At 38.8% G+C, this 131960-nt stretch overlaps 1 protein-coding gene across 2 annotated transcripts; it reads left to right on the top strand.

The window, feature by feature from the left end:
- The first annotated feature begins 13351 nt into the window (after positions 1-13351).
- LOC139744898 (uncharacterized) lies at positions 13352-93801 on the top strand. 2 transcript variants are annotated; one of them, XM_071655311.1, is made up of 4 exons: positions 13352-13452; positions 39332-39375; positions 89662-92868; positions 93534-93801. In XM_071655311.1, the coding sequence occupies exons 3-4, from the start codon at positions 89675-89677 to the stop codon at positions 93781-93783; spliced, it is 3444 nt and encodes a 1147-aa protein (XP_071511412.1). In that variant the 5' UTR covers positions 13352-13452; positions 39332-39375; positions 89662-89674; the 3' UTR covers positions 93784-93801. The 2 variants fall into 2 exon arrangements, with proteins under 2 accessions (XP_071511412.1, XP_071511411.1); XM_071655310.1 differs by lacking the exons at positions 13352-13452; positions 39332-39375 and adding an exon at positions 68136-68538.
- The last annotated feature ends 38159 nt before the right edge of the window (positions 93802-131960 follow it).

Genomic DNA, 131960 nt, shown 5'->3' with positions numbered 1-131960 from the left:
TTGTCACTAGATGGCAGCAAAGCATTATCGTCAGCGCCGGCGATCTTCGCAGCTAGCTGTCTCTAAAGGAATATGAATTGTTGCATTTCAATGATACATCTTTTGAACTTTTTACTTTTGCTCCTCAAACAAATTACTAGTATGATGTAAAATCATCACACAAACCACAAACTCTCCTCATTTGCTATTCTCTTTTCATTAAATACACTACTCCTTGCACTTGCATTGTGATTCTCCGGGAAAAAAAAAATCCCTCGTAAATTGACAATAACCTCATTGGGGACCTGATTACACCCGAACTCCCATCGAACCCTACCAACCCACACCATCACATAAGGCTTCCTTATCTATTTTAGCATCTTTAGTACGGTTACATGAAACCCGCAGGCTTAGACGCGGTTCTATCAAACCACTCTAAGGGCGTCGATCCTGGAGGGGGGAGGGGATGTCCCCCACCCTAAATATATGGGGGCGTACTAGTATACTAATATCACTTGCCTCTCTCCCATATAATTCCAGAGATGTAGAAAGTTAGTGTTCTTACTTCTTTTTTTCTTTCCTTTTTTGATAGAAAACTGTCTAATTGTTTTACTGAAAGTGTGTAACAGATTGTTGAATTTCAATTCAAATATTGCAAAACCTCCCTTGCGTCAAACGCCCCTCCTCCTCCCCCCCCCCCCCCCCCATGGATTGATAATTTCCGAATTAATTCATCGAAAGACAGTGTTCACCAAACCAGTCACTTCAGTTCCTAAAACGCAAAAGTATGGAACCGATATCTCTTTTCATATTGACCCTTTCCGCCACTTGGTTCCCCTCCATAATATATCTAGTAGACTATCAAAGTCTTTTAGGATTTACGAATTTCCAAATTCAATAAGAAATGAGTCATCGAGATATTTTCATTTGAATTCTAAAAAGTAATACAAAAGCTTTCTCGTATGCAGGGGAGTCAATCCTACAGGGCAATGCTAAGGGAGGCATTCTCCCCCCCACCCACCCCACCCCCTGCACCATGAAAATATTGTGGGCAAATAACGTAATTTTGTCCTCAAATAGATTTAGTACACTTCCGATTGACAATTTTAAAAATATTCCATTATAAATGGATTGCTAATCGGAGATATTTTCATTTCGATTCTTGAAATGCAAAAGCTCCCTCATAAATGGGTGGGGTTAAGGGACCACCCTTTCCACACCCTCCCCCTACTATATTAGCTATATGCATTGATTATCCTTTCACTTTGGGGATTATAAATTTTTCAAGTATTCCACCAAAAGTGTGCACTAGATCGCTGCATTGCAATGACAGTAAAAATGCAAACGCTTCCTCATGTGAGAGAAGGATACCTCCTCCCATATCCTTCCCCGGCGTGGTCTCCCTTCATAGAATAACAGACTTATGCCACATCTCTGATACAAATTTCGATTTACAAATTTCGACAGACTTATGCCACACCTCTGATACAAATTTCGATTTAGCGAGTTGTCATTCACATTTTGTGAATGTTCTTTCTTACTTTAACCCCAAACAAAAGTGTGCACCTGAACGCTGAATTTCAGGTATGATGCAAAACCTCCCACACCCCTTTCGCACATCTCCCAAGTCCCCCCCCCCCCCCCTTCCCACCGTGAAAAACGGATCGCAGCCCCTGTCTGCTGCAGTGTGTCTTGTATTATTCAGTGAAGTGGGTGTATGAGATTGATTGAATGACTTTAATTGCTTGCACTCACTTATTATAATGGGAACATTCAACGTAATAATCATACAGGGAGTCTTTTCCTCCAAACAGGAGGAATATGCAATCCAGGGGTGATAAATCAATGCCTCAGTAAATGAAAATGTCAAATGCAATTAGAATAACTGAGAAGCAATGGTACTATAGTGTACTTTTGTAATCTACACTCTGATGAAGGGTGTGATGGGATAAGGTGCAAGTTTAACATAGGTTGATTTTTTTTATTACTCATCAGACACATTTTTAACTATCCACCTGAAGTCTCCCTCCATACCCGATCCCCATGTGAGATGAATAGACAAGATGAATTCTGGGGGGTGTTTCATCAACGTTTGTCAGCGCCGACAATTTCAGCAAAATCCTTGGTTTTGATTGGCTGAGATGCTCTGGTCACTGACTGTTACTATGTATGGTGATTCAAGTTGTCAGCGCTGACAAACGTTGATGAAACACCCCCTGATTCATGTTTAGTTGGCTTTGATTCAAAGTATTTAATATTTTCGTCAGGTTTATTCAAATCATCTTTATATGGAATATAAAGAAGCGTATTTATTTATTTTTTTGTATCTTGGCAGAAAGTAATTGCATGGAAATTGCCCTTAACTCTCTGTGTCCCATTCGGACGCCCGACTTATAACCGACGGCTTGCCAGTTAACTTCACATAATATTATTTTGCCAAAAATGCACAACCGCGCACAATCCAATCGATAAATCGCAATTTACATTGAAAACGTCATGCGCGATTCAATTTTTTCACACAAATCAAAATTACATCATAACAAAGCTTACAATTTTCTCTACAACTTTGCTGCACTGCATTTCTAGCATAAAGGCTTCTATAAAAAGTGACATGGCTTTAGGGAAAAAAGTGTTAGCATTGCTATCTCAGGATAATAATGTGACAGACGGGAGTGCTTATATTGTGGCGTACACAGAGAAAAAAAAAAAACCCACACCATTAATAACTCATGAGACCAATGACTAAACCCACTACCTTTAATTCTGATGCCTTTGTGCATGCTGAAGTAGGAAATCCAGAACAAATTGACTGTTATTGTATTTTTTTTCTTTCACTCTGTTCGCATTGCTTGAAATTGATTGGTATAGATATCAATTTCATTCTACTGATTTTTTTTCGTAGGCCTACTTGAGATACCTTTAAAACAAAACGATTAAAAGAAGGTTCTCGACATCTATTTCAGCATCGATGTAACAGGTGGGACTTTTCATTACAGTCACATAAAAGTAATGTAAATATTGGTGAGAAAGATAGAAAGAAGTATAAATCCCAACCCATCAGGGTGTAGGGTAAAATTAATATCGCTTGAACAAGCTATAGCTATATTGCTATATTACGCGTAATGTCTCAAATGACATCATTTCAAAACAAAACAAAAATATCCTTATGAATCTGCTTGATCGATTATATCAATTGGTTTGTTTTTTCTGTCTGTTCCGTCCCTGCTTTCGTTCATGTCCTTGTCATAGTCCTTTTTTTCTGTTTGTTTCGCCTGACGTCACAATATCAAAATTTTCATACATGGAGTCCTTGACGGATCTTGAGATGCCCTCATCTCCTAAAGTAATTCACAAATTTTACAAGCTATGCTTTTCTTGTGAATTCCTCTTTTCCCTATAGAGTTACAAAATAAGATTGTATTGCTTACTTGTTTATTCATCTAAAAACTAAAATCATAATATTGTATCCATGTTTTGTTGGAACTTACGTGATTCAAAGTTCCTTAAAATATTATGTTCCCATGTAGGCGTTATGTATATTGCTTTAATTTATATGGAAATAAAATCATTTGAATTGATAAATTGATTGATCCATTACATCTCCCACAACACACACAAAAAAAACAGAGAAAGTTTACTCTTTTATGAAAACGTGATTACGTCGTTAGTTTGTTTTTCTTTTGTGCAATACATCTATCACTTCAGTAGGCTTTCTGACATTTAAAACTGCATGTCGTATATGTTTTTAACTTGACATTCATTAATATAGTTTAATTGTATTTATCTGTTGCTTTGGTAATCCGTATGTCACTTTCACCCACGTGATAACTGTATTTTCCTCGAAATTATTTTCAGCTATTCGCTCAAGCGAGCTGATTTTATTAGAGCGCCATCTACGATTGAGGGTTGACTAGCAGTGTATCACAGCCAACCGGAAAAGGCCACTACGCAAACGTCATTTTGTTCGCCTATCACTGGAGCAGTGGCGGATCCAGGCGGGGTGCACAGGGTCCACGCCCCCTTTATTTTTTGAAAACAAAAGAAATAAAAAGAAAAAATGGGGGTGGGGTGGGGTGCGGGCGCCGGCTTTAATTTTGTTAAGGCGCCCCTCTTTACGGAATTCCTGGATCCGCCCCTGCTGGAGAATGTCTTGTTTTAGTTGTCAAGACACGAAGGTCTCTGGAACGCATGCATGCAGGAATGAAAAAGCGATGGTATTACACTGAGCCAGTCGGACAGGTAAAACATTTCTGGGGTATGGACTTAATGGGAATAATTATAATGATACTTCTTTTGAAATGTGTGGAAAGATGATGTGACTGCTTTTAGTGATAATTACAACAATGGTAGCAGTATTATTACTACACCTACTCTTGATGTTCAATTCATTTTTGAAATAAATATGATAATGCAAAAGAGTTTTACACCCTTTTGCTGGATGGAAATAAATAATGATTGAATTGAGTGATCCACTGGAAAGTAGAGTTTGTAAAACGTGGATCACACAATCGTATACATAATTATCATAGCGTGAAGAAAACTCTACTCAGCATTGAATGAAACAACCAGAATAAAACTGTTAAAATGTAATAATACAGGTTACATAAAAACATTGTGAACAGTCATTATTTCAAAGTACAGAAGAAATACAAATTAGGAATAAGACATCAATGTCAGTGGCTTAGACAGTATTCGTTGAACCATGGGTGCCAAGAATAAGACAAAAGCTATATAACACGATATTTTATCAAGGGTAATGATGATAACAATAATGATAATAATAACGACGACGTTGATGATGATGACGATGATAGTGATAATAATGATGATAATGACGAGAACAATGATAATGATAATGATGATGATGATGATGATGATAATGATAACAATAATAATAATATTATTATTATTAATGATAATGATAATTATAATGATAATAATGATGATGATAATAACAATAATAGTAATGATAATAATAATGATAATAACATTAATAATGATAATAGTAATAATAAATCTCACGTTGTAATGACAAAGATCTTGGTCAATAGAGAATATAGCAACGAATATTGCAAGGGGACTGTCATCTTTACTCTTTGTCATCTCTCATTCCACGATACACTTGTTCTACGCGATGTCTCTGCCGGTAATGACCTTGGAGGAAACCATGGATCTCTGAACCACCTTCTGTTCATGGACGACTTGAAGCTGTTTTTGTTATAAGGATGAGAAGCAGGGCGGCACATTAGTTCAAACGGTTTGTCTGGTCAGCGAAGACAATAATGTCTTCGCTGACCATGCAGACATAAATATGGAGTTCGGCATCAACGAGTGCGCTACCGTGGTTATGAAAAAAAGGAGACAAGACAAAGAGTGAAGGAACCTTGCTTCCTGATGGAAGAAAGCTACAGAGTTTGAAGGATGGAAGGAACTGCAAATACCTGGAAGTATCGGAATCTGATGATATTATGTGGGACACTGAGATCAAGGGGTCTACCACATGACGGAAGACTATATACACTTCTCACGAGTGAAAAGGGTGCTACCATCGCATCCACATAATGGCCACGTGGAGGATCACACCCAAACAGTAAATCAAAACCCAAAGAGGAATGTCGATTGAGTGAAAGCAGCAACATTAGTAGAACACATCAGTGAAAGTTTGAGGAAAATTGGACAATCGATGCTAAAGTTATGCATTTGTAAAGTTTTGGTGTTGGAACCGCTGGATAAGGAGACTACTTGAGTTTATGGCGAAGAAATAGAAAATAGAGAAATTATATATATATACATATATATATATATATATATATATATATATATATATATATATATATATATATATATATATATAAATACTAACACATAATATTCTCGATTGTTGTGTTTGTACCCATACTATTCCATGAAGCCCACTCCTTTTTTGTTTCTAACTGAACTGAATGTAAATATCAAATTTGATTTTTTTTTTCATTTCAATAAGTCAACCAATACTCACACACTGAAATGTGTTTTTTTTTTTTCAGAAACAAATAATGGAATATGCCCGGTTACCGAGAGCAAAACTATTATAATCACCCCTGTTGTAACCTCTTACAAGAACGTGCGTGTATGTGTGTGTATGTGTGTGTGTGTGTGTGTGTGTGTGTGTGTGTGTGTGGGTGTGTGTGTGTGTGGGTGTGTGTGTGTGGGTGTGTATGTGTGTGTTTATCGTACTTCAGATTGCCATTTGTGGACTGTACGAAACTGAAAGAGAACCACATGCAACCTATCACGTGAAATTTTTAATCCACTGCAGATTACAGAACTATTTCGAGCTGATCGAAAAAACTCGTTTTAATAATGAAAACGTTGCTATCTGTTCATTCACTGGTTATATTGTGAAATACAATATAAAATGTTTAACATTTGGAAAAAAATGTTAATGTCTCTTGCCTTGCCGTGCAATATTCGTCGCAACTCTCTTGAATAGGTCCTTCTAACTACAGTACTTGTATACAGTCTCAGTTAATGTCATGAAATTACGGTCTTGTTTGTATACAATGCAGTTTGATGACTTGCCTAAGCAAGATGTGTTTCTCAGAAGGGAAATATTAATTTTGGCCCTAAATGCTCTAAAGACTGAAACACTTGGATGGTTCGTTGTCATACCCTGCTACAATATTTTCTTCCACTCCTTGCATTTCGTTATTGATGAAGTCCCAAATTTGGCTAAATGTCATTTTTGTTTGGGGAATATTCCGTCCCAATGCCCTTTCAAATCTGCAAAAGTACAAAGAATGAGTTTAGATTTAAAACATTCATATTGCACTCTTAATCTGCATTCAAGTATATAACATATTCGAATAATAATTATAGTCTTGGATTGCATAATGCAAGAACGTTTAATGTCGACCCCCCCCCCACACACACACACATCTTTTAAGTGTGATAGTTTTGTACAGTGCTATAAATATAGTACTATAATGATACAAGTGCAAGGTTCTATCCTATGGCAATTCTACTGTCAAGGAGAAGGCAATTAGAAGGGCATTTGAATGAGAGAAAAGAAACAAAAATAATCGGAAATGTGCCTCTGAGTGCAAAGGAACTGATGATCATTTGAATGTCAGATAATCACCTAAAATGGCGCCCGACTGGCGCCTCGTTGGAGCTCTCGTATTTTCTGCCTCGCCTTGATGTGCGGGATGGCGCTTGCAATGCCCTCTTGTTCAAGAGCGACCTGAAATATGATTTCTGTTTCATTTGAGAGTGTGTAATAATGTATGTATGCTGTGTGTGTATGTGTATGTGCGCTCATCATCGTCGATTTCCTCTGTATTTCTAAAGATGTATGCAAATAATAGTACCCTATAAGTTGGTATAAAAAAGGCTATTATCAGCAAAATTTTTGCTCGGAAACGTGTTTACAATAAAGGTGTATTAGCCATTATAGATCCCGAGGATCGGAGAGGCGTCAATTAAAGCCCCACGACTATGACGCCTATAATAAGAAGAAGCCAGGTTAGAGAGAGAGAGAGAGAGAGAGAGAGAGAGAGAGAGAGAGAGGGGGGGGGGGGGGGGGGGGGAGAGTGAGGGAGAGGGGGGGGGGGGCTATAATGTTGTATAGATTATATTCAAGTTATAGCCACAAAGTCTTTAGATCGTCAGATATGCGAGAACTTACTGATTAAATTTTGTAACTTTTGTTTCACCGATGTAAATAACAGTCATAAATCCCAAATGTGTTGAAGGAGTCGCGATAGTATAACGTAATTTTAGCAGAGTAACACGCTTTCAATGCAGATAAGACAATGTGTTTTTTTTAATGCAAACCTCATAGAACGACAAGGATCGATGAATAATAACATTGTATATAGGCATATCCTAAAGAGTTGGTATAAAAGGAATAAATTTCAATCTTTTAAACGTAGCCGCAAGACAGCTTCACTGCAGGGGAAGAGAGGATCATCACATAAGTTAAGATCGGTTTTCCTTTATCAGTTAATACTCTTAGACTGATGGTGACAACACCCTCATAACGTATATATATATATATATTATATATATATATATATATATATATATATATATATATATATATATATATATATTGCTTCACGTTTACTCAGAATGATAAATATCATGGTCACTGCAAGATTATTATTTTCATCTTCTATAGCTGTTTCGGTAGGTCTTGACGCCCCGCCTTCAGATGGGTAAGAAACAAAACAAAACACCCGCAAATCAAAAGCAGAACCCAAGGATGATATTTCGCTATTATAGATATAACTATGTATTGACTTTTGTCATCATTTCATAGTGTGCGTTGTTTTCTCGTAATACAATCATTCGCTCACATAGGATTTGTATTATACTTTATGTAAGGTCGTCTTGTATTTTTTTCAAATTATTGAACAATATAAATTTACAAATGTATTCTTTGTATTACTCTTTGTTTGATGGAAATAGTAATATCTGAATTGAAGGACAATGAATTGAAAGTATTTACTTTATGTTCTTGAACGTTGGTGACTCGTTCGGTCAGTCTTTTAAAGAAGAAAAAAAAATGCACTGCCGTCATGTGACTTATTAGACCATAACGATTCATAAATGCAGAGTACGTGATGAATGACTGATTTTCCATCTCATAAACATGTAGACCACTGACCATTCTATGCTTATCCCATCAGAGCTTCCATGACCCCCATAGCTGGAAGCTGTGGTGTGATCGCAAATTTGACCAGCTTTCAAGCTTTCGATTGCTATTTGCCGATAAAATTGGCATCGAGACATCGACAGACACCATCACATCTTATAGGAAGAGGCTGGTTTATACACCTCCATCACATCCTTGGGTAATAACGAGTTCAAGATCTTTGAGGCCATACAGTGAATTGCGTGGTCAATTCTGAGACCTGATGAAAAAACAGAGCTGTGTATACAACAAGGACAATCCTATATGATTATGTCCAGCATAGTTGTGTTCCTCATGCTGTTCTGCTTGACTTCATTATATTAAAATGTTTTTGTTTTGTCTTCTTTTGTTAAGTTAATTTCCAGTTCCTTCGTTCGTTCGTTTGTTTGTATTTAAACATTCAGTCACTCGTTCATTTTCTTTTCGTCAGCATGGCACCTACAGTATGTTCATTGATGGGTCGGCAAAAACAATACAAACATTCATAGGACTGCATTTATACGCTAGCAACACGAGTCATGAAACACAAATCCGAAACTGTCCCGGCCCTTGCTGTCCGAATTCTTCTTTTTTTTTAATGCAGGGAATGTCAAATACATAAAAATGGTGTTATTCCAACTATTCGTTCGGACGCTATTCTATCCTACACAAGATTGAACTCATCATTAATACGACTAAAATCACTCGAATATAAATTCCATGTATACTACACGCAGTTCTTCACACAAATCATGAGTTGAAAGTGAGGGAAGGTGAAATGATTGTTATACACTAGATACATCGTAGACGTTTGGCTTAAAACAAGACAAAATGAATGCAATTTTGGCTTTAGAAATGAGAGGGAAAGAAAGAAATGCATCTAAAATGTGGAAAAAACCCAACTCGGGTGATCTTCGTCATTCCGAATGTTTGTTAATCCGAAATTTAGTATAGGGCCTTAATTAGTACCCATCGCATCCACATTCTTCTCATTTTCGGATCAACGAACCTCCAGAACGACAAACCTGATATAACGTCACTATATAGATTCGTATTAACGAACCCTATTTCGTTTTTGGATTTACGAACACATATAGGGAATCCGTGTGTTTCGGAATGACGAACCTCCAGAATACGACATGTGGCCGGAAATGCAAATAACAACAAAATTAATAAGAACAAAAGGTGGACGCCCTTATATGTTTACAGGGATTCCCATTACTAACCCTATCCCCCCCACCCTCTTCGCGGCGTGCAATTGAGTTGACTTTGATCCTTTTATACCCAAGTGGCCGGTTAGCCCCATTGGACGACGACGACGACGACGACGACGACAACAACAACAACAACAACAACAACAACAACAACAACAACAAACCAACCAACCAACCGACCAATCAATCTATCAACAAACGATAAAACTGTTTTGCGGTCCCTGCAAAATATCATCGTACTCCCTTGTCATTCCTTTCTGAGCTTAATGTTTTATCGATTTGACTTTGTTTTAACGGAATTAGTATGATAAAGATTGCATTCCTCAGTGAAAGATTAATCTTCTTCTGCATAATGTGAGACTTTGGTTGTTTGCTATAATAGAATCATTTGTTTTCTCAAATGATAATAAATGACTTCTCTGACAAGATATACAATCACGTTATTTATATATCAAATATAAATCAAAAACTTTTGGTATACATCAAAAGGCAAAATATCTTATTTTTCCGTATTTTGATATCCTCAACTTTCAGACCAGAAAACTCCACCTGAAGTATATGTTTTCTGCAAATCTAGCCTGCCCGAATGCCAGCTATTAATTTCAGTGCAATTTGTCCTGTCATGTAAGAAAACAAGTTCTTTTTATAATCATGCTGATGCGTATAGACAATAATGATTACTCTATAATCAAAATAACGATCAATTTGATATAAGTAAGGCAATTCCGAAAAGTAACACTATGAACATCTGAAATCTCTATCGAGACTTTTAAAAAGTTTTTTTTTTTGTCCCACTCAAAAGAAATGTACAACATGTACATAGTACGTATGATATTGACATGCAGCTGCAATTTGTTTCATTCAACCAGCTATATAGATGTAGGGGCCTACTTGACAGCTCGTATTGCCATGAAGGTATAGAAATGCATAAAGGTGCGACTTCAACGTTCCAGGTCGTGCATGTGGGTATAAATGCCTATTAATAGCCCCATGGTCTCAAATTATTTGCATGTTTGACGTAATATTCAGGAGTGTCAGAATTTGCTAAAAATGGACAATAGAGTCCAGTGTCTATCATAGTACATTGAATTTCACTTTCGACACCATAGTTTTATGTCAAAACACATTTGTCTGACTCGATTTCAGGTTATTGTTTGCTGTAGATCCCAAGCGCAAAAGTGTAAATAATGACTGTAACCAATTATACGTGATTATCAAAATGAAAATTATAGGCCCATATTATATGTATATATTATAGGCCCATATTATATGTATGTATATAATATATATGTTGATATATATATTAATATATATATATATATATATATATATATATATATATATGCACACCCTTTATGACATTTACAACCTGTATATGCATATTATTTAGACCTATAAGATGTTTCAGTTGTGGTATAAGTTGATATAGTCACATTTCAGTACAATATTTATTATAGGATGATTGTTTGTAACGCATGGAATACACTATTACATTGTTCTTAATGGACTCCATGCAGAATGTCTTTGTTTGTGTGTGTTTTTGTGTGTCTGTTGAGATTTTGCGCCTTGTTTTGTAAATTTAATGAATGATAGAATGAACCACAACAAATATTCTATATCAATCATACCGCATGATGGGCTAAATACTATCATCAAGAAGTGCATCCATTAATGCATGCGTTAATGGGATTTGATGAATCCGTGGTTTTGCTATATTGTGATTAAAGGTCTATAGGACCTTACAGAAAAATGAAGTCTTGTATTAACTACACACTTCGTGGTTTTCATTTCATTTCATTTCAGTGATGTCCAAATTTTCATTAAAAGTCAAAGAACAAGGTGAGAATAATAACATTACATTGGATTACTATGTACAAGAAAAAAAAAAAAACCACACAGAGAGAAAAAAAAAGTATAAAAAAAATTCCAAGAGAGAAAATGGAGGAGCCAGCAGAAGCCATTGGCCTTTCTAATATATTTGAAACAATGTTTCAATTGGCCTTTCAAATATATTTGAAACAATGTTTCAAAGAAATCAATCCGTTCACAATTATCCAACACGGCGATCAAATGATTTCCATTTGCCATTTCTGAGAACTTTGTTGGCTCAAAACACATTCATTTACGATGGGCCAAAGTATTGGAATTCACTTCCCAGTAACATTACAACAGCTCAATCTCTGAATTCCTTTAAGAATAAATTAAAATCATTTTTATTGAAATTTTACAACATCTAACAGAGTTAGTTTCCCTTTATCATCTCAGTCAAGTCATCATTCTTTTTTACAGAAGTCCTCCTAAGTATGTCCCTGTCTGTGTTCTAAATATAACGATGTGTTTTTCTCTTTCTCCTGCATTCTTACCAACATAACTACGTATAAAAAATGTTTTGCATGACATTCAATCCAGCTTGTATTTTATCACTTATTTTACATTATGAAATCTAGATTGCTTGCGTCCACGATGGCACATGCTGTAGTTCCCTTTTTTTTCTCCCTTTTTTCTCTCTTTTTTTCCCTCTTTTTTTTCCTTTCCTTTTCTCTCCTTTTCTCTTCCCAATCATCTTGATGTCAGTTGACATCGGTTCGTTTATTGTGTTTTATATTTATGTTTTGTGTATTTTCTGAGGGTCCCCTATCGTACAAGCTTTACTTCTTAGTGGGACCCTCCACTTCCATCCTCATCCTTAGTTGACTTGTATTATACGCTTTCTACGGTTGGGCTCCCACTTGAGATTTTATGAAAGAGAGAAAAAAAAAATGGAACGGGCAAATTATGACTGAAAGACTGAAAAATAGGCCTACTGCAGACATTTATACTTGGTTAAATACAAAGAATACAATAGAAAATCGATATTCAATAATTAACTTCATTTCATCAGGCACGGAATTCCAAACATGCACTCTTTGGTATTCAACAGATCTATGCGATGTAACATATCGAAGAAGAGGTAAATATAGGTAATCAGTTTGTCTAGTGTCATATAAATCTTTATAGGCCTAGGCATATTATCAAAGACAGACGGTATTGTGAGTAGACCTGTACATTATAATGAGGTGGCTTGTAATTTACATATGTCAAAGAAGCTGGAGATTTTTAAACAGAGGTTGAGAAGGTGTTGAAGGGTGAGAGTTTATTATTGTTTTTTCCCCCTGTTATTGCGATCTAGGCCTATATTATAATAATTAATGTTAATACAATGGACCTATGATCTGTATTAATAAGCCTACTAGTAAATTTACAAAATATGTACACCTATCAAATAACTGTGTTGTTCCCATGCAGTAAGAGACACCAATCACAATAGGGGAGTTGAAAAGCAGATATTGACGATCGGAAGGCAACCATTGATATCCCGTCTGCGACCTCCTGCACCATTTGCTCTCCCTTTCATCGTACACCATTGGCGGCGGCGGCGACGACGACGAAAAGCTCGACTAACAGGAAGTACGTCATTTGACTTTTACGAGGAGTACGACCAGTGACGTCACCCGGCAATATGGCCGATTGTCGTACAGCATAAAAATCAGTGGAAATCCGTGCTGAAAAGCTAATTTTGGTGAACGGCTCTGAGAATCTCTCGGAAACTTAGCCGAAATTCTGGTAAGTGATGATATAGAAGAAAACAGTCGTTTGACTTCTCGAAACCTAATATTTGTTCATCCCTTTGAGAGAAGGGGATGCAGTTCTGGGTAGACGTCGTAATCGTAATTACACCGCGCCCCTGGCTGCTGGCTAGCGCGAGCAGGGCAGGGGTCCCCACTCTGTGCGAGCGAAGTCGCCCGATAGCAGTCCGTGAGTTCCGCTCGCTCTCTCTGCTCATGCTCGCGATCATCCAGATCCCAGATCTTGGTTTTGTTATGAAATGTAGCGTAATTCGCCCTGCCCTGCTCGCCTGTTTAGCTGTTTCAGATGGGTACAGATGATCAACTTTCACTTCGATTTTTAGTGAAAGGAGCAAAAACTAGACTAGAGTAGAAAGTTGTAATTTAATCTAGCTAGAGACAAGAGTAACTCCGGCTCCGGGATAGTTCCAAGGCAAGGAGCTGCTGAAAGTGAAAGGGATTGATACTTCAAGATTCTAGGTAGAGTAGATTCCAATCATCTCAAATAGTAGCAGTCATTACTGCAATAAAGAAGACGAGGTACTTAACTATAAGTTTGACATACAGTGGAAACCTGCTGAAAGTGGGAGGGCATTACAACTAACGTTACAAGACTATTGTCTTTCCAGAAGCCCGACAAGACAGGTGAATACAGGTGAATACAGGCTAGATCTAGTACAGTAGTATATTCTAATTAGAACATTCTAATAGTAGATCTACAGTATGTATTACTACAGTACACTGAATTGAAGAAGGTTATCAATGTTTTACAATACGTAGCCATGTCAATAGTGATTTAACAGGCATGGTGTACTCTAGATACATACAGTCTCATTGGCAAGATTTCTTATTGTAATGTAACTAAATTATTTTATGATTTTAATCAAAAAGAAGGTTGAGGTCAGCACCCTCTTGAAACATTGTGTAGATCTACTATTGAGTCTGGATTTTATACTAGTAGAAATCTGTAGAAAGTGGCAAAACTGTAAGGAGCAAAGATCATGGATCGGATACGTAGAATTTCCCTGTAAAAGCACACTCATGATGCATGGTTCTGGTTGGATCCATATCTGCCTGAAGCTGAAAGCAAAATTTGTAAACATGTCCTTATGTCAAAATGTCTACTTTTAGACTTTAGAACTTTGTTTGCATTTTGCTGCCATAAAAATCATATTACACCACAGTCTTGTATTGAATGCAGTGATATATGATTCATTATCATTCCACTGATGATGCGGTGATATGAACGTTGTTTTATATGCACCTTCATTTACATTTTGCATGGTGAATTATTGAATTGCAGCATATTTCTGCACAGACTTGGACTAGAGTGCCATTGTACCAATGGCAGTCTACTATGTGTAGGGACCTGTATCATATCAGCACAAAAAATGAGAAGTGTGTCATACAGTCCTTGAAACATTCTTGTATTTTGTATTATACATGTATGTACAGGTAGAATTTCCTCACAAAAGTTTTTATTGTCTAATACTTGTCAAACAATTTTTCACTGATATACAAGCAACTCCTCAAAATGTGAAATACAGTTGTGGCAACATATTTTTTTATATCTTAAGTTAGTTACAAATTGAAGATGGAAACAAATATACATGGCTTGACAAAATCTTTCAGAATTCCAAACCCCTTCCCAAATAAGATGCATTGACATTTTTATGATACTATTTCAATTCTTCACATCACCCTTAAAATTGCATTGTAAATGAGTGACAATTTTTATGACAATCAAGCCATGGTTCATACCCCTTTGGTATCTAAAACTCTCAAAAAAATACCCAGACACTTGATTTTTGTGTTTGTTTGGTTGTTCTTTCTTCATTGCTATATAATATTAAGATGTAATACCTTCATTGCTATATAATATTAAGATGTATAGTACCTTCATGCACAAAATAATAGTCAATCATAAGATATGGGACCACATACTCATATGTGTTTCACTAGCTACAGCGTTTGTATAATACACAAAGTAGAATGCATCACCTTGCTCTACAGGGTAGTCAATAACTTGCATGTCATGCATTTGTACCTGGTCACTTTCTTCTGAATACAGCAACCAAATTGGTCAATATGTTGACCTCCTGTCATTTCTGAACAGGACACAGATTGTGATATACTGTATACCAAAGGCTACAAGATATTCAGGAAAAACAAGCCTGTAAAAACAAGTGTGTGAATAGACTTTGTGTCGCTGTGCCATCAACATTACAAAGTCTTGATTGGGAAGAATGTGCAATTTGTATTGTACCTATGGCAATAGGTTACAATACAACTTGCACAGTGCCTGCATTGTAAATTCTGTTCCTTCTTCGCCATGTGGTAAATGTGTGCATGGTGGTTTAAGTGCCACATGGGGATACATATTGAAGAGGTCTTATTTATTTTCTGTGCTCATGTCTGCTATTGGATATTGTTTTACTGCATGGGTGTATGCAAGGGGGGGTCGGGAGGGTCGTACGACCCCCCCAAATTTTCAAGAGGTCCACTTTTTGTAAAAGACATTTTTTTTTGAGGGCTTTTTACTCTATATAGGCCTACAACAGGAAAAAAAAAGTGACCAGGTGGTGTTCCAGCAAATTGTCAAAAACCTCGTAAATTTCGTAACTTAGTTTTAGTATGCCATAATTTACCTTATTTCTAAGCTGCACTGCCATGCCGAAAAAGTCACTTTTGTATGCACCAAATTGCCCCATTTTAAGATATAGAATTCAAAAACTCCCTACCGTGGAAGGGGGGGACACCCCCCTCCCACACCCTCCCCCCGCTCGGTCGCTCCGCTCCCTCGCAAAGGTAAAGGTCCAAAAATTTTGGTTACGACCCCCCCAGAAAAAATCCTGGATACACCCCTGTACTGGCAGAGATTACAGTGTGGTCTTTTATATGCATTTATTCACTCTCATCTTTGAAAATTTGGTTGTTGCTGGGGAGTGCTTTTGTTGTTGTTGTAATAATAGGTGAATAGAATGTAACTTTGAATGAGATAGCACTTGATAAATTATTGTACAGTGTAGTTTTTATATTCACCGAGGGTGCAGGGAGATGGGAATAGACTATGATCATTTTCTTGTATTTACGTGTTAATCAAATTACTATTGCAAGCATTGAAAGTTTACATTGGCTTCATAATTTTCCTTGGATGATTAGACTTATTTCCCCAAAAATATTACAAAACTTGAATATTTCAACAAGGTGTAACTCTCAGCTCATTTTCTGTGGAAATTACATCACATTAAAGATCATGTTTGACCTGTCTGTTCACTCTGAAAACAAAAACAAAAACAAGCGAAATATGGCAATGGAAAAACCTTCTCTTTTTGCTGTAATCTGCATAAATAAGAAATGTCCAATTGGCTCTTCATCTGCAATGTATGCAAGACATATCAATAGCCTGACCATTTTATAGATGTCTGTACCTTGTATATGTGGCTGAGGGGTGGATTTCAGTCATTGAGTGCAAGTCACATGACCACAATTTTGATTTTCATTGCAGTGAGCATTCTTTTCTTTGTCTGTGATTTCTAGCAACATGTTCAAGTTGGTGTTGTTAGAGATGCCAAGCAGCTTTCGCCAAAGTACTATGTTTTTGTAATGTTTTGATTTTCACTTTTAGTGTGAATGGCCGCACTCCAGCCTTCTTTACAAAGTTGTAGTTTGTTCACAGGCATAATGGCAAAATGCATATTGCACCTATGCATGTAGTCTGGCTGAAGTTAAAGGAAAAAAACATAACAAAACAAGAATATAAAGAGTGTGATAGATTTGTACAGCAGCGATGTTTTAAATTTTCTGATTTCACCTTGATCTTTGACCTTTACTGCATTTATTCCATAGACTCATATTTTAGTAATTCCAGTACTCTGTATGTTGCCTTGTTATGGGATGTAGAGATATCTAGTTTGTTTGATATTTGGATATCATATTTTTTTGTAGAGTATAAGAGAAACTTACATATTTTGGGTACATTGTCATGACTTTTAACCTTTGACCGTTGCTAGTTGGTACTCTTAATTTGGGTTGTGAATTGTTTTTCTTGCATATTCTTGTATTGAGGTTGACTACCCGGTTCAAAGTTTTTTCAGTATCATATGAAATGTGCATGTAATTTGGAAACAATACATGACCTTTGACCTTTAACTCTTGAACTATGACTTTTTACCAGGGAGCTTCATTCCCATCATTGCATGTGTTCACACATGCATGCATATTGTACATATCAATTTTCACTGCAATATTGCAAATGGCTATCTAATGAAGTTATTGTATGAATGAATTATGCATGTGACAGTTCAAGAGGAATTTGAGAATGTCATTTGACAGCATTGCCTTCAGCAAATGCATGAAAACATATGCTAATGGAAGTTTCTCCCCCGCCCAATAAATAAGAGAAAGAAGGGTTTTACTAAACAGTAGTACCATACATAGGACGCAGCATATCAATGAGAAGAATCTTGTAAAATAAGACAAATATTAAAATGCAGGAAGTTTTAGGTGTACGGATGCCAGTGCTCTTCAGGATGAGCAGATGTTGGGCACCGTAACATCTGACTGACTCAAGAAAAAATGTTTTAAAACCAAAAATATTAGTTTCTATCTCTTCAGCAGCATCATAAATTTGTATGGTTCTCTAGATTTTCATCCTCGGACCTGCCCTGCATACCTTCAAAATGCCGTACACTGCTATCAGTAAACACAATGCATTTCCTTGGGACACCTGCCGGAGTACACTCGGGACTTTTCTTCAAGGGGTGAAGTTCTGTACACTATGTACAGTTACTGTAGATGTACAGGCTGCTCAAAAAAAAAATCCATCTTGGTTACCTGACTTGACTCAGACTTCGATTGAAATCATGTGCAAGTACTTTGCTATGTACAAAGAAATATTCATATGTGAGCGTAATCGAAGACATTACTCTCTTGCATTTGCATGGGGATAATGACTTCTTTATTGGTCTATGAAGATGTAGTGGAAATGGAGTACTATGATCATGTCTAGACCTTCAACAGGGAGAAATGTGCATATGTACATGTACTGTAGGAAAGGAAATGCACTAAGTGCCATTGATGATTGCTATTAAAGTGTGTGCAATATCTCAGTCACCTGGATTTGTTGGCTTATGTGAGATTGATACTTGTAGGATATATATTAAAGGGACATTCCAGACGATTTTCATAATTTCACATCATGTAGTACATAAATCGACAACTCCATGTATAGATTTGTGGAATTTACTGTGGTTCTTGAGCAGAGAAACAATACTTTGAAAAACCTTAAACAAATTACACTGAACAAGGATGATGACATAGGAGGTTCACATATTTCAGAAATGTAGCAGTGTAATTACATTACAATACTGCTTGCTTGCGAGTTCACCTGTGTATAATCTATGCATGCCTTCTTCTTTTGTTCTGCTTCCTTGAGCCCCAACTCATGCATTCTTATGGTGACTCTGCCATGTCATCATCCTTGTTCATTGCAATTTGTTCTAAATTTTGAAAATATTCTTATAATCATCCCAATCATCACAAATTCTGAAACTCTGTCCTCAGTATAACTACTGTAATTTATAGTTGTTCAAATGTAAAAATCTGAAAATCATCCGGAGGTCTCCTTTAATTAGCAATGTCTTTGTACTTTATATTTGTATGGCATCCTGCAACTTGGAGCTGCTGTTTTTATTTTTCTATGAAGAAAAATGTATTTTCATATTGATAGTTACACAAATGGGAATGTTAAAGAATATTTCTTTTTCCTATATGTTTAGATATGAGTATACAAGTGACTCCAGTTATGACGAAGGCCTCAGGACTGGCAATTTTCTTTTGTTATATCTAGATTTTTTATAGCCAAACAAATAAAGTATATATAGATAATAATTTTTGGACCTAAATTTTTGCATTGTTGTTAAAGGAAATTTCCTCATAACAATGTTTGTTATGACGGGAGTGCACTTTACATTTTAGTTTTTTGAGGTGAATTGTTGTTGTTGTTGTTAGAAAAAAAGAGTGTAGCAAAGTTGTGTGTGTGAATTGGATTTAAAGCTCAGTGAGTTTTCCAGAGTGAGCATTAGACATTGTGCACATGCTCAAAACTTATGACTGATTTACAGGCCAGATTTTAGTGGCCGATGTGGAATAGTGGTATTCACATCAGGCAAATTATGTTGTGCAGCTGTATTAAAGTCCTTCCCTGGTTTCAGGATAATGCCGACACTCCATTAGTATACAGTGTGATGAAGTGGATACAGTGTAGTGGTTGAGAAATAATGTGTCAAGATGCTGTGTTTGTATAGTCAGAGCTACACTGTACAGTGGACTCAAAATTCTTTCTAGTGTATCTACTGTACATGTACAAGTGATCCCATGGAAAAACATACATGTACCATACCAGCCTGTGTACTCTTCAGGCTTGTTTATTGTGATGTGGAAGCACATACTGGCATGCATGAACACTTAACTATTACTAAGCACCTGTACTGTTGTGTACATTGGTGTGAGCCTGAAGAATTGGACCAGTCCACTGTGTGTGAAACAAAATACTCAGTCTATACAGCAGGCAAAGTACACTTGTATGGGTCTTGCATTCATAATCTGACCAGCGGCACCATTGTGAGAAATTCGAGGTGCGCTAAACCGTTGAGAATGCTGAGAAGGCTTTAAGGTCTATGACTGCACTGAAAGAAAACATGACCCATTGTACCCAGTCAGCTGTTCAATGAATAGGCATCATCAAAGGTGCATTGGGGATTACCAGTCCAAAGGGAAATTATTTGCATATAATAGATGGAATCATTGTGTAAAGTTTTGTTGTTGTTATTGTCTTTTTTCCAACCTGAAGAGGGAATGTGAATATCCATGCCCTGCTACTGTGTAGCTCCCATTTGCTTCTGATTTGTGTTGGTACATGTAATATACCCAAGTACAAGTATGATGGTAATTTTGTATAAAACTGAAATCACAATGTAAGCTCACAATACATGTAATCAAACTGTGAATAGTAAGTATAAGAACAATACACAATATCTTCCCCATACATACATGTACTGTAGATTGTTATTGCACTGATCATCCGTAGGACCAGCATGCATTGCAGTCATAGCTGTTGTAACATTGAAACATAATGCGCCATGCACAGCAAAACAAAACAAAACAGCCGAGCACATGTACTGTACACATCTTGTTGTCAGTTACAGAGTGTGTAGCCTTCAAGCACAAGTATTGTATTTTAGCATTCCCATATCCTCAATATTGATCTGCAGCAATGATAGTGTAACTGACAAAATGTGAAATATACTGTAATTTGACATTTTCAGGACTGCTGCCATTGAATGCTGAAGTATATTCATGGAAATGTTGTTGTAGATACTGTCAGAATACATGTACACACTGTAACACAGCTTCCTCTTATAGGTTCTATACGTATTGTGTGAAAACCTTCTTGAATCACAAAGGGTGTTGAAGTGTTACATACTGTGCTGTGGAACAGTAGCAAGCCCTTCTCGCCACACTGGTGGCCAATCTCCATCAATTGCCTGTACTGAAGAAGTAAATTAAGCATGTCTTTACCCATTTCCTGCGGCTGGTCAATCCGGGATTGATGTGGCTGGGTCCCTCTCAAGCAAGCCTGTAAAGGGGGCCCCTTCACTTGTTCAACAGTCTGTCATCACTCCAATACATCATGTTTGCAGTGTACATAATTCTACCTACTGCCTCAATGCAGTCTGGTTAGAAAAGAAGAAGAAGAAAAAGCTTACCAGAAACTGTATTAAAGGGACTGTACAGTACTGGTTGAGGTGGGGATTCAAGTTTTGAGCATTCCTAAGTGAGATAATGAGAAACCTCTTATGAAATATGAAAGAGCATGTAATTTTAAGAAGGATTCAACGTTTATTTGATGAAGATTGGTTTTCAAACGGCTGAGATGTATCCAAAAAAAGTGATGATAATAAAAGGCGACAGGCCACGCCTTTTATTAGGATCTCTTTGTTTCACCTTGTTTTTGGATATCTCAGCCATTCCAAAACTGATTTTCATCAAATAAACTTTTGATACCCCTTAGAATTGCATGCTCTTTAACATCTCATAGAGTGGTTTCTGAATATCTCGCAAAACGTTAAATGCTAAATCCTCACCTCGACCAGAACTGTACACACCCTTTAAAGGCAAAACTTATATCTTATTTCTCCATAGTTGAAAAGTGAGCATCCAGTGATGTTGATACATAACAGTAGATAAGGCAGGAAAAAAAAAATGACTACCCAACAAAAAACAGAAGCAAAACCAAATGGAAGACCAATGTTTTGACAGTCTGTTCATTTTGCTGATGGTAATACATATGTACATTTTGTCAAGACACAAATCTCAAATTAATGAATCTCGCTCTTCTAGTCCCACAACTTGTATTACAGTTTGTAACCTGTGCTTTTGAAAATTGGTCTGCACAAGGCTTTGTGATTTTTAGTATTTTTGTTTTAATCTTCACATACTGTCAGAAAATGTCAAATTATATTTAAAACTAAACACTTGTCCAAATTGTAAATCTTACATTTTTTAACCTTAAGAAGCCATTTCACTATGAAACTACTGTAAAACGAATGTTTGCGTGCATTTTAATTTCGCGAATTTCGCGAGTGCCAAGATTTGCGAAATTGAAATGCACGCGAAAGTTTGTGTCTACACTATATGCATTGAATGCCAATGGCAGTTCGCGAAAATTTTGTCCCGCAAAAAAGGCCGTCGGCTCCAATTCGCGAAAAAAAGTTCATGCCGGGAATATATCATGTTTTACAGTATATTATACTACTGTTGGTGCTGAAAAATACTACATGCAGTGTAGTCTAACTCTTAAACTGCATCCCTCTTCCCGATAAAACAGTCTGGAGGCGTGGAGCTTGCTGATATTGCAGGCGTGCTCACAGTAGGAGGTACATTTGTACATAATGTAGTGGGTGACAGAAATCTACACTGTACCTGTATTAAAGTTTTCTGGATATATTAAAGACATGCTCATTAAATTGTGCCAGTGTGTTGCATGTTTCTGTATCAACTGAGTTTATGAAGGAGCTATTATGGAGCCTGTAGATCAATATTCATTCAAACCATGCTGTTGGTATGTACCAGTACCCCCCCATCGGCAGATTTTTTTTCTTCTGTCTTTCGGTTTTAACAGGCATGTTAAAGTCTGTCATGAAGTGGAGGCAAAAAACCCTGTTTTAAGGAGACTTGAAAGAAAAAAACATACCATACTATACTATTAAAAGCAATGAATTGGCAATTTAGATTTTAACAAAATTTAATAGACAAATGTGTCAAGAAAGTTTGATTTTCAGGGCAAAAACCACCTACATGTAGCATTATTTCTTCATTTAAAGTACTAGATGTTACTATTTTTGTTGTTGTTGTTGCAGGGATTCAGTTAGATAATGAGAAACCACTCATGAAATTTGAAAGAGCATATAATTCTAAGAGGAATTCAAAGTTTATTTGATCAATATTGGTTTTGAAATGGCTGAGATATCTTAAACAAAGTGATCCTAATAAAAGGTGGGACCCACTAGAATTGCTTTGATTTACTTTGTTTTTGGATATATCACCTATTTCAAAACTGATTTTCATGAAACAAACTTTGAATTCCTCTTATGTGTAGAATTGTATGCTCTGTAATCATAGAGTGAATTCTAAGTATCTCGCAAAAAAGTTAAAAGCTGAATCCTCTCCACAACCAATACTATACCATCCCTTTAATACTGACATTTCCTGCACTATGCAAATGAGGAGTAAAGCCAACTGGCAATCTTGCCAAAACTGTCATCATTGGTAGTATGACCAGAGCAATTTTGTTGGTAAGCCTACTAAAAATGACATCCCTGCAAGTATTTATCAATATTAATTTGATAATATTAAAATAGTCATGTATTCTGAGTTAATCATCCAGCTTTGCTTTCAGGATTCATGGATCTGTTGTCCTTGAGGTGTATTCCTTGATTAGATTTACAAGGATTGCAAGGTTTGTTGTTGAGAATGCAGTTGTTTCAATAATACTACGTGTAATGTGTTATTGATGCCTACAGTGTACACTTAGTTCTCATTCACAGAAAAGTCCAGCATGAAATGTGCATGTGAATATCAACTGGTACAATGAGTTTAATAAGCCCTCTGTGGGATTTCTTAACTAAAATCTGAATCTCCAGTCCCTCTCTCTCTCTCAGACTTTTCCAGGCACTCTAAGCAGTTTGCTTAAGAGTCAGATTTCAGTTCCCAAAATCCTACGCAGAATGGATGTGTGTTGTACCAATGTATTCAAATGTTCTCCTAGACACAGTGCAGCCAAGCACTCGCAGTGTACATGTAGGCAGGCTAAAAATGTCTTTTCGTTGCCCTGTCATCTGGATGTGTTCTCCATGGGTTTGGAAACCCTTCATTCATGTCCTTCACATGTTAAATCGCTTTCCACTAGCTTCTGGTTTACCCTGCGTATACTGATTTGAGATGCTCGGGGCAGCGTCTCTATCTGGACTCAGAGATCCCCTCAGTTTTGTAAATGATACATTTTGATTGATTCTACACCTGAAAGCACTGAACACAGAATTTGTGAATTGAAAAGATGTCTACCCTTACTTGGCCATGCGGTTGACATTGTTTTCTCTGATGCTGCATTTACAAACTCTATCACCACATTTGTTTTTTATGTAAGCTCATTACAGTAATGAAAACAAAACAGTCTCTGTTTTTATGGTCAGTGTGTACCCAGCCAGAGCATTTCACTAGGCACACTGCAGCCTTATATTAATGAAATTAAATGTTTTAAATCATGTGCACTTCTTTCTTGTTTCCGACATACACCGTATCACTGGGTTTTACTTACAGCTGCCCAATCTGTAATCTCATTAAGTAAAGTAGAAGATAATCTAGGGTCAAGGATCATTTGAGTGATGACTGCATTGATAATTTCTAATCAAATTTCATGTTTGTATAGTCCAGTCACAGGCGGACTGATCTAACCTTGTTTTGTCATTGTGAGAGACTAATCGGGCGATGGGATGCACGTTGACATAAGCACTTCATTCACTGGAGCAAATACAGAAAGAGGCTTACAGTATGCTACTTTCTACGTCGTGCACAACAGTAAAACCAATATCTGTAGTGCAATGTTCTTGTGTGATTTTGGAATCGATCTTGTAAGAGTAGTCACAGGTAATGGTACAATATGAAATTTTGCTGGTTATATAGTGACTTCAGAGATTTTTGACAGAGTTGTATTGAACTCCAGACATGGGTAAAGTATTTTGCAGGGCAAATGTATACCTGGCAGAACAAATCATGATTACAAACTATGTATGGTGTGTACATTTGAACAAAAAGGATACAACATGACATCAGAGTCATAATAATGTGGAGACTCACACTGTAGATACATTAGCACTCATTGCTGTGACATCAATTGTTATAGTTTTTAGTGTTTTTATCTTTGTTTACTTTGTTTTCCACATTAGGATTCATCAGAAATATTATATATGAAAATTCAGTGGAATTATGATCGGACTTATTAACATTTACAGCAATGATAATTGGAGATGACAGTTTCGGGTACAGTGTTGCAACAGTGTGACGTCAAACATGAGGTTCAGATAAGATTGCCAATTGGCTGGTCTGCATTGATATTTCACCAACTTCTGATCAAATTTAGGCAGGCTTGGTTTTGAATTAACCTTTGCGAAAAATACTTTATACACACACACACACACACACACACACACACACACACACACACACACACACACATACACAAATACCAAAAATAGCAAGAACAACCAAAAACCTGAATATGACTAGAATAACAGTCCCTAAAACTCATGATAACACATTTTATAGATTGTTAATGATGAATTCCTGGGGAAATAAAAAAAAAAAATGAAATTACGTGCCAAGTTTGGAAAGGTCAAACGTTGAACTGCGATGAGTGTTGGAACATGCACAATAACCCTGTGGTATTAGCGTGTAGTGTACAATTTACATTCTTCATCAGGAATGCTGTCAAGAATGTTCTGTGTATAATTAGGTGATCCGAGTATCCTTCGGATCACCTATTGTATCTGTACGGATTCTTTATTTCTGGACAAAAGTTGTGCAGCGATTAGCTCAGAAAGTGCTGCACCTATCAATTTCAAAATTATATCATATATGTATCATGTCACAAAGACGACAGATCTAATAAAATCATAGTGATCGTTCGACCTTGACGTCACTATGACGTCATTATATGAAAACACATTCTCATTAATATCTCATTAATGGAACGGAATTTTTGAATGAAATTTACGTCACATATATTTCATGTCAAGCGGATTCTACCCATATTCTCAAAAATCATCTACACCTTAAGACGTGCGCGTACGCGCGCGTTGAAATATTTGTATGCTCAAATCGAGCTCACAATATTTTTGCATCTGTTTCAGACCATTTGGAGCATTTTTTGAAAAATTGAAAAAATTGGACGGACGCGTACGCGCGCGCGCATATACGCACGCACAGCTCATATGCAATATAAATTTCTCAGTTTTTCACACGGATCGGATGTTTAAAATGTCAAGGAATAATTCTACCAAGTTTCAAGTCAATCCGACTCAATATGACGTCATACGGGCAAGTCAAAGTTGAAATTCCGTGCGCGCGTCAATGGCAATATACAGTGCAACCATGCCAAAAAAACGCCAATTTCAAATCCGAATTTACTCGTCAGAATGGACGGTGACCCCCCATTTTCTTTACATATTCTAAAAGCTTATGAGTTGTACATGTCATTTCATGCGGTGGCAATGCTGGCAAAATGATTAAAAGATATCAAATTTCTTAATAAAGTAAAAAAAGCAAATTTTCAAAATGACATCATCAAATTTCAAGTTCATTCGAGCGTATCTCACTAATCCTTCGCTAATTTTCACCGAGATATCAGTATGTTGTAGCTTATGAAATGCTCTTTCATTAATGTAATAACAACATTTTGATTGGATGACGGCATCACCTCGTAAAAATGGATTGAAAGTAATCTTGTCAAATTTGACCAGTTTACGTGTTATCTCTATGGGAATGCAGGTTTTCTGGAAATGAAAATTGACATGACTATCCTTATCGAGCACTAGCTCCCTTACCCTTCGGTGAATTTCTCCCAGATTTTAATATGTTGTAGCTGAGATTTTACACTCCCGTAACTGTGCCCTTCGTTTTTTCATACGATGTCAGGATCACGTCAAAAATTTTGGTTGAAATTAAAGCTTATCTTCGATGTATTGAGATATTTCTTTCTTTCTGCAACTTTCTTTGCAATAACTCATTAAAAATAGCCTCTATCACCCCGATATTGTGCACATGTTTAGTTCATGTCACGTGCATTATTTCATAAAATAACAACTCCTTGATCGGACACCATCTTGGGTATGTAAATTAGGGTCAGAGGTCATAAATGTTTCATCCTGTGTCTTAGTGAATACATGTCTTACCTTTCCCATATTTTGCACACGCAAAGACCAAGTTACAAGGATCATTTCACAAAATAACCACTTTTTGCTCAGATGCCATCTTGTCTGTGCAAATTGGGGTCAAAGGTCATATGTACTTTTTTCTGTATCTTCGTTATGACGTGTTATCTCTATGGGAGGGAAATTTTTTTTAATGTGAAAATTGACATGGTTGTCTTTATCGAACACTAGCTCACTTACCCTTCGGTGAATTTCTCCCAGATTGTAATATGTTGTAGCTAAGACTTTGCGCTATCGCCAGTGTGCCTTCGTTTTTTCATACAATGTCGGGATCACGTTAAAAAACTTGGTTGAAATTAAAGCTTATCTTCTATGTATTGAGATATTTCTTTCATTCTGCAACTTTCTTTGCAATAACTTAAGAAAAACAGCCCCTATCACCCCCATATTTTGCACATGTTAAGTTCATGTCACGTACATTATTTCATAAAATAACAACTACTTTATCGGACACCATCTTGGGTATGTAATTTAGGGTCAAAGGTCATAAATGTTTCATCTTGTATCTTGGTGAATACCTGTCCTATCTTTCCCATATTTTGCACACGTATAGACGATGTCGCGAGAATCATTTCACAAAATAACCACTTTTTCCTCAGATGCCATTTTGGGAGTGTAAAGGTGGGTTAAAGGTCACATGTATTTGTTGCTGTATCATCGTTATCTAGTGTATACAGAATTAGTACCAAAGATGGCAGACATGACTCCCTTTTCTAAATGAGAATCCAAACATCACACGGCCAATGTCTCTAAACACAGATGAAACCTGTATGGTCATGCCTATTGCGATCAGGACTCGAATCATTGATAAAAATAAAAAAAATCGGATCACCTTAATTTGTCAGTTATGACAAATTACAATCTCTAGTTTTTTTTTTGAAGTTCTTGAATTTTATTTATTTTTTATTTCTCTGAATTTCAAGTCATTTTTGGTCATCTTCCTTCACATAATTTCTGCTTTTCTGTTGGTGATATTTTCACCTTTTCTCAAGTGGGAGACTTGTACAAACTGTAACATTTGTTTACCTTTGACCCTTTCTGTGTTACAATGTAGGTGCAGTGCAAGTGTGTAATGTGTGTTATGATGCGTCATCTGCCTCACTCCCATTGGTATTGCTTCATTATCATCTGTCTGTGTAGTGCATCAGTTGTTTTCTGTGTTGTACATGCATCAATATGCTCACAAATTACATTATGTGCAAAAAAGAAAAAAAAATTCTTTCTCAGTCGCCCAAGATATAGCTATCTCTACCACACATCCCGCTAATTTTAGCTGTCAACAACCGTCCTCACTCTCTCCCCTCACTCGCCATCCTCTGCCGATGTTGCCTTCCCTGAAACAGACACATGTGGTATGTCATTAGCCATGCTAAATATTAACTGGCACATGTAGATTGCTAATTGCCGGTACAAATTATCTCTGTGTCTGCTCTCCCCTCTGCTGCGAGGCCCCTCAGCTACCTGTACACATCCGATAGGCTGTCCGTCGTCTGGGGTAATGGATTATTTCTCCGTGCATTGCTGTGCATTTTGCTATGAATAAGTTAGCATGAATGCAATGGCTTGTAAGTCGCAGTGGTGTGTGCCTGTGTTGGTGCTGAATAATAAAAGAGTTAATTTTCTAGGGGTCAATCAGTGGAAGGTGCACACTGTGTACATGTACATGTAGCTGCCCAATATAGTCGCATTGTTTGAAAACCTCCTCTCAGCTTCTTGTACTGCAAATCTGTATACAGGCATTGTATAGTGTAGGATGGTTTGAACATAGAGCTTGGGTCAAAGCATGTTAATATTTAACATGAGCCCAGTCATCTCGTCAGGGGTGCACACGAACACACGCATACACACACACTCACACAAACACACATAGCCTGCTAAAACATCCGTTCTATAAAACATGAACCAATGTCTTTTTGGCCCATTCTCTCAGTGTGCTCACCCTAGGTCTCTCTTTTCTATATTGTACCTTAATAGTAGCAAAGGCTAGCAGCAAGCATCAAATATACATAGGCCTTGGTAGATGAGAGCAATTTTGATAAATCTACACAGGTCAGTGACGAGGCAGTTGGCGATATAATGCTTGTGGCTTTTCCAAAGGGACAGAGGTCTCCACGGCAGTCAAGATACGTGGTCTGATCAGGTCTTGATTCGGATATCTTGAATATTGTAATAGGGATGGCATTTGCACTGTGGTGTAATATGCAGTCAGGTTTTAAGTGCATTTTTAGGTTCCATTTAAAGGACATTTGGATAAAGGGAAATCATAGAATTTCTTTTTTTGGAAATAATTTCAATGCATGATAATTCTATTGTTTGTAAATAAGATATTAGGACATTTTCTATGAATGATTAAAAAAAAAAAAATATTTTTTTTGACATTAACAACATCAACTATGGTAATGTTCAAGTATCATGTTTACTGTACGTGTAGACAAATGTATACTGTTATATTCGCGGCATGAAATTTTCGCGAATTGGAGCTGACAGCCCTTTTCGTGGCATGAAATTTTCGCGAATTGCCACTGGTGTTCAATGCATGTAGTGTAGGCAAAAACTTTCGCGTGCATTTTAATTTCGCGAATTTTGGTGCTCGCGAAATTCGCGAAATTAAAATGCACGCGAAAATTTCTCGTTTTACAGTATCAAAAGTGGTTGTAGAACTTCAGTGTAATAATGGTTTGTTTATTGATTGTCAAAATACTTGCTTTAGTATGACATTATACTATATGTCTGGTCATATGGGTATTGATGATTGACGTATCAAATGCTGCATTCAAATTGGAGGGGAAAATGTAACACCTGTAGTTTACAGTATATGGACATCACCTTGTTATCCCAGTTGTACAAGTACATTGTCTTTCTTTACATGTTTGTTTGTCTTGCTGTTTCTCCTACTTAGTAGTACTGTAAAAGTGGACATTTGTGCAGTGTGGAATTTTTGCCCATTCTGCAGGACCAGAAACTAGTGCCAAAATGAATGCACACAAACATTTTTGCTTATTACATATGTATTTAATGTCTATGAAATGAAACACATGCAAACTTAATTTCACCCAGCCAAGCACAAAAAATTACTTGCACAAAAATATTCAGTTTTATAGGATTGGATGACTGTATGTCTACCCATGACTGACAATTCTGTATTAACACCAAATCAACACATCTTTCAGTTTGATTTTCATATGTCATACATTGTATGTGGATGTTTCAAGATGTTGCATAATTAAGTAATTGCAGGACATTTCGACCTGTCAAGACTCTTCTTGTGTCACGTACCACCCCATTTCCTGGGGTACCAAAGACACCATAATGAACATGTTCCATTTGGTTAGTTAGCTGTAAATGTCAGAGAACCATTATCATAAATCCACATGAACTAGATTTTTCACACCCCAGAGCTCTTTAGAGGAAGGAAGGTTTTTTACCGGTGTGTACAGGTGAAAAACTGAGCTCTCATTCTCTGTCAGAGGAGAGAGAATAAAAAGAGAGAGAGAAGAAGCCTTTGACAAGAAATTCTAACCCCTGCGCTTTCTCCCAGCTCTTAGACCCACATACCAGCTTCTATCGGTGTGATTACTCAAGCACAGAGCCACGCAAAATTGATTACTTCCCCTATAACTTCCTGTATGGCTGCAGTGTCAAACTCGGTGAGAGTGGCAAATTAACTTGCCTTCAACCCCTCTCCCTGCCCCCTCCCCCCCCCCCCCCCCCACTTTACCACTCTCCTCTACCTATATATGCTTCCAATTTATGGCCCTACACTAAGTAGAGGACAGTCATAAATTATGCCTGGCTCTGGAAACTTCAAGTTCACTTGAGTTTCCGCCACATGCTGTAGGACATTGAAGACAGTAGTTTGGTGGGATAACAGCAGTCTGTTTGGTCATGCAGGGTTCTCGGTATGCACGGTGTGTGCTGTTTATCAGTGGTATAACAGAGAAAGCCATGTTACCTTTACTGTACCGGTAGTTTATGCGTTTGTTTGTTGGGAGGGGGGAGGAAAGAAAGGGCTTACAGGGGCCCTACCTTGTTAGGATGTAGGCCCCATTTGTATCTCTTCACAGTATAATGATTTGAGTATTGATTAGATACAGTTAAGTACTAAAAACTCATGTGAGAGTGGCAAATTAACTTGCCTTCAATGAATTAAATGCAAAGTACACTGTGCATAAAGAAAGCGGTTACAGCTCGTTATTCCGAAGTCTCTTAATTCCTAAGGTTCGCTATTCTGAAGGTTCATTGTCCCGAATTTCATTTTCGGATTAACCAATCTTCGGAATAACGATCCTTCGGAATAACGCCACAAATTTTTATGATTATGCAAGTACTTGAGTTTAATCTTTTGTGCATTGAGATTTTATGCACAAATGAAAATCCTTTCCCATCTTCCTCCCCTTCCCCCTCCCCTCCCACTTCCCCTCTTAGATCCCCCCTCCCTTGGATCTAGTCCCCCCCCCCCATTTAGCCTTTTGTTGTATGGTGAATTGAAGCTAGAGTTATTCTATATTCTCGTCCAGTATTTGTTTTTGACGTTCTTATAGCCAGCGTATGTTTCAGAATTATGCTGTACTTTAAACCCGTTGGTTACCTGTTGAACTTTCAGTAATTAACCTGTTGAGGACGAGTCCCGAGTATACTCGGGCAGGTGTCTATGGGAAATGTGTGTTGTAGCAAAATCAAACCGTCCTCAATGGGTTAATTGGGGGGGGGGAGGGAGGGGAGGATGGGGAATTCTGCTTGTTATCAGCTGTGAATTTCTCCCATCCATATTCAAGACTGTAATGCGATGAAGCCGATGAATATCGCGAATGCGAAACTGCTGCAGTGCATATCTCTAAAATGTTTGCTGCCCGAGTGCACAAGTCACCTGAGCATGGTTAGTGCAGCAGTGTGCACCTTAACCTGTTGAGGACGAGTCCCGAGTATACTCGGGCAAGTGTCTATAGGAAATGCGTGTTGTAGCAAAATCAGTCCGTCTTAACAGGTTAACACGGGGCAACACAAAGGAGTATTCATCAGTGTCAACAAGAAAGCTTTTCAGACTGTGTCTCAACATATTAAAGGACAAGTTCACCTTCATAGACATGTGGGTTGAGTGAATGCAGCAATATTAGTAGAACACATCAGTGAGAGTTTGAGCAAAATCGGACAATCCGTTCAAAAGGTATGATTTTTTAAGTTTCTGCTCAGTCACGGCTGGATGAAAAGACTACTATAGCTTGTGATGTCACATGAGTACAACGATATAAAGAAAGAATAAAGAAAATTCAACATATTTCCATTTTTCTTGCATAACAAAAGAACACTTGACTTCTCTCTTTCACAAGGCAGGGGGAATAATATTTCCCTTAACATACGTCAGTAGCAAGTCGAAGAAATGTGCACTTTATTCAAAAAGTGATGTTTTGTGAAATTCTCTTTTTATTTTCCTTATGTAGTTGTACGCATGTGACATCATACACTGTAGTAGTCTTCTCTTCCAGCAGTGACTGCGCAGATACTTAAAATATTCGTAACTTTTGAACGAATTGTCCAATTTTCCTCAAACTTTCACTGATGTGTTCTACTAATATTGCTGCATTCTCTCAATCCTTATGTATATGAAGGTGGACTTGTCCTTTAAAGATTGCTGTTAAACAGTTTGGAGTTGCCCAGCGTGTGAGGGAAGTAGTACATTTTGCTGAGATCATTGTGCCCATTCACACTTACATACTAATATGGTGAAATACTGAGCTGTATTTTGCATGGTATTTCGTAATGTGAACGCAAATACTCAGTAAATAGGGTGGTATATCAGACTTCCCACGAAATAGGCATGGGAGATTTCAGTGTGAATCTTGTCATGAAATACCACCCCCCGTACAGCAGTACACTTCTCACACGACCTGTCACACTTCCCTGTCTGCTCCCTGTATTTCAAGATTGTCATGTTGAGAATGATTTACTGTTAGCCGTCATTCATCAATCATCTTTTTAGGGATGAAATAGTATGAAAAACTTTTGAAATTCGCTTTGTCTTTGTATTTCTGTGTTTCACATATATTTATACTGAATGTGTGTATCCCTCTCATTACCATTTTGAAAAACGGACACATTTTCAAAAGACTGTTTAATAATTGGTTCCAGACGGTTGATGGCAAATATACTCATGGATTCTTGATGGTATTGAAATACTTAAATTCGACCTACTAAAACACACACATATTTATGCATAAAGTCTTGCAGGAGACAATGTTTGCACGAAATAGCCGGCAGGGATATTCATGTCTGGGACTAACTGAAGTGTTTTTTCTCCCTCATTTATGAAACCATTCCTGTTAGCAACACATTTGCAAAGTCGACTATTTTTCTCTTTGGGAGTGCAGGTTGCATGTTATTGTGCATGTCTGCTTGGAAGAGTTTAAGAAAAAGGATTTCAAGTCCTCCATTTCATTAAAATTTTTGGACTACTGTATGTGTGCATGTATGCACAACCTTTAAGAGTCAATTTTTGCCCTGAGGTCACATCTAAAGAACTGGGGCTCTCCTGGTTGTTGTCATGGCTAGTCACTTCTAGGGATCGTATGCATAGAGAGACTCAACACTGAAGAGGAAGCTGTTTTGATGAAAACTGCGATGTAAAACTAAAGTAGCCTGGCTTATCACAACCATTTCGAGCACAATTAGACCCCCTCCAAAAAATGAAGAAGAAGAAGGAGGACTGTGGGGGAGAGGAGGAGGATGAGGAAGAATAGGAGGAATGGGAAGAATGAGGGAGATGGGGGAGGAAGAGAAGGAGAAGAATGAGGAGGAAGAAGAGAATTCAAGAAAGGAAAAGAAGGAGGTGGAGGGGAAGAAGAAGTAGCTGGTGTTTGTGTAAATTCCCACTGATTGATTTTCTTTGAAATATTCTGTTTTACTGGATTTCCAGTAAAATCATTTTCTCAATGAAACAGACTTTCCTTGAACATCAATACAAGCTACTGTTACAGTGCAAGTTGAATCAACACCAGGGAGTGTATCACTTACAGTGAAACATTGCTGCGCAAACAAGTCTATCCTTTCAGTGTGGTGTACTCTTTTAATGGACGGTGATACTCCAGGAAGAGGTCGTGTTACATGAAAATATGGAAACAAAATCGACCAATCATGATGGGAGTTTGAAGCACAGCAGGACAAATATATCCAGGTATAGCGATGAGTTGGAAAGTCCTCTGCAATACATGTACACATTGTCTCATATGCACCACTAGTACTCTGCTTTTGTCATATCATTGCTACATGTTTGGTGTTTTTTTTCCACAAAACTGTCAATATTTTTGCGTGATATGCAATGAAGTTTACATTTTCTGTGGAGAAACATTTTCCCTGGGCGTTCAGTCAAGGTGCACATAAAGGACTGTTCATTATCTGAGACTGAAAAATCCAATTTGTCCGCATGAAAAATTCTAGAAAATTCAATTTAGGGGCCCTTTGTGTGTACAAGGTACAAAGGAATGGGGAAGGCCAGGCAAGGAATGCTATAGATCATGGCGATATTACTGGGTTGATTGTGGCCTACAGCCATCAAGTTTGGTGGTATACGGACATTCAGAGGGTTAACTTTTTTGTTACATGCTATTCCCTCCCCCCTCCCCATAGTGGGCAAACACATGGTCTGTGCTGAGTTTTTGTCCGATGTGTCATTGTCTAATAATATACATAACACAGAGCTTTCTGAATTAAAGGGAAAAGATATGAAATCTAGATAGAGGAATTTGATGTCTTTGTATGCCATGAAATAATGAAAATTGTTAAGTAATGTACATTCCTATAGAAGGGTCTGGTCTTCCTTTGCACTGGCTGAATGTAGTGGAAATGTGTTTGAAGACTTGCATGATAACGCCTGGTACAGTACAGTGTATGTGAGTTACGAACACATTGATGTCCATGACACTATAAATGCCCTTCAGCTGTCAATGTGCATAATTAATTGCAGTCGCTGTACCGTTTATTCAAAGCACAAGTGCATTCTTGGCAAACAAATGAGTAGCTGTTAACACTGAAATTCAAGTTTCCAATTTTTCCCAACGAGTACCGGAAAGCCAAATTTCTGTGCATTGGTGATGTATTTTTCTATCTTTGTCTATTTAGTTTTTGTTGATAGTGTTACATATCATTAAATGAAACATTATCTTTCATTTTAGCCCTTCTTTGTTCACATATACAATGTAATTGTTACAGTTGCAGAATTTTCAATATCCTCGTAATTGGTATTGATTTTCAAATTGGCAATGCACTGGAAAAAGATTAAAATTTCTGTTTTCTTTGTGATTTTGGGCAGATTTGAATTGTACCATACCCATCTCTCCCTATTAAGATTTTCAGTGAAATACAGAAGAGCCAGTTTTATGATGAAAAGGTAATAATTTTTCTAAATTAATAGCTTCAGTTGATATGAGCATTTTTTCCTTCCATTAAAATTGGGCATGTAGTAAGGAATATGTATTCTTAAGCAAACTGACTGTTTATTTGGGTTATTGTAGATGCAAGTTATCAACTTCAAAGCTTAAAGGACAAGTTCACCTTCATAGACATGTGGGTTGAGTGAATGCAGCAATATTAGTAGAACACATCATTGAGAGAGTGAGGAAAATCGGACAATCCGTTCTAAAGATATGAATTTTTGAAGTTTCTGCTCACTCAAGGCTGGATGAGAAGACTACTATAGCTTGTGATGTCACATGAGTACAACGATATAAAGAAAGAATAAAGAAAATTCACCGTATTTCCATTTTTCTCGCATAACAAAAGAACACTTGACTTCTCTCTTTCAGAAGGTCTGTGTTCTAAGAATATTGCTGCGTTCTCACAATCCTTATGTATATGAAGGTGGACTTGTCCTTTAATATTTATAACTATGCAATGGTTTCATTCAAAATGATTCTTTATTTTTCATTGACTGTAATGAAATAACCAGAAGATGTCTCTAAGAAAATGTAGAGCGAGTACACATGACATCCCTTTTATATGCTAATATTTGGTGAAGACCGTACAAATGTGTCCAATTTTGCAAATGCACAAATTGTATGAATCATGGCAATTTCAGTTTTGTGACATTTGGTGAAGTTTGGATCAAGTGTAAATAATCATTGCCTTTCAATTCATGCTTTTTATTTTGTAATTTTGTAATTTTGTTTCAGCAAACACAAGGACTTTTCTTACAAATCAAAACAAAACCTATGAGAGAACATTAGTCTATGATGTGTAGAGTGAGAAAACAAACATACCTGCACACACACACAATGCATCACATTCTTTTTTCTGAAAAGTAATTGATGCACATAACACGTCTGTATCACTAAGAAACTGGTAAATGTTTACATCTTTCTGATTGCAGTTTGCCATTGATTGATATAAATGTTGCAACCAGTAGCAGTTTGTTTCTGATCAAATTTGGTTTCAGATACAATGCTTGGACACCAGTATAATTTTAAATATTTTTGATAAATACAGTTGTGCTCAGTGTATTGCATCATTGTATAAAAATGAGTGTGTCTATAGATGTGTGTGTGTGTGTGTGTGTGTGTGTGTGTGTGTGTGTGTGTGTGTGTGTGTGATCCTGCCAGAAACTGAGATAGTGGGTGCATGTTCCATCGTGTGCTTTAATACACATAATGGGTATTCATAAAACAAGATTCTGTATTTTTTCATTACAGTCTTATGAAAGATTTTGGCACAAGTATGTAGAATTGTTCATTGTTTGCAGAGTATCTGTGCTGTGACTTCCAATTGCATACAGTATTTCCAAGATTTTAGGACTGATGATTTTTAATTTTCTAAGGATGTGCACATTTTAGAGCTGTGTAGCTGATTCATTCAGTTTCCCTATAAGTGACTTTACTATTCACATGTATCTGGAAAAATACCGCAGAGTTAATATCGTACTACTGCATAGCACTCCTGAAGTTTGTTTTGTGGAGAGGATTTGCTTTTTCTGCATTATTCACTTGAAATCAGTCCATCGGGTAAGTGTATATCATGTTTATAGTAAAATATGTATTTTAGAAAGAAGTAATATGAAGTTACATGCACAATGTTTGTCATACAGTGTATATGGACAGCTGCTGCTGATATTATTTTTACAGTTGTTCGTCTTGCTACAATGTACATGTAATGCCATTCTGTGACTGATACTATGTACCTTTACATGTGTATTTGGTATTTCTTGATAAATAAATTTGGTATTTCTTGATAAATAAATTTGGTATTCACTGTTGGATGTCATCAATTTTTTTTTTCTCTTGTGAATAATAATGATGTATGCTGTCATGAATTTGAAATTGCTTGACTTCTCTTGTCATAAATCATTTTGGCCCTGTTTCAGAGAGGTCTACAGACATTAGAAGCTGCAGTAACTCCAGTTGCCATGGCAACAGCTAGGAAGCAACCAATCAATTGTTAGCATTAAAGTAAATGCCTTGATTACTTATTATCGTACCCTACAATAATTTGTAAATGTCTGTATGAAATTGGCCCCAGAAGGTCAAAGGAAGCATTAAGCATACATGCTCTACCATACTGTGGAGGTCATATTGCTGGAGTTTTTAAGTGATTTAAACATCCAAGGGACCAGTGTATACACGCTAATCCGGTCCAATCCCTCGTCTTTACACATGTGTTCTGTTAATCCACCCATTACACGATGGCCATTTCAAATTGCCATTTGCAGTTTATGCATGCAGGCAGGTTGCCATTTGTATGGTTTAACTCCTTTAGGACTGCCATCTCACTGTGCTGTATACTCTATGTATCATGAACAGGTCGCTGATGGTATTGGCAGGGCTAATGAAGAGCTGCTATTTCACCCCCCCCCCCCTTTTCCTTATCTAGGGGTGTACGTTAAAATGAGTACATTTCAAAATGGGAATGTGGTCACAAAAGTAGGATAATTGCATCACAGGCTAAGAATGGATCTCCCAACCATTGCCCACATAGGAGAAAGTGTGCATTGCTCTTAGAATTAATGTGCACTGTCCCCATAGACCTGCATTCATTGACTACATTGACTACAAATTATACAATATGGTTATGCATGACCTGCTCTTGGAGTCATCAGCCAAGGTACATACATGTACAACCTTGTACATGTATGTATGCATGTCACAAATGAATCCATGTGTGTGAAGTTACAGCCTGCATTAAAGTACTTAGTAGAGTAACATTTTATGAGCGGTTTCCGAACCCTCTAGTATCAAAGTGTTAAGTATGTGCTGGGGGGGGGGGGGGGGGGTGGGGGGGTGGGGTATTGTGTTGGAGTGAGCGGAGGTTTGACATCAAAGTAGAAAAGAGATGAGATCGATGTCATGGTGTAGAAAGAACCCCTGGCCAGGAAATTGTATATTCCTCACAGCTGAGAGAAGAGACTTAATGTAGGAGGATGTCAACAGAGACCACTGAGCACATTGCTGAGCAAACAGTCTCTGCAATGTGAAGGTACATACACATGATGTACATATTCCCCTTCTTTAGTCCCGTGTTAGGCTCTCCCAAATCTACCCACGCTCATGATGCTCTACTGCAAATGTAATGGAAACAAACTAAGATGGAGACAGAAGGATAGAAAGAGAGACATAGAATTAGATAGATGGATAGAGAAAGATAGGGAGAAAGAGATCAGGAGGCAAGAAGAGAAAATTTATCATATCTCACAGATTCTTGATATGAACTAATTATTCTCTATATTTTAAATATTGTGTCATGTTCTATTTAATTCAGATATGGAATTGAAATATGGTTTTGTGATATTTCAGCTACATGGATGTACAGTTGCTGTCAGAAATGTGAAGTGATTTTCGATGAACAAAATTGAACTTGCAATAGTATCATGTGGGTGAAGATAATGTTTTCTTTTCAAAGAATGATGAAAATTGGTGATGATAGTGATGATACTTAATGCTGCTTATCCAGCACGAGGCACAAATCATGGTCTCCGTGTAGTGCTTCAGACACTGCTGTAGATTCTGCAAAGAGGGCAATTTTCTAGAGCCCAATAAAATTGACCCAAAGATTTTCTTCCGTACGAGCACTATCTTGCAAAGGTATTGGATAGAAAACCTCATCAAATTCTGGGATCCCTTGCAGATATTCAGTACATATAATTCCATGCAGTTTATTCCACACTGAACGAGTGAATTGGCAAGCATGTTATTGTCTGTGATATTCAACTTTATGGTAAGAACTCCTACTTGGAAGTTGTTCTCTTTTACACCAGGCAGGGGTAGTTTTCCCCGCCATGGATGTAAATTCTATTTGATGATCTAATCTATTTCTCTCCCTCTCTTTTGTAATTTCTCCATTTCTTTGCAGATATCGCAAGTCCTTGCAAGGTTGTGTTTCCCTGGGCAGTAGAGGTAAATTTATTTGATTTATCTTTCTTGAGAAATCAATACATAATTACATTGCTTTCCTTTGCCTACTGGTCAAGTTGTGCGTGGCTTCATTACTTGGCGATAGCCAGAATTTGACCTCTGTATAAAGGACTAGGTTTAGAGATTTTTCAAGCATTTTTTTTTTCTGTGTGACTTGAAAAGCAAAAACAAAAACAATCACAAATATAGGCATTGTTTGATATAATTAGTGCTATAGTTTCTTTGAAGATGTATTTCAAGAATTCTTGTAAAATCGTCATGCAACTTTCTTCTGCTGTTTTAAATAACAAACATGATGATTTGAGTATTGTGGTGTCCGAGCCAATAAAGAGTTTTTTTTTTTTTTTCTGTAAGTGTAGTTTTGGATTGTAGTATAAAATCAACTTGGTCTATCAAATTGGAATGCATCAAAATATCAATAAGTAAACCCTGAGATGAGTTACTCACAAATTTATGATTATTAGATGATATGAATTTAAAAAGATAAAAAATAAAACACATGTAGAGCAAGACTTACCATTTTGATGTGGTCTGTATACTTTGCATTGCTTATGGCAAACAAGAAATATTTCTGTAAATTGCATAAATACTATTACGCAAGAAGCATCCTCGGAACTTGATCTCATTCTCAGTGAGAAGATTGACATAATGTATGCAAGACGAAGCGCACATCATTATGCATCAATGGCTAGCAATGGCAGGCCCTCATTGCCGGGTGGATGTTTGGCAGTCCTATCATGAATAATCATTATCACCGCTTTAGATGCATCACATGTTTATGTGGTATTCACATGGTAGATTGGTAGGTTGCCGTAGAAGAATGTCTCCATCTTGTGCATTTCTATGTCGCCTTCACAGAGAAATATATCGGCTGTTTTTGTGACTGTATTTGATGTTCGGAACAGACTTAAAAGCTACGAGGCAGACACGTAGAATGTTCACCTCATAGGTACTGTGTTGATGTGTGAGGATCACACTGTATTTGATAGATCATTATGAATGGATGAACATAGTTTCAGAAAATGTAACAGTACATAATATCTACCTTTGTGATTGCAGTAAAAAATTCTAGTTTTGTAGAGGCCTTTTCTATGTACAGTGATATGCTATGGGCAGATTGACATATATACAAGATAAGTGTAGTAATACGTAGGCCCACTATAGGGAAATTTTGCCCCAATCGTAGTCACAATATTAAGCTTTCCATTCTCAACGCAATGAAACTTGATAAAAGTTGAACATGTGATATTTTGCCAGCATCACATGCATTTATTGGCTCAGCAGTCAGGTTTTTTTTTTTTCTTTTATATTGTCCCTTGACTTCTCAAATCTATGAAACATACATTGATTGTGTCAAGGCAATTGACCAATCAGATTTTGGGCACAATACTACAGTGTATATAAATTGGTAGTCAGTAAGGGCACACATGAAAACTAAAATGTGTTCAATACACCGCAATATGAGGGGATCTATGGTTCAATTAATTCTTTGTGTGCCACACTATTCTGCGACTGGTAATGCTTGAGTGCTTTTGGAAAACATTCTGTTTTTCCAAACCATGTACATTGTAACTCTTTATAGAAGTGTTTTAGATACTATAAATGCAGTGTAGAAAAGTTGCAGAGAAAATTGCAAGCCTTGCCATGATTGAAATATGCGTGAGGAATGGAATCGTGCATGACACTTTCAATGTACTGTGGCATATTGCGATTTATCGATCTGTTTGTGCATGGTTGTGCGTTTGAGCAAAATGTGAAGTTAGCAAGCCGTTGACTGAGGTGGGCGTGTGAATGTGGCACACACAAAGAGTTATGCAATAACAGTTAATTTCCCCTAACAATTTTGTAGCATATGTGAGCAACTGGTGCAACGTGCATTATAGGCAGACTGTACAAATCTCATCCTGGAACTTGTAGAGAATTAACAAATATCACGTTACAGGTGTAAAGCACTCTGTGGGCACAGACTGTACTGTGAAATTTGATGTGCGTTCATGTGATCATGCAATGAAAAGATGCTGAGCATTCATTGATTACTGCACAGAGTCACTGTATTCAAACAAATGCATAGGAAAAATTGAGAGCTTAGATAAATTGCTGATATTTATGCCTGCATCATTATCATTCCATCATGAGTTACGAGAATGTAGATATTCATGCAAATAACATGCTGAAAAAAACTTGCAGGTCGGTCGCCTCCCGTCCACAAGTGGTCACATACAATTTACTTCAAGAAGTATGATTGTGATTGTAGCCTACATTGTGTAGAATAGTACATGGTACATGTGTATATGGAGGTGGAAGGTTCTTCATTTCACAGAGAGTATAGTGGCTGACTTAGAATGCTCTGCCGTGTTTAGAGGTGCAAGAGAATTGAATTATAGTGTAATATTGCCTTTATGCCACCAGCAGACAAATCAAATTAATTAGACCGGCATCAAACCAAAGGAGATAACCATGACATTTTTCTCTTTTCCAGACTCTGCCAAGTGCACGAGGGCAGATACGTACATGTTCGCGTTCCTCTCGAGTCCAGCAGAATTTATTATCTCAGTTGAAGGTGTACTGGGTAGACTGTGTCTGTATCTCCCCGCAGGCTGAACATTCGCAGCTCCATCCCCATCCCCCCCCCCCCCATTCTCCATCCCCCATCCCTCCTCCTCCTCCTCCTGTGAGAGAGCTCACCATCACCCTTCATTCACCTCAAACTCAATTGTCGCCCAACGTGGCGGGATGCTCGGCTGTAGTGGAACGTAGCCCCCAGACATAATAACAAGCTCCCTCTCTATCGCCCGGCCATTCCTCACTGCCGTCTTTTCTTCTACCTTTACCCCCATTTTTTGTGGCCATGCCCAAGGTCAGGTAAGCCTCCTCTTTTTGCAAGGGAGGGGGGGGGGGGAGGGAGGGGTTCAAGGTTTGTGGGGAGAATACCAGGCTCACCAGTGCATTATGGGTAATTTGTCATCCAAAGCAATAAGCAGCAAGGGCACATCCCCTGCCTGTGCATGGTTGAATGGGAGATATTTTGCTGGAGTATTCAGGATTTTTACTCTGTGTAAATTACCCACCAGTCCTAGGTGAAATTGACATCTTCTGCATTCTAATATGTGCATTCTGCATTACAGTGTGTACCTCATACAACTTGTATGACAATGTCATCACAACTCCATATGTTGGTTGTTTTCAATTTCAATTCAGTCACTTCATATAAAGGAGTGATTTTTAAGACTGATAGTATTCTCTATATGAGCTGTTCAGATGTATTTTTTTTTTCAAAAATGATATCTCTCTCCTTTTTTTTTGGGGGGGGGGGGGGGGGGGGGGGAGTGGAGGTTGGAATCCCTCTGTACAGGGCTTTGTGTAGCTTGAATTTACCTTCAACAGTTTTAGACAATGCGCATGATACAGAAGTTTACAAATTGGCCAGAATAAAATCTAGACAATCACATACACACATGCATGCATGGACACAAACACACACACACACTCTTATTCAATTCAAGAGGAACACATCCAGATGCAAAATGTAGTGTATAGAGTCTAACTTACGGATAAAGCTTGCATATTTCACTTTCCCTCTTGTCATCAGAACAAAGACATGTTAACCCTAAAGTCCTGGGGTTTTTGGTTCTGCGAGAGAATACATTTCCTAAAACATATATGGTAGGTTTGTTTGGAGCATGTGAATCCTGTTTGAGCCAAGTTTGTAATCAAATCATTAATCTTTTCCTCCTGAACAGCTTTTGGAATCAATTGATAATCATTAGGAATTCAGGGGTGTATCCAGGATTTTTTATTTTATTTTTTTTTGGGGAGGGGTCGTAATCACAATTTTTGGACCTTTACCTTTGCGAGGGAGCGGAGCGACTGAGCGGGGGGAGGGTGTGGGAGGGGGTGTCCCCCCTCCCAAGGTGGGGAGTTTTTGAATTTTATATCTTAAAATGGGGCCATTTGGTGCATACAAAGTGACTTTTTTGGCATACTTAAAAAAAAACCATTTATGTTAAAACTGGTGATAAAACCTGAGTTGGTTACTTACAAGTTCGTGAATTGCTAAGTTGAAAACTGCATTTAAAAAAAGTTGCTGACTAGTTACACCTTCCTATTAAATCCTAGAGTACAAAGTAAAAAGTTTTGCAGACCATTTAATACAAGTATTCCAGAGTTTACAATACTTCCAGAGCTAGTCAATCCTGCCTAACTTTGCCTCCGAATGTAGTAAGAAAGTAGAATAATTATGCATTTCAATCTCAATCCAAAAGGACAGGAGTTGAAAACATGAGTATGAATTATAAAATTCCTCCTTACAGGACAATATAGGTTAGGCCATAATTCAAACGGCCGCGGTTGTCATAGGATAAGGCGCGAGTAATAAGGCCGGCTGTAAGTGTGTAGTCTAGGCAACCAGTTCGATGAGTTGCTGATGGGAGACAGGAAAATCAATAAACATGGCAGTGCGGCGTAAGCCTAAGAAATAGGGTATGGCAGATTAAAACTAAGTTAAGAAATTTACGAGGTTTTCGACAATTTGCTGGAACACCACCTGGTCACTTTTTTCCCCTGTTGTATATCGGGTAAAAAGCCCTCGAAAAACAAAAATGTCTGTTACAAAAATTGGACCTTTCGAAAATTTGGGGAGGTCGTACGACCCTCCCGACCCCCCCCCCCCCCCCCTTGCATACACCCATGGAATTAAACATTGTAACACTGTAATGATGATTATGATGCTTAAGATAACATCAACACCTGCAATATAACAAATGATATTAAATGATAATAGTCATAGTAGAAGAAGTAGTAGAAATAGTTGTAGTATTTATAGTAATATATATGATCAGAAAATACAAAATATAAATTTGTGTGCTCTTTTTTTGCTTGAATAGCAAAATGTTTGCAGTTGCAGTTGATATTTCTTATATCTACGCATGACCCATTAGTAGAGAGAGAAAAAATATGAGGAACAAGAGATACTGAGTGACCTTTATTTGCAGAGACAAAGGAATGGACAGACGAGCAGGAGTCATAGTTTGATGATATTTTCAAGAAAATTGAAGTGTTTAACGGTCCTTTAGTGTTTTCCCATGAAATGACAATCCAACAGAGTTTTGAAACTTTTACCCCAGCATTTAACATAACTTTGTATTGCAACTCTTACCAATGTGCTTGGGAATGTGTGAATTGTAAATCAGCTGTTTATGGCATCTTATGTGTGGCTATTTTGTGATCAAATTAGTGTCTTGCTGCTCATATATATTCAATGAAATAAATGAACCTGACTGTAAAAGTGAATATTTTCATGCAACTAACTTTTCGTGCTGGGCCTGGTAAGGAGAGTTTCACATGTTTGTAAGTTCACGGAATCAAGACATCAACTACTGGAATATATGGCATGCAAAAATATATATAAAAATATGTGCTTCTATTTTCGCGTTGGTTTCTAGTTTTGCGAAATGCATGAAAATTTCAACATTGCGAAAATTTCCACTCTTACATTACGAGGGTATCAAAATGTGCAAAATTTCTGATGATATTACCTTATAAAAAGAAATAAAAATGTATATTGTGAATATCTCCATTTGAAGAGCGTTGGGCCCAGCAAAGTGTGGAATATTCCTGAATGCTTTAATAGAGATTGAATCTCATTTAATCATATGAGTGGACACAGTGAACCGCCAGGTAATTGACCATTCTAATACCCAGGTCAAAGTACCACACAAAGTTATACCTTCCAAAATGTTCAACTGCCCATTGACTTTGCCTGCATACTTATCATGAAATTCAAATATCCATGCATGCAGATGAGTTTCCCACGGTTCTAGGGTAATTGATTGATACGAGGTTCACTGCGAAATGTAGGCTAATGATTTGCATGTGCATATAAATGGCAGGTAATGAAATTGCATTGTGAGTGTGAGAAGCGTTTGTAGGCCTACCTGCAAATGTACATTGTATTATAAAATTTAAACACTATATAGTATACCTGTACTGTGCCGAATCAGTGTACAATAATGTAGAAGATGAGGGCAGTTATAGTGATAGAAATCTTAGATCCTTCTCCTGTTGCAATTATAGAGTATATTAGCAACATGAGATGGTCGTTGCATTGTAGTAGGCCCTATGCCAGACTGCAAACAAGCTGTAACATGCACAATGTACTCATTAATACAATGTAGATCTAAGAATTATGAAAGGGGGGGGGGGGGGGGGATGGGGAGGGGAAGGGGAGGGGAAGGGGGAGGTCAGGGGAGGGGGAAGGGGGGGGGGGGTGAGTGCACAGATGGAGAGATGACTGACCCCCAAGCCTCTGCTCTTCCTGTGGATGCCCTGTCCTCATCAATGAATGCATCAGTCTTGATGAGAAACTATGGTATAGAGACTATCGCCTGCCATAAATATGTGGACTCCTGCATATTTTATGTATTTCTGGGGTACAGTGGTTGTCAACAAGGAACATTCTCAATTTGATACTTTTTGTAAGTGCTGATATCAACGAGCAAGTGGGTGTAGGCAGCCATCAACTTGATAGCTTGGGTATTGAATAGTTGATGTTAGCAGAGTAAGAAACAAAACTGGCAGCCAAGGCTTAATACACACAGACTCACAAGTGCAAGCATCATGTTATTAGACACCTGCATGAATAGAAGGCATTGACAGAGGTCAGTGCATCATTTATTTTAAGGCCAATAGATCCTTATATACAGTGCAGATTAAAGGGCCGCTCTCTTGGGAAGGTTGAATGGTCATACGTGTCATACCACATGCGTTTCATGTGGAATTCTTCCCTCAACATGATTAGTATCGAAGAGGATGACATTGTGCACAAGTTTAGTATAAAACAATACAGACTTGATTGAAATTGTTACATCAATATTATTATTATCATTATTATTATTATTATTATTATCATTATTATCATTATTATTATTATTATTATTATTATTATATTTTGTTGTTGTTATCATTATCATGCCTCCGCCACGATGGTGCCGGAGGCATTATGTTTTCGGGTTGTCTGTCCGTCCGCATTCGTTTACGCGATTACTTGAGTAATATTGACTGGAATTTTACCAAACTTGGTCCAAGTATAAAGTATGATGGGGAAATTACTTGATTAGATTTTGGGTGAGATCAGCTAAAAGCCAAAGGTCAAAGGTCAAGGTCAAATAATGAAATTGTATCCGTTTACGCGATAACTCAAGACTGGATTAAGAAAATTTCACCAAACTTTGTCCGAGAATGATGTATGATGGGACAATTAGTTCAATAGTTTTTGAGTGATATCGGACAGAGGTCAAAGGTCAAAGATCAAGGTCAAATCCTAAAATTTATCTGTTTACGTGATAACTCAAAACCGGATGAAGCAACTTTCACCAAACTTGGTCCAAGGATGACGTATGATGGGGCAATTAGTTGAGTAGTTTTTTTAGTGAAATTGGTGAGAGGTCAAAGGTCAAAAGGTCAAGGTCAAATGCTAAAAATGTTGCTGTTTCCCCCATATCTATGCAATGCCCAAAGGTATTTTCTTGGAACTTAGTGTAGACATGTACTACTGCATAAAGATTCTCCAGAGAGAGTTTCACATCATTAGGTCGAAGGTCAAAGGTCAGGTGAAAATGTTACAATTTCACTTTTCTCACAAATGGTGGAATGTATCTTCATGGAACTTGGTACATACGCATGTACTGACTGGCAGGGATTATCTAGGGAATTTAGGGGCCATGGGTCAATAGTCAGGGGTCCAAGGTCGAGGTCAACTCCTCAAAATTTCACTATTTCCCTCATATACTAATAAATGCAATGCTTGCAGGATTATTTGTAAAACTTAATATATACATGTATTACCTGATGGAGATTCTCTGGGAAATTTCCTGCCATAAGGTCAAAGGTTAAGGGTCAAAGGCCAGGCTAAAATGCAAAAAAAAAAAAAAAAAATATATATATATATATATATATATATATATATATATATATATATTCCATACTGTAATTACACTTTTTCTTCATACCTTGAAAATTACTCAATGCATGATAAACTTATAAAAGGGTCGGTCAAAAGTCAAGTAAAAATCGTCAATTCCCCAAATACATCTGTACATGTACCTGCACTCTTAGATAATTATAGCAAACCTAGTTCAAGGAAAGTGAACATTCAAGACATTTCTGACAAACCTGTCATTTCAGTATTTTGCCAGTGATGTGAAACTGCCATCACACATTGTGAAGACATTGTACTATACATCTATTGGGAGAATCATGCATTATTGCTGAGGCATACCAGTCACCATAGCGGCATTTCTAGTTATACTTATTATTATTATTATTGTTATAATTATTGTTATTTTTACCTGTGACAGTGAAAGATTGAAAGGTGAAATCTGAGATGAATTCATTATACTGTACGTTAGATATGGTGTAAGAAGTTTAGAGTATTGTAAAATTGTGATGTACCTTAAAACTAGAAATTTTTTTGTAAATGAAACTTTCTCTAATTATGCGAGGAGCCAAGTAACACTTCTTGAAACTTTCTTGCTGTGAAAATGGCCATCTTCTGCAATTTGTAAAAGTCTTATGCTGCAAATGTTTATGGCTTGACAGTAGTCAGGATTTGTATAGAGGGCACATTAAGTACTGTGACTGGATTTGATTTGCCAGCACCGTGACTGCTGCACATATCAGTCAAGTTTTTCCAGCAAACCTGCTGCAATCACTGTACAAGTCTTTTGCCCAACCAAGGTATGCAATTGATCCTGGCCATTTTCTTTTTGTGTGTGTGTGTGTGTCAAGTTTTGTTTGTTTATTTGTTGTTTATTTTCTTTTAAACATTATCTACTTGTGTGAGATATTTAGATTTGATAACTTTTTAAGAAATGGTAGCACTTTGCGGCCATGGTCAACTGCTTGGTTAGTTGAAATACTACATGTGCAAATAGTTGTCACATTGCAGCGACTTCATGCTTTACTAACAGCGTTATACACCATGAAATTGCTTTGGTCATTTATCTGGTAATAATGTATAGTGCTCCATGCGTATGTCATTCCTTTTAAATGGCACAGATACATAAATTCAGGACTCTACTCAAGAGTTTGCAGTGTGTCCAAATGCATCTATCACAGATGTAAAATTACAATTCAGTGTGAACATTGAAAACCAAACAAACAACAAGAAACAAACATGATTCAATCTTGTTACACTAGATATGATACAATGTTTAAGCCTCTGTTCTATTGTAGACTGTGGCCAGATTAGCAGGGCTTTTCAGACATCCCTTTCAAGATCTGCCTTTGGGATTATTAGTCATGACTAGAAAAAAACAAACAAACCTAGAACCCAAGCACCACTCATACTGATCAATTCAGTTTGACAATGCAACCAAGGATTTTGCTCGATTGGTTGTCGGTGCAAAATGTGTGTGCATGAGCTTCCTTGGGTGACGCTGTGCTTTATATTGGTCGTGATTTCAGCTGCCAAAGGCTAGAAGCAAAATTTGGTAAATCAAAGATGTTAGTTAAGAAGTTAAGCTGAATCTCCAAAGGCCCTCTCGCTGGATTTTGGCTCTTGCTGTCAGCTCAAAGGGGAGTAAGACCCAAATGACTTACTTGACTTGACTTACATGATTCCACCTTTCCACCTGACACCCTGGATGAAAAGACTACAAAAGTTTGTGATGTCACTGGAGGTTATTACTCTTCACATCCAGCCATGACAGCAATGAAACTTAAAAAAAAAATCATAACTTTTGATTGAATTGTCCTTTTAACTTTTGATTGAATTGTCTTATTAGGCTTTTCACTTATTTGTTGTACTAATATTGCTGCATTCGCTCAATCCGCATATTTGGGTATGATTCCCCTTTAACTAATCTCATGTAATGACCCTCTTGCAATCAATACAACAGAGAAGGCCTCTGACAAAGGCTAGTCCTGAAGGAGCTTGTGGCCTCCCAGCAGCTGTGCAATTAAAAAAAAAAAAGAGAAAAAAGATGGGACGAAGGGTTGACAAGTTTTGAAATAATTGATTGAAAAGCAAGCTAAATATATCAGCCACCTCTTTTATATGGATCTGAATGAATTATCAGTTTTTCCTTTTTTCTTGGGGGGGGGGGGTGAGGAAGGGAGGAAGGGAAGGCCATGGATGGGTCATATTAATATAAATTTGAAGACTACTGTATATTACAGGGATCAAGTCAAGTGTTACAGTGGACATGTTAATGGTGAATCCAAGTCATTGACAGCCTAGACGCATGGAAAGAACCATTGTTTGTGATGCATTGTAATGGAGACCCTGACAGGTTCATGAAATAATGGCAAAGATACATGCTTTACGGATCAAGGAGAACCTAACTGCCATGCCCTGTGATCCGCAAGGTCGAGTTGTCAATATTCCGGAAATGGTCCCGACTTATCTCTTGTTGTTTGTGTTTTCTTTCCTGGTTTTTCTTGTATTGGGGTTGGGTGGGATGGGGTGGGGAATAGAGAGGTTATTTGATATTTTGGGAGTTGATTTAAATGTGATTTTTGTGAGTATGAATAGAAAGGAACAGTTTACAGTTTAAAGTGCTATAATAATGCATTCAGAACGGTGTCATGGACTGATGTGACACTGATGCTACATTTTACGCCTTTTGTATCACCAGAGTGCTCAGAGGACAATATTGTATGGCCATCCAATGAATGCAAATGTGTAACCCCTTTACTCCCCCTAATCATATTCCAAGTAGCTAAGCACAGGGTAAAGTGATTCTACAGGAGCAATAGCATTTTCATTGAGCCTTCTTAACTTTCTCCCTGTATTATATTGATACCAGCTGTATTGACACTAGGATTTCAAGAGAAATGTCGTGGTGAATTATTGCATTCTGCTTTATGGAATCCAGTTGTCCCCTCATGTGCGGAGAAGTTTTTCCATTTTGAGAACGGCGAATATTCATGCACGAGATCTCATTACTGCAGATTTCAGATGGTTGGTTCCACTTGGAATAATTTGGGAATGTCTAAACCATGGCTGCCCTTTTATGAATTTAAGGCTTGTATCTATTTAGGCATCAAGTAAATACTTGTTCTGCTTGTCGTGACTCAATATGACTGTACGTACGGACCTACACACGAAGGGACTGGGCCAACATCTCGTCATAACCAGACGTCATAATGAGAGTAGAAATATTATGGCAGCGATGTGAGGGCGTTCTGAATCACTCCGCCTTGTTTGATTAGCAATGTGATGCAGGGGGGAAACTCGCTGACAGAGCTCATTACGTGTGCGGAGATATTACCATCCTGCTTTTTTGACATTTAGCATCTTGTGTAAAAACTGGGGAATGGAGTGTTGGAGGAATATTACGGATGTTGTGAGATTGCACTGAGGAGGAAAAGAAAAAGAAAGTGTGAGAGAGAGAGGAAAAAAAAATGGAGGGACAAAGTTGGGGAGGAAAGAAATTAGAAAGTGTACAAGAGTTGCATATATATCAGGTCTACTGTTTAATAGCATGGGGAGCAACATTTTAAACTGCAGAAGAAGAAGATGACAAAAATAGATGTTGATGAAGACGGACAATGTCTGTCATATATTTGGTAGCATAGCTAATATGCTCGGATATGGTACATTTGTTCAACCATCACATCAGTGAAGTCAGGTGCATGCGCATAAAGGTGAACAAGAAGTATATCAAAGTAAGCCAAGATTCTCTCATAGTCCAAGGATGACTGTATTGATGTTCTTTTGAAGGTGTGAATATGTGTTTCTTTTTCATGAAATCAGTTATCTGTGTAAGTGCATTCTGTCATGCTACAACGTCTTAGTAAACAGACTGTCCAGTATGAGGGAAGAATTCCAAGCTAGTCTTGTTTAATGACTGCTGACCTCAGTAACAGTTATATATATCTCTCATACTTTTTAAAAGTCATTGCATGATTAGTCCTCTTTATATTGTTTCCTTGTCAAAGTCAATGCCCCCCCCCCCCCCAAAAAAAAAAAAAAATCATTTGGAACATTTTCTGAGATGCTTTCTACAATCCTTACTAGTCAGTTTTACACACAAAGACATGCTTTCTGTTTGTCTAATCCCCCTAATCTGTATCTTTTTTTCTTGGTTGAAGAACCAGCCACAAAATAAAATAAGAGTAATTCATTCAAATTAATAATTCTCGCATCAAATTGTTTTTCATTGCAACTGATTGACAAATTACATGTACCTGAGGTGTGTTTTGGCAGTAGCCATGATAAAAATCATGGGCATACATACTTGGATTGTACATGTACTTGAACCAACAACCTCCTGATTGCCAGACAGGGCAATTTGTCTATTGTCAGTTGTAATGAAGAATGAATCATGATCAGGAAAAAAAAATGCATATATATTTTTATAGCACTGTAGATAAAGGCTAGTTTTGATATTAATGTTATTAGTGCAATAAAATAAAGTTGTAATATTTCACACTAAAGTGTAAGATGCATTTACATCCAAATAATTGTGTGGTAATGCTGGTGGTGCTTCAACATGTACTGAATATAGAAGTTGAGTTTTGGAAGTTAGGTTTTGACTAATTTTCTGTGTCATGTTTTAAAGGAAGTCGAGGAAAACATGAAGATTATCTTCAGTGTATGACAACTGAACAGCTTCCCAGTCACCAGTAGAGGGTATGCTTGACCTAGAGAAAAAAAGTTTGACCTGTTTAAGACAAGTCTTGAGTTTACACTGGCAGGGGTCCTTTGGATAACGTGTGTTATACTATAGCAAAATCAACTTGTCCTCAACAGGTTAACAAAAACCAATGCCTCAGCATTATAGGTTAGAAACAGGTAAAGTATGCATGTACTTACAGCTACTCTGCAGGCATTTCATTGCCAAAAATGAATGAATTTTAATCAAATTGTAAAATACTATAAAGTTTCCCAGTGAAGTTTATGAGCTGTTTTGAGGAGGTTGTTGTTCATAATATTTCTTATACAGTAGTCAAATGTACGAATACATGTTATTGTGTTGAAGAGATGATGATGATGATGATGATGATGATGATGATGATAATGATGATGATGAATCTTTGCCCATACTGTACACCCATGGCCATATCACTACCACACTGGGTGATTTCAAGTTCGGTGCTAGTGCTAGTGCTATCTCAGCACCGTACTTGAAATCACGTTGGTGTTGGGAGTTGACCTCAAAATTATGAAGTATTTCCGGTAGTTGGTGCTGTGCTCGGTGTTGAATGTCGTCTGCTGAACCGAGCTCCGCCGATTGTGTTAGCGATTTATGTGCCTTTTTGCCATTGACTAACACTAGCCCCTAGGGATTAACATTTTCGTCATTTCAAGTTCGGTGCTGGTGTTAGCGTTGCCGTGCGAGACTCATATTCACGTCCATAATAGATGCACGTTTTACGTGCAAAGTCTATGCTAATGCAGTGGTCGCCCACGTAATGTACGCGAACACTCTCGACATGGCTTTATAAATCTGAGCCTGGGAGCAAAATTAAGATAGTTGTATTTTGGGGAGTGGATGACATTGTTTGAAAATTGAAAATGTTTGAACAATATTATTTCATGACATGTATACTTTGTACTATGTTTTGATTTTTGTTGATTGGAAATAAACTATGATTGAATTGAATTGAATTGAATTGATTGAATTGAAATTTGTGGCATTTTAATCTGTCTTCCTCACTATGTCTCTAAAACTAAGCAATTTTGGCTACATCTTTTAATATTTGACTGTAATCACTTTTTCGTCGCGCAATTCCCGCGGAGCTCGTGGTGCTGTGATTCCAACACTAGTGCTGGTGATTGATAATTTTGATCGGTATCGCCTCGTTAATCTGACCGTCGGTGTTGGAGCTCGATTTAACGCTGTTATTCGGGGGCTAGCACTAGCACTAGCACTAGCACCGAACTTGAAGTCACCCAATGACTACCACTGATGATGGTAGCAATGATGATAGTATTGATCGTATAAATATGCCAGTAAACCTGATAAACTTGGGTTTGGTTTCAAAGTATGGTAAGTGGATTTATACTCATAAGATGTCTATTCCTATTCATGGATTCATTCATTTTGCATTTGATAACAAGAAAATCTCAGAAAACAGGCAGTACCAGAGGGATATTTGGACCCAAAATTATTCAAGTACACATGTTACCCAACATTAGAGTGCATATTGACTGAGGACTCCAAGGCTGATGTTATAATGTACTCGGAGAGGAGTTATCTTGGGAAGATGTTAAATCCCTGGTAGAAGCACATCACCAGTGTTATAAGCTCTCTTGCTCCACACTCCCTCACACACACACACACACACACACACACACATACACATACCCACACCCACAGACATACGTGTTAGCACAAATCATTTCGTATGGGTTTATACGAGCTGTACTCTATTTTTGTCATAGTGGAACATGTACTCAATCTGAGGAATGGTGGTTCAAGCTGTATCGAGCATAAGTAATTCTGATCATTCAGGGATACATGTACAGTGTTCACACAATGTACATTGTATTTAAAGTCAACAGCATGTACAGTAGAAAGGACAAATTTTTCCCATTTCAGAGGGCAACTTTCAAAGCAGTCAGGGTGTGAAATGTAGTGATGTGCAATGTTAAGCATACACAGTCAGTTGCAGTGATTGAATGCACTGCTATAAATGCAGTGCCTTGCCCCACTTTGGTGTCATTACTAAAATGTAATGTGCTAGGCTGTGGCACAAGTTATCTGCAGAGGATTGTGAATTATGTTTCAGGTCCCAAGGGCCTCCTACATGTATACAATGTAAATGACAGTGTGTTGTGTCAAAAATACTCTTTTGATACTTACAGTGTAGTATCTTTTTGGTTTGACATCATGGTGTAAAGAACATGAAGTCTTGGACTGCAGTAGGTTTTCCCTGTCACTTGGAAATGCCATGAATCGAAGAATACCCCTAAATTTGTTCATTTACTGATGTACATTTATGTTTAAACTGTCTATTGATTTCCTATGTTTGAATTAAAGGGGAAGTCCGGACGATTATCAGCCGTTTCGTGTGTAAAGAACAATATTTCATGAGCCTATTACCCTTTTCCCGACGAGAAAAGACCATCAGATACATTTACTATGATTTTTTTTAAAAATAAGGTAATTCTTCATGTTCGAATCCGTCGCAAGCTGCCCTTCGTACTATCTGTCCCAGGATGCATTGCGCGTGACGTATCGGGCGCAGTTTCCTCAGCTGAGAGCACCGCGAGCGAAGCCCAGCTACGCATCGATCTCCCATTGCACTGCTGACTGCGGGCGGTATCTGCATGCCTGCATAGGTGTGCCTTGTCGGCGCTACTGCAGGAGACCGTACACCGATTTAGGAGTGCTGTTGCCAAACGCTGTATTCCTTTATTCAAATAATCTTCGTTATATATCTATATAAAATCTTCAAAGATTAATGTAAAATAGTTGCAATGCTATAACATTTTTGTTTAAATTGAAATATGTATGTATTATAATACTGCCGTACTTATTAGTGTCCACCCCATCACTTACAATGCATTAGCTGTTGTCGGGCTGTGCAGGCATACATTTACGTCTGCTGCTGCCAAGTGCTATCACAATCCGCGATCGTTTTTTCGACTTCTGAGTGTGAACAATCTGAAATCAGTCTGTCAATGTCAGAATTATTGCCTCTTTTGTTGTCCGAGACTGTTGAAAAGTGTGTCTGACGGTGATAAAATACGACAGTATACATGTAACTTGAACCGAGGAAGAAACGCCAGCGCCAGCTTGGTACCGCCGCCGCGCCGCGCCGGTAACTACGACCAGCAGCCCAATACACACAGCGTAATCGGGCTGCGTGTTGTAGCATTCAGGATCATGTAAAGGTAGTATCGTGGATAGATATCAATTTAAAATCGAAATATTTCTTCAATTTGAAGACTTACTAGTAAAGTTGAAGTATTGACAACACCCTAACACTTGACGCATCGGCATTTTTTTAATGAAGCAATAGATCATGCCGCGTGCATCCGCTGTGTGGTCAGAGACTGTTGAGCGGTATACGCTACTACCGCTTGCTTGGCCCGTATCACCGTTGCTCAAGCAGGGCTCCCCCGAGCCAGCTGACGCTCCAAGCAAAAAGCAATGTGAGGATGAAACGTCACGCTGTCACGTGATCTTTCTCGCCGGCGTACAGAAATCGAACGGTTACGATTCAAAATTAGTGATGCTAAAAAATCGATTGTGGCGAGTTGGGAGGGTCTTTTTCAATGAAACTTAGTCATTATGGTCCTTTATTTATGTAGATTTTGGTTAATTTTTTTCAAAATCGTCCGGACTTCTCCTTTAAAGTTTGATAGCAATTTACCCCCTGCATGTAGTATGTTCACAGATTTTATCATAAACATTTTGCCATCCACTAATAAAAAGTGTGGAAGAGTAATGACTCTCATTTTCTGATTGTTGTATTTCTAATCTTTGCATGTTGGATGTATACTGCTTCAGTGTGCATTTTTAGTACCAAGGTTTGTGCAGGCACATTTGGCTGGCAGCCTGAAGATGAGTGATCTCAGACTGGTCTCCATCTTTCAGCCCCATCTCACATTTCTTCTTCCTCTTCTTCCTTTTCTCACACTCAACTCCTCACCTGTCCTCATTCTGTCCCCTATCTACTCTCTCTATCTCCCCTTCCCATCTTCCATCTTCATCTTCTTTCTCATCCTCTTCCGTGTCATCCTCTCATTCTTCTATCAACCACCGCTGTCATCCTATCCCCCCCCCCCCTGCCATCCTTTAACTCCACCTCCATCCCCCCCATCCTTTAACTTCACCTCCATCTCATTTTCTTGTATTCCTTTGTATCTGTTCAGGCTAAAGAGGGATGCATCCAGGGTACTGTAGTTTCCCCAGTCTTGGTTTACCCTTCCCTTTCCTGCACGCACCCCTCCCCCCCCCCCACACTCTGCCACCATATGTTACAAGATATATTACAGCTGAGGGCACTATGCCATGGCTTGACTGCTTGTTCTCCCGGGGGAGTTGGTCAGTCACACCTGTGCGTAATTGTAAATGGCCTCGGAGGGCTGAAGAGGATGATTTCATAGGAAACTGATATGTCTGACTGGTTGGCTTGTTTTTTTTTGGCCATGTTCACACAGGTACTAAAACCATTGATGATATTTTATGTACATTGTATGTGAAATTTGCTTACTGTATATGAAGTGAGAAGAGAAGGTGCTTACTATTAGTGATGGTAGCTAGATTGGTTCATGGCTGACCAAAAACACAGTACATGTCGGCATACTACACACTGCAGTATATGTAAGATTTTAGTTTGGTAGCAATGGTGGAACGATGTAAGGTGTTCATACTTTTGCAAAAACATATTTTTGTATGACATGCAAAAGATTTAGAGCTTGCTGAAAGACAGGACATTATAGAAAAAAAGATAGCTGGATTTGAAAACTTAAAATTTCAAAATTTTAGCAGCATAAACTGTAACATATTTGGAATATGTTTATCTCATGGTAGATATCTTTAGTCCACTGCCTGGCTATCAGATGAAATACAAAATTCTAAAAAGCTGCTTACTTGTGAAAAACTCCACAACTTCCCCGTCATAAGTAACCTCATGAAAGTAGAGATTTAAAAAAAAAAATCACAATTATACATTGATAGACAAAATTTCACCAAACTTTATATGGCTTTACATGTGAGCATACATAAAGGGACATTTGTATCCTGATATCAATATACCTGTAAATAGTCAGGCTGTAAATAACAATTTATGCTTGGTTATGGAAAAAATGACCATCAGCATCCTTCTGCTGCTGGACAGTACATCACATGCCTGATGACCATGCTGATTCATAGCAGTTGCTCGTGCCAAAGTAAGATATTAAGAAAACACAATCAGTAAAAGTCATTTCATATTTATGTATAGTAACAACAGTATTAGATATTTTACATCCAAATCTCCATGGTAAGATGAAAATGTTTGTTGTTATGACCTTCTAGTCTTACATGGACCCCGAGCTTTGCCTGAATATACTGCCAGTTACTGTTTTATCGGTTTTGATATGGATTATATCCACTGGTTCATTGGGCAGCTTTATGACCATTGGTGTCATCTCCTTGCTAGCTGTGATTAAGATGAAGATGGTAAACAACAGCCACACTTATCAAACTTTGATCATCTTTGTTGGAGATGGCCATCTTCACCTTTGCGCTGGACAGTGATCAGATCAGCATCACGCCCACACTGCAGAAAGTTTAATGGGCATTGGGGTCTCTCCTGCTTGAAGGGGGGGGGGGGGTTACTTAGTAGAATGGGAGATAAAATATGAGCAGATCCCCGCTGCTTCACACCCTTAGAAATGAGCTCTCTATTTATGCTCACTCATGGATGACATTCCAATATGAAGCCCCCAGTAAGCCCATGAAATATTCAGCTCCCTGCACGGGTTGAGACGCGCGGCGGAAAAGTAGCCGACAAAATGTCAGACATTTTGTGGTGTTTCTTCAGAAGTGATCTGAGTAGTGATTGAACCATTTGGGGGGCATCTCTGAGATTATGGCTCTGTCAGTGCCTCTGTGTGTGGAGGGGGTGGGGGGGGGGGGGGCAAAATGGAAGATATTCTCTATGCCGTTACGGGAAAGTCACACATTTCTGTTCCTAACCATTGACAGTACCATTGCCTGACTGCCTACCTTCTTCAATCTTTCAAAGATGAAACCCTACCCATCTGTCTAATTACCTGCTTCATAATTTTTTAGGGGGGAAGGTACCATGTGTTATGTCACGTTGGGGCTATAGAAGTTATCACAGGGACATCCTGAAAATGAAGTTGGCAAAATGCCATGGTTTTACAGGCCTTGGCATGAGGTAGCATTCCCACCTCCCTGATATAACCGTTGTCGTGATGCAGCACAGTCATGAAAATGGTATTACAGAGGGAATGAAGAATAATGCTTTTCACAAATATAATTTTTTTGGCCTGTAAGTGGATTGTTTTTGGTTTTGTAAATGTGTCATGTACAGTAAATTGAACATGCCAGTTTGAATATCAAACAAATAGAAATATTCTTCTGCACCCGGACCACGATCTGTTGGGATGATGTGATGGGAGTTGGTGGAAATGGAAGCTTGAGTGAGTGCTCCGGGGGAGTATGATCTTAACAAGAGATGATAAAAGGTCAGAATTATGTGCTTACCACAAATTGCGTCAAGAACCATCAAGAGCCAGCAGACATCAGACAGGCTTTTAAGGTGTCTTCTTGCATTATTGAGCAAGCTCGTGAATTGAGACCTGTCCGATTTCACACCCTACACGACTCCAGTAGATTGTTACTGGCTGTTCTGTACAGTTTTTCTAGATGCAGCTTCTCGGTCTCAAGAGAGTGAATGGAAGTTGGCTACCCCCCCCCCCCCTCCCCCCACCCCACTCCCCACAAATGAGCTATGTGACACCAGTTAAAGCAGAAAGGAATAGAGACATGAATCTATCTGTGGCTGTGTACTAACTTGAGTGGAGGCCACATTATGTATTCAGACCACTAATTATCTCAGAGATTGCCCAAATTGGGTTTTGTGCCAATAACACAATCTATGCCACTCAAGGCATCAAACAACTATGTGGTGCCATCTGTATGTTGTCAAGTAATAGAACTTGGTGACAGTAGATAAGTCTTGCAGCTCTTAATGTCATATGGAGTCTGCAGTCTGTTTCATCAACCTAATATCCCTTTCAATTTTTTTTTTTCGTAGTGGTTGAATTAACTCCATGCACCCAAATAATGCAAATAAGACCAAACAGATCATGTTCACAGAATCTTTGGAAGTCAGCACTTTGTCTCGGGAGGGCTCATTTTAAGATGATGCAATAGCGTCATTCACATGGACAAAGTAGCAGGATGTCAGTCATGATCTGTATACCAAGATGATTTTGGCCCCGTTCAGACACACAGAAATATCCTGCTAATTTAGTGATCCAGATACTGTAAAACCAAAAATGCAGCATAAAACGTTCGCAAATTGCTGACTATGAAAAAGTTATGAGTATCCCACATGTACTGAGTTCACGCTAGATGAGGGGGCTCTAAACGATCCCGGCATGAACACGGCACACACTTCCGGTGACCTTCGATGTTTGTGGCTGAGTGTGCATTATGGTTGCGCACAAGAAACTGCTGCCTCTTTTGAGGAGAAAGAACGCCCACTGGTTTCCATAGAAACATGTGCCGACCTCACACTAGACAACCAGGGGACTCTAAACGGGTTTCTTTGTCACCCCCGCTGAGTTAGTATAAAATAATGCACATTTTCATCTGCCATGTCCTTAATATCCAGAGGTCTTCCAGAGGTCCTCCTGGACAGAGAAAACTCTAAAAGGGGTATTACTTTCACAAATTGTTGCTCCTCATGAATTTTGTGAAAAATTCATGCACGCGAAAATTTATAGTTTTGCAGTAATTTGTTGACCGAACTGCGCATGCCCAAAATCTACCAAAATGGTGACCCTTGCCCCTGTGTTCATGCACTTTTTTGAATGAGGGGATGAAAAAAATTGTGAAATTATTTGCTCCTGTGTTCACAAACTCGCCGCTGTGCAAATTGTCACAATTATTTCAGAATCATTGCGATAATTCCTAAATCATCGCACGAGTTCTTAGGATTTGGATTGCTTCAATGATTGCATGTTCTGGTGAGATTTTTATGTCCCCACTGGCAAAAATTTTAAAGTTTGGATTATGATGCAAATCTTGAGATTTGTATCTTACTAATTTGCATTAGTGTAAATCCCATTAATGTTTCTGGCCCTACTCCTCTGGTCTGCACTCAGGATCTAAGCAGTTTGTGGGGTGAGGGGCTCATTCTCAAGAAACGTGTGAGCTCAGTGCGTGCAGGTCATTAACTTTAGGACCTTTTGACCGGATGCTGATCTGCGTAAGTTGGGAAGAATGTTTAGAGAGAAGTCCACATTCTTTGTGTGCTGCTATTATTAACTAAATGGTAGCAGCACAAGGATAATGCATACAGACAGTTTTCATTCAGTACCACTCACGTAATCAGATTTTTGTGACTAAGCGCTTGTATTGTCTGCATTCAGCATTAGCTGTAAGAGAGTATCAAGAAAGTGGAGCTAGCTTTTCATTGATTGGCATGGAAGACTAGAAAAGTGGACAGACACGTCAGTTATGACGTAAGTTGTCTAGTTGGACTGTATCATGTAGAATCCTGCAGAATATGTTTATTCATGTATAGTGTATTTTTACTTATATATTTATTTATTTACTTATTTGTTTGTTTATTTATTCATTTATCTATTTATTATTTTATTTTATAGGAGATTTCTTGTAAGAGAAACATTAGATAATAAAGATGTTAAATGACAAGCTGAAAAATAGTTACATTATATACAAAGACCCCAAGACACTGTTTTCATGCTACATGTATGATAGTTCCCCATTTACTCAATAGATGGCATGCTGACTTTGACTCAGTCATTGCTACATTTCTGTCTGCAAGACTGTGCTCAAGGTATCGCTGTGTGTGGAATTCAAATCCCCCTGCTTTTATCAATCTAAATTCGTTCATGTCAGGGCAAGCTGTATCTTTTCCAACTTGAGCTGTTTGTTTTTTCTTCATCTGCCGTAGAATTCAGACAGACATTGTAAATGCGAGGTCGAGTACGTCATGCCGCCGCTCAGTCAAAACACGCTTGAAATGCATTAGCACAGAACTTGAGATTCATGTAGGATGTGGAACCGTCATGAGTGAATATGAAAATGTGCTTATCCTGAGCGCATACTGTCTGTTGAGAGGCACACTGTACAATGCATTCGAGGACATTGAGATCATTGAAATCACTCAAAAGTGTTTAGCTTCTTTTCAGGGCTTTATGCATGTTCCTATGTTTTGCTATAAAGTATAATGTATTCCTTGTATATAAAATTGTGTGATTGATGTACATTGGATGGCATTTCTTTGTGGCCAGTGTGTGAATAGGCTTTTATGGCTATCTAACCAAAAGCAACAAATGTGAACAAAATCACGGGGTTTGCACTTGGTAGTCCTGATACCCATATTTAATGATATATTGGTAGAATACGTTGTTGATTGGTGGACATCCACACATTATGTAAAGAGCAAAAGCTGTTTTCAGAAGTATGGCTGTTACGGTTTGTATTATTGTTGTGAGAAATTTTGCATAGCTTTTTGTATAGTGTGTGATTGTGTGGTTATATGCTCGTGAATGTGAATGTTGCATACATATTATGTGTATTTGGGGGATTAGAAGCATGTTATTGTACAGATGTATGTGCCCTTCCCTTTTGAAGAAAAAAGGTTGATTCATGTGTGAGCATCGTCTGGGAATAAATCAATTTGTAAATCATACTGGCGCAAGTATTGAATATCCTGCTGCATGCTGTGTGAGGGATGTGTGTGTGGGATGTGTGTGTGTGTGTGGGGGGGTGGGGGTGGGGGGGGGGAGGGGAGTCTGTCTGTACTGTGAATGTGCTGGAAAACTGATTGGAAGCAGAAAACAGGAAAGTCAATCTCAGCCTGTGTCAGACCAGTGAGAATGAGGGGGTGATTCCGTCAGACCTAGGGTGCCCGGTCAGACATTATGGTATACATGTAATATGCATGTGCCCTACTTTCAGACATTCATCATGCAACTTGGCACATGTGTGCAGCATACAGTGATTCCAAAGGTTTAAAAGCAAATCTGCTTGTTACAGCTTTAGCAGAGCCCTGTCTTTCTAGCTGCAGATTCGACTGTTGTTCCTGTTCAGTATTTCATGTTACACCAAAACTCTACCAATGTCCAGTGTTGTAAAGATACATGTACCTTGAACATTTATAACAGGAACTGAATGTGCTGGTGTTTTATATAGCATCATGGTATTCTTTCCTGTTCATATTTCCTTCTATAGCAGACTTTGGAATAGATAGCCTGATTTGTATTTGAAAAAGCTCTTGGCAAGCAATGTTTAATAGTCAGTGTATGGGTGTGCTGATAAATGATCTGTCTATGGCAAGTTCAGATATACATGTCAAGTATAAAAACTCGTTGTAAAACCAGAAATTTTCGTGTGCATTTTGATTTTGTGAATTTTGGGAGAGCCAAGATTCATGAAATTGAAATGTACACAAAAGTTCTTGTCTGTATGCTTTGAATCTTGGTGGCAATTCGTAAGAATTTCATGCCGCGAAAAGACCATTGACTCCAATTCACATAGATTTCACGCCGCGAATATTTCTGGTTTTACAGTATTGGTAATTTTTCATGTAGCATTATCAGTGGGTGTTTTTTTCATTTACAAAGTCTGCATTTCAAGGATTTCATTTGTAGCTTGCAATGAGCACAGTGCTAATCATAACATCATCTTCTTTCTGGTGAGGGCTTGAGAACTTTTTGTTCAATGGTTAAAGATCAAATAGTTTCATATATCATATGAATGGTTTCTAATGACTTTTGGTACCACACATATAGGGACCCACACATTCCACCCAGCAGACTATGGGCCTTAATTTGTTCATTCCTTAAATCAGATTCCTTTGTATGTCTCTAGATGACTTGTGTTTGGACAAAATATCCTCTAGCAGACTGTCTTCAAAAAAAGCCAAGCATTTTGCTGCTGCACCACGGAAATATAGGTGTGAGGGCAATTGGGTACCGTAGCATTCATAATGGAGAATAATCCAAACCAGAGAGCAGTTTGGGAAAAACAGTGGAGGAAGGGACAAACAACAGGCTGTGCAAATAAAGGTGGATAAAGCGGAAACAAGTTAAGGATGGTTCGAAGGGTAGGAAAACACGGGTCTACAAAGCCAGTGGATGCTTTCAAGAGCAGCACAGTTTATATGCACCTGTGACATCTTTTTGCTTGATAATTCTTTTCATCCTTTCAGGATATGAAAACCACAGAAAGATCATTCTTAAAGGACATAGGTCAGAAAATCACAATCGTGTTGATGTTCATGTGTTTTTGTAGTTCAAATGAAATCATTTTTGACTTGGAGAAGGTGAAAGGGTGAAATGAATCCTAATGAGTGTCATTGCACTCAGGAAGTGTGAATATCAGTGTCATTTCATATGTGCTGTTTGCAGGGAGATCTCATTATTATTCAGGTGATAGTACTAGGAAAATCTTTCGGTGATGCCCATGAGTCAACGTTATTCACGACTTACAGATTACCAGATGGCAAGGACATGTCGATATTCAGGTTTTCTTTGCTGTGTGCTATGTTTCAAAGCCATACCACTTTTCTCTGGACTGAATCTGGCCACTGTCGCATTGACTAATCAAGGTATGATAGGAATGAATGTTATATGATGTAGTCTCAAGTTTACGATGAAAAACTGACACTGAGTGAAAGTAATTGCCTGCAACATTTGCTTGCCAAAATCCAAACACCAGTCCAAGAAATGTCATATGATTTAGGAAATATACTTGTGAGAAGAGTCAGCAGGCATATATGTTGGATTCTATTTGTTCTCTCTCAATCTGATGAGCAGTTCTACTGGAGACTTGCCTAACCATTTACATGTCTACACTTAGCAAGAAGTGACGAAAACCAGAGTCCAGGGATAGAAATTGAAATGAAGGAACCATGATGCATTGAAAATCCCATCAAGATGTGTGTATGTGTAAGAACGTGCCATCTGCCTCAATTCTATAAATGTCCCGTATGAACTGAATGATGAAACGATATACTGGTAGGCTATGTTAGACATCTATTGTATCAGTGTGTGTCCCATGATTTACTCATTCTGTCACAGATATGTATTGCATGCCTTGCTCAAAGTTGTTTGACATGTTTTATCCCTCCGTCACCATGCCGTGCACACACAAATGCGGCATAGATAAACAATGTGCAGAGCTTCAAACCCCTCTCACGCCATGTTGGTGTAACATGCCTGTCATATGCAATATTCCAAATTGCCAGCCAGTTTGATGGATGCCCGCCCTAAGCTGGTAGGCCTCTCTCTTCTATGGCAGCCTGATCCCTAGTGCATGCATGCATGGCCAGTGGTGTGGTGTGGCTTTGCTGGCTGGCTGGGCTTTCGGCCTTTTACGTCAACGCATGGCACTCATATCAAGGGTGCTTGTTAATTTTGGAGAACATGCAGACAAAATGGTATAATACATGCATGAATATGAGCTTCTGACATTGAACTTGTACCATGCAGGCAATGCCTAAACTGATCCCCCCCCCCCTGCCATTCCCCCCCCCCTTCCCTCCACCTCCCTGGTAGAGCAGCCTTGAGAAGCAGTTTACGTCAAACCTCAACCAAGACCGAGCTTGTGTGTTCGTGCGGCATTATGAATGCGCCATGACTCCATTTCTCCAACATGATCCCAATATGACACAAGAGTACTGTACACAGTATCTTGAAATGACTAGTGTTCATGCTTACCTCAGGAGAATTACTAGGGGTTGCATCTTTCAGTGCTGTAGCAATATTCAGACTACATTGTAGAACAGTATTCTCTGCACAGTGAAAAAACTCCTGACCCTTTCATCAGACACATTATATATCAACAGACACATAAAACATATGCAGTGTGGAGTCCAGCCTTATATTTTTGTCCGAACATGTCATACTTACAGTAGAAGTAAAAATGATTTTGATTTGTGTAGTGTCTTCTGCACCATGACGACTACATGCATGTAGTAATCGTAGAAGTGTATGCTGTAACTTATTTAAAAGGGCGCGTTTACATGGAGCACGATAACGGCAGCGGTCTGGTTTTTTGCAATGGTGTGCCAAAAGGAATCATGTCTGGTTCTGTTTAATAAAGAAAATCTGTAATTTGGTACAAAATCAACCAAAATGTTATTCTCATGTCAAAATTAAGAGCAACAAAATCACCAGCTGAAGATTAATTTTGTAACAAATTTATTAGTGGGGAAGTGATATTGTAACAGAACCAGACATGGTGCCTATTTGCGCACCATAAAAAAGAAAGTTAAATGGACCATTGCCATTACCATGCTCAGTGTAAATGGGCCTGAATTCAGCAACACAAGAGTGTACCCCTTTGGTCAATTTCTGTGATGTGGACTTCAATGCATATTTCAGTGTAGATTTGTTACAGAAAGTATTGTAAAATGATAATATGGATCCTAATCAAATGATTGAAAGAGAGCTATCATGGTACCAGTCTTTTATTTTGCCCAAAGGCCTGAACTTTACTTCTCATTGTGCATTTGTATATCAATAACAGGTGCTCTGCATAGAAGTTCCAATCCCCGCATGCATACTTTATGATAAAGGCACAGCAATTCGTTCTGCGTGCATGTCAGTTTGGAGCTTGTGCTGGTCTGAAAATCTGGCAAAAAATGTCAGCCACAAAATTTGAATCATGTCACTATTTAATAAACAAATAATGCACAGTACTTGGTCAGAGTTGCTAAATCATCTGCTCTGTAATTTTTGAGCAATCCAAAACACTCTCACCTTGAGTAACTTGTGTGTGTATGACTGTTCCAAGGTTACCATCAGTTGAATTTGCAATAATTCTAATCCCAGGGGTTAATTTACTTGATAATGCTGCTTAAAAAACAAACAACAACAACAACAACAACAACAACAACAACAACAACAACAACAACAAAACTTCACTAAGTAAATGATTAGAGAAGTCCATCATTCCAAAGGCCTGGTAATATGAAGTGTGTATCTATCTATACTAATACACACACATACACACACACACACACACACACACACACACACACACACACACACATATATATACACACACACACACACACACACACAACACACACACATACACATGATTTTTGTGGAAGGTATTATATACCCATGTTGAATATCCAACAATTAATGAGGATATGGAAACAAATTAACCCAAAGATGAATGCATTGCAAATCAGAATCTGAAGGCGGATGATGTTGCTTGGCTTTTTCTCCAGAAGTAACCTTATTAGTGGCTGCTGCTTGTGAATAATTCAACCCTCTGAAAGCATGAACCTCACAAGATGCCTGTCATTAAGTAATCTCACAGCTGTGCCGCTTTCAAGTCTTTCTGAGAACCAATGAGTACTTGATTTGTTTTTTGCATCAGTGCAAATTGAAGTACATCATCTTTGAAAGGACAGGATGCATAGTGTGTGTGTGATACCTAGGCAGAATGAGATTTGATAAGAAAAGCGCACAATATTTGAGCGACTGTACATGTAGTGCATCGATTCTCTTAACCCTGCGGGTGAGCGAGATTCCATGAAATTTAAATTCTATTACAGATCTGCCAGACTGCGGCTTGTCATTGTGTGTTAATACCAAAGCAGTTGTGCACATTGGCATACAATTGATAGGTAAGCCAGGTAGAGACAGCAAGTGTTTTTTTGAATGCAACTGTGCATGTCTTGGATTGCTGTTAACAAAATCAAACCATCAACCCCCCTCCCTTTTCTTTTTGCTTCCACTTGCACATTAAATAGTAGTTTTGTATTGTTTGAGGAAAATTCCATCCTGATATTATGTTGCTTTGTGTGAAAAAAAAAGAGAGAAGTGGATTAGTGAAAATTTGTAGAGAAAAAAAATCAGACACATTTTAAATAATGTCTCAACTGTTAAAGTTTCGAGAGTGAAGCAAATTGGCAACTCTGATGTAGGTGTGAGCAGGTTTCCTTTTGTTTTGTACACAGTATTTTACTAATTCTAATTTTCATCAATTATTTGGGCTGAGGAGGATATGCAACTACTTATCACCCCTATCATATATACCAAGAGCAGATCTGAAGAAAATTTTTCTTTGGAGAAAATGAAAATTGGTGTCTTTTTGTGTACAGACAGAATAGAGAGCTGCTTAACACCTATGTCATACATAGAGCCGCCAATTTGTCTAATGCTCTCTAAACTTTCACAATTTATTACTTTTTTTTGTTGGTAATTTTCACTGATATTCCTGTTTTTTATGCAAAGCAACATTATATCATGATGGACTAGGACCTGATATAATGAGTTGTGCAACAGATTTCATTGTTTATGTCTTTTTATATGCAGCAAAGTACAATTTATGAGTCTGTCCCTTTCAGAAATGTGGATATTCTTTGCAAACATAAGCATGCCACTTTTGTTTTGAATAGGCTTTATTTGGGGAATAAAAGTTATAAATGCAAAAACATATTCTTAGTGCATCCATCAGTAGTCAGTCATTCAATTTAGGGTTTGATGAAATCATTCAGTCATGTCCCAATTTAAGGTAAGATATTTTTTCCCCCTGTTTTCCCCCCCTTTTTTTTTTTTCTGAAGAGAGATGAGTCACAAGACTGCAGTCGTTTAGTTCATGATGACATAGCCGTGTGTCACCGGCCCTGTCTTCTGAAGATATTAAATCACCAAGGCTGCCTGAGTGTGTGAAAAAAACAGAGAGCGAGTGGTCTGCATTTGTACCGCATCGAGTGGGGAGCTAGCTGGCGTTCACTGGGCTGTGATGTCACCAACTGCGCCAACTGTATGTATGTGTGTGTGTGTGTGTGTGTGTGTGTGTGTGTGCGTAAGACGCACAGTGGTCAGATAAGCATCAAAGAAGCAGACACTTGCATCCATAGCCCCTTTTCTCTGCAACCTCACACAATGTGACCAAGTGTAGGATGCTGCACCAGCAAGTGTGAGGTGTGCTCCCCTATCCCTCTCTCCACATCTCTATTTCTCTCTCTCTTGTCCTGCCATGTATATATATGCACAGTACAGTGAACAGAGTGTGCGCTAGAAGCTCGTCTCTTCGGCGGAAACAGCCTCACGTATGCACGGCCTGTCCTCTGGTTCATGGATCTATACTGGATTTTTATACGCAAAGTGATTGGAATTGTCTGAAATGTGCTGAATCCTTTGTTTAAACCGGCTTGTTCTTAATTTCCTCGACACCTGACTGGATTTTCAGTCTTACCGGCTAGCCCTCGTCTGGGACTTGTGGTGCAGGCATACATATTACATGAGTGCATTCAGCTGAAATCGTTTTCTTGTTTCCAGCATAAGGTGTGTGCAATCAACGTGAATGCGTAGCCAGGGGAAAACGTGAATGTCAATCCCGGAGGTTAGATTCATGTGTGGATCATTTTGGAATATTTGACACAAGCTGAATGCCGGCTCCTGTGCATCAATATGTATCAGTGTGCGTACAGACACAATTACCAGAACTTGAGGTAAGTATGGATAACCCTCTATGGCTGTACTTAATATCATTGCTGGATGAGGAATGGGGGGGGGGGGGATGAGATGGGGGCAGGGTGTTACCAACCCACTTGTCTGCTAGCCCTGGGTAATTAAAGCTCGCTTTTGGGCATGTCACATTGCTAAGTTTACTTGTCTGTTATGAAGTAGGGGGCCCTTCACTGAACATGGGAAAAATATATATTTTGTAAATGGGGGGGGGGGGGGGGAGATGGGGGGAGGAAGGGTTTAATGAAGAAGGATCTCTAAGGTTAGTTTACCTTCCTTTCTAGCCCTTCACTTTTTCCGCAAAGTTGCACAATTTCCTTTGACTGCAAGTGGGAACAGAATGATGTGTCAGAAATTTTAATCATTCTTCGTAGGAGTCGGATGAAGATGGGAGCTAGATAACATTCTGAATTTATTAGCATTTTCTTAGATGTATAATGGGATGTATGACATACACTAATACAGCCATATGCTATGGGAGAAACATGGCATAAACATGCACATCCCGTGGATATACACGTATATACACTGTATAAATAACAGAAAGGTATGTTCAACTTTATTTTCACCCTGTTCTTTTCAATTGTGTGTGCCTGTTCATATTCATAATGATACTTTTGCAACCCTGTTGTACATACCTGGCCTGTATTTCAGCATGGGTAAAGTAAATCATGTAAATCATGCAAACAAGTAAAAGTCATACAGTACACAACAACAGCAACAACAAAACAGGTAGAGCTATAATCTCCTGTGTTGTGGATAGGATAGGCTATTCGATGGGAAAGCTTAGCGTAAACATCACAGAGTATATCTTGCTCCCCAAAATATTCATATTCCGGTGAAACCATATTGCCAGCTTTAATTGTGCTGTGAATTTTCTTGATCATTTGACATCAAAATCAGAATCATTTTAATACGCAGTGAAAATTTTTGTGACTCTTGACTGCAATTAATGGAGTGTCATCTGGACCACTGTCGGTGAAACCAATCAAGATGGTTTGCCACTGGGAATTCAAGCTGCAAGAAACTTTGCATTAGATCTCCATTGTACTACGCTTTGAAGTGAAGCTCAGCATTTTTTGCATTATTCTCATTTACAATAGATATGTATGATACTAAGTGTAAGTGTTGTAGAGTCCTCAAGACATGTTATATTGCTGGGGTGACACGACCCAGTATCTCAAATTTTGGCAAAAATTACTTCTTCTTTTTTTTTGGGATTAATGGTCAGATAATCAGTTCAGTGATGTCCTGTCCAAATCCCTGCTGTCTTACCCCCAAAATGAAGCCACCACGGTTTGTCAAAGGAAAGGCTATCTCATTTGATATCTGCTTTGGCTGCCATGTTTTTTGGCTCTCCCGAACATTTAGCATTTTGTAGATACGAGGTCTTGTCGCCCCAGCGACGATAAGTGGCTGCACATCATCGTTCCCTTTCTTTCAAGAGTACATCGTGTATGTGGCCAGATCTAATTACATTATGTGCAAAGAGAAATTGTTGGGAATGTGTGCACTATTCTGCCTCTGGAATAGTGCTATGAATACATCATACATTCTCTTGTATCAGAATGACGACAACCATATGTTTTGTCTCATTTCTGATAATAAATTCAATTATCCGGTCGTGACTCTGCCATGTGAGCTGCGTGCTGATTGCACAGCCAATCTAGACCCCTTTGGCTGATCATTGCCCCCACACCATGACTGACTAGTTAATGTTGGCTGAGTCACACCCCATCCTCCATAGAGCATGGCAAGGCAGCAAGCCAGCCAGCTAGCCAGCTAGCCAGCCCGCTAGCCAGCCAGCCATGCACACACACACACCATACCACTCCAGTGCGCAGCAGACTAGCAATAATCAGCCAAGCGCCTCTTGGAGAACCCTCTGACAAAATGCAGGCAGCATGTGGTTGGACATGCTGTCGGGATGTGGGGATGGATTTCACCGATAGACTTCCATTAGCAGATCTGTATCATGGGCTCCGACACTCTCCTTCTTATCAAGATAATGGACTCTGGATGCGAACATAAAGGATAATAGGCGGGCCTTGCCATTCGTTAGACACAGTCTAAAAGGGGGAGATGCTTTTGTGCAAAAAATTTCATCTTGTCACTTTTGTGGCTGGCAATTTCCGATGCTTGTCGCACATATCTTTTTGTTGTAGTTTCCTTCTTGCTTTGAAAGATTGAGGCAAGATGAAGTGAGATTTAAACAGCTATTATTCAGCATGCTGTATGGGCTGAATGAAGTGATAGCTTTAGATACAATTTGTTGCAAGGGTGTACATTCACTTGGGTTTGAATGACGACATTGAGCGTTCAGTGTGCACTTGTACATTGTAGTTTGATAGTCACATTCATGCAGTGGTCACACATTGACACTGGAAGGAAAGCTTGCTTAGTCTTAACAAACCAGGCTATCTTAGGGATTTGTAATGTTTGTATGTGTCTATTTGTGTGTGAGTGTGTTTTCAAGACTACAGGAGAGCCTCAAAGTAATGATACAGTATGTATATGTATCAAAAGCTTCCTTTCAAGAAAATAAAGTTCTTTCTGACTGAAAGCTGACTGTAATTTGTGATGCTGTTTTGACTATTTGGGATATCAGCACCACAGAAGATAGTGTGGCATGAAGATAAACAGATTTTTTTTTTTTTTTTTCTGGAGCAAATTGAATGTAATGTGTCTGTAGCATGTTGTGTTTCATAAATATAACTTGTATTACCATGGGTTTCATAACTTGGACCCCGTTTGCAGTGGGGGGCTGGGCCGAGCCGCGGCCGAGCCCAGCCTCAATTGCGAGGCCGGGCCCCGCAATTTTGTCCATTTACACTGCCGGGCTCGGCCGCGCTTTTGATTCGAACCTTTCAATATTTTGTTGTAGTGGCGCTCTGCTTGTAAACAAACGCAATTTGGTATTGTCTGGTTTTCAGATCCTTTGCCTACTGAATTCCGTAGCGACAAAGTTGCCGTTCGGGCAAAGGCCTTTGCCGAAGGAAAAAATCCTTTGCAGGACAAAACCACCATAAACTATACTAGTTTTTGACGTTGAGGAGGTTAATATCCTGAATAGCGAAAGAGTACAGGCAGAGGGTTTGGAAGACAGACTAAAATTGGCCGTGCATTTGGCCCAGTTTGCGTTTACACTGAGAAAAGGCCGCGGCTCGGCCGCGGCCGAGACCACCACCAGAGCGTGGCCAAATGCGAGGCCAATTTTGGCCTCGCATTTGGCCTTTTGCGCGTTTACATTGAAATGAAGGTGGGCTTGGCCGCGGCCGAGCCCTGGCTGAGCCTCGCACTGTAAATGGGGTCTATGACTTGTATATAGATTGTGGAAAGAAATTTTTCTCTTTTAGATTATAGGCAGTAGCTTTAACTTTATGACAGAAAGACCATTCCAGCTTTAAGAGACAAAAAGTGCATTTGTTTACGGGTGGATCAGAGGATTACTGAATATGAATGCATCATGATATTCATCCATATTAAAAAAATAGAAGTCATCAGAAGCAAGGCAAAGAATTGAAGAATTCTCAAAAATTGTGTATAATTCACATCATGCTAGAATTTTTCGTTTTAACCCATCTCTGCCGATCTATGTTACTTGTATATCTTGTAATTCACACGAATGCTGTAGTCACAGATCTATGGTATAATCTGTAGCCAAATGATGCGGACAATGATGTCATTTATAGATCTTTTTTACAGCCCCTGAACTCTGACCTGATGTCCCACAGTCCCTTGCTTCGCTTTCTTCTCACTATTGTTTGAATTTGGCCTTCACTGTTAAAGTTTACAGCTAATGGAATAGGTCTGAATACCATATGTGATTGAATGATGCCATATCCATACGTGCCCTACTGTAGTCCCATCCATAGGTTTATGATTTATACCACAACTGGTACCTGTCAGTTTCCATGCAATATTTCTTCATACTTGTAAGCATTATATCTTATGAGTTATATACCATTGGGAAGCTTACATCATGAAGATATCACAAATGATGATTGTATTTCCATGTAAAGATTATTCAGGAGTGGTTTCATTTGAATGTAAAGTGATATGAATATTCGTAAATTTGTATTTCATGCGTAAATATCTATATCATGTGACATCACATAATTCTTCAAAGAACTCTGATTTACATCTAATATCAAACACCATTATTTCCTCTGTTAATTGACATTACTCTTCTGTGCATCAGTGACATCATATGAAATTTTGAGAACACAATTGAGTGAACATGCGGGAAATAGCCTACGGCACCAAAAGCTTATAAAGTGCATTACACAACAAGCAGATGTGGGTTAATCATTAGAAAATATAATGTATAATCAGTGATCTACTTTTTCTGTATACAACAGGAGGAATCTATCAGTCTGTGTAGAATCAGGTTTTCACTGTTCATTTTCCAGAGTTTGCTGAATGTCTTTTCTCAATCATACTTCATACAGTTGAAGACAAATACACTCATATCTCTGCAGGTAATATCACAAGCAATACTTTCAGAGAGAGAGTCAAAGGGCAATTTTTTTGCCATCCTTTTTTGACCGAACTAGATCCTGGGTAGCTATTACGATTTCCAAATGCAGCTTGCAGGAAATATTCTCTTGGCTTGATTCCATTTTGGTCATATATAATACATGTATTGTGGTTTTGAACATGGACATTTATCAGAAGAAAAGATATTGAATAATATATTCCCCATCCTTTCAAATAAATGTGAGTACATGTGCATGTGTGTGTGTGTGTGTGTGTGTGTGTGTGTGTGTGTGTGTGTGTGGAATTCTGGTGACCAGTATGCATATATCTCAGCAGCTTTAAATGAAAATGTCAGCTCTGCGTGCAGTGTTTATAGAATAAACAAATTAATGCCAACTTCTCTCACTGACATTTACCCTTATATCTCTTCCTTCTTTCACCTTTTTTATTCACTTTATGGTGTTTCTCAGTTGCTGTTGTTCTCCAAATCTACATTTCTATTTATGTTTCAATTCTCTCCATCAGTAATATCTCTTTGCGTCTGTTAGGCCTTGTTTCAATGTTTAATTTTCCTCATGAATTTCCTTGTTCATTTCAAATCAGATTCTGTGTACAATATGTAATTTGCAAACATAATTTTTTACAAACTGGGACTTCTAGAACAATTTTGTGAGTGATGAAATTGTGGTCAATGACAAAATAAATACTGTGAAACATGATATATTCGCAGCATGAATTTTTCGCGAATTGGAGCAGACAGCCTTTTTTGCGGCGTGAAATTTTTGCGAACTGCCACTGGCATTCAATGCATATAGTGTAGACAAGAACTTTCACGAATCTTCGTGCTCGCGAAATTAAGATGCACACGAACATTCCTCGTTTTACAGTCATACATAGTATTTCCCTCTTCAGGAAAAAAAATTGGTGATTTCCCGCCTTGGGTTTGGATATGGCTTGTTTGTGTAATGGGAGGCAATATTTTTCTCTCATTTTGATTTTTAAAAATATCAATTGACTCTCAAAATTTGTGAATATAAGAACAGAATTATACTGCGTATACAGTATGTGATAATTAGTGCATATTGTTGATGATATTTGTTTTAGAATTCTAGTCATCTTTGTTAGTTTTTTTTTTTAGGGGGGGGGGACCTTTGAACCAATTTAAAATGAGTCTGGTAAGAAAGAGTAAAATTTCATAAGCACAACATGTTAGATTGTATCAACATTTGATAAACATGAAGGAAGATATGCAGATTTAAAGTTTTGCTATTTAGGAATTTTTACAAAACATTTCTTGAAGAGTCAATATATGCAAATGAGTGAGTGAATGTTGTCATGGCCTCACAACTTGCCACGTAGCATGTGCACAAGTTTGTTTGTTTTGTTCGTTTGTTTGTTTTTGAAGTACATATCTGCCCCATCTCAAATCCCAATTATATCTGATGGGTCTAGGGCAATTATCCCTTGGCAATTACCCTGGACCCTTCCCCTGACCGTAACCCTTATCCTAATCCTGAACCTAATCCTAACCCTAACCCAAACTATATACCCTAAACCTAACCCTAATCTTTACTCTAACCTTATCACTAACCAGTATTTAGCCAGGAGGTAATTACCCTAATACATTTTATCTGACTTACCACTCTTTTTAAGTTATACAGTCAGAAATAACATTATACAAGTGTTGCACTTTTAAAGCAGTAAAAAGAAAGAATGGAAAAAAAAACAACATGTCAGTTTTTTTTAACACCATTGGTGGAAAATTGTGAGATGAGGACATTCTTCTTTCAGCTCCCTCAATTTCATATTCATGTCAATGGCTTGAGAAGTCTTTTGCAAAAATGAACAAAACTTCACACTTACAGTGTACAAAACTTTCCTAATCTATCCAATTCTAATCAAATTTCACTGTTCTGCTAATAACATTTTACTCTTTCTTTTCAGACTTAACCTGTGTACTGTTCACCTTAAAAAAAAAAAAAAAAAAACACTAACTACATATGCTTTCTAAATGGAAAGCTAGTCCCATATACATGTAGTCTTGAGCATGTACACCACAAAGTATTCTTATGTACATTTTGAGTAATATGCTATGGATAATGCACTCGGTAGAAAGTACTACTGTATTTCAACAGTACATGCGTGGGATTGACGTTGTAGTCATTCATTGAGGGAGGTGTTAGAGGAGGAGTGGAATCTCTTCGCAATTTACGAAAATTTATGCATCTAGGTTCTACAGCATGACTTTTGAATGCCTAGCATTTCACTGGCTTTGATGTTCCTTGCATAGAGTTTGGATATGGAGACCAAAGAATAGGTTCTTAATTTTAACATTTTTTAACTGTATTTTAGAAGAAATGCTGAAATCCTGTCTGGAACTTGGTGGTAATCTTGAACAGAACAACTACTTAAGTTTTACTGGAAATCTCCTTGTTGTTAACCCCCCCCCCCCCCCCCCCCCCCCCCCCCCCCCCCCCCCCCCCCCCCCCGACTGTATCTGTTCTTTTTCAGTATCAAAACTGCATGCATATTATTGTCTAATTTACCTTTTCCAAGGTTGAAGTGCACTTGATTTGCTGTAGAACCCATATAAAGATGTATGTAGCAATTAAGGTTGAGCTTACTAGATTTTTACTTTTTGCTGACCCGATTCATGTGCCCTACTAGTGTATACCAAAAGCGTTTGCGAGCCCTTCGGCTCATGCTCATGACATTGATGTGTAGTTTAAAATGGTTTGGAGCAATTTTGGTGCAGCCATGTCTTTAACTGCTAAATTCTGTGGCTCGTAATTCCTTCTGTATTATTGAGGAATGTATTTTCAACATTTGCTTTACAGGGACCATTGATTGTTTTGAAAAGTTAAATTAAGTGGCTTTCTATCAATACTGTCCCAAGGAGAGTCAAAATCATGATGTGAGTAGAAGCTACATGTATCCCTATCACGCCAATGTCCTTGAATCAGCTTTGAACCAGTCCATAATGGGATCAAAGAAATACCATGCTGCTGTACTGGATAAGTTACAGACATTCATCTATATACGTTTAGCGTACGACTGTGAAGGCCGCACAATAATGTATGAGATGGGGACATTTATTTTAGGATTTGTGCATAAAAGCCTTGTACTGTAGATACGACCGAGCGGAAGCACAGAGCTTGCCTGCAGGGGGCCCACACAGAGCCTGGCAACATTTGGTTGGAATATTCAATATTTCTATGTTAGTGAATGTATCATTATGTGTCCATGTTCCCTGTATGTTATTTCCATGTACAGTTATAAGTATATACTGTATGATTTACTGGAAGGCAGTATGTACACAATGTGGATGGGCTTTACATTGTGTAGAGTTTATTCACAATTATAGAAATGAAGTATTTTGAAAGGATTTTGAAGTAATATTCTTTTGTGTGTGTGTGTATGTAATGCGATTACGTACTATTTCTGTTATCGCTACTACACTATGCACTGCTATGTCTTTTCTCTTTCATTATGCAAAAACTCAAATGCAAAGTATATTTTACTTGAAACATATCTTAAGTTTTGTTTTCTTACAAAATGGGGGCACATTCAGCAAGATTTGACAAATAGGCTGCAAGTTACATTATTTACATTTTGTTCCATAATGTTTGCATGGTTTGTGAGAAAACAAATACAGACCTGAATGATAGACTGCATCATCAGTATTGTGATTTCATCACAGCCCAAGCACAGACAGACAGACAGACAGACAGACAGACAGACAGACAGACAGACAGACACACACACACCCAGTGTGTAGAGTGGAATTCGATTTATTCATACAATCTGAAACCTGGAGATTTGCTTTTAATTTGCCAAAGAGCTTAAACTTTGATATGTTTTGGAGATACAAGCTATGTCTTTGGAGGTTATTGTACCAAATGACGCTGAACTTTATAGAAACTTTTCCCCAATGCGAATTTTAAGTTTGAGTTCATTAGTCCTATGATATAAATGTCATGCCGTACCAGGGGTCCCCCCCCCCCCCCCTCATGGAGTCAGTGTAGTAATCCTGATCATGGCAAAGGTCTTTCGGCATCCGTTCAGCAGTGACGATTTCAGTTGTTGCTATGGTAGCTAATCAGCAGTGAGAATTTGAAACGTTGCTGTAAGTACTTTAATCAGCAGTTAGAATTTTAGTTGCTACAATATGCCAGTTAATCAGTGATATGAATCTGTTGTGGGGTCTGTAAGAAGATCAGCCTTATGAATTTGAGTTATTGGCCTGGAAAACAGATTTACATTTAAAGCTCTTGGAATTTTATTTGTTGGTCTGGTATTAAATTTAGCAATGACAATTTCAAACTCTTGCTGTGATCGCTAATGAGCAGGCAGAATTGTGTTGTTGTTTTAATGGTTATACAGGGACTACACCCTCCATGTACATAACCCTTTGTGAACAAGTGCAGCTGTTTCTCATACAAAATACACAAATCAATGTGAGGCATACTTGTCTGAAATATATTACGCGGCTGTCATTCGGCAACTGAAAACGTTTGTCATAGTTGAAGGAAGTTATGGATTTGGTGTCACATTGGCAAATCCGCGATCTGTCTTAGAATAAGAGCTGGTATTTCAAGACTTTTCATAAACATGTCATGTGCATTTTATTCTTTGCACTAAAAACCATTCAGTATAAACTTGTAAGAATGAAAAGGATATTTCAATACATAATTTATGAATATTTGATGGAAATACAGAGGTTTTTGTTTTGTTTTGTGTTTCTTTGAGATATATTATGATGTCATCTGAATGAATGATATGATTTTTAGCTCACCTGAGCCAAAGGCTCAAGTGAGCTATTGCGATCGCCCTTCGTCCGGCGTCCGTCGTGCGTCGTGTGTCGTCCGTCGTCCGTCGTCCGTCGTCCGTCGTCCGTCGTGCGTCGTGCGTAAACTTTTTACATTTTCATCTTCTTCTTGAAAACCCCAAGACCGATTTTCATCAAACTTGGCAGGTAGCATCCCTAGGGGGTTAGGAACTCAATTTGTTAAAATGGGCACCATGCCCCACCCAGGGGGCCCCCAGGGGGGCCCAAACCCCCCAAAATTAAGGAATCTGTAAAAATCTTCTTCTCTAGAACCAGAAGTGATAGAGCTAAGTTAATACTATGAGTTAGTACATTGATGACTGTCGTTTCAAGTTTGTTCATGGCAGAATCAGGGGTGCCCCCCTTGGGACCCAGGGGAGGGGGGTGGGGAAGGGTTCTAATGGGGCCTAAATTGTACATTTTCATCTTCTTCTTGAGAACCCAATGACCCATTTTCACCAAACTTGACAGGTAGCATCCCTAGGGGGTTAGGAACTCAATTTGTTAAAATGGGCACCATGCCCCACCTAGGGGGCCCCCAGGGGGCCCAAACCCCCCAAAATTAAGGAATCCGCAAAAATCTTCTTCTCTAGAACCAGAAGTGATAGAGCTAAGTTAATACTATGAGTTAGTACATTGATGACTGTCGTTTCAAGTTTGTTCATGGCAGAATCAGGGGTGCCCCCCTTGGGACCCAGGGGAGGGGGTGAGGAGGGGTCCTAATGGGGCCTAAATTGTACATTTTTATCTTATTCTTGAAAACCCCATGACCCATTTTCACCAAACTTGGCAGGTAGCATCCCTAGGGGGTTAGGATCTCAATTTGTTAAAATGGGCACCATGCCCAACCCAGGGGGCCCCCAGGGGTCCCAAACCCCCCAAATGAAGGAATCTTTATAAATCTTCTCTAGAATCAGAAGTTATAGAGCTGAGATAATATTATGAGTGAGTACATTAATGACTGTAGTTTGAAGTTTGTTCATAGGAGATCCAGGGGTGCCCCTCTTGGGTAGGGGGGGGGGGGGTGGTTGGAAGGGTCCAAATGGGGGCCTGAATTGTACATTTTCATCTTCTTCCTGAAAACCTCATGATGGATTTTTGTCAAACTTGGCAGGTAGCATCCCTAGGGGGTCAGGATCTCAATTTATCAAAATGGGCACCATGCCCCACCCAGAGGGCCCCAGGGGGCCCCAATCCCCCCAAATTAAGGAATCTTTAAAAAATTGGGCCCTTATTGTACATTTTCATCTTCTACTTGAGAATACCTGGTCAAATTTTAATTTAGATTAGTGACTGCGTGAAAGGTGAACTTGCGATACTCAGGTGAGCGCTAGACCCGCGGGTCTCTTGTTTTATTTCATATTGCATCAATGTCATTTTCCTTTTACTGAGATGGGATGTGATTGACGGCACTATTGTGATACTCTCAGTGTAGATGGTAAATCACCATGACAACCAGACACTAACTTGGAAAGTAACGCTGTCTTGTGTATGGAGGTAATTTAGGTCGTAATGCTCTAATTATCTCTTGCACACTTTGTACTCTCTCTTAGTACACACTGCAAACTGTTTACTGAACTAAGCGAGATATCCATGGTGAGATAAGCTCACGAAAAGTCGGCTTCGCCGTGGCAGGTTGTCGCTAGCAACGCAAGATCTGACCAGCTATGCATGACATTTACACTCGATGCATCAACTAGAGCGGACACGTGACGGATCCGCTGCAGTCGGAATGTTTCATTATGAATCATTTGCAGAAGACCAAGACGTGAGCGTGCGATGTCTTTGCTGCGTGTGGGCGTTTTGCTGAGCAACCAAAGGCTGCCTTGTGTACAGAGCTCACACTAATCTACATTTAGTGTCAAAAGAAAAAAAGAAATGTGAAGGGGGTATGGGGCATACGCAAAAGGGGTTCTCTCGCTTCATGAGCCTGCATCGATATCGGATGCGTGATCGATGTTCTTTCAAGGGTATTTGAAAAGTGCATGACTCAACCTGGGTCCATATGCATGATCAGATGGAGCATCGATAACCTTGGGTCGTTGTGTGCCTTGTGCATCGGTAATCAAAGTCGTCTGTGGTACAAAGGTTGGACTCTTTCCACTGGGATGGGTAATTAAAGACAGTGCCAGATGAAGGTTAGATTGCATCCAGTAGGTAGGACCTCTGAATAGGCAGGCAACTGTCATACCAAGGATGGCTTGTGAGGGAAAGATACCTGCAATTCCTTTTCCTTAGGACCTCCAAGGACACAGTTCATGCACACTCACCAGCTATGTCTCTTCCCTTACATTTCTACCCTGATCGTATCTTCATCTTCCTCAAAAGTCATGTCAAAAGCGATTATGTAGTGGTTTATAAGTCTTTAATCATCCTCCAGATACTGTAAAACGAGGAATATTAGCGTGCATTTTAATTTCGCGAATTTCGCGAGAGCCAAGATTCGCGAAATTAAACTGCACATGAAAGTTCTTGTCTACACTATACGCATTGAATGTTAGAGGCAACTCGCGAAAATTTCATGCCGCGAAATAGCCCGTTGGCTCCAATTCGTGAAAATTTCATGCTGAGAAAATATTATGTTTTACAGTACTCATTTATCATGTTGCCTTCACAAATTTCCATGCAAGTGAATATCATGATTAAACTTTGTAATTATAACACACAAGCAAACTTACACACAAACAAACATACATGCTTAGTGATCATAGTGAGCATACTCAGATATTTATTTACATATAGTCAAACCTGTCTTCACGGCCACCTCTCTATAGAGGCCACCTGCTTATAGCGGCCACTGAAAAATCCATCGCATGAAAGTGCTGTATTATGGACCCTTTACATAGCAGTCACCTGCCTAACGCAGCCAGGAGCCACTCATTTCGTATCCCGTGGTGAATATCTACCTGCGTATAGCAGCCACAAAAATTTAGCTGAACCGTTAAATCAGCCATGAATATGTTAGCTTTTACGTTCATTGCGTGAATTCCACGGGCGAGTCCTAGCTTGGTCACAATCACACAGATGTGATTGACAAAATTAGTGCAGCTCTTTGCTGTGAAAAGCCATCCTACCACTAACTTGACTAGATCTAGACTTCAGTAATGCCACCCTGAATAGATGCTACAAAGGCAGACAGCTCTTAATAACATCTGAGATGTGAAATGCCGACTAATTAGTGATGAAAATCCCTTTGAATAAGGACAATAGGGTACTTGACTGGGTATTGTTTATTGTTTCCGTCAGCTTCGCACACTATCAATCTCCTCGACCTCACTCTTGAACCCCATTCATGCAAACTGGTACGAACCAGTGCAGTTCCTCAGGCCTGAAATGTTATTTCAAAAATCAACAGAACATAAGTAGACCAAAAAAAGAAATTAAATGAGTTAAATTGTATTTACATCCCAATATTAAAGCTGCACATGCAAACTTATTTGCTTTTTTTTTTAAAAGAATAACATGCGGTATTTTATGCTATTATACAATGCAAGAGTTGAAATTCAAAATGGGCACCAGCCTGTCTATAGTGGCCACCTGTCTATAACGGCCACTTTTGTTGTTTCCCTTGGGTGGCCGCTATAGACAGATTTGACTATACATATATCCATTCATACTTAAATACACTGTACGTTTCTTCATACATTCATACATGTGTACAAACTGACATATCCCAATATTTGGATGAATACCAGATCTGGAAAAGATTTAAAAAAAGATGCTCTGTAAAGTGGTTGATGAATTCATATTTCAGTCATTCTCTATGAATAGATTAACCACCATGTTCTAAATGTTTGTAATATGTGACCCGCTACAACAAAATGGTCCTAAAGTCGCGCACGGTCAAAGCCGTGAAAATCGAGTTTGAAGTCAGAGCATCAAAATTGGTCAAAACTTACAATTTTCTGAATTTGACATATTATTAGAGTCTGACATGTCTTCTATCGTCTGTCGAAATTTTGAAGCAAAACGATGAAAGGAAAGACCAAAAAATTGCGTTTTTCTGGGCCATGTTTTTTGGCGTTTCAACGTAGCAGAAACGGGTTCGAACATTTGGATTGAGTGCCACAGATAGGCTCCGCCCCTAACAACGACCAGAGTGATCTCATTGGTCAGTTTGCTGCTTGCCGCTAACCGAAGCGTGAAGCTCGCACACTGCCTAGTCGACTGGTTCGTGCTGGCAGGGTGCGCTATGCCCAGCCCGTTCTCCTGGCATCCTGGTCACTGATTGGTCGGTGAGGAGACCGCCGACGCTGTGTTTGAATGAGCATTTCGGGGGTTGCTACGGCTTACCTTCTATTGTCCGGAGGTAAATACTGACTCGCGTGTCCCTTGATCGTGATTGCGTCGCAAGGAGATCTTTTAGGGCGCTTTTCTCGAAACAGTGATTTCCCAAACGTCTCGACATGCTCTCTTTTAAACATCGATATCTCCACAGCCGATTATTTTTATAAGATGCGTTATACGTCAATTTAAAGCAGAAAGATTAGGGAATTGTGTCATGCAATTTTCAAATAATTGGCCTCACCCGACTTTAGGACCATTTTGTTGTAGCGGGTCACATATTATATTGTGCTTCCTGGCTAGATATCATTTTATATTGTTCAAATATTTCACTGAGAAATATGAAAGTGACATAGAAATTAAAACTAATATTGAATAGTCACCAAATATTCATTATTATTTTAGGGTAAATTTGTTTATTACATTCTGCTCTATGTTTGACAAATAATTCCGCTGTTGAAGTGCTAGTCTCTATGGTGCATGTGCACACTTCTCTATAGTGCTTCATCATCCCTTTTGGATCAGAATTCTTTGTATGTGTTTGTTCAGGCTTGAGATTAACGTCTGTTGATTAGAATACACTCAATGCAAAATCAAAAGCTGTCAGTAATTCCTACGTGATTCAATTCACAGCTTGTTCAGGTGGTTACTGACTACAGATCATATCAATATCGCATACACTGACGTCAGATTTTGATACAGTGCATACTTTGTGGAGATGGATGTTTCTAGATATGTAAGACCATAGTTATTGAAGAATAGCTGTAGTCCTGTGTATTACAATAATGGCATGTCCTTAACAGGGAAATGATCTTATGAACCCAAATATACATTCGTACATTGAATGAATGCAGCAATATTAGTAGAATACACAGTGAAGTCTGAGGAAAATTTGACAATCCATTGAAAAGTTATGAAATATTAAAGTCTTAGTTCAACTATCGCTGGATGGGAAGACTTCTACAGTCTGCGATGTTGTGTATGTACAATGATATAAAGAAAATGTATGGAACATTCCACATAGTTTTTTTTTAATGAAAAGTACACATTCCCTGGACGTGTTACTGACATACATGTATACTTAAGGATGTTATTATTCCCCATGCTTTCTGAAAGAGTAAAGTCATGTGCTCTTTCCTTATGCTAGAATAGTGAAAATATTGTTCATATGTGATGTCACAATGTGTTGTAGTCTTCTCATCTATCTATGGTGGCAGCAAAATTGTAAAAATTGATAACTTTTGAATAGATTGTTTGATTTTCTGCAAACTTTGTCGATATGTTTTACCAATATTGCTGCACTCTCTTAACTCGCGCGATATGTTTAGGGCTTCTTTTTCCTGTAAATTTATCAAAAAGATAGAAATATGAGTAAGACTTTGCTGTTATTGTAGACAGTGCTAACTGTAATTTTATGCAGAATGATCTCTGATTAGTATCAAAATGTTGTTTCTACAAAAATGTTCTGTGGTTTGTTAAATGTTAAATGTGTCATGAAGCGAAGTAGAGTTTAATTTGTCAATTAAAGTGCAATTTGCAAGAATGAAGCCTGTATCTGTTTTTTTCCACTGCCAACATCCACAGGGGGAACACTGTGGATGTTGTTTATTCTGAGAAGGCAGCATCATGCGATTTCATAGTCCTTATGAACCGGCAATCACCCCGTGATCCCTCTGAAAAATTCACGATTAGAGACCGGTGATAATCTGGCCTGTCCATCACTCCTCCATTAGCATTCCTGGGCCCATCTGCGATGTTGATTGGTTTGAAGGTGCATCATGCATGGCAATGGTGTTGGGGAGTTCATGCAATGCTTGGGAAGGGTATCATGCCAGCCCAGTTGTCTGGTCATTGTGAGAATGTGACAAGAAGTGATCTCACAAGCAGGTAGGCTTGCACAGCTAAAGGGATGGTACAGTATTGGTGGAGATGAGAAATGGGCTTTTAACTTTTTGCGAGATACCAAGAAAACACTTAGTACAGAGCATACCATTTTAAGAGGAATTCAAAGTTTATTTGATGAAAAATCGGGTTTGGAATGACTGAAACATCCAAAAACAGAGTAAAACAAAGCGGTCGTAATAAAAGGTGGGTCCCACACTTTATTAGAATCGCTCTATTTTGGATATCTCAGCCATTTCAAAACCAATTTTCATGAAATAAACGTTGAATTCCTCATGGAATTACATGCTCTTTCATATTTCACAAGTGGTTTCTCGTTATCTCACCAAAAATATTAGAAACCTGAAATTAGGTCTCACCAAAACTATACGATCCTTTAACTTCAAAGTCAGCTCAACCTTCTGAAAACATTTTTTTTTCCCTGCTGATTCCCCTTTTTCCACTGCCCCATCTGTCCCATTTCTCCTTCTTAAATCAGCTGTTTCAAGAAGTCACCTGAGGATGATCTTAATTTCAAGTCTAATACTATGGTACATCTCATCTGCAGACTGTATTCTAAATGTATATGTGTAATACCCCCGTCACACTAGAGGCGGAATGAGTCGGAATGCGGTTGGAATGAAAATTCTTCCTGCATTCATGCATATTCGAAGTGCATTCCAAAAATTCTGACGACATTCTGAGTGCATTCCAAACATTCGGGCCCATTCAGGCCCATTCTTGTGGCCAGCCCGAATGTTTTTACCCATGCTTAAAACATTCGAGGAGCATTTGAAGTGGAAAAATATCGATCTGCATTCGAAGGGTATTCTAATTGGACTCTGATTGCATTCTAAATATTCCTACGGCATTCTAACAGCATTTGAAACAATCTGACCTCATTTTAGGGAGAATCGGAACGGTGTTGTACCTCAAATCCTGCCAGAATAACTCAAATGCTCAAATGCTCATACAATTACCCCCAGGTAAAAACTGGTTAGTGAAGAGCTTAGAGTAAAGATTAGAGTTAAGGTTAGGTTTAGAGTTTGAGTTTGGGTTAGGGTTAGGATTAGTGTAGGATTATGATTAGGGTTAGGATCACGGGGAAGGGTCTGGGGTGATTGCCCAGGGGGTAATTGGCCTAGACACTTTCTTTCAAGGAGGTCTTGCTGGAGGACAGCAATCTGTAGCAAAGCAACATGGTCCAAGGGGTCCATACTCTATCATGATCGGGTTGAGACTGGTGAAAATACAAGATCCATCGCCATTTTGTATGCTATCGGAGACCATTCCGGCGGCATTCTTGACACGCACGGGATATTCATGTTGCATTCTAAGTACATTCTAAGTGTATTCTAAGTTTTCACGCTGCATTCTGTTTGAATTTGTGAACATTCAAAGTATACTTGGTAGCCATTCTGGCAACCTTCTGACAGCATTCGAAATGAGTTTGTACTGCATTCGAGGTGCCTTCCGACCATCAGACTTCGGGCAGCAATTGAACCGCGCTCGTGCGGCATTCGAAGTGCTTTCTAAAAATTCTGACCACATTCTAACAGCATTCTGAATATTTCTACAGCGTTCCAACTACATTTGAGCAGCATTCGAGAGCTAATTCATTCGGAATGTACAAGAATGATTCGAGAAGGGTTCGAAGTGCATTCAAAGTATTCGAACAGCATTCCTACCAAGCTGTTAGAATTTGAATTTTTCTCCCGAATGTGGCACAAATTTTGAAAATATTTAATTCCGGCTGGTTCTGCTTGATTTGTGGCGATTCCGAATTAGTGTGACGGGGGTATAATGCTCTTGGCTCTATCATATGAGATTCTTTGTGCAAATTGTTAGATTTCTATAATATTCCTTTGCTGTTTAGGGCAAGATATGTGTCAAAGTTTTTTCAAAACTGAAGCTTTCAATGTTCTGCCATTCATAAATGTATCCCAGTCTTTGCATATAAATTGATCCAATTGTTTCTTGCTGGCGGCAGAGAAGTATTAACCGAAAAGGGCAGATCGAGATGTAATGTTGAAGGTATCTGAATATATATGTTTCTGAATGCTATGTATCAAGCACAGGAAGAAATACTGTTAACCCAGTGTTTGTTAGAACCAGTTTTGCCTTGCCTTAATCAGGGCTCAACACTAACTTTTTTCCTTGGTGCCACTATAACTTTCATATCTGAAATTTTGGTGGCCAGAAAGAGAAACATAGGGGCCCAAAGTAAAAACAAAATTTATAAAATTTCATTTTGAATCTTAGTTGCCTGTTTAGACCACTACGATCATAATCGTTTTCTAAATCTGGTGGTCTGGCATCAATTTTTAGTGGCCCCTGGCCACCGGGCAACCACTGGTATAAACCTTGCTTAAACCTGGGAGGAATCACAGTGCCCCAGAGCCAACTAGTGAATAGAAACTGGTTGAAAAAAGGGGAAAAAAATCGTAAAACTTTAGATATTCCCTTTTCATCTCTTAGTCTTACCATTACTTCATCGTTTGCATGTGCTATGAATATGATGCAATATAGATCTTTTCTGTTAATGTCAACTAAATGTCAGTGTACTAAATTTGCCTAGAGTAGGTCACTGACATCTTAAATTCATAAAGGGTAATTCAGAGTCGAAAATGAATCTGGGAATATATTGCCCTTATGTGTGTGGACCCTGTAGGTTTGTTCATTTTTGTCTTTTAAGTGCATGTGCTGCATTAATTGCGATCTAATCTGCACCCAATTACTCATATCGTGCACACACATCGGCGCGGAGCTTTCAGTATGTATGGAGTCACAGTAGATAACCCGTGAAAGGAGGGGGCTGACTCTTCCAATCGTATGGGGAGTGTATGGGACGTGAGTGCAGGTGGGAAGGTGGGGAGAAAAAAAAATAACAAGAGAAAGAGCTCATGTGAAAGAAGTTTACGGCACACTTGTTGTGGGAAAAGGTCCATCAAAGTCTTCATGCCCAGCATGATAAGAATGTTTTCTCATCTTGCGATTAAATGTACTGATATTGGCAAAAGGATTGTGCATTAAAATTCAAGAGAAAGGACAAAGAGATATAATCTAATGTTTGTTTTTTTCTATCTCAAGAAGGCACGTATGCAGAGATGCCAACTCTTTACTTTTTTGTGCAATAGTTTGTATTATTTTTTGCCCAAAGTATGGCATGTTTCATGAAAAATACTGTTTTTCCAAAATAGTAGTACTACGCATGTGTAATGCAGGAAAGGCGGAAGTACTTTTTCCACCAAAAATATGTCTTTAGAGCCACCAGAGTACTGTAATACTGTTTTAATACAAGGATAGCATTTCTGCTAATGGCATGCATACAATGAAGGTTATATAAAGATATCACTGTGAGATCAGTCAATTAAATAACGTAGTCTAACATGGAACTGTATGTTTCTTGCAAAAATAAATTTACAGACTATACACTATGCTTTTTCCACATACCTATATTCCTTTGTGTAGTCTTCATGCTTATTTACATGATCAGATAAATGTTTTCACAAACTATCAATAAATTGAATTTGGGACCAAATATTTGTCATAATGCCTATCAAAAAAATACTTGTCCCATATTTTCACATTCTATTGTGTGACATTAGTATTAGCAGTCTGTAGCAATAACTGGCAAGAAATATGAGTTTGTAGTAAATCCACAAAATTCAGAGATGGAAATTTGCTGAATCAAACATGAAACTACAAATCTCTTTCAGATAGTACAAAGCAACATTGATCAGGGATTTTATGAGTTACTCTGTCGTGTTCTCGTCTGAATGCGCCCTTGATGTCAAGTTGCTTGCAAGGCTGAAATGTCTGCATCGTTTGCATTGTACTTGTGCCTTTTACTAATTGAATAGAAAACTGTATCACCATTTCTGCAAGGAAAAATGAGGATTTCTTCTGCTTCAAGTGCAGAGTACAAGATGAGAGAACTCTAATGTGGCTTTGCAATCAGAGCCAACGGGGTGGTGGATTCCGCCTGTATCAGTGTGATTATGCATGCCTTACTGATCGATGGATAATGCAGCAGACATAATCTTCATGTATGGCACTGCTAGCACAGAGGAGGAAAATAGGAAAACCACTCAGTCTGTCGACTTAGTGTATAGCCTGTCTTTGTATGGATCCCAAGTGGTAGAAAGACCCAGAAATTACTGCCTTTTTTTCTCCTTCAAAAAAAAGAAAAAAGAAAAAATAATAATACATATACTTAGGTGTATTTGTATCATGCAAGATGCTTTCCTGGGAAGGGAAGCCCACAAAAATATGAAACAGAAACATGAAAAGTAACTTAACCCGTTGAGGACAAGTCCCGCGTATACTCGGGCAGGTGTCTATGGGAAATGCGTGTTGTAGCAAAATCAGTCCGTCCTCAACGGGTTAAACTCTGATTCTACTGCTGTCATTTCGCAGTCATGTATTGTAAAAGTGGATATTTTCGCCTTACTAATTTTTCACACTCCCCCGGGTAAGATAAGTTTCACATGTTTTTAATTCCGTGGAATCAAGACATCAACGGAACATATGGCAAACAAAAATATTTGTGTGCTTTTATTTTTGCACTAGTTTCTGGTTGCGCGAAATACGCGAAAATGTCAACACCGCGAAAATTTCCACATTTACAGTACTGCATATATGCCTTATATCTAATGAGTCTACATTGTAATATGTTGCAAATCGGGACTTACCGACAATTTCGCAAGCAAATCCAAACCTCAGATTCATTATTCGTTCATAAGATGACTTACAAATAACAGAAAGAAATGAAGATGTAAAGAGATCTGATTCTTGGAGAAGTAGACAAGTTTGTGCCTCCATTTCGTCTTGCAATGAACCCTTAGGTTCCCACGCCCCCTCCCCCCCCCCCCCCCCCCAAAAAAAAAAAAAACCACGAAAAGAGAAGAAGTGTTGTATCCGGTGACTAGACAGCTGAAAGTGAGGAATCTGGGTCTGAATAAAGTAAGATTCGGGTAGATTAAAAAGAGAAAATGTAGAATGCCTCCTGTCATTTGGCAAGTCATTTAGCAATTGCACGCAGATGGGTCTCAGCAAATTAAATCAGGTCACAAGTGGAATGCAATATTCACATAAGCATTGACTTACATCCTGGGAGTGAACATAGAGGGAGGGAAAAAAAGGCTCAAAAGAATATGTGATGAAATGAAAGTAAGGCAGTGGTCAGACTGAGGTCAGTGGATTATGTAACACATTGTAACATCTACCAATAAAAAGTTGGTAGGGACAAATTTGCTGTTTCTCTGTAAGAGAGAGCTCAGAATTGTTTCAGAAGACTTGGTTCAATGATGTTATATGACCAAGCAATTTACTTATTGAATTCAATGTGAAATCTGATGAATTTGACTATTTAATGTCCAGTTTCTTGTTGTGGAGACCAGAATTCAGCTGATGTAGGTCTTGCAATATTTTTCTCCCTCTATCTTTCTTCAACTTCTTCCCTTAACTTTAGCATTAGATAAAAGTATTTATCCCCATATAAAGTTTGTAAAAGTTTAAAGCACAATGCAAACGACATAAAAGGGTAAGATTGTTCAAAACAGTGGAAGTTTTGGCATAAAAACCAGAACAAACTTCTAATGAGTAATTTTAAAAAATTTTGTCTTTTCTGCAGGTCTGCTGTCTCCATGATGGCACGGAGAGAGCAATCTCAGTTTGACGATGCCTTCGAGGATGCTGAGAGTGATATGCTGACCTCGAAGACCCTTCCACCAACCAGCCACACCCCATACATCCAGCGCAATGGACACCTGTCCTCCGGCAGAGAGGAGGACCACGATGGCACGAACGGAGAGCTTCCCGAATCAGATGCTGCCACGGAGGACACCCAAGAGGAGAGGGCTGAGGGGGAGTGGAATGGCCTCTCAGAAGGCATCAAAGGCACAAGGATAATGAGTGACCAGATACCTTCACCAGAAGAAGATGGACAGGATGAGTATGGAGATACCTTTTTCATAAACCAAAGTGATACAGGACTGCAAGGGATCGGGTATGGCTCAGCGTATCAGTATTCGGAAGGAGATGATGGCACGAGGGAGGGTACCGAAGACAGTGGGCAGGGGCAGATGAGGGACGACTTGACAGAGAGCGACAAAGACAAGGACTACATGGAAGATGCCACGCAAGAGCGCCAGGGTGTTGCCTTCGATCCGGATGATCAGTACGAGGACAGTGGAGTTGTGGATGATAATGGGATGATTGACATGGAAGGAGGTATGCAAGGCTATGAGGCAGAGGAGGATCACATAGAAGGGGAAGACAGGTTTGAGGAGGTTGACTTCCGATACGACTACATGGATGGGAATTCCTTCCTGGAGAGGCAGCCATATGGAGACAAACAATCCTATGCAGAAAGTCAACCATATGTGGAGGACAACCCTGCATTCAATGAGAGTGAGCCAGATTATGACACACATCGAGACTATGGACAGAAACAGGACATATATCAGGATTACACTGAATCTGATTTGCCCGAATCCGGCCCCAACGCAGCCAGTGAATTTAACGAGGCATCCAGAGTGGATACCAGATTCGACGCACAGCAGTCTAAAGATGATGAGCAAATGCCCGACTATCATGACAACCATTCACGAGTAGATGATCATTCTCAACTAACTGGGGACTATGTAATTGTTGACCAAGATGTTTTTGGGCCTGAATCCAATTCGAACTATGCAGCCAGTGATAGTGTAGAGGCAGATCAGGAGGAGCCAATGCAATCGAATCATGAAGATTTTGACTACAGGAACACAAGTTCCCATGATGTAACACCAGACGTTCAATTATTCTCTCAATCGCTTACCACTGTCAGTGGGGGGCATGAAGGTGCTGAGCATCAAGCCAGCATGATTGATGCCACCGCAAGGTCTAGAAATGAAGGAGGATATTCTGACTCGAGGAATTTAGGGCAGCATAAGAGAGTCAAAGAGACAGGTTTGCTTGATCCAGTCGGTGAGAGGAAGATGCCCCTCAAGTCAACCAGCCAGATGCGTGTGAGCCCCAAGCAGGGAGGAAGTCCAGCTCAAGGTGTCAAGGAACCACATACTCAAGTTCCACGGAGGCCTGCTCCAGGAGCTGCACAAAGTGTGCAGAAAATTCCACCGTCATTTAGCAGCAGTAGAGGAGGTGGCCAGAGTCCACTCAGTAATACTCAAGGCTATCCAGGGAATGCTTCATCTCCAGTCAGTGGTCCGCAGGATAACAGTGACTTCAATACGGGTAAGAGAAGAGTTCCTCGTTCAACAACTCAAACAAGTAGAGATGGCACTGGTAACCAGGAGAGAAGAAGTAGGCCTGAAGGAGCAGGTAGACCTCTTGGAGGTGATCGACCCAGAAGCATGCCATTGCCAGGAGGGGCCCAGCCAGTGTCTGTGCTCAAGTCACGGCTGCAAAAGGAACTGCGAGAAATGAATGATATTGAAAAGAATTTAGCTTCCACATCAATACAGCCAGAGATAAACAGAACTCTAAATTCAAATGATAACAGAAGGGATGGTGGAGATGTCAGCCCAGGAGATTGTTACATGTCAAGCAGGCATAATGCTGAATATGCATCTGTGTCATCACTTAGGAGTTCTCCTGCATCCCAGAGGCAAACAAGTCCATCTGACAGAGTACCTTACGCCAGAGACCCGCTCCCGGGTAGAGATATGTCTAGGAGTCCCAGTTCTTCGCCCGAGAAAATGAAAGCTGCCAGACCGGCCCGGAGGGAGCCACCGAGAAACAACTCCAATGCTAATCACCTCGAGAGTGAAGCAGTTACAAGAAGGCCCAAACACAACTCAAGACCGCAAGACCACTCCAAGAGGTATTCTTATGAAATTGAGGAAAAATCTGATGCTGCTTCAGGAGAGATAGTCTTTGATGACATTGCCGAGTGTGGAGCATACCTTGATGAGAAGGATGCCAAACCCAGTCCAATTAAGATTAAGAATAGGCAAGGGAAAACTCATTCAGAGGATACAGATAGTCTAGGGGGTCGGAGAAGAAGGAACAGCTATGAGCTAGCAAACCGGAGCTCCAGTGAAGAAGAAGAGAATGAGCAAGATGGAAGTCAGAAGACAAACAAGGCAGACAGTGGTGGACTATCATCCCTAGTGTCACAAGGAGGTGGCCTGCTTGGCAGTGGACAACGAGGAACAGGCATGAACAGCAGTCTTCTGTCCCAGCTTGCAGAAAGGGAGCTGGCCAACTTACGTAACTCGTACAAGAAGCCACAGGAGGAAGTCCAGGACAGCCAGCAGGAGTCACATTCTGTGACATCAGACACCTCCAGCACCTCATCAACCCACAGAGAGGATCAGTCCAAGGTGCTCCCCAAGCTGAGTCCCATGGAGTATGATGCTGTGGGCTTCCGCTTGGCGGGACACGCAGGGATCGGGGAGAGCACCTTAAACCTGAGTGCCGTCCAGCAGCAGGCGCACCCTGAGGAGGATCAGTTCTCAGATGCAGAGGAAGATGGAAGTGACCCTCCACTCGCCAACCCCGCCATCACCCCAAGCCGATCCTTCAGCACAGACCATCCCTCACCGGTGTATGGGAGGTCCCGATCCATGGATGACCCCCACCAGGGAACCTCACCTCTATCATCTCCCTCGTATCCGCATCCACCATCAGAAGAAACTTGTGCAGAGCAGGTAGATGTGAACGCTGCCATGAAGGAGTTGCATAGTGCTCTCACCAATAGCAAGACAAAGTTGATGAAGGCACCCTCATTCTATACTCCTGAGCAAAAGCCAATTTGGATTTTGCAACCAGATGCAGCCAAGAAGCATGAAGATGACCAGAAGAGAACTAGAGTCTTGGAGGACAGAAGAAGAAGGTAAAAGTATTAATTTACTGTGATCAAGCATTCTCAAAAGAACTACACATAGATTTGTCAGTGATCTGCAAGAGATATTGAATGATATTGCTCGAACTTTTACTTGAGTTATTTTGATATGAAAGACTGCCGTGTGTGGTGAAAGCTATGCACTCTGCAGAGTGTCTACCACATGCAACAAGGAGTAATGAATATTACCAGCAGCATGAGATGGATTATGAAGGGAAAGAGTGTACATCATTATCTGCTGTCGTGACAACTAGTTCAGGATGATATGGTTGTCATACCAACCACCAAATGCCAACCAACTGAACAGTGACTTACTGATATTGGTCACAGATCTATTTTCATCTGATCTCATTACATTACTCAAATTAATGATAATGTTAGTACCATTCAAAACTCAGTGGCCCATCAGATATTGAATCAACTATAAAACCAAATGCAAATCTTTTGTAATGAATTGCCCACCACTCGTCCCCACTACTGTGCTGCCAAACAGAGCTAATATTGAAGTATTGTAATCAACATTTCGCTTATTATTCAGTTTTACCGTAATTTACCAGGTTTTAGAAACATCAATCAGTGACTAAACGGTTTTTGATGAGATTGTAATCATACATTTTAATGTACTCACTGTTGTGTTTGACGCGTCTGTACCCCAGGAACGAAGAGATGCGACGCAGCCACGTCCAGCAGAGGGCGGAGTACATGAAGCACACGGGCCCCCAGTGCTATGTCCGCAACGATGAGGACGAGGAAGGGGAGGATGAGGACAAGGGTCTCATGTCTGAGCAGGACCAGAAGATGGGGGCGCCAGACTACCTTAGCAAGCAGAGGACCGCACGCGAGCAAGAGACCATGAGGGTGAGTCTCGGGTCATCACGCTTTACATGTACAAGCTCCATTGCATGAAGGAAAGGGGAAATTGTTGCAATGTGTTGCAATTTTCTCTTCTCTGGTTTTATGATATTGCTCAAATTTTTACGTGAGTGTGTGTGTGTATATATATGTATATGTGGTTATGTATCTTTTAATGCAACTCTTGATAGTACTAGAAAGTAAGTATAAAGTACTAACATAGTAAACAGTGAAATTGTATTTGAGAGATGCCTTAAGTCACAAATTACTACTAAGTAAAGAGTTATTTACTTTTGAAACACTGTAACTTATGTCGGCCTTAACTGGGTGGCTTCCAAAACAGCAAGAAGAAAAAAATATTCACTGGGATATGCAATGAATCAGGTGCATTGTTATTTCAGTTCATAAATAAACTATTGTTAGGCATACTGAAGCACTCCAGTTATGGCTGAAATAGACATTAAAAACAAACAAACAAACAAACGAGTATCCGAACTGAACAGGACCACGTCCCATTGCACAAACTGTTGGTAACAGTGTATTCTTCTACTTGTGTCAGATATGATTAGTTAATGGAATATTTTACTTATTGCTTGAAAAATGCATTTAATTCACAAGTTTATGAGTGGGAGTGGAAAAAATAGATGAGAAAAATTGTGCTTGCTTTCACTTAAAGTGCAGCTGACATGGCACCCTGATAAAAAAATGCTATTATCAGACCTACCATTTTCTTCTTTTTTTCCATTGGAAAATGGTGTCTTGTTTGCCAGAAATGCCTGAATTGCTGCAAAGAGAAGGCAAGATGCTTTCGTTGTCAATTGAGCTCTTGCCAGCTGCATAGATAGCGGAGGTGAATGTAAGGCACCAAATGGAAAGCGGCCAAGTAGGTTGACTGCAGGTGCAGTGCCCTTAGTCTTTATATGTGCAGCCTTAGGCTGAAAATAAGTTTTGTGTGAATACAAGCAGAAAAATTAGATGAAAACTGGAAAAGTTATGATTTTCTTGTTGATTTTTTTTTTTGTTAAGGTGTGATCAAACAAACACTACTTTGAAATTCTGTGATGTCATACATGACATCACTCTCCTTTTGCTTTGTCCTTTGAAATAAGACGTTTTCATTTTCTGGAAAAGTGAATTTCCAATCATTATATACACCCTATACAATCAGTGTAAATATTTCCCATACAACCACTGCATAGAATATATCCTGTTATTAATGATACAAAAGAGTTATGTTATAATATATGCTGGTTATGGACAATTAAATGAAAACAAAATGCTGTAAAAACTGTCTATGCAAATATGTAGAACTGTGAGACTGTGAGAATAATATCGCTGATTATGAAGAGATACTTCAAATATTTAAACTAATAAAAAAACCAAAAAGATAAAAAGAATTGAACCCTTCATGAACAACAGCCAAAGTACAGCTGGGCATCATCACCCGTGTGCTGTAAGTTATGCAGAACTTAATACTCCGGCATGAATTGGTAGATATGCCATCTCAGAGACAAGGTGCATTATCAGATGAGCTTGTGAGAATCTGTGCAAATTTGACTGGCTAGAAGCAGAACTTTCACCCCGTGCATGCAAATTTGTCTCTTAACGGCTGCATCCTGTGCAGTGCTAGATGGAGGGTTCAGTAAGCTGTGGAAGCATGAAGATTTGATACACGTTTGTTCCCTTACGATAAACAGAACAATACCAAAAAAAAAAAAAAAAAAAAGGAAAAAGAGAGAGACCCATGAAAAAAAGTGTCTGCGATATTGTTTAGATACAACATGGAATAGATGACTACCAATGCCCAATCAGTTTATGCTCAAAATCATGATATTTTCATCTGTTGTTGTTCAAACACAATTATGCCCCAGTCTCGAATTCTAATGTATCTGACTGATTAGTATTTTGAAGTTCTTCAGCCAAATAGAACATTACACTGTATGTTTTATACTTTATAGCAGAAAATTCAATTTCCGTCATATTTTTTTTGTATTCGATCAATGGGATATGCGCGGTAATGACATCATCAGTTCACTCATTGGCATTTTCATATCAACTGAGAACTGTTTTGCTGAAATAAGCAGAATTTCACAGTTTTATAGATTCCTTCAATATTTGTCCAATTTTGATCAAATTTGCAATGTTGTGCTCATTCCCTCAAGTTATTTCTCTTTCTTTTCAAACTAAATTCTCACTGGTTGTTAAATGGAAATTCTTTTTAAGGAACTACCTAAAGTTATGTGGCACAATGCATTATACTGTAAAAGTGGAAATTTTTGTGGTGTTGAAATTTTCACGCACCTCGCACAACGAGAAACTGCCGCAAGAATAAAAGCACGCAAATATTTTTGCTTGCCATATGTTCCTGTGCATGATATCTTGATTTCGCGGAATTTAAAACACGCCAAACTCTCCTTACCCGGCCAAGCACGAAAAATTAGTCGCGCGAAGATATCCACTTTCACAGGAGATTGATGCATTTAAGCTTATGCGTTGTTCTAACCATTGAGGTGTTTTTGTATCTTTTTGGTATACACAGTCACAGAGGCAAATTCTTTGACCAGCTGTGCACGCCAATAGTTGGTTGATACAATAATGTACATGGTCCTCTATTCTGTGAGATCTCCTTGACAAACAAAAACTGTACAAATGAAGTCTCTGGTCCTCTTTGCTCATATTTTGGGCCCATGTAGGTATGAAGCGCATTGTGAAGTTCAGCTCCCAAATGGTAGTGCAGAAATATTTGGCCATTATGACCGCCACAGTTTCTCAGCAGTGCTAATGCCCTTCTTGATCTAACTCCCAAAATATTCCGTTCATTTGAGGAAATGAAGGCATCGAAAGCACCGTGATATATGGTAAACATTTGATTCCCAGAAGAAAAAAAAAATGAGCAAGCTGTGATTTGTGAAAATTGTTGATGTAATGCGAACTTTACGCACTGCGCCAGCTGGGGGAGCGGTGAGGCAGAGAGTCTAATGTGCTGTGGCATTTGTGAATAATGAAGCGGTCCCTTGGATCTAGCCTTTCTCATGATGCAAATGCGAAACCATGTTAAAGGGGACAGGGGAAAATCTGGAGCATACTTCTTTGGGTATGCAGAGTGGAAGTAATCAAAGGTATAAAAGGGTCGGTGCTCTATCATCCCCCCCCCCCCTTCTGTGTTTCTCCCCTTGTGATGTGGTGTCATAACAGTAGATTGATGGAAGTCACTAACGCGGCACTGCTCCCTCTAGAGTTCTATTGTGTACGTCTCAAATCAGTTTGCCACGAGGCTCGGCGTGGCGTGATTGCCGCGGTCGCTTTTGAATGGCGATATTGATACGTGAGTGCTGCGTGTCCGAGCTCATGAAACACAACCACCGTCGCCTCGGGCTAGAGTCCGCAGTGATCCTTTGATCACGACCAGCGTGCTGGTACAAGTTCACTGCCATTTGCAATATTTGCTGTTTTCATTCTAGCCTCTGAAGGATGCAAGAGAAATCCATTCCATGATAGATTTATTCTCAGGAAGGCAAGGGTGCCCGATGAAGAAGTAAATTGTTTTCGCTTGTATGATTATCGCATCTGAAAAGGCTCCAGAAAGTGTGGCAGTAAATGACCCACTTTTCATGATGGTGTGTTTTGTGTACATAAAGAAAGAGAGAAAAAAAAAAACCCAGAGGAGATACTTGTGCAGAAGAGAGCCCTCAAGAATAAACAATAACTTCCTTAACAATAAATTGATTCCAACAGTCTTGAAGTAATTTTTAATAAGGTATGTATCTCTTTTTACTTCACTGATTTGTTAACCATGCATTTTCTGAAACAAAAAAAAAAGAAAAAAAGAGAGAAGCTTTTTTAATGCATGTAGCATGTGCTCAAATATCAAATTTTCTGCCTGCTGGACTGAGCAATGTTTAGTGCCATGTAAAATACATTTGAGTGACATAGTTTAGTGACGTCCAGTAACTCAGTTTAAAAAAAAAAAAGATCAAGCTTAAAGGCATTATTAACCATTTGCAGATGAAACAAAAACCCAGCTTTAATGCTTCAAAGTAGTTCTAAAATGTGAGTTAGGAATAGAAACAACCAATGTAAAAATGTAATCAGTATCATTGATGTTAAGTATTTTTTAAATATACATAATGTGAACAGTAGTTATAATAAGATTGTTTGTAGAAAAAAACATCTACAGTTATGGTTTATTGAGAAACATAGTGATATTTCCATACATTTTAGGCTTTATTGCGGAATTTTTATATGGTAGTGTAGGATGTCTTGTGATACAACTGACCTATACATATATGCATCAAATGTGATAACTCAAACATTTTTAAATCACTGCTCCCAATGGTAAACAGTACCTTTAAGGATTTAGAATGTAACAACTCTTCCACCAGTCTTGCATGTATATCACGGAACCTAGATTGTAGGGCACTTCTGAAATGGTCAAACTGACCGGCCCAGGTCATTTCATATGACACTTCTTTCAATCACTTATGGCACGCCTGTCCAGGTTGATGCAGTTGCAAACACCCACAATGTCATCATTTTTTACATTATATGCCATGCACTCAAGAGTTATCTTTGCTTTAAACCAAGTGATTTGGTCATCATAGTAAGCTTTCTGTGCAAGCTATTAACACCCCATAGATCCTGTCTGATTCCAAGCCTTTCAGCAAACATGTTTTAAAGTGTACCAGTACCCTGAAAATCAAATTTGTGTACAGCTTGAATACACAATAAAACAGCCGTAATTCATCTGTTATAGCCCCTGAAAGTATACATTACATTCCGATAAATCAGATTATATCTCTATAACAATTTGGTATTTGTGCTCTGCGCATTAAAGTTCTGTTTTGGAAGCACTGGTACTGATGTGTGCACGTTCTAGCTATTTGCATATGTTTTTGATATCTAGATTCCACATCAATCGGTTAGCTGATTGCACGCATGCATGGAATATCACTATTGTTCAAGACATATTTGGAAAAAATATTGATAGTGTGATTGTTCGATTGAAAGTGATTGAATAGTCTATTTGAAGTTGTTTGTGTTTTTGTATACTCTTTAAAGTTCATGGTTAAACACTAATAAATAAAACTCAGAGTGACAACAAATTGTAATATTTTACAGGGGACATGTCTCAGATATATTTTACAAATATAGCAAATAAAATACTCAGGATATTGGTACATAAAGCAAGTGTAAAAAAAGGTCAAACTGCTAGTGTGATGATCCAGTAAATCTTGAGTCTGTCCATATTCTTTCGCATGCATATTGTATTCAACATGCCCAACGAAACATTTCCGTGTATTTGGCATGAGGATTTCCACTTTACGACCACAAGATCTGACAGGCTGTAAGACTCTTGATGTGCATGGAGCACTTTCGGAGCAGCCCTGAACCACCTGTAAGGGTGCCCTAAAATTCGAGAGTGCCCTTGATTTTAGGCCGGCCTTGTGACCCCTATGTCCCTGGAGTTTGAGAGTCCCCCCAGGGATGCATCTGAAGGGCTCTTCCTCCCTGTTTGAAAAAGCTGTCACAGCCATGCAATCTAGGTTGCATTAACCCAGCGGAATCTTGCTAGAGAAATTATCATGTTACACTATTAAATTGGCAACTCTGAATTCTATGCATATCCTCCATTTGAAGATTATTTGGATCAAACTGGTTGAATCCACTGAATCTGTCAGAGATCACAAAGAAATGTACAAACTTACCAAGATGACGGAGAAAGAGAACTTTAATCTTCTAAAATGTGTTACCTATTTAAGAATCAGCTCTGAATCTTTGTATAAATTTACATGCATCATTTTTTGTCACTGAAGAAAGTGAGATTTATATTTATATATTATTTCATTGTAGAAAAAAAATGAAATTTCAAGTTTGAATTGAATTGAATAAAGTGGCTTTTGGTTATGCAGCATTAGGGATGAGCAGTCACATATCCAAGGGCTTGAATGAAGGATTTTTTTTTTTTTTTTTTACTTTTCCTCATTAAACACCAAAATTGAACAGTAAAAAATTAGATCAAGTGATACAGCACCAAACTACAGCAATGTACACTTGGTTTGTTAGGCTTGATAGTCAAAGAGAACGATTCCCTCAACATGATTAAACTGGCCATGTGGAGTCATTGAAATGCTTAGATACATTTTTGAAACATATTGATTAACCCCTTTAGGACGAGTCCCGAGTATACTCCGTGCAGGTGTCTATGGGAAATGCGTGTAGTAGCAAAATCAGCTCGTCCTCAACGGGTTAAAGTTCAAAGAAGACTTGACAAACTGTTCAAGGGTTATGGATTTCTGCAGTTTTGGTTATATCCATGCACAACTCTCTCCAACTAGAAGCTCTCCAACAATCCATGATGTCATAATATCAAAGTTTTTCATACAATTTATGTAGTTTGTAAAAGAAAAAACAGGAATACACATACCTCAAACTTTACAGAGTTATACGGAGCCAATAAATATACTCCATGGCTTGTGAAGGAGCAAAGCCAAAAGCTGTTTTTATGTGAAGGAAAATGGTGTTTTTGTGGTTTCTGTAGCAGAAGATTTTTTAGCACTTATGATGTACAAAAGAACTCTATGAATTCCTGTGTAATTATGGATCTTTGGTCTCCCAATGTACATTTGAAATTAAATTTTGTTAATTTGAAATAAATAGATTTAAAGTGTCAGGTACATTCATTTAATACAGTAATGCTATAGTTATAAATTGTGTGCATTCCCTTTGCATTCCCTTGGCAACTTTGGCAAACTTTTTTCTTCTTTTTTTCTTTTACCATTATAATCAATGATATCAGAGGAAAAGATCAGAAATTCCCCACCACTTCTTGCATAGGCCAAATGAGCCAGCCTGACTTTTTCCCTATTACTCTCTTAAAGGAGACCTCCGGATGATTTTCAGATTTTTACATTTGAACAACTATAAATTAGCAATACTGAGGACAGAGTTTCAGAATTTGTGATAATTGGGATGAAGAATAAGCATATTTTCAATATTTAGAACAAATTGCAATGAACAAGGATGATGACATGGCAGAGTCACTATAAGAATGCTTGAGTTGGGGCTCAAGGAAGCAGAACAAAAGAAGAAGGCATGCATAGATTATTCACAGGTGAACTCGCAAGCAAGCGGTATTGTAATGGAATTACACTGCTACATTTCTGAAATATGTGAACCTCCTATGTCATCATCCTTGTTCAGTGTAATTTGTATGAGGTTTTTCAGGGTATTGTTTCTCTGCTCAAGAACCACAATAAATTTCACAAATCTATACATGGAGTAGTCGATTTAAATGTACTACATGATGTGAAATTATGAAAATTGGCTGGAATGTCCCTTTAATGATTATAAAAAAAAGTTATTATTATTACTTCTAAGAATACTGTAATTATTTTAAACACATCATAGCAGGGGTGAATTGACATTTGGATCATTATCACCATGTTCTAAAATTTACCCACTATATTAGCAATATGTAACTGTACATCTCATGAACTCAAGATGGAGCTAAACAATGCCATAAGTCTTGGTATGACGGTACCCTGGGTTACAGCTTACCACATCATACAATATATTCTACAATGTTACTGCTGTAGTTGGGCCTGTTTGTATGTTTATATTCCTGTTTGTATACTTTCTTATATTTCTATCAGATGAATAGTGACATACATGGTGGTTGACACTTTGATATCCCTAAATGAAAGCATATTCACTGAAAAAATATGTTGTTGTTGCAAAATCATCAATCAAAAACATGATTTCAATGATGATTTTTTATTTGTTTGTGTACAAACCAACCCAAGAATAGTTAGGGGCTATAATGGCCTCTTCTAACTAGTGTATGTTGAAATGAGTAATAAAATTCCATAACTTTATTATTTCATGTATTATATGTACTTTGTCATTGTTCCTCTAGCACTTTAAAGCTTTCCTCTCGTTACCTGATTTAGCAAAATATGATATGTGACCCTGCATCACAAAAACAAAACTTTGCCAGACATGGATTTTTAGTTAAGGGCAGATTCTGAAAGAGCAGACTCTAAGCTTTAAAAATGATGTATAACTCAATTCAAATGGACTCCCCTAACCTACCTAAATACTGGAAAGAAAGCACCCACACTCTGGAAAAGTATGAACTGAGAAAAGAGGCTTGGAAGTACAGGGTCTATTCAAGCGCTTAATCTTTACCAAGCCATGCTAGCTGTGCTATGAGAGGGACAAAACACAGGATGTAAACCACTGGAGCAACAACAATGAAGGGATTATCAGATTGAGCTGAAATTGAGCATGTTCTATTAACACATTCTGTCCATGATTAATGCTAACTTTCAAAGCATTAGTGGTATCCTTTCAAAAGTTATTAGACTTGATAGTGAAGCGAAGGATTTCAAGAAACCAAAGTGGCCTCTAAGACATACCTGATCATTCTACTATTCCCCCCAAAAAGGGTTGCAGAAACACTGCTGAAAACACACTTTCCCATTCATGTTAAAGGGATCATATAGTTTTGGTTGAGACCTAATTTCAGGTTTCTAACATTTTTTGGTGAGATAATGAGAAACCTCTTATGAAATATGAAAGAGCATGTAATTCCATGAGGAATTCAACATTTATTTGATGAAAATTGGTTTTGAAATGGCTGAGATATCCAAAACAGAGCGATTCTAATAAAGTGTGGGACCCACTTTTTACTACGATCGCTTTGTTTTCCTTTGTTTTGGATGTTTCAGTCATTCCAAACCTGATTTTCATCAAATAAACTTTGAATTCCTCTTAAAATGGTATGCTCGGTACTATTTCATAAGTGTTTTCTTGGTATCTCGCAAGAGGTTAAAAGCCCAATTCTCATCTCCACCAATACTGTACCATCCCTTTAAGATCCCAAACTAAAGAATAATATAGAAGAAGAATTGCTCTTTCAGAAAATATGAAAAACTCAAGAATGACTAGGTTGAACCATTTCACCTTTCTTGAGTCCTCACGTAAACTCAAGGGGTGTGACTTTTTGTTTGTTTAGTGATGCATGGTCACATAATATATGCTATTCATAACATAAAGCGAGAATCAGTCACCTATCAAATTCCTCTTGCACTCTCAAACAATTTTTCAAACAATTTCAGTCCTTCTGTTTTTTCCCCCCTGAATATGGTAATCAATATTAGCCATTTTGGTGAGCCATACATCTGGATAAAAGTGTGGATCGTACCAGTGCCCCTGAAAATTGTGCCCTTTCTGAGCATTGTGATATAATATATTTTTTGAGTGGCAAGAACAATTAACATGAAATATTCTGCTACATTACGTGTAGGAGGATTGAGGGAAATAAGAGATTTATTGTCAATGCAACCTGGACTTTGTTGCAAAGCTTCGTAAAACTATTTGCAGATTATTCTAGATTTCATGATTCAAAATATTCATCACTTTAAGTCACAAAAAAAAAAAGACAGCTGTTTTTTGTTACGTTAGAATTGTGAATTCACAGTGAACCAAAGGCTAGATAGCAAATTCTAGTAAATCCGTCAGAATACTGGCTTATTTTCCTCATCTTATTTTCGTGCAATTTTGAATCACAGGCTCCAGACTTACCGCCCACAACTGGAAAAATCAAGGAAGGTAGGAAATTTGTCATCTTACACTTTCGTGTTTTTTTTTTTTGCATTATTCACAATGAAGAAATATATATTTGTTTCATTTTGTGAACAATGCAATCTTGTGTTCACTGTGCAGAAATCTTTATTCTTCTTGCCCAAGTCTCTCTTGATTTCACCCATGTCAGATTATTATATTATGTTTTTTATACATGTTCTCTCTGTTAATTCATTCAACTCTATGTTTTTCTTTGTAATGCATTGATTTATATATATATATATATCTTTTTTGGTATTTCATTTGCTTCATGTAGTGCCTTGATAATTCTTTCTCTGCTGAATTCATCTGGTCTGATTTTGTTCTTCCAATACAGAAGTAATATGTGACCCGCTACAACAAAAGGATCCAAAAGTTGGGGGAGGACAATTTTCTGAAAATTACATGACATTATTCCCTTACTCTTCTACTTTGATTTCATATTTATATAACACAACTCATAAAAGTACTCGTTTGCGGAGATATCAATGATTTTAGTAGCGCACGTCAAGTGGTTGAGGAAATCAGAGTTTTGAGAAAAACGCCTTGAAAGTTTTCCTTCCGACGCTAACATTATCAAGGGGAGGTGAGAGAGTTTTCACCGCTTGACAATAGAAGGTATGCTCCTAGCGACCTCTGCGATGTTCATTCAAGCTTAGCATCAGTGGTCTACACACGACCAATCAGTAATCAGGATGCCACGCACTGACCAATAAGATCACTCCCTTGTTGCTAGGGGTGGAGTCTAGTTGTGGCGCTAAATCCAAATCTTTGGACACGTTTCTGTTACGTTGAAAGTCGGAAAATCATGGCCCAGAAAAACGTTAATTGCTTGTCTTTTGTTTGATCATTTAGCTTCGAAATTTCGGCAGATGATAGACAAAACATTAGACTACAAAATTATGCCAAAAACAGAAATCCGATTGTTTTGACCAGTTTTGATGATTTGACTTCAAACTTGATTTTCTCGTCTCAGCCGTCAGCAACTTCATGATCCTTTTGTTGTAGCGGGTCACATATGAATGACAATTTTTCGTTTTGTTTAAATTCATATTTTACCATTGTTATATATAAACACATATATACAGTATAACATGACTTTATTTGTCTCAATGCTGTGAAACAGTGTCATATACTTGATTATTATTTTTTAGAATATGTTTTGCATCCCAATCCCATCAAAGAAGATTAGTTTACACAAGAAACAAGAGTGAACAAAAAGAAGACAAGATGTACTCACACCCTTCAATTCTTATTTGTTAAAATTGGAAAACTCAAAGCTATCTAAAATACTACTTTTTGGCAATATTTTGTACCCTTTCAAATTCAGTACTTTTTTTGAATAGTTCCAAATCACAAAGAGAAAGTCCCTGCAACTCAAGTAACAAGAATGGGAATTTGCAAAGAGTAATCAAATCATGAGCCTTGCCTAAAGTATAAACAGGAATGAAGTGATCAGTTTGATGCGCTTCTATCTTTCTGTGATATAGCACATTACCATGAGTATGTCATCCTCATGATGCGTACTATCACTTGAATGTTCAACTGTGTATTCTCTGTTCTGCTATCCAATTCCCATTACACTTGAAGCACAGTGTCTGATGTACTTGCGCTTTAATGTGCAGGATCAGAGTAGTGGTTACAATCGTACTTGAACAAGCATTCTATGATAGATATTACCCAAGAAATCAACAAAAGGGGGAAATTGTCAGACTTCACTAGCTATTTTGGACTGCTTTTGTTGACTGTTTGCCCCCCTACATGTAGCTAGATGATGTGAGGTATCATCTATGAAAATTGCACCTGCAGTAGTACAGTATGCACCTCTACCAGTTCCCATACAGATATGCCCCCTTTTTGTCCCCTGCAAACTTACCCCTTGTCTATATCCCATCCCTTCCACAAGGTGAAGTGAAAATAATAATAATAATAATGATAATAGAAAAATAATGATTAATTCAAAATTTATTCATTACAACTACAGCACATAGTTACACTTGAATTCATACGACCATTCGGTGTTTGCACTGATTTGATAACAGTTGGAATTGGAACATTATGGGGAATAACTTCGGGAGAAAAAAAAAATAGCTATACAAGCTTGGAAAAATGGTGCATGCTTTGACAGATAATGCTTGTTTTTAGAGTCTTATATGTAAGCAAGGAAAATTAGCAGACAGAACATACAAAACAAAACAAAACAAAAAAGAGGAATAATCCTAAGTTCAAATGTTTCATATGAAGATGCATTCAGTTACATTAATTATTCTTTTATTTTACTTTTTTATTTTCATTTTACAGTACACAAAATGCGGAAATGCAAACGACAGCCACAAATCAGATGCTTGTAAAATATTCAGTCTCACTTACAAATATCACCATGACTGGAACACACAGTATGCATTTCCTAAATCAGTCAAAAGTGTGCAGTGCTTATTGTTGTATACCAGATAAAATCCTTGCACGTTCCAGTCAACAGAGGGAGCTCTTTACAGATGTACATATAACATGAATTTGAATTGCATCAAGTTGAATTCAAGCGAAGATTTGAATCAAAGCGGGTCACGAACACAATCGGGCTCTCAGAATTCTTAGCCCAGAACACTAGCTGAGACAGAGCACCATCTTTGTAATGCCAGCTATCATTTTCACTGCCAGTAAAATTGCATGGGTGATGAGCTATTACCTCTCAGTGTTTTGGGCTGCAATATTTTGGTATGAGGCATGTGAATTTTGTGCATGAGCTATGCATGACTGCATCTTGTTCATGAATATTTAAACGGCTCTTCAGTGATAATTTGGCTGAATGAGCTATTACCTCATCAGTTATATATCGGAGATGAAAGGGTCACACTTAATTTTTTTTTTTTTACTTAAAAAACAAACAAACTTTGTTTATTCTAATTTTTAGCCAGAATGATTATATTTTCATATTAACCAGCCTATATTTCATTCAGTAAGTTCATGAAATGAGCCAAAGGTGGCCACAAAGCTCGTATGTTTTTAAGGTTAATCAGTTTAGAAGATGGAAGGTTACAATTTTTGAAATACAATTTTTTACTCAGACAGCTCAGATCAGATCTCAACATGGTTCTGGCATCCTCTACACAGACATGATGAATTCATGACAAAAAAAAAAGTGGGGGGGGGGGAGGTTGACAGGACTTTTGCACAAGTTCATATTTTGATAAGTTAAGAGAGGTGTCAGCATTTTCACTCAGGCAGCCATTTACATCATACATGAAGAGCCTATTCAATCCAACATGCTGAGAGCATGGAGCGTAATTTTGAATTTAGATTCTGACAATATCCCATGACATGAACTGCTCACTCAAATGTTAAATGTGTGTTGTGTTCATCTCTGATTCTAACCTCTTGTGATACCTTGAAAGTTTCCTTGCCCACCCAGAAGTTTGAGTGGTGTACCTCCCTGGCTGGTGCTAGAGACACCTTTCCCCTCCAGTCAGTATTCTCCCTAGATGAAGGTACAGTGCATCCCATCGCCATAGTTACCATGTTCAGTATTAGTATCTATGTCGCACACACACACACACACACACACACACACACACACACACACACACATACACACTTGTTTCTGATGATATGCTTAAATATTCCCATGCCGTTACATGCTGATTGCAGAAGTGCAAGTTATCAAAATATTACTCATCCTACCATTTCATCTTTAAATCTTGAGTGGCTGACATTACTTTTTAGTGCAATGTCACAGCACAGATACAGTTTGTTTTATCACAAATTTATTTTCTTTATCTGTAACCATTTTTCCCCCATGCACCAGTGTGGGTGTATAAATACAATGCACCAGTTGCAACTGTTACCTCAAACCTTCTTACTGGGAGAGATTAAAAAAAATAATCAGCAGAAAAACAACAGCAATGAACAAAACATAATTCATTATGAATAAAACAAAAAACATGAAAAAATAGAATACACACAATATTAAAAACATATATTACTTTCTGTTCCTTAGCTGCTAGTAGTCATTGACCTCAAAACAAACATATTAGAAAAACTGATTCTAAGAATTAAAAAAAAATTAGTGCACAGCAGCCCTAACTTTGTCTTTCTTTTTTGTTTTACCTTTAGTGCAAAGTGGTACAAAGACTGATCTCTGAAATGAAAAGACAACAGGAACACCAGAAGACACACACACACAAAAAAAGAAGAAAATTATGCAAATTTTTGCATTTGTACAGTGACATTTAAGCACCATTAAGATACTCTAGATATAAGAATGCTTAGAAGGAATTACTTCCCACGCAAACCATCTTGATGAACATAAAAAGTAGTGCTTTCCGTCTTTCACAGGTAAGACTCTGTTGCAGAAGAGGTAATCTGCATACAAATAAACTGGAAAATTAGAGACAACAGCTCTCCCATGTACTTTTGTTCACTTTTCACTGTTTGGATATCTGGCAGTAAATCCCAAAAATCTTTATATTCAAGGAAAAAGCTTAAACAGTATTGCTGTCGCCTATGCCTAAATTGCAAAGACTCATGTCTAGGGCTGGTGGCTAAGCACCACTAAGGTTCAGAGGTTTGAAGTGAAACACTCCATCAGCACAGTGTGTGGTAGTGGCTCTGCTGCCCTCTATTGGCATGTCCTTGCCAACTCTTTGTGTGCCAAATGCATTTGATGCTGCCCCTACAAGCAGAACCCAGTAAAAAACACCGGCAGGTCATCCAAATCAAATTCTTTGAAAAGAAAAACTAAAGCAAAAGAACAAAAACAGAACTTAACACATGTTTTTTCTTAACCCCCTTGTATTATTTTGGTGTAAGTAAGATGGCAGTAATCATTTAGTTTCAGTTATTTTAGTTTTCTTGTATTAAAAGCTTCAGTCAGCATTTAGTGTTAGTCTGGTGCTACTGAATGAAGATTCATGCAGTTTTGCTGTGCCTAAAATGTGCTGGATTAGTCAGTATGCTTTCATAAAATTTCAATACAGAGAGCGATAATTATGAAGTCTTATGATGACCATAGAAAACCAACATGAAAATTTGAATGTAAACGTAGTAAACTTGATTTAAAGTCCAATGAGCTTTATGTCCATCATTTTTTATTATTAATTATTATTGATAAATTGAAATTGATATTAATTAGCACACACACACACACTGCCCCAAGAATGATATGTCCAGGAATAAATCCTCCAATAAGGAAGATATTTCAAAAAACAAACAGTACATTCAGCTAGTGAAACACACGCACACACACAAATGATCTTTTTATACATATTTGAACATCTCAAGTGATAGCATGCATCATCACAAGAAGGCTCAAATAAAAATTCCCTCGTCACCCCTGCTAGGTTTGTATTTGTTTTCCAACCCATGCAAACAGTTGTAAAACCCCTGCACACCCTTTCCCCCGACACAGATAGCTTTGTCTGCACTGAAAAGTAGCCACGCAGAGGAAAAAGTGGAGCCCATGATTACTAGAAAATTCCCTACCAGCAAATTAAACCAAATTGACACTAGACAGACCTGAAGTGAGAGAGCTTAGATTTCTGCCAGCTTTTTCATGATGTCTTGTACACATTTTGCCTTCCCTCCTTTCATAAGAGGGATTATTAAAAGCAAACGAACAAAAATTCTACCAGCTGGTAGATTTCTCATAGCATTGTTTTCATAGTTGTCTGCATGTACCCAGATTGACACGTTGGTCTGCCACTGCCAGCGCTTGTTATGTGCACAGTACACCACAAACACAAGAGTGTGTATACATACACATGCCACAATTTTGTGTTCCGTACAGTTGGAATGCCTACCCTACCAGATGTGGAATATATTTTGTCCACCTGCTTCACTATTATGTTCTTTGTGTGGGAGGTACATGTAATGACTGCTCCTACCACTACTGTACATTTTTCATACTTGGTTACATGAAAATCACCGCGAGGGGACATCCATGCAGAATTGGATAGGAGTGGCAAAGAGCTAAACCAACACCACCACTCACAGACACCATGCCATTTTATTTTTTTACCGCAGGATCACTTCGCACCAGTGCAGGATCTATTTCATTTTGATATTCCAGCATATTTCAGACAATGGTTCCTGATTGTTTTGACATTTGTACTACTTCAAGAATCAAAGCGCATTGATTTCTTTGTGTGTGTTTTTTTACAACTCTTTTCGTTGATGTCCGTTTTTGAAAACTGGCGTTAATTTCTTTGTGCCTATTTTACCCGTTCTTACCTCCTCCCCTACGTTTGTCATGTAAATGCCTGCATGCATGGACTTGCGTTCTATTATCGGTGAGTAACCAAGAGTTTGATTTCTAATCATTCTGTTTGCGCTACTATCTGTCTTCACGTGTTCCATGTTCGGTTCGTCTTTTCATTACCATATCTCACCAATATATGACATTTGTTCTTTATTCTTTTCTGCAAATTCCAATAGTAACTCTCAACAAGATAACGCATTTGTGTTCTTGTTTCAATTAGCATCATCTTTCATGGGCTCGGGCTTTCTGTTATTTGCTTTGAAATATTATATACTTCTTGTTCATGACAATATTTTGTTTGCACCACCTATTTCTCGTCTCGTGTGACTATCCTACACTCTTCCATTTGTAGCAATCACAGAAGACACTCAACAACTCACAATCATATCATATATATCATGTTATCTACTCCACGAACTCACGCTCATGAAGATGAACACCCCCATAACTCAAGAACTTCAGAAATAGGCTCTTCTGTAGCTCCGACTAGTAGAGAGCAGGCTAGCAACATTTCACAAGAAAAGCAGATTCAGACATTCCGCAGCGTTGGGAGGATTTTAAAAACAACGATGTGCTCGTATTTACAAGCGGAGTAAATGCCGAAAGCACTCTGGATGCCTCCATTTCTTGCACACAGTTTGGCGGCATAAGACTCCAAGGCAGAAACAAGCAGACAGATAAAATGGCATCCATCTTGCTTAGACTTTGACAAGAGATAGACAAACTCACTGGCGACTGTAAACATGCGAAATCTGCCAGCTGACCAAGGAATGACGTAGAGGACGAAACCATTACCACTATTCAAATCAGGACTGTCACTTAAAGGCCCGAATTCACGAAGGTGGTTTAGATTTAGACCACGGTTTATGCAATGTCTTTTTTCCTGTGTAAATATGACTGACAGAGTGTGTACACCAGCAGACTGTGACAAATGTGAGTTGATACACGCATGTCAAAGATACGCCTATTTCACGCTTAGTTTAGACCATGATACAAGTTTAAGCCATGGTCTAAATCTAAACCACCTTCGTGAATTCAGGCCTTTGTGTCCATGCCTGCAGGGGTACCATTAACCGTTTTGCACAATAGTACACCAAGAGGTAGCTATCATGGGGAGTGGGGGGGGGGGGGGGTCAGAATGTCAAATGTCAGATGTATCCATGCATTTAAATTGGGTATTTTTGGGCACAGCAATGCGCGAGGGAATTCTAATCAGAATATAATGCATTATCCCCTTTCTCCTCCATATATTCTTGTAAAGTAGGCAGTCAGTAGCCTGCCGAGATACCTATAAAGTGAAATTTGTATCATCCATGAGCGTCCATTTACCGTGGTACCGTGTGAACCTGATGGGGTGGGGTGGGGGGGGATGGAGGGAGATTAGTTCTTTACTATTATCATTCCCTGCACTTTTATAAAGGAGCACTTGCCATCCATTCTTTTACCCAGATTGGTCCCTCACAAGGTCTATTCTGTTGCAGGTTCACAACTCATGAATCAAATTTGGCTGAAGCTGCCTTTTTGGGTTTTTGAATGTGACATGTTATAAAATCTGTTTCCAAATTACATTACTAAAAGTTATTACTTGAACAGCTGCAGTTAACAAGTGAAAGCTAGACATTGTTTTGACTTTGGACATAGTGAACATTTGGAACTTGAAGGAGAATAAAATCGGAAATGACCAGCTTTTTGAAATACATTTTCAGTACTAAATGACATTGATATTTCCCTACACTTATGATATTATGGCAAGGTTTAACTCTACATTCACCTTTGTAGAATTTTCAAATTCATCATTGCTTTGGTTGATAGGCTAGAACCACAAACCTGTTCTTTCTAGTTCATATCACATCTGCCCCACCCCTCTTCTCTTTCTCTACAATGTGAGAGGAACAGCTTTTTATTCGTGAGATTAGAAATATCGCAATGATGTATCTTCACTCCCATAAATATCTGGCTGCCTGTTTGTGCTCTATACAACCATGGACCTAATACACATGGACATTCATCGTATCGTTAATTAATTCATGCACCCGTACATCTCAAAAGCGCCACAAAGACATTTTTAGCATGCTTCACTGCTTTTATCCCATGATCGTCACCGCCAGCAAGCCGGGAGAAGAACAAGACGGAGATTCGAGAAATCTAAAACTATATGCGCAGAAGAAAATAACTCACAAAAGTCAATTAAAGTGAATGTGCAGTTGTGGTGTATAATAGGAAATCATACCTCAAACAGTTTCGCTTAGGAGAAGCAGGCAGTTTTTAAAAGAAAGCTAACATTTTGGCAGAATGATTGTCATTTGTGATCTCAATAATATTTCACTTTTCTCCAGCTTATTCCGGAGCAAAAAGGGACGGTAATGGTAGAGAACAGATATATCTCGCCATTAGGCAAGGTCTTATGCGTGTGCAAAAATGTACATATCAGCAATTACCCATCTTTTGACACAAAATTTGTAATGATCTCAGGTTTGCTGCTCCTCATCATCTGTATTTATTCAAAGACATTTCCATCTGAAAAAAGGCACAGCAGCGAAACAAGACTGAAATGAGGGAAAAGATTCTTTTGTTAGTAACGATACATGATTACACAATCGTTATTGTCAAGGCACCTGAATGTGCTCATTTAGATGCACATAATCAGGTGTCGGTGACGATCATTACATCAAAGAAAGACTGCCGTGAATAGTCCATGTTGTATTAGGTCCATGATACAACTGTGCTCAAATCAAAATTGTGGAAGTAGTGCTGCTGCCCTCTGTTGGCAGAAACCAGACAATTCCCCCATCCCCACACCCCCACCCCAGCCGCTTCGTTGCCTCTCAATGACTTTGTGCACAAGTGAGGGATTCGACGGATAGTTCAGACACATGCAGACTTCTAAACACGCTACCATATCGATCACATGACCAACGCGACAAGCTGAACGGCACACTCACTCACGGACAATCTTAAGTTTTGCCATGAGATTTTGGCAAGCCTCAGTGACATCTTTGGAAGGATTACTCATACTTTCCGTATCACCTAACTTGCCTAAACTTCTTTCTTTGCAGATTTTTTTTTTCCTCACTTGTGGTACAAGTTGAAATTTGCTTTTGGATGTCTATAATGTGGATTTACTAACACGTGATGTGATGTGGTAGCAAGCCTTAGCTGTTACCAAGAGTGCATTGTGGGATATGATCAAGTTTTCTGGGCCCAGCATTAGTGTGGATTATGACTTCAAGTTCACCATTGACGGTAAGTGGATTCCATTTCCTTTTATGACAGAGTGACGAACAGTGTTGCTTGAGTAATATCAAGAGAATGTTCAACAACTATGTCTGTATTAGTGTGATTGTATGTGAGTCTGTGTGTCTCTCTGATTGCCTGTGGGTGAACTTATTTGGTATTTGGATATGCCATACCCTGTTTTTAAGAAATGTGTGGTGTGATCTGAAATGATTGTCACGTGATTTCAATCATTTGCTCACTTCATTTTGTCCTTTGTTATTGTATCAAACCGCAGTTGGAAGATTAAGGAAGTGGCATTTAATGTTTTCACACTTGGCCCTAATTGGTCATTTAAAATACACATCAATAGGATGGTGAATGATACCGCCAATGTGGCTGAGAGAAAACCTTCACTGTATTCTTCACTGATTTAGTGCGCCAAAATATATGCAACTGACCAAGAAACTGATGTGAAAGGTTTGCACAAAGTACGAAAATAGGAGTGATGCGCCAAAGACCGATCACACCATGTCGTCATCAATCTAGGGTAATTTCCACGTCAGTGCATCACAGCCATGCAATGGCTGTCGTGTGAAGTTTCTGTGATTAAGTCACATGGCAAAGCTGTAGTATTTTATAGTAACATTCAACAGTACCTCGGTATCAGCTCCAAGATATTTGACATGAAGAGGTATAATGCGATGAAGTCTAAACTTTGCAGATATCACTTAGAGGAAGGTATGGCACCGTGTTCATACAATTACCCCCCACCTGCAGGGGTACGCGTGGTTGCTTAGATGTCTGCCAAGGTTTTTGCGGGAAGCAATGTGTCCGCTCTGTTACTTTGGAATTTAATGAAATATGTGTGAGCATATTAGACATCATATGCTAGATCGAGCGTGAAATCACGTTTCCAGCACAGGTAGCCGCGCCTCGTCATATCAGTGCATGTTGTCGCAAATAAAATGCATGCATACTGACGGGGAAGAAATTTGATGCAGTTTGAAATGTGAAAATGTAAAAAGAGGTGGATATGCTTACTTTGCGGGATCTGAAGCCTGTAGGATATAGTTTTCTCACTTTCCAAGTGTCTTTGATACAGGTATCACAGCTGGATTTAAGAGAAGGAAGCATAATTCACATATATGTATGTGCATGCCAAAACATTCAAAGTCTGGTGGCTGGATCCTTTAAATGTAGCAAGTGGGTCGGTTTGTTTTGGTTTGGGTTGAAATCAGCGGAGCTCCTCAAATCGTGGAAAAGTCGATTATGTATTTTCTTGGTTGCCCCATCAGCACCTAAGTGGAAATAATGTGAAGAATGTTGTGGTTGACAGGTTTGAGGGAGTTGTGAGCTGTAAACAAATGTTGGAGAGGCATGCCCAGAATTTTGAATTGAGAATCTGAGTGGATTCCGTACTTGTTTGAAATATTGAAAAGACTTTTGAGCAGAAAACTCTCCTGTAGCATAGATGCATATGTATGTATAATTCACTTTTGTTGTCATCATCTGCAAACGAATTTAATGACTGATTTTGCAGCAGGCCAGTGGCTTTGCTCAGACCAACCTGTTGCTCTCGTGGGCTTAACCCCGCCAGCAGCTTCCGACTGGTGGCAGTTTGTGGTATGCATAGGGAATTTAGTGGCTGATTAAGTTGTGCCAGAGCGAGGCGTATAGAATGCGTCAACCCGGTGATAGGAAGCCCATTGCAGGTTTCCCAGAACTACTTCATTATATTTCTCGTTCAGACTTCAACGGTATTTGGTATCACTCATCCCTCGGTTAATTTTAAACTGGCTCTCTCATGCGCCGACGCACTGAATAGCGTGCATTTCTTATCTAGATGTGTGCTGGTTTATGGAGGAGAACGTTGCAAACCCCTTCAGGACGATCTATATGATTTACAGATAACAGTCAATTTGATATGATGATTCATACACTCCCCACAGTGGGATCTGAGCTGTTCATCTTTTTACTCCTACCCATTTAATTCCATATATTCAGAACAATATTACGTTGTTGTGGAAACTGGATCGGCAGTGTAGAAAACAGATTGTTATTCTAATGAATAAGATTTATATTTAGAAGATTTTAGGTATAATTTTCAAGCACTGAGCATACCATCTTAAACATGACCAGTACAGATATAAAACAATGTTCAAAATTATGCACCAATGACTTGAACAAAGTTATACGCCAATGTATACGCCAATGAGTTTAACAAAGTTCTGCACAGCAGGAATTGATTATTCTACCCTGTTTTCCCAGCACTGAAGTATTTTAAGATATTCATATCATTCATAGTGTTGTATAAAAAAAAAATACATTTAATTTATATTCTAACCCACTCACAGAAGAAAAAAACAGCATGGCTGCTTCAGGGATAAAATTTTGTGTGCAGTAGAAGTTGGGTCACAAGGCATGGAGGGGGGTGGGGTAGATTGGAGAGAAGGCCTGATCAGAGAGACGGAGACATATAGCATCTCAGATGAGAAAGTGCTTTATGTCTAGGGCCAGCGTCGGAATTTTATTACAGTTTGCTGTAAGGTGTAGAATGCCAACTGCCGGAGTAATGTGGTGTTGGTTCAGTACACAAATGCATTACAGGACATCGGGTGCCGTCTTACACGGGTGCGGGATGTTTGACGGATGGTAGATACGGCGTGATATTTCACTCTATATGATGGGACTTTATAAAACATAGAAGTGTTCCCACTGCCCGTCCATTTTTTTTTCTTATATGTGTATGTAGGTCTGTATATATATACATATATATCTATATATATATCTATATATCTATCTATCTATATATATATATATATATATATATATATATATATATATATACATATATATATATATAAATATATATATATATATATATATATATATATATATATATATATATATATACTGTAAACGTCAATATTTTCGCGCGATTAATTTTTCGCGCTGAGCGGCTCGAAAACATATTCGCGGGTTCTTAAATTCGCGCTCGGCAGCGGGTTAATACACAGTCGCTGTCTTCATCCAGCGATGCCAGCGTACGATAAGCAACGTAGCGAGTGGCGCGAGTGCGAGTACAAGCGCTCAACTATGTAGTACATGTATTTTACTCGATACATGTTCTGTAGGACTAGTACTGTAGTCGGGGGGATGTAGCACACCAATCGGCCGTGGGCTCGGTGCGTGCGGTGCGTGCGATGATACTGCTATGCGTAAACATGTCTGTACTACGTAGCAGTATCATCGACGAAGCGCACCAGGCCATTCAAAATGTGCATAGAAAATTGCGAAGATATATTCGCGCGTTTTTGAATTCGCGCTAGCCGAACGTAGCGCGAAATCCGCGAAAATTAATGTACCGCGAAAATTTCCACGTTTACATATATAAAACCCATTTTCTTTGCTCAAAGTTCTCACTATTTATCATTATTTGTTTCTGGTCAGTTTTCCCTTTCTTCTTTCAAAATATATTACAAAAAGCTGCATCGCTTCGGCGATCCCTCGCATTTATTCCAAAGTTGATTTACATCCTTTGGGTTTATGTCAGGTTAATGTGTGCGTGTGGCACACATACACACACTATAGCTTCTGACCACACGAGCAAAGAGAATTAAGGGTTTGGGACGAACACCGATCTAGGGCTTTCAATAGCTCAGTCGGTAGAGCACCGGTCTAGTAATCCAGAGGTCTCGGGTTCGAGTCTCGATGAAAACCCATTTTCTTTGCTCAAAGTTCTCACTATATTATATATATATATATATATATATATATATAGATAGATACATATATACACACACACACACATATATTTATATATGTATATATATATTAGGATATAGATATATACACATACACACACACACATATATTTATGTGTATTTGAGAGATGATATTGTGGTTGAAAAGATGGATGTGTTTGTACTATTGGTATGTCATGTCGTGGCGACGTGAAAGGAATATATTATTGTGTGGGGCAAACAAGGACAACGTGCACAATGTCGGTCTCCAGTTGTGATCTAAATACAGTCCCTGTACTTTCCCCAGGGCAAAATGAAGAAAAAATGTGTGTGTTGATACCGCAGATTTATCATCTGATTCATTATTTGTGTTTATTTGTATTTACAAAAATCCTTCTTTGTTTTTTGTTTTTTGCAAATCAAACAAAAGCTTTGATGTTATTTTATTTTCAAAGCAAAGTTAACACTCAGTACAGAAGCCTGTGAAAGCAAAAAGAGATTGTGCACATGTATCAAGCTTCTCGTTTGCAAGATTTAATTTCAAAATCAATTTGATTGTTGCAGGATATGGAAACTTTATGCTCCGTGAAGAAAAAAAACATTTCAGTTGCTCCTCTTTGCTTCTTTTTTATCTCGATGTATAGTCTGTATTTCACATTTCATCTTTGTGTCATACTGCTTTTACTATTTTAAGAACTAAAATGCGTTTACAGAAAATGTGTAAGATATAATTCTGTAAATGTAATTTCTCTATAAAATGAGCCTCTGATACACCATCGCGCTATTGTTGATCTAATTTGAATCGATTCTGTCAATGAACATAGTCACTTGCCATTAAGTTGTATCCAATGAGTTTGTTCTCCTTTTTTACTTCTAATGTGGATCTCGTGATATTGGGAGCTGTGATGAGGTGCAATTTATCTAATATGTTCTGTCTATGAGGGTCGTCCATCCTGGGTACACTTCAAAGGGCGTCATGGTGTTTTCCTTACATAATGCCACCCCGTCACACACTTTTCTGGCCCGTAATCGAATTTAAAATCTTCAGCCGGGCCCATTATTGCCAACGCCACCGCGGGCGTAATTTCGTTCCGCTGAGAGTGGAGTGGTTTATAGCCACAGCCATTCTAATATGTAGCTCCTGAAGCACTCCCTGGCTTTCCCTTTCTCCCTTTATGATTTGAGATCAGATCAGAAGTATGAAATAGGAATGAAGATGCACTGATTTTTTTCTTGGTGGTCTTTTTTTGCCGTGATAATATCTGTTCAGAACTACATATGCATTCACGCATTTGAGTCGTATCAGGCTGTTTGATCTTTTCTCAGGATACTGTAATTGTCATTTCCCGTTGTCATTGTCGTTTCCCATTGTCATTGTCGTGGCAACAAAGTACATCTGCTGACGAACAAAGGCACGATTCTTGCTTCAAGATACACTCATGATTCCATCTGGATGATATATCTGCGAGTAATTTCGGGTGTGCTGACCTATCCCACTTGATTAGCTTTTCTATTTTTATGGTCAGTTGTTGCAGAACTGTAGACGTCATGACTAGACCAAAGAGAAGAAGGGTTAAATAAAGATTGGGGGGGGGGTGCTCTCAAACACCACAGCCAAGCATGCTAAAACAGCACATTTCCATTCTTACTCAATGTGATTTTTTTTTTTTTTTTGGGGGGGGGGGAATGAAAAAGTTTAAAGATTCTTTAATGTTAATTATATAAGCACATGGGGAGGTATGTTATACATAACAAGTTGATGTTTTCAAAGCAATAACTTTCTCCTTCCCCATAAGAATAGACCCCCACCCCCCTAAAAAAAAAGAAAGATGTAAAGGTCACATCCGAGATTGGATAAAATTTTGGGAGAGTGAAAACAAGCGGGATGAGAAGTAGTGCCCTTTCCTCCAAGAATGGTAGAAGTTTGATGAAGACCGAGAAAGAGAAATGCGCAATCAATTCTCTTCAGCCCATCTGACCCATCATGTCCTGACTTCTATCCTCGCCCAAAGCTGTCATCACTAATAACTCTTGTGCGACCACGCTGTTTTCTTCAAGGCACGCAGCTTTCCACAAATTTTTGTCGCACTGCATCTGCTTCTATGGACACTCCCCCCCCCTTTATATTTTGTGGCTCATTTGCTCTTAAAGGGACACTTGATGAAAGAGCAGTTGTTTTTTAGATAAAAAGAGACCGCCTGCAGACCCACAAGCAATAGAGCCTAAATTCCATTTTTTATTTTAGATGAGAGGATATATATAGTCTGTGGCATCCATGAATAGATGCAATTATCATACAGCACGTAGACTATAATGGTTTATAGCATGCAATGTAAGACAGAAAGAAAATCTTGTAAGTTATAGAAAACCGGTGAGATACATGTTCTAGCCTCTAGACAAGGACAGTAATTAACTGTTTTGCAGACACTACGCCCTGAGACAAATGGTATACAAGTGAACATATTGGGGATGGGGGGTATCGAGATATTTCAATTTAAATCTATAATTGACATTTCATCTTCATGTTGAGAGTTGCTCAAAATTCATAAAAATATCTTTGAAGACCAAGTTTGGATTTATGATATACAGTATTGTACACACACGCCACACTGTGTTTAGTGAAGCAGATCCAATTTGGCGCAATAATCAACACATATCCACTCTAAGCTGATAATCTTGATGTAATCATATATCTCTCAATCAAATGGTTTTTCTCTTTCCAAACACATTGCCTCACTTAGCTGACAATCTTAATATAATCATATAATATCTCTCAACCAAATGGTTTCTCTCTTTCCAGTCGGTATGTTAGTCGTTGTCTCTGTCAGGCGTGCATGCAGCATTTCATATGTGTGAATGTAATCCACCCTTTCTTCCAGCAAAACCATATATGACCACCTTTCCTTCGGTGACGTGAGTAGACCGCAGTGCACCTAGCCAGTAGCATGGAGTCATACCTGAGCTTTCCAGGAAATTCTCGTGTATTCACTGAATCTCGGGAGAACTGAAAAAATTGTGGTGGAGTGAGAAGTGAAATAATTTGCATAATGTGGTAGTGTGCATGACAGGAGGATTGTACCTGTATTAAAGACCTTTCTTTGCTGTCATAAAATTGGAAGATTTTCTCTCTTTTTTTGACTTGTGTCTGTGTGTGTGTGTTTTCTTAAGTTTGTCCCAATTTAATATGAGTGTATTAATATGTTGTTAATTGTCTGATGTCACAATGGACTAGCATTACTAAAAGGAAGTATTTCAATTTCCCAAAGTATTATTTAAAGTAGCATATATTTTGTCAACATGGCCTGGACAAAGACATTACAAAAAAAAAAATTGTAGTGATTAATGGATAAGATACGTACATCTCAGCACATGGTATACATTGGAGATCAAGTCATATATAATATGACCATCAAACTTTGTGGCAGTGATAATCAAGAAATGATGTGATCAATCATAATTATTTAAATTTTGTCTGCGTAAGTTTATAAATGTCTGTAATTATAAATCTTGTGGGAAAGATTGGTACTAACAAATTGGGGCTGTCAAAAATGGTGTGCTGGGTGTACCAGTCAATGACATTTTTCTACAACAGATTGCTCCATGTGATCTGGCCTCCCTCCATCTATCTTAGTATCTATCTGTTTATCTGTCTTTCATTCTGTCTGTCTCTCTCTCTCTATCTGTCTCTCTACCTATCTGTCTGTCTGTTTCCCTGTGTATGTCTTGGCTTCTCCCTACATCCATAACAAACAAAATGAGCTTATGCGAAGCCTAGAAGCTCCAAGAGTTGAACTCTTCGCTACTGATTGGATGCCTGCTGGCAAACAAGGGCCGCCAAGAGGCTCAAATCTTGCTCATCAGATCAAGGCATTGTGTCTATTCCCCCCCCCCCCCCCCCTGCACACACTGCTGGGAAACCCTCTTTCTTCCCTTACCCTAACCCCACGGCGGGAATGATGCGGTGAATGCAAGGAGGATGCACATGCTTACCATCACATCGGCCGAAGCAATTCCCAATGTGTTCACATCTTTGGTTGATAGGATGACTCCAGTCACTATACAGTAGACGGCAAAAAAGCAATCTTCCATAGAAGACATATCCACCCTTCTTCTTTTTTTCTTTTTTTTTCGATTTGAAAGATATAGGGAGAGATAGAGACAGGATCGAAGCAAAGGAACATGGGGACTCACTTCTTTGACGACAGAAGTGGGTCCCAATGGCATCTAATGAGATATCCCGTGATGAAACGCATCAGGGCGAACACCGGCATGCGAGTCCCGTTTATTTATTTGAGTAATCCCATACATCCAGGTATGCCTGAACCTCGTGGTATGTGTTTAAACAGGAAATGCACTCCCTCTCTCCCCTCCCAGGCCCATACCGTAATTTCAGTATTTGGCTGAGATTTGCCGCATGAGACGATGTCAGTGATGGAAGTACCTTTATATCTCTCTCTGATGGCCGGCCAGAGATTCACACACACGCACACAAAAAAGGTGTGTTTTTTGGGGTTTTTTTATAGATGGGATATGAATATATTTCTGGTCGGTGACTCTCTTGCAAAGAGGTTTACTTTCAGTGCATGTTTGTTAAGAGGTCAATTTCATTTTTTTCTTATCCTCAAGTTGGTGAAAATGATGACCAAAGTGGCCGAGATTCAGTAGGCAATATTTGCTTCAGAGAGCTTAACATACACATCATTCCCAGATCCCACCAACTGTTGCATCTATATCCTCTCACCTCAAATTTCCCAGCAGCACCACTAAAAACAGATATGATAGGCTAATGTTCCTTCTGCCTTCTGTCAGCCCCCCCGACAAAAAAAAAGGGGGGGGGGCTGGGAGGGTGAAAAGTGGATGATAATTTTGGGGCCATGTACCAGAAAATACGTCTAGCCTCCCTGCTTAGGCAGCATTTGTCCCTCATAATCCACTCTAAGTGATGCCCGGGCAGATCTTTGTCCCAGTGTTACTGCTGTAGCGCATGTATCTGGGATATTGACCGCTCCGGGACCCGTTGCGCTTCCAGCAGATAATTGAATTTAAAATCAATAAAGGCATATATACCATTGGGGTCGCCGGAATACCCGAAATTCTACCATCAAACGCTCGAAAATTTGTGTTCACTCATGGCGCGGAGATTGATGTGTACGTGGAAAACCTCAGCAGTTTTTATTTGTGTGTGTGTGTGTGTTTGTTTTGGCATGTATGTCTCACTGAATCCAAAATTTATTCTCGCTTTGATCACGCTGTTTGTCATGTATTGCTCAAGGAATAAATGGTTTGGAGTGTAGAGCTGATGTGCTGTTTGGGCGTAATCATGTGTGCTTGTTGCGTGGTGCCTCATTTTGGAATAGAGTGGTTTACAGTCTTCTGATGACATTCATAACTGGATAATCCCCCGCCAGAAACTGCAAAAATTGCCTCGTCTCTGGCGGGCGTGCATTTAAGAGCAAAACTGATGAGGCCGTCATTACTTTTAGTAATACAGAGAGATAATGTTGGTAAAGCTGATGTGATGAAAGAGCTAGGGGAAAACAACAACACATGGACTTGTAATGAAGGATGCAGAAGATTTCCGGAGATGTTTTGTCGAGACAAAAGACACTCATTGGAGGCAGAAAGTGAGAGAGGAAGAATTGGAAAAGTTTATGAAATATGTCACTGACACACTGACTCCATCCTTGACTTTGTAGGACTTTGAATTTTAGTGTCTGTAATGGCAAGGAGTGGCATAAAGAAATGTTTGTGTAGCCAATATGACAAATTCTTTTTTTTGTTATACGGGTTGCTTATGGTGGTTGTCTCCACGATGATCGTTGATTCCAAGTCAGATCAAAGCTCTGGAAAGATCTTGTTCATTCACTAGGTTCTTATTCTATTTACAGTCAGTATGTTGTTGTTTTTGTGGTCATCATATTGCAATAATGTTGCTGTCATGTGATCAATAGAACTACCAGTTTGTAATCTTATTCTATTTTTTTTAGATCTCCAGTAGATATCAGAATGCTATACCATTTCTGATGCCTAATCTGACATACAATCTTTCTCGAGATGTGTGCAATTCTGCTCACGTTTCTACAGGTTTGTCACTTTTTGATCGTCCTGTTTCAGTCAAACGAGCCTTTCCTTCCAGGTAAACGTCCCTTGAAGTTGTCTATTCTCTTTCTACCATGTAAGATAGTCCTGCCACTCCTTTTTGCAGATAAGCAAGCCAATGTTGTGAGGATGGAGTGAAATGTTACAACAGTGGGAGGGACAAATAAAGCTAGAGGGTGGCAGACGCACTGTCCTCAAGTAATGATCAAATGCACACAAAGTAGAGATTGCTGCCTCTCCCCTCCCCCTTCCAAATCATTTTCCAGATACGTGACTCAAAGAAAGAAAAAAAAAGTATGGTTGGAAATACACCCAGCTAGGCTTTTGCTAGCTGCGTGGCCTTGGTTATGATCAAATGCACAAACGGGTGCTCCAAAGGATTCCCACATTGTTTGTGACTGTGAAGTTTTTGGGCGCTGATCGTTTCTGCCCAATATCAATTTGCATCCCTCTCAACCCCCGTCTGCTCGGGAGCGTTTTGCTAACGTGGTTCCCGGGAACGGTAAATGCCTGTGCCGTCGACTAATGTTGACATGCCAGGCTCTGCCTTACAAGCAGAGTAAAGGGACTGGCCTGATTGTCTGCATAGGATAGGGTTTAGACAAGAGGGGGTTAAATTTTGAACTGTCCTACTTAGCTCAATGCACCTGATGAATTCAATGCTCTCAAATGTGGAGCAAGCTGGGAATATGGGCTGGTAGCATGTAAGGCTAGAAGTTCAATACATACCCATCATTTAAAAAAGGTGTTCATGCATCACGTGGAAAAAAACAAGGTACAGGTCAGAGTTTAAATTTCATCGCTGTCACAATTTGCTGTTTTGTTGTATTGATGTGATATTTATTTATCTTTTTTTTTAAAATACTGTAAGAGTGGACAATTTTGCAGTGTGGAAATTTTGGGAGACCAGAAACTAGTCTGAAAGTAAATGAATATTTTTCTTTGTTTTATGTGCTACTATGTAATATCTTGATGCTGCTGAATTAAGAACACACAGAATTCTTCTTACTCTGCAGAGCACACACGCACACACACACACACACACACACACACACACACACACACACACACACACACGCACACACACACACACACACACACACACGCACACACACACACACACACACACACACACACACACACACATACACACACAAATACTCACACGAAATATTCACTTATGCAGTAATCAGATGGAAGCCCACCGCAGAAAACCCAATTCAATTTGTGACACAGAATAGTGGTAATCTGCAGTTATCATGGAAGGCCACTAAAGGCCACTTTATCCCTCCTTTGGTGGTTTCATTTCAGTTTAACCAATTTTCACCACAAGTTTTTTTTTTTTTTGTAAATCAAAATTAGATGTTAATATTTGTTAATGCTGGTTGTTGCCTGATTTCAATTGGAACATGTGCCGACTATGTGGGGAAACTCCATCATATGCTCCCAGAAAGTTGACATGAGAACAACATACAGATGAGAGCATGCTTTTGTTTTTCTTTGTGTTCCTCCGTTGCTGTTTGTGTTGTTTTTTCCCCGACAGTAGTCTACGGGAGGGATGGTCTGTACTCTTGTTGACTATATGTGGTTCTGAAACTGTATCCAAACTTCAATTTCTGCCTTAATGCCTTCCTCATCGGGTGGCACATAGCCACTGGCTCTCAGCTCCAGGCAAGAGAGCCCCCCTGGGGGTAGGGCTCCTCGCTGCAACTGCCACTCCTACGGCTATTCTAACCTTTTCGCGTGTCGGAAAGTCCGTATGCCGGTTCCTGTGGCAGGGCAGGTGATAGGGAAAGACTGTTACATATAAAGTTGTAGTGAGCTGAAAGGTGGATGGTGTAACTGTATTGTGTTGCAAACAGTATGCAGGGATTCTGTAATAGGAGTGAAAAAAGATTGCTTCATAGGATCAGTCATATAAAGAAAAGAAGCGTGTAATAGTGTTGTTCAAAGGATTAATTTTCTTTTCTTTTCTATTCCATCCGCAGATGGATGGTACTCTGCTGTTAATTTTGATGTCAAATACAGGCTAAACATTTCTTCTGCTTGATCGTGAAGGCATACATGTGTAAGAGACTTAAATGCACAGTCACTGTACCATGGTCCTTTTCTGTGTTGTATGTGTTAAACCAGTTGAAAGAAAAGTTCAGGCTTTTTGGGTTGAGGATTTGTGAACATATGCTAGAGAAGTTTACATTAAGGAAGTGATCTTGCTCCATGTTTGTGGTGGTTTCATAAATGTAGTTTTTGAGTACACTTCCCTTTGTAGGTAATGCCAAGCTAGACCAAAGTATATCCAAAGAGGAGAAACTCATATTCAGAAAAGCTGGAGGAATTGGAATTTTCTTGTTGCAAAGGGCACCTGACTCTTTTATTGTTAGCATCACCGCGAAGGACTTGGTAAAAAGGAAAATAAACTCGCAGACATTACATCTGACTCGGAAGGAAAGCTCACAAGTGGTGTAAAGTAAATCTCTGAAAGGGTCCCACTTGAAAACCAAAGACAACGCAACTTGGGGGGGGGGGGAGGCACTGGGCTCAGTCCAGCTCTGTTGTGAGGGAGTAGGTGGTAAATTCTTTGAATGAGGAATACCTCTTCCATGGAAAATGTTGCCAAGTCTGTGGGCTATAACCCAATACCTGAGCTGGCCTGCGAACATCATGCCCGAAATGTCGTGGTCCATACCACTCTGCGGCAGCGCTTTAGTTTTTGTAGTTAAATTCTCATTCGTTGTATAGATCTTCCTCCCCTCAAGGGGCAATTGTCCTATTTATTTCCTCTGCCCCTTGCCCTCCTCGCAGCACATTTCCTTTCCGATACCAGATACGTTGACAGGAACAAAGCTGGAGCTCTCCTCCTCCCCGCCTCGGTCGCCCCGTCCTGTCAAATCCCGGAGGACAGACCATTCAATATGGCAAACTTGTCACCAAAATAAAACGGTGTCTGATAAAGTCATGGAACTGTGAAGCACATGTTACTCCACTTTCCTCCGGGCACCCAACTGTCCCCCACCCCCAGTTCCCCATCCCGATGAAATTCTTCTCTTTCGTGCAATGTGCAGTGCGAGTGAAGAGATTGATGCGGCCTGCCAAAAGGTGTCTGTGCTTGCATGAATTTGTCATCCTGCTTTCTTTTCTTCATGTCATCTTCTTGTCCATCCCTCTATCTATGTCACGACAGCCCTCCAGTGATATCCTGTTGTCTTGGTTTCGTAGCCCATCCACCCACTTTCATTCTTTATTCTTCTTTTCCTTCTTTCTTATATTCTGCCCCCGTGCTTACCTTTTTTTTTTTGTTCTACATACATCTCATTTTTCCTTCTCTGCAAGTTTTTGCTGTATTACTTGTGTGTATCATATGTAAAAGCAACATGGATAATGCTATAAGTACTGGTATTAGTAATTATTCATTAATTCCTTCATCCATGAGAATGATAATAATCATCCAATCATCTGAAAGAATATGTCACATTTTGTGGGTACAAATTTGTGGGTACAAATTTGTGGGTACAAATTTGTGGGTACAAGATGAAGCAAATGTAATGTTGTGTGAAGAAATTATACAATTATTAAGTCGCCTTTAAGCAAACTACTTGTAGTCCTCCCCCTCAGACATATTTGTAGAGGAGTAGAGTGCCTTGCATCATTTAGGTAGAAAAACAGGAAGCACTCTGCAAGTAAGAGTCATTCATATTTGATTTAAACACGGTACTTACAGGATTCTAGAGAACGTGGGGCAGCTGGAATTAAAATAGATTCATGCTATAATATAGTTGGTATATATTTGTGTTTGAGAGGCTTTTAAAAGGTAAACACTAGACAGCTATGCAGGGTGCCAGCCCAGTGATGAGGACCCCCTACCAACCCACACAAGAAAATGGGCGAATGATGCTGAACCCCTCGTGGCTTGCCTCGGGTGACCAGCAATAGTCAGCAAACGGTATCATCCAGGCACATTGTGCCATATGCTAGAAGAAGAACTAAATCTATCTATCTATCTATCTATCTATCTATCTATCTATCTGTCTATCTATCTATCTATCTGTCTATCTATCTGTCTATCTATCTATCTATCTATCTATCTATCTGTCTGTCTATCTATCTATCTATCTATCTATCTATGTATCTATCTATGTATCTATCTATCTATGTATCTATCTCTCTCTCTCTCTCTCTCTCTATATATATATATATATATATATACTTTTTTATTTTTTAAAGGACATCGTTTCTCCTGTTTCAGTGTGGGAAAGAATTTTGATTTGGCAGTCACTTTGAAAGAATTCTCTGTTATTATGCTTCGGACTCTAAGGGATGCTTAAGTACCTGTGACTCTGTGTGTCTGTAAATCTGCGATTGTTGGAACTCATAGTTGTGTTGTTGGAGTTCTTTGTGTTTCCAGTAGCGATAGGATAGAGGGCCGGCGCGATTTATAATGGGTTTTTTTTTTTTCCAGCCGCCAATGTGCCCATGTGCGGTTTTAATCTCATCATAACGGCTCAGATTCCATTAAGTGATGATTGTGTGTCTGGCGAGCTCTTCTTTCCGTCTGTTCGTAAAGTCCATCCATGTTTGTGAGCAAGAATTCCCTGTGGCTACCGGGTATCATCTTTTGTGTGTATGTGTGTATATTTTCTGTCTGTGAGTCTGTATGTGTGTGTGTGTGTGTGTGTGTGTGTGTGTGTGTGTGTGTGTGTGTGTGTGTGTGTGTTTGTGTTTGTGTGAGACTAGAGACTCTAATGTGTTTTCACATCAGCAGTAGATAACTTATTTGCACACTGAAATAAGGTAAATTACCATGTGCAATTGCATTACCCAAAGTTACCTTTATCCTTCCGTTTTGGTAGCTGCATCCTGCTCCTGATTAATCAGCCATCACATAAACTTTTGACTGTTTTTTTTTTTATCTACTCGAGATGTTTGCTGGGGAATGGGAACAAAATTGCATTTTGACAACCATGTGGGAAAACAGAAATGAGCACAGCTGTAATTGCCTAAAAGCATAGTTGCCTGCCATGTGTGTGACTTCCATTTAGTTGCAACAGCTTAATGCAACAAGACCTTTCTCTCCCATTACAGACGATTTTGAAATCAGAGATGAAGCCGACTAAGTAAGCACATTAGGACACAGACAGCTAGCATGAGTGAGTGAGCAAACAAGAGATAGCAATGGAGAAATCGGCAGTTCTGTGAACCAACCGATTCTCCTCCACTCCCCACCCCCCCCCCCAAAAAAAATCAAAACTGTTAAAGCCCATCAATAATTCCCTGCGTGTGCATGCTGTTTGGCCATTCTTTTCTTTTTAGCCTAAACATGCAACCGTATTAACAGGCCGGCAGTGACAGTCAACTCTCGAGCGCCGCTGACAAACAGATTTCAGCAGTTTGCATTCACTTATCCCCATCTTAATGCAGGACCAACCACCTACTGGGGTTTCATGTTTGCTTTGGTGTTATTGTAGTAGCATCCATTTTCATGCACCAAATATGAATCGCTCTTGTGATCACTGTTGACATGCGTGCCCCTCCCCGCTTTTACCAGCATTGTGATGGTGTGCAGAAGTGGTTGGGGGAAGGGGATGTGTGTGTGCTCTCCCATCAAATGTCCAGTGATTGTCGGATTGATGACCGGATGATTGAAGAGCGGCGGCCATGCTGCTGCTTTTTCGCCGACACTCGTCTGGAGTGCTGTGATGCAGAAGCAAAAGGTTGTGCATCTCCTCTTCTGGTTTTATTTCCACTTGAGGGATTCAATGAGTTTATCCAAATACGCCGGTTTGTCTCCCCCCCCCCTCCCAAACCCCTCAGCCCTCAGCCCTCAGCCCTCAGCCCTCAGCCCTAACAGCAAACTAGGGTAACAAGGACTCATCGTAGTTTATCTCTGTACACACAGTTTCTCTTACATTTGAATCCTGCTTACACTTCCTATATATAGATGTCTTCTTATGGTTCTTAAATAATTGTTATTGCAACCAAAGGAGTGTCCGTCTGTGCATGCATTTTCATCTGTTTAACTTTATTGACTTTGTGTATGTATGTATGTATGTATGTATGTATGAATGTATGTATGTGTGTGTGTGTGTGTGTGTGTGTGTGTGCTTGTGCTTGTGTGCATGTGTGTATACATGTGTCTTTGTTTATATTGTGGAGATAATAAGCTTTGTAGGGAATTGAGGTTGTCATAATAGACGGTGTGCTCACACATCCCGCCTTGACCGTAGCACAGTAGTAGAAAGGAGAGTCACCGGCAGTCATGTGTTATAGCTTCCAACAAGGCTTCTCGCGTTCTCTTAATTCCTCGCGCATGAATTGATTCCCAGCCAGAAATGGCTTTATATGTGTGTATGTGTGTTTATATTTCCCTCATGGTTGCTGCTTTATTTCTTATTGTCCCTCCTTCTCCAAGCATTAACTTTGCCTCCCTTTGTCTTTGCCTTTGAAGTGAGGGAAGGAGATGGCATTGCCGTATTTGTATCAAGGACGTGGAAGGCAGGAGTGACGTTGCTCGGCTGCGGCGATGGTGATGGGAATAGGTGAGGGAATTAAGGCAGATGAATGCAGCCAATTGTGTCGGATTCGATTCCTTCTGTGCAATATTGAGTTGCCTCGGTTGTGCCCGATACCACGCCATACATGCGTCGTGTGGTGTGAAATCAGTGTCCAAAGGCATGCATTTTACCAGCCCCTAGACACTCGTATGATTTCAGCAGTATGCTTTCCAGACAATTTTTTTTTCTGTTAGAAAGGGCCTTTACACACCAGTTTTTCCATTATAAAATATTTTGTACTTGAGTGTTTAAGGAAGTAGTTGTAAAAAAAAAAGAATATTGTATGACTGTAGAGGTAGAAGCTGTGGGATGCTGTGGGGAAAAAAGCTAATGTTCTTTAAAAAATAAATGATGAGAATGATAAAGTAATGTCCATAGCTGCATGGAGGCTTAAAGGTACTGTTTACCATTGGGAGCAGTGATTTAAAAAAATGTTCAAGATATCACATTTTAGGCATATGTGTAGGTCAGTTGTATCATAAAACATCCTACCATATATTAAAAGATTTTGCAATAAAGTCTAAAATATAAGGAAATATCACTATTTTTCACAATAGACCATAACTGTAGATGGTTTAGTCTAGAAACATTTTTATTATAACCATTTTTCATATTCTGTATATTTAACAATACTTAATATTGATACATTGATGATACTGATTAACATTTTTACAGTGGTTGTTTCTATCCCTAACTCATATTTAAGAACTATTTCGAAGCACTAAAGTAGGGATTTTTCTTTCAGTTGTAAATGTTAAAACATGCCTTTAAAGACAGGTTTCAGTCCCATACAGATGTATGCCACATTTTGCTCTTACCCCCTTCACCCCTACTCTTGCCCCTCCCAAAATCTTGTCCTGCCCCCCCCCCCCCAATCGATCTCCGTCTCCCAAATCCTTAATTTCTCGTGTTCCATCTCTCTAGCGAATGTCAGGTGTTCACATGTCAGAAAGAGAGAAGACATCAGAGATTGATAGAGGGATGGGGGGGGGGGACGGGAACAGAGGGAGGGTGAAAGAAAGTCTTGGCTAAACACATTGGTTCAGAATATAAAAAAAGTAAAGTTGATTCAGTCACAATGCCAGTGTGTCTTGGTAGAGAGAAGAAAATGACAATGTTTGTTATATATCTCTGCCTGAACTGTGAGACATATAAATCTGGGCTGAGCTTCTTGTCATGAATACCAGCGCAGGGAGCTTCTCGGGGTGAGTGCGGATATTTATTAATTCCTGATAGCGGATGGCCCCTGAGGGCAAAAATAATAACGTCGTCTTCACCTACCAAGTAATGCAGCTGAAGTAATTTAATTTCATTAGATGTACCCTCGGTGTTGCTTTTAATAGGTGCATGCATGCGCATTAAGGAATACAATACTGCCTCCTTCTACCTCCCGTGAGCAGTCCGGAGAAAGTGCACATGGCTTTTTTCCCCCTCCTCCTCCTCCTCCTCCTCCTCATCTTCCTCCTCATCTTCCTCATCTTTTGCGGGACCAAACACAGTCCGAGCAAATCAGGTTGTAGATAGAGGTATAATCCTATTGGTGATGTGCGTATTGGTCGTAATGAAGTGTTAGGTGGCCGTTGGCCGTGTAGTCTCTGTGTGAAGAAAAAAAAAATGTCGTCTCCAAGAGTGTGTGCAGAGTTCTCTGTCCCCTACCGCATCAAATGGACTGGTTGCCTCTCCTTCTCATCCCTCTGTCTCTCCCATCTCCCCATCTAGTTCCTCCAAAATCAGCCGACTTGGAATCAATTAATGATTGTGTAGACAAAATAATTTATTCAAACTGACAGGACATATCCTGCTTGTATAGTTCGAACAGAGACAAGTACAGAAACTTTTTAGAGGATGAAACATTTTTCATTTCATGAATTCTTTGTGTACTTGCATGCATATGTATACAAACATATATATATGCATATATACATTCATAAATAGAAACATATACATGTATTTGCATATGTGTTTTTCAGTAGATAATATATGATCTGTGTACTGTAAAATCATAAATTTTTGTGTGTATTTTAATTTTGCAAATTTCGCAAGAGCCATGGTTCGCAAAATTAAGATGCATGCGAATGTTCTTCAATTCACGAAAATGTCATGCCGCAAAAAAATTCTTGCTTAAAAGTATCATGTATGACTATACTCTTATGTGTTATTTGTTAGTATGTGTGCATGAGTATGCTTTCTTTCCAGCTCGAAGGGAATAGCATCTTACGATGAATCGGGGACAAACACTTCTCACCAACTGATGACATTTGGATGTTGCTACAAGGCACATTCTCCATATAGACCCAAGCCAAGCCTTTAGGAGTATACAGAGAGAGAGAGATCGAGAGATGGAGAGCAGTATGAAGCAGATTTGTCTCTCTCTCTCTCTCTCTCTCTCTCTCTCTCTCTCTCTCTCTTTTCCCAAAGTCTCAGTATCATAAATAAATTGTAGCATGCACTGGTTGAAATATGATTCTCTTACTCTTCTCTGCTGTTATCATCTGCTGAGAAGCTCTCGTCATTTTGTTGTTGTTGTTTGTTTGTGTTTCTTTTGAGAAGCTGCTGCAGAATTGATGAAATAAAAAAAAGTGACCATAGAAAATGAAGAGATTGCTTCGTCGCACATACTGTAAGCACTGTGGATAAAAAGGCATGGTCCAAAGCAAGGTTACTCTTATCTTTTCCATTCTGTCCCTGTGTATTTTGTCATTGTATCAATATTTGCTGGCAGCTTTCATTCAAATCGGTCAGCTAAAA

The sequence above is a fragment of the Diadema antillarum genome, unplaced genomic scaffold (genome assembly GCF_040938485.1).
Source record: "Diadema antillarum isolate AM-2024a unplaced genomic scaffold, OU_Dant_1.0 seq00001217_RagTag, whole genome shotgun sequence".
NCBI lineage: Eukaryota > Metazoa > Echinodermata > Echinoidea > Diadematoida > Diadematidae > Diadema > Diadema antillarum.
The sequence above is the reverse complement of the archived record's forward strand: the minus strand, read 5'-3'. Positions and strand labels throughout refer to the sequence as shown.

Coding starts and splice junctions, on each gene's coding strand:
- LOC139744898 (XM_071655310.1), top strand. CDS start 68,498: ATGTATCAGTGTGCGTACAGACACAATTACCAGAACTTGAG. Junction 68,539..89,661: donor CACAATTACCAGAACTTGAG/GTAAGTATGGAT, acceptor TCTTTTCTGCAG/GTCTGCTGTCTCCATGATGG. Junction 92,869..93,533: donor TTGGAGGACAGAAGAAGAAG/GTAAAAGTATTA, acceptor TCTGTACCCCAG/GAACGAAGAGATGCGACGCA.